Source organism: Pezoporus wallicus, unplaced genomic scaffold (assembly GCF_028554395.1).
Source record: "Pezoporus wallicus isolate ANWC-B61680 ecotype Strahan unplaced genomic scaffold, APGP_CSIRO_Pwel_v1 contig_5696, whole genome shotgun sequence".
Taxonomy (NCBI): domain Eukaryota; kingdom Metazoa; phylum Chordata; class Aves; order Psittaciformes; family Psittacidae; genus Pezoporus; species Pezoporus wallicus.
Genome location: NW_026642402.1, coordinates 805442 through 948066, shown reverse-complemented (window position 1 = coordinate 948066; position 142625 = coordinate 805442). Strand labels below are relative to the sequence as shown.

At 44.4% G+C, this 142625-nt stretch overlaps 4 protein-coding genes across 12 annotated transcripts; all 4 read left to right on the top strand.

Annotated features, from left to right (window-relative positions):
* Nucleotides 1-27257: 27257 nt before the first annotated feature.
* On the top strand, nucleotides 27258-30266 carry LOC130610193 (interleukin-8-like). Its single transcript, XM_057429862.1, has 4 exons — nucleotides 27258-27794; nucleotides 28136-28271; nucleotides 29060-29143; nucleotides 29712-30266. The coding sequence occupies exons 1-4, from the start codon at nucleotides 27731-27733 to the stop codon at nucleotides 29740-29742; spliced, it is 315 nt and encodes a 104-aa protein (XP_057285845.1). The 5' UTR covers nucleotides 27258-27730; the 3' UTR covers nucleotides 29743-30266.
* A 21901-nt stretch (nucleotides 30267-52167) lies between these two features.
* MTHFD2L (methylenetetrahydrofolate dehydrogenase (NADP+ dependent) 2 like) lies at nucleotides 52168-117926 on the top strand. Of its 8 annotated transcripts, none has more exons than XM_057429865.1 (9): nucleotides 52168-52366; nucleotides 60168-60352; nucleotides 61610-61732; nucleotides 66003-66155; nucleotides 67083-67190; nucleotides 70874-70966; nucleotides 76278-76403; nucleotides 116313-116403; nucleotides 117893-117926. In XM_057429865.1, the coding sequence occupies exons 1-9, from the start codon at nucleotides 52227-52229 to the stop codon at nucleotides 117909-117911; spliced, it is 1038 nt and encodes a 345-aa protein (XP_057285848.1). In that variant the 5' UTR covers nucleotides 52168-52226; the 3' UTR covers nucleotides 117912-117926. The 8 variants fall into 8 exon arrangements, 7 of the variants coding, with proteins under 7 accessions (XP_057285848.1, XP_057285846.1, XP_057285850.1 ...); XM_057429863.1 differs by lacking the exon at nucleotides 117893-117926 and adding an exon at nucleotides 117066-117615; XR_008974989.1 differs by lacking the exons at nucleotides 116313-116403; nucleotides 117893-117926 and adding exons at nucleotides 78438-78518; nucleotides 84119-85573 and having other exon boundaries at nucleotides 52170-52366.
* EPGN (epithelial mitogen) lies at nucleotides 87279-96725 on the top strand. Of its 2 annotated transcripts, none has more exons than XM_057429872.1 (5): nucleotides 87279-88045; nucleotides 88508-88621; nucleotides 93777-93897; nucleotides 94639-94791; nucleotides 95091-96725. In XM_057429872.1, the coding sequence occupies exons 1-5, from the start codon at nucleotides 88009-88011 to the stop codon at nucleotides 95143-95145; spliced, it is 480 nt and encodes a 159-aa protein (XP_057285855.1). In that variant the 5' UTR covers nucleotides 87279-88008; the 3' UTR covers nucleotides 95146-96725. The 2 variants fall into 2 exon arrangements, with proteins under 2 accessions (XP_057285855.1, XP_057285856.1); XM_057429873.1 differs by having other exon boundaries at nucleotides 87280-88045; nucleotides 88532-88621.
* Nucleotides 117927-119445: 1519 nt separating the features above from the next.
* On the top strand, nucleotides 119446-128713 carry EREG (epiregulin). Its single transcript, XM_057429874.1, has 5 exons — nucleotides 119446-119713; nucleotides 125966-126049; nucleotides 126487-126610; nucleotides 127193-127339; nucleotides 128304-128713. The coding sequence occupies exons 1-5, from the start codon at nucleotides 119668-119670 to the stop codon at nucleotides 128362-128364; spliced, it is 462 nt and encodes a 153-aa protein (XP_057285857.1). The 5' UTR covers nucleotides 119446-119667; the 3' UTR covers nucleotides 128365-128713.
* The last annotated feature ends 13912 nt before the right edge of the window (nucleotides 128714-142625 follow it).

Here is a 142625-nt window from a genome sequence, read left to right as displayed (position 1 = left end):
CTGCCTTTGTATATTCCTGGGGTTTCCCCGTGGATGTAGTAACTGCATAGGAAATGAAGTCATCTCCAGAAAGGGAAGCAGTATTAGGAAAAAAAACAAAAAGAAGAAAAGAAAGAAAATGGACAGGATGCTGCCTGAAGCATGACCAGATGTTCACACTACCAACAGGCAGCAACTTTTCCAAATAAAAAGTGACCGCTGTGGTTTAATTGCATTAGCTTCATTTTTAAGGCAAAAAGATAATCGCAGCAGTAGGATTAATCAGGGGCTTTCCAGTATTTCAGCTGATATCACCACATGTTGTCTTTCATATCAAACACATACCTTTTTTCATTAACCATCTGAAGAAACTGAAAACCAGTTACAACAGAGGAACCAAATGGCTCTAAAATATTTTCTTTGAAGTATCTAGGCCAGGACTTAAAGGACTGAGCAGAAACAGGAGCTGAAAATGAGGACAGGACTAAAGAAGCTACTCGAGGAGTAGCACTTGCTCACACTCCCTGCCCTCTCTTTTGCGGTTTCTATCCCCTCAGCTGTGCCTGAACTACAAGTCTGTTTGCTAGGCAGCGTTTATCTCCCTGAGGGAGGGGGATAAAATAATGTCCAGTTTTCCAAAGCCGTTGTATTTTGCCAACCAGAATTAACAACCCTGTGGTACATGGACAGTACAAAGAAAATCAGTGGAGTCACACTTTGGCATTGGGTCTACAACTGCAGAGAACAAGGTCCCGAGCTCAGAGGCAGGGAGATGATGTGAAGCTCAACAACTAGTAGGAGACAGAAGAGTTTGCATTGGGCTCAAATGCCCATGTGCAAATCATCAAGACGTTTATTGCTGAAGTTTCAGCTGTATGGAGGGAAAATCAGTCCAGACTCCAGAGAGGCGTCTCCTACGCGGGCATTTATTTCCACTGGTGAAGTATCTGCCCTGCTGAGTAAATGGTATCAATTTTTGCAGTTTAATTGTGTTTGTTCTGCTCTGTGGCATGTCGGGTTTGAGTATTTGCCATGGAAGAGATTGGTTTTTCCCTGCTAATAGGTACAAATGAGGATTTGCATTGCAGCTGCACCCAGGTATTCTGCTTCCTGCTGCTGCTGGTACAGACACTGGACAGATGTTAGGAAGAATGGCTGGGATAGGAGCAGACCCCAGGTCCTGTCTTTTCCCACTCAGTCTTGCTCCTCAAGGAAAAGGAGTAGAAGCAGCACCTTTGGTGAACGCTTCTGTGACTGGTAACACAGCGCTGAAAGGTAATGCTTTTCAGGAGACAGGCTTTCCCTCTTTTTTCCTTCTTTTCATGTATATCAAACTGAAAACCCCAGGGAATACTTTACGCCTGACTTCTTGGCATCTTCTGCTATGGAGAACTTCCTTTAATTCAAAAGATCAGAAGTTACCTGCAGGTCAGACAAAGGCTTTAAGTATGTCCTGTTCTGCCTGCTCACACTCCTCATAGATACGTAGCAGCAAACCAGAACACCTGTGTGGCAGGGAGAGTTTGGGAACTTGGGCTTTTTTTGCTCCAAGCACTCACAGGTAGCTCTGGATTTTTTAAGGCCCAGTAGTACACAGTTCATATTCTTTAAGCCTCCATGGACTGTCTGCAGTATTACAGCACTTTTTGAAAGCAACCTATTTGTGTGCAAAGTTGCCCAGATTTTGTGAAATTGAAACGAACAATACCATTGTTTAGCTGTGTAAATCTGTGTCTGACCATCTTGGTAGTTACACACTGAATCATCTCTCCTCACATGCTGAATTCCTAGGGCATTTGCAGCTCACCCTGGTGCTGTGGGGAAAGCGATGAAGCTAATTCTTTAACTCTCCAAAAGGAAATTACTTGACAGTCAGAGCAGCCATTTCTAATCTGACCTAAACACTTCCTACCCAGAGCCGTCTTCTTAATCTAAGGTACATCCTATCTCGGTAAGACTGAGCTGTGTACACACTGGGACTGTGGGTCTGATGTTTACCAAACCACCATCAACCCAGACTTGAGCTTGCTGGAATTGCCACAGTTAGAACTGCAAGTGGTTTTATACCTTTAGCAGTTCCTAAGGTGTGCCCTGAACTTCTGAGAGCCCTAATCTCCCTCTGTCATGCCCACCCTACCCTCTCTTCAGTATCATGCTTCAGTGCTTGTCCTTTTGGCCTTAGATTCTCCTTGAATAAAAGGCATCTTCTCCTATTTGTTGCAGAAGAAGTATTTGTCATTGGGATTCAAGTAAAGATATTACCCTTAGGTATCACTGTTTCTCTTACTTCCACCCCAGAGCTAATTTGCTCTTATAAAAAGTAACGTAATACAGGAATTTACCAACTTCAAATTTAGCATAAACAGCTGTGTTGAAACACACCGTGAGTAGTCAATGCCCAACCCAAATGTCTGAATCTTTACTGTAGATCAAGGATATAAATCTACAGCAAGGAGCCTGATTTTCCCCAGCCCTTTCTTCCAGAAGGTCTTCTGATACCTATTGATAAATCCAGTTCCAGAAGAGTTAACCAGGAAGCCATTCATTATGAGAGTAAGGAATGCTCTGGGAGTAGTCGCTGAGCCAAACATTCAATCACCCACACAAAACAATATCCCTTCCCCATTCTTCTTCAATGTAATAACCACCAAGGAGCTTGGGAACTGGTAAGAGCCATTCTAAGCTGTCCAGTATATCTGTCATCATTTTTATTTCTGAAGCAGCCTGCATGACTGCACACTGACTGTCTTTCTTATGGTTCATCCTGTCAATCACGCATATTCTTCAGCAAAGATTCATACTGCTTCTGCAAAGTCTCCATGATTTCTGCAGTTTTGGGGGACAAAAACTCCTTGGGTACTAAGATGTCCCCCAGGAATGTTTCTCAAAGACGGTCAGAGAGTAAATGAGACCTAGGACCCTTTCTTCTTGGTTAGACTTTATGTTTGCACCTACTTTTTGGCTTTGATGAGGTATAAAAGGTTCTCTCCTGAAAAGATGGTCATCATTTTCTAGTTTTACTGATCTGCCTGAAGCATTTGTCCAAGTTCTGTTCCACCAAATCCACTGAGGATTTGCCAGTGGAGATACTTAAGATACTATGAGACATATTTTTTCTTCTTCATGCTTACTGCATCCTTCCTAGAAATCTTTGAGATGGTTCAAAAGAAACTCTGCGTTGGAAGTACTGATGTCCAATGGCACCGCAGGTGTCATCTAACCAGACATCATTACCCTTTCCTGAGCCAGACGGAGAATCAGTTTCACAGAAGTCATGAGAGAATAAGGTTGGAAGAGCCCTTTGCAGAACGCCCTGCCCACGCTCATACGAATACATACACACACACGCATCCTGCCTATTTGAAGCAAGGTCAACTACAGCAGGTTGCTCAGGACTGTGTCAATGAGTATCTCTAAGGATGGAGACTTCACAACCTTTCTATGCCTTCTTTTTGTGTTAGAGTTTTGTCAGGAGCTCCGTGTTGGCTGATTGCTGGTGAGCACGGTGAGCTCCAACGGTAATTAGTGGCAATTACTAAGTGCCATATTCAAGGCATTTGACTGTCCAGCCTGAGTATGTACGTACTTAGGTACAATTGTGTTAACTTGGAGCCATCTTTGGAGAAAGCTTTAGGTTACACATGTGAAACTGCAGCGGTCCTGTGACAACGCTGCACCTCTTGGTTGTTTCTGGAATTTTTAGATGCTTTTCTGTGTGAGATGAAAGTCACTCAGGTGCTGGAGAGGCACTCTTCATCAGGGAATATAGTGATGGGTCAAGGGGTGATGGATTTAAACTGAAACAGGGGAGGTTCAGGTTAGATCTAAGGAAGAAGTGTGATGTGGTGAGGCACTAGCACAGGCTGCCCAAAGAACTGATGAATGCTCCATCCCTGGCAGTGTTCAAGGCCAGGTTGGACAGAGCCTTGGGCGACATGGTCTAGCGTAAGGCATCTCTGCCCACGGCAGGGGGTTGGAACTGGATGATCTTAAGGTCCTTTCCAATCCAAACCATTCTGTGATTCTATGATTCTATGACTTTGGAAAGAAGTATGGAGACAATAAAACTGTCTAATTGCGTGTACCGTGAGCAGTGACAGCGACTCAAGTGCTTTGTCTCATTCTGTACAAGCAGTGGTCAGTTGTCAAACACTGGACGATTATTAGTTCCTAAGGATTTGTTTTGTGCTTTAGCACAACAGTGTTTTTGATTAGGAATGATTACTAAACAAAAGTTTGAAAACAATTTCCTCCTAGCAAACATTGCAAAATGAGCAGGATGTGCACTTGTTGATTTGAACGTCACTGTTCACCTTTCACACCAGTTTTTGAAGGATGCCACAGAAGTGTGGGAAATAGCAACAGATTACACCGGACTCATAGCCTTTGTTATTATAATCTTTACGTAATAAAGCTCGAGTTTCAAGGTACATAACTGGACAGATAGGGGAAAAAAGTAAGAGTTCTGGAGTATATTTTGCAGCATCAATAAATTTTTAGTCTTTTATGCCCAGTTTCAAGATAAAACTCAATTTATCATCAACCTTTGAAGCATTGTCTACTGAACAACAGATTCAGAATGAAAAAGATGGCATTTTCTTTGTTGCTCTGCCATAAACCCACCTGCCATTGTAGACGTGAAGTTCCCATCCCAAGCTTTCTATCACAGTAGTACTTTCCTCATGTAGTTTTTCACTGGTGTTTGTGATAATTCTGTATGAAGTTTGTCATGAAAAACTGTGTGTCATGTCTTAAACTCACCGTAGTGCACTCTGAAAGGAATGCTTGTCATTCCATATAAGCCAGTGCACGTCCTACTCTTTTCACAACCCGGTCTGAAAGGAAATGCCAAATCTTATGGTAATCACCCAAAAGAAATTTCAGATGAAAAGCATGTGTCTATAGCAGAAGGCGTAAGAGCATAGAAGTCTGGTTTTCACACACACTGTTTGAGTACTCCTGTGGTTTGCTGACAGTAAGAAGGATAAGCCAGGTGGCACAAGTTCAGCAACGAATGAATCGCAGCCTTCTGAAGATACTAAAAATTACATTTTAATGTTTAGGCAGAACATTAAGGCAAGTCCTGTTGCACCATGGTGAGTTCCTCAGAGTTCTCCTGTATTGGCCTCTCCTTATTTCTTCTCTGAATCAAAGATATTTTCCAATAATCAACAGTTATTGTGCTCTTTTGCCATGTTTGGGGCAGATTAATGCAGAAAAGAATAGTATTTCTCATTAGCATGCTTTCACATCAGAGTTTCAATGGAGGACTTTTGGGACTTACTTTGGGATCTGTGAATAGGGATGGGCTGAGGGTTTGGAGGCTTTTATTTCACTGCAATGGTGGTAATTTCATTTTTAGGCTGACTTTTTCTTAGTTTTTTTTGCAAAGGTCCCATTTTACTCTCTGGTTCTGTGACAGTGGTAGGGAAATAACTAAGGAGATGGAGCAAAAGCTTCACTACAGAGGTGGGAGCAAAAGGCCAGGGTTGAGGAAGACACAAGAACTTCTTTTGCTGGCTTCCCCAAAGCTGTATGTCCCAAACTACATCCTCAGTTGTAACAACAGAGCCTAGACAAGGATTTACTGTAAGCCATTGTATGAAGCATCAGTCACTGCTGTATTGGCTGGCTGATGATGTCTGAAGGATCATCAGTGAGTGATCTGAAGCCTTACAGAGCTAAGGTCCTGTCAAATTAAGATACATGACACAATGGAATTACAAGACCTCATGACATTTTTACCACTGAACAAAAGCTGTCTCTGCTAAGCCTCATTATCCATGGCTCACTTCATCTTATGGCAAGTTCAGTGCTGTTGGCTCTTCCTGCAAGCAGCTATGGGTGTGAATTAACGAAGTGTTGGGTATCTTTAATCATCTGCTGAATCCCTCAACCTCCACAGCAGGCGAGGCTACCAGGTACTCAGTGGTGCCCAGGAGCAGTCAGACTATGCTGTTACCATTTCTAGTTTGTGTCTGCTATCACAACCACAGCATTACAGCTAGATTCTTGTGTTGCACGTGACTGCTATGGTATAAACGGAAGACAAGTGGGCGGGAGGCCAAAGAGCATCTGTTGCCTAAAGTTGTCAATAAGAAAAGGTCCTTTCTTTTAGCTTCCAGATGAGTGAGGTTGTGTTCAAAGGAAAAGGCTTAGTTAGCCAGTTTGCTGTTTCCTGGGTGGCTTTTGCACACCAGCAGGAACTTGTAGCTACAGGTTACTTTCAAAGCAGGATCATAAATGGCTCTGTTTCTCATAAAATAAAATCTGAGTACCTCATTGTCACCATGCTGATACCACTTCTGGTGCTATCCATGCACTCTGCTAGTGTATTATTGTATCTTGTCATAAAGAAATGCCAGACCAAAATGTGGGAGAAAACACTTGATTCATTGTTCAGGATGTTGGGGAGGGGAATACGTCCTCATTCTTATTTCTGCTACAGCAGTAAATCAAGTTTCCCTAGGGAAAACAAAAAGTGCAATGGCTGTTAATGAAAGGGGTAAGTCTCTAAAGCTTAGTTGCCATTTGAAGATGGAAGGCAGAGATTCCCAAAGGGCTTTACTGCTATGCCAGATCTGAAAGGAAAACCTCTGCGTTTTCTGTTTGCTGTTCAGACATTATTTTGATTGAGTTTCAGAGTATCACAGTACCACAGTATGCTAGAGATTGGAAGGGACCTCAAAAGATCATCTAGTCCAATCCCCCTGCCGGATCAGGAACACCTAGATAATGTTACACAGGAATGTGTCCAGGCGGGTTTTGAATGTCTCCAGGGAAGGAGACTCCACAACCTCCCTGGGCAGCCTGTTCCAGTGTTCCGTCACCCTCACTGAGAAGAAGTTTCTTCTCAAGTTTAAGTGGAACCTCTTGTGTTCCAGTTTGTACCCATTACCCCTTGTCCTATCATTGTTTGCCACTGAGTAGAGCCTGGCTCCATCCTCGTGACACTCCCCCTTTATATATTATATACACTAATAAGGTCACCCCTCAGTCTCCTCTTCTCTAAACTATAGAGACCCAGCTCCCTCAGTCTTTCCTCATAAGGGAGATGCTCCACTCCCTTAATCATCTTTGTTGCCCTGTGCTGGACTCTCTCCAGCAGGTCCCTGTCCTTCTTGAACTGAGGGGCCCAGAACTGGACACAATATTCCAGATGGGGTCTCACCAGGGCAGAGTAGAGGGGAAGGAGGACCTCTCTCGACCTACTAACCACCCCCTTCTAATACACCCCAGGATGCCATTGGCCTTCTTGGCCACAAGGGCACCGTGTTGGCTCATGGTCATCCTGTCGTCCACTAGGACCCCCAGGTCCCTCTCCCCTACACTGCTCTCTAACAGATCGTTCCCCAACCTATACTGGAACCTGGGGTTGTTCCAGCCCAGATGCAGGACTCTACACTTTCCCTTGTTATATTTCATCAAGTTATTCCCTGCCCAACTCTCCAGCCTGTCCAGGTCTCGCTGGATGGCAGCACAGCCTTCTGGCGTGTCAGCCACTCCTCCCAGCTTAGTGTCATCAGCAAACTTGCTGATAGCACACTCGATTCCCTCTTCTAAATCATTGATGAATATATTAACTAATACTGGTCCCAGTACTGACCCTTGAGGCACTCCACTAGTTACAGGCCTCCAACTAGACTCCGCCCCATAGACTACAACTGTCTGGCTTCTCTCCTTCAGCCAGTTCACAGTCCACCTCACTACCTGATCATCCAGACCACACTTCCTCAATTTAGCTGTGAGGATGCTGTGGGAGACTGTGTCAATGCTTTGCTGAAGTCAAGGTAGACCACATCCACCACTCTGCCATCATCCATCCACCGTGTTACTTCCTCGTAAAAGGCTAAGAGATTGGTCAAGCAAGATTTCCCCTTGATGAAGCCATGTTGACTGCCCCTCATAACTCTCTTATCCTTGATATGCCTTAAGATAGCACCATTTCTGTTCAGAAGATTTGAGGAAGACTAGGGAAGAAATCAGGCATACAGAAAGGCCATAGAATGTCTCATATGCTAAAAACTGGATTTTTGCTGTCTGTAGCTGAAGGAAGAAAGGCTGCTGAGTCTTACTAAGATCTGTTCCTTCAGTATTCCTAGCTGAATAATGAACTAGTTGAATTCCTTTAGCCTTGACAAGCAGGTGCAAGCAGTATTTCCAGCATTAGGGATCTCACTGCAAAGGAAGTTCACAGGACACTCCTGTAACATCCCCTTCTTACTAGTGTCTACTTGCATAATCCTTCATCTCAGGACCCTTCTATACCATCCCCTTCTTAGTGGTGTCTACTTGCATAACGCTGCACCTCAGGGTTTTTGAAGTAAAATATTCCCATGGACTCTAATGGTCACTAAAATATCAGATGCTTATTACGTTCACTCATTTCACACTTTCTGAAACAGAACCACTAATCCTCTGAAGGCAAAAGCCTGGTGAGCAGTGTGCATGTGAAAAGAATTTGATGTTGTAGAAATGGCAGAGGTGGTGGGACTCGTGTCTTTGAGGCCTCGATGCTCGGAGATTGCGCTGTACTACGTATCAGAAGAAAATCTTGGTACTGTTTTTCACCTGAGCAATTTTGTGAAGGCATGTGAGATGGTGGTGGGGAAAATATCAGCTTACACAAGTGGAAAGCGTGATAGGGAAATCATTTCAGTGACTTCAGTGGGGTGAATAAGACTGGTGCAATCCCCAACAATGAACCGGGTCAAGTGACTCAAAAGAGAAATAAATCATGATGCAAATCCTGCCCGAGAAGTGTGACCTGTGTCAGGTTTTGGCAGGAAGTTCAACTTTCAGGTAGTGTCTGGAACTGGTATTGCTATGAAAACAGAACAGGTTGCACTGAAAAGCAGTGTGTAACCTGCAGAGGAACTTCTTGCTGCTGAGGTGGGGAACAAAACCATAATCCAACTCAAAAGCTTTTTTTCTGTGTTAGTTTATTTGCTCATGAAATGGATGAGGGTGTGCTGCTTGAGTCCTTTCCAAAGGGTTATAAATTGGATTTATTTTAGAAAGGAAGCCGGCAAGCCTCTCTTCCGAATTTTAAATGGTTAAAGTACCTAAAGTGTTAGATAAGCTCGTACACACAGCTTGCACCTTTTCAGGCAAATGCACAAAAGGAAGTTTTCTTTCATAGCTCTTATAGATCCATACTTTAAGAATCCTTGTAACTCACAAATCCTACTTTTGCAAAAAAGGTCCAGTTTCACTTACCGTTTGAGGTCTGTTTTTGTTCTAAGAGCCTCTGCTCCTGTTTTTTTCAAGTTTATGTATTCCTTAATAAAATCAAAATATTACTCAGTTCTCAAGGCATTGAAACTATCTTTCCTCCACGTTACATGCTTCAGAATGTTTCTTTTCTTGAACCTCTAGAAGAGAGTGACAGTAACTCAAGCGTACCTCCTGGGACCCAGGCAGCTTCAATCTATGCAGCTATGGAATTTTATAGGGAAAAGTCACGCACAAATCCCAAGCAGTAATTAATTTGCACTGCAATGACCATTCAGGATGACAACCCCTTTGGTGAGGTCTTTGCAGTTCTTAGCCCAATTGACTATCCCAGAGTCACAAAACTCTGCACCAAAGCCAGGAGCTGGGCTGAGATCTCTTGGGCTCCAGGTCAACATTTTAGGGGTGCGATTGTCTTTTCTCTGAGTTCATTCAGCTTTCCACATCATGTACATCATGTACATGCAGCCATTCTAATCTACTTGCTGATTTTGTCCTGGGTTGTCCTTGTATTTTCCTTCCACGAGGAACTGGCCTCAAACTGAAAATTCCCAATGGGTGCATGCCTTCACTGGTAACTTCCGAAGTAAGATACTGAAATGGTCTCAATTATTGCTCTCACAGACACCCAGCAACTTCAGCAGCTGTTAACTGATGTGAAAATCAGACCACTTATCTAAGTATCCACATGCAGATTCAAGGGTATGACGACTTTAAATGCCAAAGGCCATGTTGTTAACTTGTCTGCAGGATGTTACCATCACAGTCCATACCAGATAAACACTGGATAGAACATACGCACACTTGTTTTCTGCTCTCAGAGGGGTTTAGTATCTTTGCAGTGAGCCTTGGACAACATTTCTGTATTCAAATACCCCATCGGAACAGGAGCTTCAGATCCAGCTTCTGATCCGAGCTGTGTCTCTTCTTCACTGCCTGGGACAAGAGCAAGTAGCTGCTGGCTGTGCAAGAGGGTTGAGTGGTAAGGAAAGGCCCCATCGGATGCTGACTCTACAGAGCTGTGGCCCACCAATGGGCAGTGTGCACAGAGAGCACTATGACCTGAGTCACCCTGAGATTGCTCCTTTTTGCTGAGGCACTCTGCGGAAGCTCCACTTCGGAGAAGCAGCTCATTATTTTAGATACTCTTCACAAAGAGGAAAATGGGATGCTTGTGGACGCTGGACTCGTACAACCCACTGGACGCCCTGCGACGAAGGCTCTAAGATGTCATCTGGTACGAATGCAAGTGCTGCTATAAACCCTGCATATGCACTTTCTGCCATTTCTGCCTCATAAGTGCATGCTGTCTGCTGGGTTTACACTGGGAGAGAGGATCTAATGCATCCACTTACTGGTGCTTTTTCAGAGACGGATGATGTTGGATGCCAGAGAGGGACTCTTCATGATGATTTTACAGCCCTCCTGGTGACTTGATTTAGCTTCAATGTAGCAGGTCCACAGGCAGTTCCACAGTTCTACCTGAAGGCCAGTTCTGGTGGAGCAGCCTCTTGTCACAGCCTCCATCTTGCTCTTGATGATGTCAGAGACAGTTCAGCACTGAACCCAAAATCTGCATGTCTAGCCCTGCACTTCTCATGCCCATCGAGTTCACTCCACCTGACCTTTACTTATGTATAAAAAGGTTTTGCTCCTCCCTGGAAGCTACAGCTGTGTTGTGACTGCAGCTGACCCCAGCAATTATCCCTAGCTATAACCACCTATTTGTGTGATTAGATCTGATGGAAAAGTCACTGATGGGAGAGGTGTTTGATCCATGCTGTGCCATATTTATGTTGCACATGAAGAGTTTTAGAGGATGAGAACTGTTTCCTCCTTGTACATAACTTTTCCAATAGGAAAAGAAACCATCATTTAGTCCTGCCTTCTGCCTTTTATTCTTCTACAGGACTCACTTCTGTTCTTCCTTCATAAGGAGAATGCGGTGCTGGACATAGGTGATTTCCTCCATGGTACTGAGTATCCCTCCCACCTGGAGGCATCCTAGCAGGTCCTGAGCCCAAGGCTTCCACCAACAAAACCTGCCCCAGTATTTCAGGTGCAGTACTGTGTTCACTGACTCTATCCTCTGCTGACTTTTCTACTAATTTGCCTGGTAAAAGCATCAGCTTGCTGGTCTGCACTTTTCTGGGCTTTCAGAAGACTGACCCTTAAAGATAGGCCTTTTCAAGCCTGATACCAAGACAGGGGAAAATGAAAAGTTTGGCATGTGCTATGCTTTACCTTAGCACGTATTTCATGTTTTTCCCATTTGACCTTGGAAGCAACCTTCCATTCTAATAGCCTTCTTAACACTGTTTTAGTCACACAGGCCCTTAAAACATCTTTTCAGCATAAATTTACCTATTATTTTTCCTGCACTCCAGAGTCAATAGGATCATAGGAAACACAGGTTTGTGTTGGAAGGCACTTTAAAGCTCATCCAGTTCCAATCCCCTGCCACAGGCAGGGACATCTTCCACTAGACCAGGTTGCTCCAAGACCTGCCCAACCTGCCCTTGAACACTGCCAGGGATGGGACAGCCACAGCTTCTCTGAGCAACCTGTGCCAGGGCCTCACCATCCTCGCAGGGAAGAGCTCCTTCCTAAGGTTTCATCTCAATCTCCCCTCTGTCAGGTTAAAGCCATTCCCCCTTGTCCTATCCCTACAGGCCCTTGTCCAAAGCCCCTCTCCAGGTTTCTTGTAGCCCCTTTAGGCACTGGAAACTGCTCTAAGGTCTCCACGGAGCCCAGCTCTCTCAGCCTGTCTCCCAAGTTCTCCAGCCCTCGCACCATCTCCGTGGCCTCCTCTGGACTCGCTCCAACAGCTCCCCATCCCCCTTGTGTTAGAGACCCCAGAAGTATTGATCAGGGCTTGTTTCAAATGGTGTGTACCATGAATACAGACCAGAGCTGTCCAAATGGAAAGTGCACTGCTGGAACAGAAGAATGAGGATTCAAGCATATTGACAAACATCACTAGCAAGCAATAGGTTTAGAAAATTAAAGGGTTTATTCAAACACTAATGGCAAACTGTGGATCTAAATTTAAGTACTCTGGTCTCACAGCAGAACAGTATTTGAAAAGAAGTGAAATGATTCTTTTAAGTGTCCTGATCAACTTCATTTTATGGGAATTTTGACTATCTCAAAGAAAACCAAAGGTAAAAAAATGTGGAATTTCAAGCAAATCAGAAACTGCTTTTTTTCAGCAGCCTCTCCTCTGAAGAATCCCTCCAGCTCACTCTCCTGTCCCCCTCTGTGTACTCCTGAGCAATTTTAGGTAAGCAAAATAGATGTGCTTATGTTTTGGGCATCATTTTTAGCATCCTCTCCATGTATATTCCTGCATCCTGTGTGTAGAGGCTTCCCGAATTCAAGCAATCCAAAGGAGTGGAAAAAAGGGAAGTAGAAGCTAATGGGGAAGACAGCCATTGACAGTAGCCACAATGGTGATCACATGTATCCAAAATGTTATTGATGTCTTTTCCCCAAACACCTCTGTCTCTAATCATCTCCTTTTAAGGAGCTGAAATGAACTCTTGTCCTTCTTGCTAGTTTGCATGCTACTTTAGGCAATTCACTGAGAATTAAGCAAACTTATTAATAGTAGTTTTTCCTTCCTTTCAACTCAACAGCAGGTATTTTTTTTTCTGCCAGAACAATGTAGTCAACCCCAACCATTCTATGATTCTACTACAGAGTCCAAATATGCTGAAGAGTGGACCTACACAGAGTGCTTTGAGGGAGTAATCCCTGAGATAGCAGCTTTAGTATCTTCTAGGGTGTAAGCCACATTTGGCTTCATTTTTCCTTAATTGCAACACAAGCAAGGAAAGTAACACAGAAGATTAAAGTGCTTGTGTCCAAAGAGAATACTTCAAAGATTTTGAGCTGATTCCAACGAGTGTTCCCATTTTCATGTGGTCACTAGCCTCATGTCACTACTTTCTCAAGTGATGTCATCAGTTCAATCAAAAGACCACAACTATCTTAAACACACCCTCAAAAATTACTCAGCTGCACTAAACCTGAATCCTTAGTTGGACTGAAATTGGCTTAAACCAGTTTGGGGTGGAGGTGTTGGTTTGGGGGGTTGGAGTTTTTAATTGGAGGAGTAGTTCATTTTGTAATAGACTCATATTTGCTTTATTTCCATCTATTTGAAAATGTAAGATATCTATGTCTTATTTTGAAACAATTCCTACTTGAAGAAAATCTTTTTATTAGGCTTAAAGTCCAGCCAGCTCTAAACAGTGACTATAACGTGCTTGGTTTCAAGTTATTCTAATAATGATTCATGAGCAGATCTCTTCACAGACCAGAAATACTTCACTGAAATCTGTCTGGGTTTTATCTGATTTTGCTTAAAGTTTCAGATGTATAGTCTATAGCAATGAAATACGTAAGTGAATAGGGATTAGAAAGTTGCAGGGAGAGACAGAAGTAGGCACGCACTTGCAAATCTTAAATTCCTGAGTATTTCTAAACATGTCACAAACCAAAGAAATGTGGTACAAATCCTAAAACTTGACCTAGAGGCTTTTAGGGATACAGAAGGCAGTGGAGTTTTGGGGGCAGGACACACGGCAGCAATAGAACTTGATGAACTCTACTCATGTTCACAAATACCTGTGGAAGAGAGAAACAGTACTGGCTGCAAAAAAAAAATGAAGTGCAAAAGGACTTTTCATACCAAAACTCATTACAAATCATAGAATCACAGAATGGTTTGGGTAGGAAAGGACCTTAAGATCATCCAGTTTCAACCCCTGCCATGGGCAGGGACACCTCCCACTAGACCATGCTGCCCAAGGCTCTGTCCAGCCTGGCCTTGAACACTGCCAGGGATCGAGCATTCACCACTTCTTTGGGCAACCTGTGCCAGTGCCTCCCTGCCCTTACAGTAAAGAACTTCTTCCCTGTATCTAGCCTGAACTTCCCCTGTTTCAGTTTAAACCCATCACCCCTTGTCCTATCACTGCAATCCCTAATGAAGAGCCCCTCTCCAGCATCTCAAGAATAGCATTTCAACAATGAAAGTGCGTTGACCATAGTTGAACTAAGTTTAGGTGTAAATCAAGCTCAGAAATATGGCATCTGATTTTCTTTAAGAGTGCCCAGACAATGTCTTTTTTTTTCTGCTTTAGAACGAGAAGTAGCAAAATGCCTCCACAGTCACGATGAGGAAAAGGGTGAGTTGTCTCTGCAGAGGTGTGGAACAGGAGACTGGTGTTATGGGCTTCACCTACGGAAATTTGAGTGTCTCCTTCTTACAGGAAAATCAGGAATGGGGTGCTTGGGGGAGCAACCCCCGGTGGATGAGAACGTGGAGTCCCATGGAGCTAGCTAGTAAAGCAAGCTCCAGGACCCAAACCTCCTGCATGAGAACGGAACGACTGTCCTCGGCGTCCCACGCAGACGCCGAGCGATCCTGGGGACTGTGCAGTGCCATGGTTCTCCCTACCCCGGGCATAAAGGAGCCGCTGCTGTTTAGCAGCCCTCTTCTCTCCCTGCGCCTTCCTTCCGCACCCAGAACCGGCTCTGGAATGGGGCAACGCGTCTCCCGGGATGGTCAGCGCAACCGAGCGCAGCCCCTGCTCCGCTCTGCTCCGATAAATTCCCTGTCAGCCTCCGGTGGGGGGATAAAAGCACGGGCGAGCGATAGGGCAGCACAGCCAGCTCCCATAGCGCCTCCGCCGCCAGCACCGACCACGGACCCGCTACTCCGCCTCCTCCTCCTTCCTTCCCCTTGCCGCCGCTCCCTGCTGGGGTAAGCCGCAGCGGTGAACGGGGGGCTAAGGACAGGCGGGGGCTCGGGCTCGGGGCAGGAGGAGGTTGGTCCTGAGGCAGGGGCTGAGTAGCGCTCTCCCGCCGCCGGAGCGCCGCTGGCAGAAGAGCTGCGCTGCTGCTGTTCTCGTTCCGTGACCCGCGTGATCCCGCCACTGCGCCTGGCCCGCCTGGGGCGCACAGCGGAAGGGCCTCACGGCGCTGTGCCCGAGGTCATGTGAATGCCCGGACCCGGTTCTCCACCCAGTCTCGATGCCGGTCCCGATCCCGGCCGCGGCCTCGTGGCTTCCTCGCCCGACGGAGCCAAGACGAACCGGAGACAGACGGTGCGCCTGAGCCCCGCCGCCGCATGGGTAACGCGCATACTCGCTGGGATCCTCGCCCCGCAGGTATCGGGCAGCGCGGACCCCGCTGGGGAGGTTGGTCCCAGGAAGGAGCCCCCCTTAAAGCGGAGAGAGCGTTTTCCTCCTGCCGAGCCGGGGCCAGGCCCCGCTCACCTACGGCTCCTTGGCTTTTTGCTTTCAGCTCAGCACGGGAATTTTATTTAATGTGATGATGTCTGATTGTATTTACTGAAGTATGTCAAGTACTAGGAAAGATGCATCTTTAATTTGGACCCCGTCTGAAAAGCGCAACTTCTAAGTGATGTTCTAATTCACTGCCTTTAAAATCTTGCTTTTGAGGTGTTCTGCAGGAGAGAAAATACAGGGACTATCCTGAATTCTTTCACAAGAAAAACATCTGCCTGGGCTGCAGCATTAGCAACCCACTGATGAGGCTTTAGTATCAACATGGAGTCCGATTCCGTTCTACACGCCTTTTTAAAGGCTTGAGTAACTCACAAAGAAACATTCTACATAGCAGCTCAGAGCAGAGAAGGGAGCTGGTGCTTCCTAAAACATGTCTTTGCACATGATACAGCTGGGTGCCTGGAGAAGCTTTCCCAGGGGCTCTGCTGAGTCAACACAAGTCGACCCACTGACACCTTCTAGTTGCCCTCTCCAGCCAGAGCATCTGGTACACTACCAGCACCTGCCTTCTAAGGGAGCTGCTGGGTTTGCTCCTTGCAGCATTAGACATGTGGTGTCTCTTCATGTATGGCACAGTGCCGTAACTTATGTAAAATTATATTTGAGTAGACATGCTCTTGTGCAGGTTCACTCACATTATTTATTCATTCCACTCCAAACTTCTTTTGGAATTGTGTACATGCAGTTTCCTCTGCTCTGCATACTTCTGTCCAGGAGAAAATGGAAAGAATAGGGACCTCAAGCACTTTTAAATAACAGAATTGTAGAATCACAGAATCATTTAGGTTGGAAAAGCAACCTTTAAAATCATTGTCTCCAATTGTAAACCTAACACTGCCAAGTTCACCACCAAACCGTGTCTGTAGGTGCCATCTTAATGTACTTCGAATAGGCAAACAGGGTAAGAATTAAATGTAGTGGATGTAAATGTCATTGTGGTGAGATCAGATTATTTCTGTTCATTTTCCAAGCTGCTGAAGAAACCTTCATAGTTACATATTGTGTAGAGGCATCCTGCATCTGGAATAACTGTACTAAGTTCCTGTAAATGAAAGAGAAGACATTTTTTTCGTAATGTTTTTATTGCTACATAAGTTTCCTCATCAAGAAATTTTCCCTTGTTACTTAAAGAGTTTTGCGTTTTAAAGAGTAAAACATTTGGATACACTTGCCTGTTGTCTGCTTCCATGCATTAACATAAAAGTCAGATCCTACACCATCAAACCTTGCCATTCTAGTGAACAGCTTCTATACATCACTACAGTTTCACCGTTCCAAAACCCCAATCATCAGCATTTCTTTGCCTTAATAAGAGTTCTGGACTGAAAGCAGCAGGACTAAGCCTCATTTATTTGGTCCCATTTGCAGAGAAAGGGAATTATTTTGGAAGCTGAATTGATAATTCCACTGCAGTCACCTCGGAGCTGTACTTGAGAGGGTTTGGAGCAATGAAACAACCTTTTCTCGTCAGACATCCCTCTAAATATTTATGCCTGTTTCTGGTTCCTTTTGAAATGAGGAAAAGGAGAGGTTTCATATGGCCAGACATCTTAGGCCTTTTTCTAGCAAGGTTAGGAGAGAACATTTTCCCTTGCAGCATCTTGCTAGGCTTGGAAGGATCTGTGCTGCCACTTGAGAGACTGAGATGAACCCCTGACCTTTTGCAGACCCCTGGGCACACACCTGAGCTGGTTTAGCTTGAATGTGGCCAGCGAAGTGCAGTTTGGGTGGCACGAGGTCAGACAGACTGATATTAGTTGAAAGATGAACCTGTGTGATTGCCTTGGGTCTCTCAAGCCTAAGAGGCTCTTCTTTCTGCCTTGCTGACATGTTTCTCTCATTCCACCTCCTGCAAAGGAGCAACACTACTTTCACAGTGCCTTTTTCTAGCACCTTCTCCATAAAAATGCAGGAGGAGGCTGTGGGTAAAGCAAGGGCAGTTTCAGTCCTGCTGCCAATCTGTGCCTCCAGCAAACCCTCCCCTAAGTAAATACTGGTCATGGCAACATTTGTGATGACTTCTTCAAGTGAGTTCCCAGCCTTTGTGAAAAGCATGACCAGGCTGGATGTTCTCCTCAGTACCAGGGAAATTGTTAGGAAGGTGGCATTCAGAGTGTCTGTAAAACCTGCTTTGCAAACTGCCTGGCTGTTCCAGTAACAAACCCACCCTGTGCATGTGCAAGCAGGGTCATGATGATTCGCTGCAGTATCTGCTGTCTGCAACACCTGACATGACCTTTCCCAGTTCACGTGATGTTTGTGACTCAGCTGTGAAAGCCATATTTGGGGAAGAATGATCCCCTTGGTCCACACTTGCAGCATGCTTAGGACTGAGGCTCCTGGCCTTACTGGGGACACACGTACACTGCCTTAACACAAATGTGGTGGCAAGGCCATTGCTCCAAGCAAATTGTGCTGCCACAACGGGGAAGGAAAGCCCTGTCCTCCCTTCCTCGTACTTATCTTGGTCAAAGAAGGCTGGAGATAAGAAAGTTCACAACACCAAAGCAAAGGGGGGTGATTTGCAAAGCTGTTCAGTGGAGAAAAGAGATGTGGCTGCCTCAGCATCCCCTTTGGAATCCCCTGGTAACTGGGCACCTCTAGGTGGCCAAGGGAGACTGTGAAGGACAAACTGAGGAGAGCACAAGGCTGACAGTCATCCTCAACTCACTTTGAGAGTGGTACCAGGTTAGCAGCACTTTTGTCCTTATCTGTGTATCTTTCCTTCCACATCCATGCCCCTCCACCTCCTCAGTTCATGCATGAATAGGTCTGGAATGGCTGGATGTCCATATCACACTGCTCCTGCTACATGTCTGTAGCTGCTACAGAAAACACAGGGATTTTTTGTCTGTGCAGCTACTTTGCAAGGATGATATCTTTATTTGGATGACCACCTGGGAGTGGAACAGTACTGAAACCCAGTTCCACATCTTTTTGGCAGCATCTAACCCAGTTTCCTTTGCAGATAATATCTATCATGAGGTGAAGCTGCCTTGATTGTTCTGATTCCTCCTTCCCTGGATGATTTTGAATGATGGCTATTTTTTAAAGTATTAGGACCAAAGATACTCGCTTCTAGATGTTTTCTGACAGTCTATAGGTAGCTGTAGAAATTGGCATTGTGCTCACACTGAGGACAAGGCTGCAGCATAAGCACATAACACGCTTTCATAACATATTAGAGAATCCAGAGAAGATGGAGAAAGTGAAGCTAGAAGTGCTTTAATCAGGGGAAGTTCCTTGGTTGAACTGTGCACATAATTAGACATCAGAGAATCCAATTGCAAAACTCAAGTCCATTGAAAATCAGTTTCATCAGTTCGGCTACTTCTTTGCTCATAGCACCTTAATCATCCACTGCACTAATCCTCACCTGGTGTGAGCAAGGTCAGGTCTACCATGTCAGTGTCAAGGAGAGGTTACTGTGACCCACTGTCCCTGCAGAGCAGTGGGATGAGCTGTGAACGTTGCGTATTTTCCTTATGTTACAACACATTCTTGTTCTCCTTGTGTCATCTTCTAGACCTTTTGGCACACTAACCTCGTCACACATAGATGCTTTTAAAGTTACTCTTTCTTCTTGGGATTCCTGATTCATACTCAATGGCATGAGAAGTTTCTCTGATCAGCCTCCCTTTCTTAGCCCAACATCCAGGAGGCACCAATGCAAGAGGAGAGCATACCTAGGGTCTTCTATCACGCTAACTGGCAGTGGATCACTCAGTCTCTCCTACCTCTCACCAGTAACTAATGACCAAGTGTGACCGACTGGCTGTGTCACTTACAAAAGGCATTTCCCCATAACTGGAAAAGTCTCTCCAGGAGGCTGGGGCTCCCTCCATTGGCACAACTCAGCTAATTGCCCCGGGCATAATCCTTGAGGGAGTTCATTCCTTTGGGATGATCCTGAATTATTTGCCTCTCTGTTGAGAGGCAAATATCTATCTAATAGTGACAGTGTGGATCACACACTTCATTTCAGCTGTCTCCAACTCAGCCTTGAGTAAAGATTATCACCCTGGCTCCAGCACAAAGGAATCGTGCTGGAATACTCTGAGCACCAGTGCAAAGAGCACACGTGTTCTTCTTTCACAGGGACAGACAGAACAAATGATGCTTATCTGTCTTTTGCTTGTCTTTTTTGCTGAACCATGGTGCTGGTAATACTGCTGGCGAAACCAGACGTGTAGGTTGGCCAAGCAGAGCTTAAAGGGAAGTGACTGAGCAATGCCTCTGGGCACAGAAGGCATTTTTTGGTGTCTTTGCACATCTTGAGTCTCTTCGTGCCCTGTTGGTCTGGTGGGTGTTTGCACAAGCCTTTACAAAATTCCAGCCCAGGGTAAAGGTCAGGCCAACTCCTGAGGAGTTTTACATGTCAGAGAATGAAGACATTCTAGGCCATCAACAAATGTTCTTGTGAACGTTAAACAAAATGGTTAATTACCTCACAGGGAAATGACTGGGCAAATAAAGCTTCTTCACAAGCACTGCAGATGTTACACAGCTGTCAACAAGCCACATTTGCCGACTGAAGAGCATTTCCTTTTTGGCATGTGAAGCAATCTCAAAGCTTCTTCACCTCTTTCTGCAGTGAGTTTCTGCTTGCCTGACACATCCTTCTTTCATTGTTGTGAGGCACTCTGTGCTCAGATCCCTCTTTAAAAGCAATGTACCTTAGCAGCTTATCATCTGCTGCATTAATGCTGAATCACATTGTACATCACAGCAAGGCCAGTCAGAGGCAAAGGAATGCATGGGGATGAATTTGTCCTAGTTGGAGACGCATGAGAAAGACAGCTTTGAAAAGCTGTATCAGCATGGAAGAACACATGATTTTATGAGCCCTGCACAGAATACTTTCCAAATCCCACACACCCGTCCTTCAGATTTTTGCCGTGCCTGTTCTACCCGAAAGATGGAATTTCCAGTTCACAAGAGGTACAGCTTTACTTGAAGGTAGCTTGTTGGTTTTTTTAAGGCACTCTCAATTATTTGTTGTGAAATCTCCCAGGAAATGTTAGTTTATGCAGGGGCAAGGAAGCGGAGGGAAAATACGGGGAGAAAAAAGTCAGCAAACAGTTCACGGAAACTATTTCCTTACATTTTAAAGCTAGTCTATGTCTTTATAATCCCTTTGCCTCTGGCACACATAGCATATCACTTTAGGTTGTACTTTGAATATTTCTGTGTTGGTGAAACAGGAAATTTAATTTCTCCATGGCACCTTATAAGGAAATTTCACAGTAATAGGCATTTCAGAGTTGTGCAGCAAGTACTAAAAGCTAACTCAGCGATTAATAGCTTGTGTTTACCTATTGAACTAGAGCCTGGAGTTCTTTGAGACAACTCATGAGCAAGGCAGAAAGCATTACAGACAGGTAGGAAATGGGTATTTGATCCCTACTCTTTGACAGACTGAACACGATGAGAGGCGAGCACTTTGGAGAGCAATAAAAGCCTCAGCTGCTTTGAGATCTTCCCCTCCTGGTTACTTTAGAGATTCTGTAACTTCCTGTAGGGTGGCAAAAATGAGCATTACTCAAGTGCCTCAACACATCTGATGGACATAGAGCCACTGGCAATGCAGTGAGTTCACTCCCAGCTATAAGAGGAGAAAAGTCAGCTCCCAACGGGAAGCTTAAGCTCAGGATGGGTGTGCGGAACCCAAGTAAGCCCCCTGCAGTCTACAGGAGCCTGTATTCTGCTTTAACTTCAAGTGGGCTGTGCTTAAAGGGAAACATGTTTGGCTGGGTGGAAAGAAGCACAGCATCTGCTGAAGTACGAAACCAGTACATTTTATAACAACACATTTGTCTCCAGATGAATTTGCCTCATCCTTATAACCTAGCCTTGTTTTCTGTGATAGGAATCGTAGGAAAGCGAATCAATGTGAACAAGGATTGTCCTTGCTCTTTATTGCTTCCTCTTTACCTGTCAAGTAATTGAATGCAACAATATGACAACTAAATATGTATGGATGTACACACACACCTCCTTAGGTCAATGGCATAATATGAAGTCACAGAGTGATGCAAACAACCAATATTCTTTTCCCAACTGGCTATTCCCCCACGTCATCACATGAAGGTATTTAAATGACTGCTGTTACTGGTTCAGGCATAGGGGGAAATCAGGCCATAAGGAAAACCAGCAGCTTCCAAATGACTGTGGTACTGTTTGTCAGACAGAAATATTCAGAGTTCCCTCCCCTCCCCCACCCCGTTGCTAAGTGCGGTCTCCACGGTTTAGCATGACCAGAAGGTCGAAGGAGGTGATCCTGCCCCTCTGCTCTTGTAAGACCCCACTTGGAGCACTGTGTAGAGTTCTGGTGTCAGCATAAGAAGGACTTGGAACTGTTGGAGCAAGTCCAGAGGAGGCCACGAGGACGATCAGGGTCTGGAGCACCTTCTGTTGGAAGACAGGCTGAGAGCACTGGGGCGTTCAGTCTGCATGACTCACAACTTCTGTATATGTAAGTGCTTGCCCCATGGATGAATTCACTGGTATTTACTATGAGCAGCTCACTGGACTATGGAAAATACAGTTCTCTCTACTTCTGTGCCATAGAAATTTTTCATTTCAGGATTTTTCCAAAGACGCATCCTATTGCCTGGTCATTATCTCTTAACTATTAGCAATATTTTCCTATCATAGCACATGAATAACAGTATACAGCAATGGTAGGAAAGGCATCATATACTTTAAACTCACTACTGGGTAGTAACTGTGCAGCATGTTATGACCAAGCTTGACTGTCACCTCTCCTTAGATTCTCCTTTTCTGTGCGAGTGCTCTTAGAGAAATCACTTTTGAGATTAAATTGTCCCCGTGCTTATTCTGGAAGATTTTTGTTTCTGGAAAGTTTTAGTCACCTCTTTTCAAAGAGGGATGAGTTGCTTCAGGCGAGAGAACGAGTACAGTACATATCCCTTGGTAATGCTGTGGTTAGATGAAAAATGAGAAGGATTGAAATGAGCAATATTATTGATGACACATCTTAGAAATGTGTTAAGAAAAAAAACCAACCTAGTGAGGAGCTGGATTCAGGAATGAGGAGGAAAAATAATGGTGATTATTAATGGTGATAAAAGGTTCCAAATATTCTCAGACATTTCCTAGAGTAAAAGTCATGTTCAGAAGCATGTAAATGCATTAGCCGAACTCAAAGCCAGTAGAATGTTCATAAGAGAGTTCATAGGTTATGAATTAAAGATGAATAGTATTTGAAGGTAAAACTTGCTGAGGGCACTTATTCTGAAACATGAATGATCTGTTCCAGTTCATTCCTACCACTTTGCAAGTAAGCAAAGACCAGTGTTCTCATCTAATGTGATACCAATACAAATATTAATCTTACAGATGTACCATTCATGTTTGGCTTCACGTTTCCCCATTCAGACCATTCAGGCAAGCCAAGCATCACTTGAAAAAAGTCATGTTTTTACAACAATATTAGATGCAGACATTAAAGCTTAGCATCTTTTTGGGAACTTAAGGAGATTTACTAACTACACCATGAAAATCCTAGGCTGGCTCAGCATTGGAGAGTGCTGCTGTTAGAAGCTTTAAATGATACTCTTGAAGGGTAACAATTCAAAGAGGACAAGAGTCATTCAAATTCTGCATGACGGCTAACAGGACAGAAGAGGAGTTATCATCTTCTGCCTGACCACCTACAAGAATATTGAAAACCTGTAATTATATTTTTAGAACTCAAGTTTAAACAGTAAATGAAAATAATATTTTTTTTTATTCCCTCCCAGAGGTGACCAGGGCACCACATGCACTAAAGACAGGGCCAGGAACAACACTAGGGAGATGACCCGGTCTAGTGAAACGTGTCCCTGCCCATGGCAGGGGGGTGGAACTGTATCAGCTTAAGGTCCTTTCCAACACAAACCAGTCTGTGATCCTATGATTCTCTGATATATGAGAAGGAGGTGATCCTGCCCCTCCACTCTGCTCTCATGAGACCCAATTTGGAGCACTGTGTGCAATTCTGGTGTCCTCAACAGAAGGACATGGAGTTGTTGGAACAAGTCCAGAGGAGGCCATGAGGATGATCAGGGGCTGGTTCACCTGCCATATGAATACAGGCTGAGAAAACTGGGGCTGTGCAGCTTACAGAAGAGAAGCTGCATGGAGACCTCATAGCAGCCTTCCAGTATCTGAAGGGGGCCTACAAGGATGCTGGAGAGGGACTCTTGACATCAGGGACTGTAGTGATAGGACAAGGGGTGATGGGTTCAAACTGAGACAGAGAAGTTCAGGTTAGGCATAAGGAAGAAGTTCTTTACTGTGAGGGTGGTGAGGCACTGGCACAGGATGCCCAAAGAAGTGGTGAATGCTCCATCCCTGTCATTGTTCATGGCCAGGCAGGACACAGCCTTGGGAAATATGGTCTAGTGTGAGGTGTCCCTGCCCATGGCAGGGGTTGGAACTGGATGATCTTAAGGTCCTTTCCAACCCAAACCATTCTGTGATTCTATGATTCTATGATGCCCAAGCCTGCTGTATAGACACAGCACATATGCTTCAAATTCAGGAAGAAAATACAATGTTGTAAATATCTCATGCTTCAGACACTAAAAGGTATTTCCTTTCTGACAAAGTTCATATAGAGCAGAAGTATTCTTATCTTTACAGCTGCCTAAACCCCTTTGCCTGCCAACTGCAGACATAATAAAGCAGAACAGGTCCCATTACTTTACCTGAACTGAGCCAGCTGCATCGTTACTAAATCCACTGAATCCCGATGTGTTCATGTATGGTGTTATGTGGTTATGACAAATACAGCAATACAAAACCAATTATGACATAAAATATATGCTCCTACTCTCTGTGTATCCTGCTATTCACTTCTCATTTGGTTCGCCTTTGAGCAGTTTTCTTGAAAGTATGTTTGGGGTGTAATACAGCTAGATTTACTGCTGTAGGGACTCCACAGAGCATACCAGAGGGTTGAAAATACTCTTGGTTTATTTTCTAAGGTGCAGAAAGGCCTAAATCCAGCACTTGAGATTAGAGTGACAGGTAAGGCTCTCCTGGAAAAGTATCATGACACTCCTGAGACTGGAAAAGTGCTTCCAACCTATTTAGAGGAATGCTACATGAAGATACTTATACTTGCTTCAGATACAAGTTAATCTACTAAAACCACAATGGAAATACCATCTTGTGCAACTCTGGATTTTTGCCTCCCACCCCATTTTCAGCGTGGAAGTACATTGCCCAACAAGTAATGCTACTAAAACAAAACACATCAAAAGCCTCTTTTTGTTTTAAAGCCCTCATGGGACTAAGGACTTTTTGTCATTAGTCCTTTCAAATTCACAAATCCTAGGCATGAATAATGTTAAACTTGACAGTCCCCTAAGAGCTTCAGATAAATCCCTATAGATAGCCCAATGTACAGAGCCATATTAAGCCTATTGCTGCAACTTAAAACTGGATGTAACCCTTGCAGCTATTTTTCTTGGGGTCAAAAGTGGAACAGAAAAGGTTTCCATGTAAAGTTCCAGCTTTGAATGATAAGCATAATAGCCTTTGTGCTGTATTGTAAATAAACCTGATGAACTGAAAACATACATAAGATACTTAGAGGAATGGCTTAGGAAATTGCTTTGTCTCCCCAGCTGCAGACTGTGGAAGCAGAATGCTTTCATGGAGAGGTTAGAAATTGCTTACTCTGCAAGGGTGCTCAGAGATGATGAGTATCACCATCTGAATAACATGTCAGTTGTTTGCAATAACCTTCGTGGGAAGCCAGGAAAATATCTTGAAAATTATACTTCCTTCAGCATTAAAAAAGAGGAACACTTACTTCAGCAAAGACATAGCCAAGCATCTTTCTTGGCTGGATACAAGTCCACTACCTTTTCCATGCAGAAAGCACACTGAGAAACTCCCTTGCTAAGCTAGCAACAAGCATTATAGGGGTTGGGGCTTTTTTTGCCAGTACTGTTTGCCAGCTACTGAACAAAGCAGCTGAAGACATTGTCAGTGAAGGTACTGTATTTCAAGGTGTTTCCACAGTCAGCCTACATAAAAAGCAGGTTCTTATGCCCTGTGCAGAAATGACTTTGCAAAGGAACAGCATACAGGTTTTTGATATGAAACATCTGGTATCATAAATAAAGCTCACCTACTGACTTAACAGAATTATCCTAAATTTGTCCCTCTCATTAATGACTTGTCAGCACGAATGTGACTTCTCACCTCAGCCAAGAATCTCCTTCCTAATCTTAGCTGCCAGCAGCATAGCTTCACTTCTGATACACACACCAAATACATGATCTCAGTTAAGATGCCATACTTGCTAAACTGATGCTTCTTTTCAGTGGATCCTTGATATTTCCAATACCTATTTTTTTGATGTGTTGCATATATACTTCCTTTATTTTTATGATATTAGTGACCTCTCAATAAAGTGCTGATTTCCTGTCTAAGCCTTCCTATTTCCCAAGTGATTTTTACAAAAAATCTCCTCAGGCATAGCAGTGCATACTTCCCTATTGTCCTTGTTCACAGGCCAGAAGGCATTTCCATTGATAGGCTAGTTTGCATTTCTGTGAACAGTTGGCTGTACATGGAAATAGTGTGCCAAGGGGAAAGAAAAGTCCAGAGACAGGAATGAACAACCTGGCTACGTTCAGGCAACATGACATTCTGTAAAAAGATACCAGCCTGGAGATGCGATGAAGGTCTACAGAATTCTGAAGGAGGTGGAACTCAGCGATAAGGATCGATATCTGCTTCTTGATTACCTGTAAAAGAATCAGGAGGCATCAAATGAAACCAGGCTTGGAGTGGGACACTATGGGTAAGTCTCAAAGACACTTGATCTTTCCCCATACATCTGCTGGTGGTCATGACTGAAGAGAATATACTCAGTGGTCAGACCTCTGCCTTGACACAGGAGGGCTGTAATTAAGGGCTTATCTGCTCACATTTGCTGCTCCAGCTGTGTTTACCGCAAGTCCTCCAAGACTATTTATAAACCTAATTGTGTAAAACTCCAGACACTCATCTGTACGGTAACGTTGTGGGGGATTCAGCCTGGCACACAGAGCCCCCTGTGCCCTTCATGATAAACCTACATTCATTTTTTTTGTTCCTTTGGCTGTCTCCATTACCGGGTGGAATGACAGTAATGGATTGCCTTGTGTTTTAGTTTCATTTTCTGTTGTTAATAAAAATGGCTGTACATCTCTGACTTGATGCGAATAAACCTTCTTCATGATCCCATCTTCACTTTGCCTTTAATTTGATCAAAATCAGAAGAAATCTCTTTAGAGGATCAAATTTCAATTTGCAGACGTGCCCCAATTTATTGCAGAAGCAGAATCCTCCAGCAGCTTTTACAATTTCCCTCTGCCCAAATTGAAAGCAGCAAACAGCCAAGAAGCTTTGGCTTCAGAAGAAGCAGTCATCCTCAAAAAACCTCCATCTGATTAGGCAAAGCAATTTATCATACCATAATAATAGTTCTCAATATGTGTCAGTCTGGATTCTGTGGCTTGTTTCAGTGATGCTAGGTTTAATGTATCCAAAAATACTGTTTCTGCAGAAGTTATCTTAGCATATAAGAAAGGGTTGTGTTTTTTTTTTTTGAATGTAGTTGCATATAAGGACAAGGAGAGGCCATTAAAATCCAGTTCTAGTACCTATCATTTCCACAAAGTGCTAGCTCCTACTTCTGTCGTGTCTTAAAATGAAATCAAAGCCCAAGGACACAGATGGAAAGTCACAGAATGAATGCCTTCTACTAGAAGTGGAAGGTCACAAGGAATAAGGTAATAATAACATCAAAAGGACAAAGATACAGAAGAAAATAATGACAAGAAATAAGGGTATTACAGACCCCCCTATAGATTCCAGAGAGCTAAGTCCAGGGCAACTGTGTACAGAGTCTGTGTTTTTCTATTTATTTCATTGATTAAGGAAGTGTTTTCCGTTAAGGAAAAGCAGTTTCATGGTCATCTGGGGCAAGGGGCTTGCCCACTCACCCGTGACTCATGGCACAGCAGCATGTTACAGGTTTGGAGTTTCCATTGGCACGACCCATGTGTGCCAGGGAGGCCGAGGCAGTATAAAACCCAGCAGGTCCCAAGACACCAGCACTGGCCACCTTTGGGGCTCACCTCATCACAGCACCAGGCCTGTGGAACACGAGGGAGAAACACTCTTGCATCATGACAGGCAAGGCTGTGGCTGTGGTCCTGATCCTTCTCTTCATGTCAGCAGTGGGAACAGAAGGTACAGAAATCCTTTCTAAAGCTCTCCTCATTGCAAGCGCAAATGCTGATGGCAGAGGTACTGTGCTGTGCAGCAAGAAACTCCTCGAATACTGCAAGCAAAAGAACACGCCCTGACAGAGGCTGCCCAAAGAAGTGGTGAACGTTCCCTGGCAGTGTTCAAGGCCAGGTTGGACAGAGCCTTGGGTGACATGGTCTAATGTGAGGCGTCCCTGCCCATGGCGGGGGTTGGAACTGGGTGATCTTAAGGTCCCTTCCAACCCAAACCATTCTGTGATTCCAGGTTTCTCTGCTGTGGAAAGAGGAAAAGAGTGCACCTTATTTTTCCTTCTTGTTTTGCAGGTAAGGCCCTGCCACGCTCAGCAATGGAGCTCCGGTGCCAGTGCATAGGCACTCATTCCAAGTTCATCCATCCCAAGTTCATTCACAACGTGAACCTCATCCCCAGCGGACCTCACTGCAAGAACGTCGAAGTCATGTAAGTGCTTTTGCAATATCCTCCCAGTTACTTAACAAGAAGGAAACCGATTTTGCACTCAGGGTGATGTAAGAGTTCACTGACAGATGGAGTGAGCCTGCGGCAGCTGCTCAGAATGCAGACCAGCAACGCTGTTGCTGTGACAGACAGCACGCTATGTGATAGAAAGCCTGTCTTGTCTTGACTGCTCCACTTTTCAAGCACCCCATGCAAACATTGCAACCCAAGCTCATATCAGACAGCAAAGAACCTTCTAAAACTCTGAATTCCACCAGCAGATGAGAAATTAATTTCATGCATGAGCCGTGCTGACTGATCAAAACATGAATGTGATGGCCAGCTCAAATCAAGTGATCACAGTTCTACTCGTCAGTGAAAAAACTCCCTTAGCACACAGATCATATTATCCAGTCACAATTCCAGAAATTGTGTTGTAGCAAAATTCCTGTGGACTGGGCAGTGCAGTTTGTGAATGAGGATGGAAAGATTTCACCCTTGTAGTTTAGTACCATCACAAGCCGGAGAAAGGGGACAGGGGGAAAGAATCGGTTTTGGAAAGCATGAGAGTCCTGAAATGGTTTAATGCATTCAAAGAGGTACGAGAAGATATGAAACCTTTAAAAAAAAACCCCAAAACCTTTATGTTAGGCTACAGCCTCAGCTGATGCAGCTTGAAGTAAAGAAAATGTCAGTGTACACCTAGAATGATGTCGGGAGGGAAAAGGGAAATTGCCTTGGACTTCCCTAAACAGACCTGACCTTTTCCCTTCCTCCTTTCTCTGTTGCAGAGCTACCCTGACGGATGGCCGGGAAGTCTGCCTGGAGCCCACCGCTCCCTGGGTGAAGCTCATCGTCAAGGCAATCCTAGACAAGTGAGTTGCCTGTTCTCAGTGAGCGTGGCTTATCCAAAAGCTGAGTTTTAGTTGAGCCAGCGAACGTGCAGTGTAAAGTTCTCACAGACTCAGTCTCCTCAGGCAGCTACTGATGTTTCTGTTCGCTAATGGGATAAACTCGGATTGTTTCGCTCTTTAATCATCAGCAGGAGGTTGGATCCCTTATACCACCCCCATGTGAATGGTAGCTACACCTCTTGTAAGGCGCAAGCGCGTTGAAAATCTGCAGCTTGAGTGCTCAGGAAAACCAGGCATTAACTGAGGGGTTTTCTCTTGCTTGCTATGGTAGAAAGCAAGGAACAGTGTTTAGATGAGTGGGGGAAGGTGGGCCCACAAGGTCCCGAGAGAAGCCTTGGAAGCCCCCAGTCACTGAGGACTTGTGGAAAGGTCACAACGTACCAGCAGCCGTTAGGTTCAGTTACAGCTTTTAAGGGGCTTGGACACAGAAGCACAAACCCTTAGTGGTGGATCTCATCTTACTCCAGGGGGTGATACCTGTTCCACAGGCAAGTTCTAATTGTCTCCTTTTCCATTTTCTTTCTTCTAGGGCAAACGCCAAACCTGAGACAGTGTCCTAAGACAAAGAAGACAAAACGTCCTAACTCACTCCTGCAGCAAGGCAAACAAGAGATGGAGATGCCCATCCAGCTTCTGGCAGCTCACCTCCTCCTGCTGCCTGTATTCACACTTCTGACAGCACCAAGAGCGTTTGGATTCCCTGGATTTAGAATCACAAAATCACAGAATGGTTTGGGTTGGAAGGGACCTTCAAAGGTCGTCTAGTTCCAGCCCCTCTGCAATAAGCAGGGACTCTTGAACTAGGCCAGGTTTCGCAGTTAGTTCACAACAGTACTTTAAGTATATTACAGAGGTCACATTATGTAGGAGAGGAATCACTGACACCGGAAAAAGCAGGCAGAAGAAATGGCTTGTGAAAGGATATGGAGAGATCCTGGAATAAGTTTTGGTAAATACAGCTGGATCAGCGCAGAGCTTTCGCTAAATGACACCTTCCCTTTCTGCTGTTTAGGAAAAGAACAGCACCTAACTCCTTCTCTCCAGGAAAGCATCGATAGGGGAGCGTCAAGTTTAGGTCACTGCTACTCAGCCTTTTTGCTCAGAGCAGACTAGTGACCGAAAAGGGGAGCCTGCAGAGTTAGGACATCAAAATTCTGAGACACTGGGGCTTGTGTCACCATAGTCAAGATACTGTTTATTGTGAATTACTGTTGTGAAGGTCTAAAGATACATTTTAATGCCATCTTTTGGTTAGAAGGAGGCACATTATTTATTTATTTATATATTTATTTTTACTTTTGCATAAGGATGTCATTATTTAGTCATGCAGAACATATTTGATATGCGCCCAATAAATGTTTGTGGAGATGTTTTCACTTCAGTATTGTGTGTTACTAGTTTCTGTATTAAAATACAGAACGGAAAAAAAGGATGTATTTTCTTTCATCCACCATGGGATGGGTTCACCAAAGGGCAAGGGGTGGTTTATTGCAACAGTAAATTACGGCCTCTGGTGTATTCAGATGGTTTCCAGTAGGAGGAATTATAAAAATTATCTACTTTCTTCCTCTTTTCTTGTCAGACTTGGTGTTTTCAGGGCTCCGGGTGGTCAAATTCACAGATAGAAAGTAATGAATGACTAATGGTTAGTCACAGAAACTCCAAGGCCATAGAGGTGGAGGTGCTCCGACAGCTCATCAGCTGAGAACCTGGCACTGAACAAGGTTTTTCCTTCACCTGAATAAGCAGGGAAATCTGATAACATGATGGAGGTCACTGAGCATCCTCCTGAATTGCAGTGAGGAGGGAGGACTGCATCAGGAGGAAGCCTGATTGTATGGACACACATTTGCCTGTGACACAGAGACTTCCAAGGGACAGACTGGAGCAGAAGAAGTGAACACTTGAGAAAATGGGAAAGTTGAGCAAATGTTTTGATAGTTGTTTTGCTTCAGCCTTTTCCACTAAGGATCCACTCCATGTTCTGCACAAACAGCTCATGTTTGCTAACAGTGCAAGGTAAAAAGGGAGGCTCTGGTTTTTGTTTGAGCAAGACCTTGTGCAGGATGGTAACTGATAACTCTTCAAACCCCACTTTGACCCCTGTCCCTATCGCTGCCACTGTCCCACAGAACTGCTCTACAGCCTGATAGACCTCATCCTCAGCATGGAAAGGAGAGAAAGGTTCTCAGGGGGAGAGGGTTTGTCCAGACTTGTCTTACCTGTCTAAGCCTTCCTATTTTCCAAGTGATTTTTACAAGCTGGCGTCTTTCAGAAACTTAGTTTGGAGGCAAGCATGTCAGAAATATCAGCCAGGAATGGGGAGAGGTGGGAAGATGTGTGCCAATAAAAGTATATGTGCATCCTAAGGGACTGGCACCTACTTTACTGCTGTACAGGCACGGTAAGCGTATTGCCTTTATCACCAGCAAAATCTCAGTGAAGAGGTGGGAGCTGAATCATGGCTACAGGAGGGCTCTTCTCCCATAGGTGAGACATGATTCAGAGGCTGGCTAGAAATGATGAAGTATCGCGTTTTGGTCCTGTGTGCCCTCACAGCATGCCTTTCTTAGGAACACAAGAACCCTCATGCTCCCAAGCCCTGCTTTGGTGCTCTCAGAGACTGCTGAGAGAAGCACTGCAGCTCTTTGGACGATGACTACCTGATCTTCCATGCTGTTTCTGCTTTGCTGATACTCTCCCTTCGAAGCTGAAGTCAGACTCCATGAAATTCCCAGTTCTTCTGGAAAACTATTTTTACACTGAACAATGAAAGCAGATCTAGTTAATTCTGTGTGCCAACGTACCCAAAACATTGTCCCACTCCCTGCCGAGCAAAAGCCAGACACTGTTTATGGCCACCATCTCCTCTCCATACAATACCAAGGCTCTCCTTTGGCAGGCTCCTTCTTTTCAAAACCCAATTGCTTTCTTAATTTTAGTACTGAAATTCATATGGGCAACATACTTTAGCGGCTCACAATCTGGGCCAGTTTCTTTCCTTGAGATCACCTTTTTCCACCTCACAAAAATCAGACTATCCAGTATCCCAATGAGTGAACAATACAAATGATTTCACTTAGGACATGTGTTTATCTTCTGTCACAAACACCTGTGATTACTCTAAACGCATATGATTAGAAAACAGTAAGTTCCCAAGTGCTTATTTTAACCAGGTGCTATTGCAACTCCTGTTGTCAGACACTTCCCAGATAAAACCTACTGTGAAAGCAAGCAGAGCCGGACGCTGGTCAACCAGACTTCCGTACAGCAACGGATGGCAGATCTGCTGCTGCTGCTTTGGTTCTCTACTTGGTCTTCATGGTGGGGTCAGGGGGTAAGAAAATGATTACTTAGCACTCACATAGCCAACGGATACATATACCCAAGAGGGCTTGTGCTGTGTTAATGGTGACTTTTTGCCAGAGATGGGCATCTTCAATATCCTGTCATTCAGAAGTTACAAGTATCATTCGTATTTGCATCTGTTAGGATGCCGTGGCTGCTTCCAAGGGTAAAATATGTTTCCATCAGAAAATTACTTTAGTCCTATGCCGTAATAGATGTCTCAGCCTAGATTTTAAGGAACGTTTGAATTCAAAGAGGACCTTTTTTCTCAACGTGTTCATACAACTCCTCTTTTCCAAATGACAACTTTCTCCTCATTGTACTTCTACTCCTGGTAAGCCGGTTGATGATAGCACTTCCTCAAAGGAAGGGCCATGGAATTTGCAGAAAAGAATAAAGACTATGAGCAGACGATCATGGCAGAAACTTGTCAACAATACGTGGACATGTGATGTTAGGCTATTTTAGTCAAGGGATGCAGTTTAGGTGTAAAATTTGGCCAGCCACAAATGCACTGTGAAAACATCTGAGTATTCTCACTTAGGAATAAGTTTAATTTCACATGCTTTTGCACGCCAACAGCGAAAATGTAACTTAATTTTATCTCGAAGTTCTCAGCACATCATAGGAGCTGAGTAACAAGAATAACGCTGACAGAAGGGAACAAATACTCTTTACTTCACAGGAGCAAGAGATGATGTTCATTTTCCTCCCATAACTTGCTTTTTTTCTACAGGTAAGGCCCTGGCAATGACAGAGGGGAAAAGCTTCCAGTGCCTGTGTGACAGCACTCATTCCAAGTTCATCCCCCTCAAGGCTATCCGGAATGTGAGATTAAACCAAAGAGGACCTCGCTGCCAAAACGTGGAAATTATGTGAGCACTCTTGCAAAACACAGTCTTGCTCTCAACTGGAGGAAGCCACTTGGTGCTTCCCAACCTGGGTACTTATTTACTTTGGGTGGAATAATAATTCTTTTTAGTGGATCATTGATATCTTCAATACCTAAATTTAGGATGTTTTGCATATATACTTCCTTTATTTTTATGATATTGCTGACCTTCCAATAAAATGCTAATTTCCTGTCAGTTTTCAGAATGACACTGCTTCTGAAATATACAGACAATAAATATAATACACCCCATAGCAATTATTTTTATTTCAACAAGCTTGCTAGCCCTCTCTTTCTCATTCAATATTACTGTTAAATTCCATCTATAGTTAAATCCAAATTAAAGTCTCAAAGCATCCAGTTTGCCCAGCGAAGAAAATAGAATTATGTTAACAAAGTTTTTTAAGACTACAGGGAAAGCATACAAATTCAGATCCAGAGAAATGCATTGAGTATGGGCTTACTTTTAAAAGTCCTATTCTATTCTTTTTCAAACTGTGTTCATGTAACATACCAGATTTTTCCAAATCGTATTTGCACTTTCATTTTGGCCTGCATCTTTTGCTTTCCAGGAATGCTACATTACACATTGTAAGGGTATTAACCTATGTTTTTACCACTACACCAGCATGGAAAATGGACCCTTTTTCTTTCTACACTTGAAACAAACTAGAACATTTTGAGACATTTCTTAAGTTTTCTCCCATGGCCTCCTCTCCAAGAGACAACACCTAAGATCAACTACACATTTTCATAGATTCATTTAAGATTTGACAGATTCAGAGAGCTACCAGTACACAGGCTCTCCAATAGTGCTACACCCAACTCCCTTACACCCTTGATACCCTCATCAGCACCTAAAGATGTCTTCCAAAAAGAAGAGTGCTCAGAGCAACCTAACACAAGCCTGCCTCTGTCCTTCCCCAGTTCCAGACCACCATGGCATTTGTAGCTTTTCCCAGGTAATTTTCAGCCCTTTACAGCCCTGTTCATAATGTTCAACCAGCTGCTCACCTCAGGATGCCAACGTACAATCATTCACTCTGAAGGAAACAGCTCTTCAGTACCCAGCATGAAAACGTGGGTAGGAACCATCCGTCCTTGTGTGAAAGAAAAAACTCAGAACATAAAGTCAGAGGTGGAAAGGTAGAGAATTTCAGCTCCTGATTGGACAGAAACTTTGTGCCATGAAAAAAGGGAAACCAGAAAAGAAGAGATGGGACCTTTGCACCAGTGGCACATTATTGCTGCTATGTCTCTAATTCCTGCAAGGAAGGATGGTGAAATTTTGAAGATACAGAAGGGAATAGGAACTCTAACATGTAGATGACAGCTATTTTGGAGTTTACATAACCTTTGGGAGAATTTGGGACAGTACACATGTTTTCAATAAAGAAAACACCATGAGCTTATAGTCTCATACAGATAACAATAGTAGCACATCTTTTTGAATCTTTAACATGAAGACCGTATTGAAAATTGTGACCTGATTTCATGTAATTTCCAGGTTTTTAGTTAAGTGAATGAACTAGAAAAGTTACATGCTGGGATTGCTTGCAAATGAGTCTGTCACCAACGATTTTAGTGAGCAGATCTTTCAAAAGCAGACACCTGAAGAATGGTTTGGGACGTGACAAGAATCTAAATTACTAGTATGAGTTTGATGGGAACTTCTATGTGGATTTACTTTCACTCAGCCTCATAAAGACTGACATCTGCTTCTGGCTTCAGTAGTACTGCTAAATGTACCTACTTATCAAAGTAACAGCAACATAAAGTGCTGGCCTTATATCTTGCTGATGTATGTTATCAGAAAAATCATTTTCATTTGTGGGGTTTTTTTTTAATAGCGTAAACTTTAGCACAAGATTATCAGACGTGTATTGTGTGATTAAAATACATGTTAGAAGTTTTAGCAATATTTAGAATTATCAATGATTATTTTAAAATAACCTAAGACATAATATAAATGCAGTTAAGATATGTCAAGAAAGCTTAAGAGAAGCTGAAATAAACATGCTTCCTGCCATTTTACTCACAGGGAGGTGCTCAAGCTCCAACTAGGTACATCATTTTCCTCCTGCAGAGTTCTATAACGAGTCACAGTGTTCCAAAAGCATCATAGTAAAGCAAATGTACCTGACTATTACAAATTCAGCTGATTGAAACTCGACTGGGAAGTGATGCTGTTTGAATGGAATCTGTTTTAACTGACAGCATGTTTTACATCCCTTGCAATACCAATAGACTACTTGGTCCGTTTGCCTAATAATGAAAAGCAACAGAAAACTAAAAATACTACATCCTTAGGAAAATATAATACAGAATTTGGCACCTGTTACTATTTAGGAATAGCTGTTACTATTAATAATAGCAATAGTCAGTACTGTCTAACAATGATTTTGTAATAACACATAGTGCTATTTCATTTAAAAACAAATCTAAACAATTTCCTTGTTTCTCCATGAAAACATGCATTTAAATGATCCAATAATACTTGTGAAAGGCTTTATAAATGTTTATCACTGAGGCTAATGATTCCTATTTTATTTATTTTTTAAAAGTAATACCAGAACTTTTGCTCCAAATTCCATCACACACCAAATGCTAGCTTTTCACTTTTCACATGAAAAGGTACTTTCTGTTGTTTCCACTGTAAGGTTCTTTAGAGTTTAACAGTAAGGCAAGGTGCAGAGCAAAAGAAAACCTTGATTTGTTTTAATTGTGGCGGAGAAAGCTGAGGAAAAAACACATTCACTATTTAGGATCTCTGTAGCAATACAGTGTGCTCTCACCTAACCTGCACCAGCACTTCCAGCGCTGCACTCACTTCAGAAGTATTTTCAGAGTCAGACCATGCCAGACAATAAGTGTTAGTGATTAATCCAAAAGGCATCCAAATCCATCTAGCATTCTGAAATAATTTACTGCTTTTACATCTTTAGAAAGGGATGCCAAAATAACTCAGATTAAAAGCTCTTACTAAAACAAGCTTGGCTGGGTATTTATTTCTCCAGCTTGTGCCTTAAAACTGTGTTATTTCTGCCAAGATTTTTCTCAACATACAGCCTGAGGACTCCTAATAGCAGCATGAAAAGCATAGGAATACATTTTTTAAAGGACTGCCTGTGCTTTGATGTTGGTATTTCTCTCCAAGATCCTAAATGTTAATTTGCATCTTGAATCTAGATCTGTTCCATTTCCTACAGAACAACTCCATATGTGTTTTCCATTTCTATTTCAGCTGACAGCTACGTTGAACAGAACTTGTGCTCCTGTTTGTTTCCTTACCACCCCCACCTGGGAGTAGGCCCTAAGGGAAAATAAAAGACAAAAATAAATGAGGTGACAGGAGGCTCTTATTTTACGTTTCAGAATAATGACTACACAGTGATAGGTGTAGTTTTGGCCATCACGATCGCCACGACATCTAAAGCGGCCTCCGCTACCCAAGCTGCGTAGTTCAGTGCGGCAGGAGGAATGGATGAGGGATGAGTGCCTCCCGGTGGCTGGCTTCCCAAAAGGCCCCACAAGCCAGGGAGGTCAAATGCTTCTCTTCCGGATGACTCCAGCAGGGTCACAGACTATAAACATAAGGTAAAAGCATAGTCCGGCTTACTGATGCGCACATTAAGTCAGTATTTTCTTACAGTGCTTCACAAGGGTAACAAGTTTTGGTTTTTTTTTTTAAACTATATTTTTATTAAACTTTTTTTTTTTTTTAATTTCGTAAACTATGATTCATTTTTCCCTTAAACAAAGACTGCATAATACAAGGCAGTCTAGCTCCCTTCTCAGCCTCTTCAATGTACACCTTCCAGCAGCTGTTAAGGCAAAACAGAGCAGAAAAAAAAAGGGAGAAGTGGACAGAAAGGCAGAATATTCTCTCAGGATGTAAAAAAGAAATTACTCACACAATTTTTTGTAAAGCAGCATTTCCTGATAGAGGTTTTCATCTGATGAGAGACTGTTTCTTACCAAACCAGCATGTTTGGCTTCCTTTTCACACACAAATGATTATTAAGTGAGAATTTTAAGATGATGGGATTGGTAATGCCCAAACCAGTATTTTATAACTATAACCCTTTATCACATACACATAAAAATATTCCAAGTATAGGGGACTCTGAAACAACCTTTGAGAACATTCACCTTCTTCACAGCTGTCAGCATCTAACTCTGCTTTAACTGTTGGAAAACAAATTGCCTATTTTCAGCTTTACACCTTGGACCAATTTCATCAGTGTATTTTTGTGCATCATATGCATACTGTTATTTATTTAAGTTCTCTATACATTTTTTTCAGCAGATCTTGAGTAAAAGTAATGTCACTTTTTTTATGCTGTGCTCTGCAAACAATTATAAATATTGTTATTTCAGCAGTGGTGAGCTTCCAGATTATTGTTTTTTTTTTCAGGAATGATCTGAAAAGACATTACTCTGGTGTGACTGACTGCTACCGGTAGCATTTCTTTATACACGCATTACCACATGCTGCTTCAAGGGCAAACCTGAGGTTGCCAGTATGGTGCAACTGGATTGGTGTGCAAGTTAATTTAAAATGTTGTGGTGTTTCACTTTCTTTAAAGTTGTGATATTTAAATTCCAAACTCTAAATGTGATCTAAAACCTAAGCAGTTAACTAAGGTCAAGAACAAAGGCTGCATCCTTGTATCACTGTAACACTTTATTTGTCTGTAAGGGTCAGTATGAACAGCAGGAATCCAACTGGTACAAAAGGTAAGGGGTAACTTTGTTGTGTTCAGCATCACTGTAAGGATATGTCATTTGTCAAACATTTTGTAACTAACCGATGTACTTTGGAAGTAAAGCAATTCTTCAAGTCACAGTTTGCACAGCAAATTTTCTCAAAAGCATTTATACTACAACCGCCTTTTCCTAGAGTGCTAATTTGGTAGAAAAAAAAATCTGTGGTGGATGTTCTGTTTGTGGCAAATTTTAACAGCAGCAAATCCAGGTTCTGTAGCCAAATTATACAAACCTTGCATAAAAGAAATGAAAGGACAACCTTTTTCATCCTACAGAAAAAGAAACTCTTGACAGAATTCTCTTCTCTGTAATACCAATTTTTAGGATTACTGGTATTGCTTTCATTTCCCATCATGTTTTCTGTTATCCTCTTCTACTTTTCTTTAATACCTTGACTGTTCTTTGAGATATATATACACATGCACACACCTCCTTCAAGTAACATTAATACTTTTTTAGGATTACTTGTAATTCCTTTTCCCAGCACTCAGTCTGTCAGTATTTAAACATCTCTTTTTATGGAACCATCCATTTAACAGTCCTAAAAAAAAAAAAAAAAACTAGCCCTCAAAGTGGGGAGATTTTGTGTAAGTACTAAGTATTAAATATTTAAGTATTAAATACTAAGTTCACATTCATAATCTTCAGTACTTTAGAAACTGGATAGGATCAAATAGCATCTGAAGATCTTTATCTATCTCGAACCACTACTGTGTGTGACCATATTTTTTTACAGGGCTTCCCATATCTTCACGTTCATTTTTATCCAAAAAGGATAGTAAAAAGGAATAAATATGGGAGTAAGGGACAATGTCTATAACTGTGTCAATGAATGAATCTCAGGTAAGTGTCCTTTTATAAAACAATCTTTATAATTTATTCCGTACATACAAGTTAGTTGGTGAGCAAAGTCTGGTATTGCTACTATATCAGACAACACTAAGAAGTTATTCCCTGTGCGGCTGGTGAGGCACTGGTTGCCCAGAGAAGCTGTGGCTGCCCCATCCCTGGCAGAGTTCAAGGCCAGGCTGGACAGAGTAAAAAGCATTGAAGTCTTGTTTTTGCAGTCAGCCACAAGATGGCGGCGGAGGCGGGAAAACGGGGGCAGGAGCAGGGTTAGCGGTGACCATGTCCAGAGGCCGCGCCGCCGAAGGAGGTTGGCAGGTGGCGGGAGCGAGCTCTGCAGCGGGGTAACGCGCTCTGTGAGCAGGGCCGGCCTTGGCGCCGAAACTGAGGCGCTTCGGGTAGGCTGCAAACCTGGGAGTTCCGAGCCGACAGGGAAACGAGGGAGCGGCTTTGCCGTCGGAGCTCGGTGGTAACGGGGAGAAGCCTCGTAGCCAGGGCGTGCTGACTTACTAGGGCAGCTGCTGTGGCGAAGGCGTTCCATAAATCACTGCTTCATTGTTTTGTCTAACCTGAGCCCTTACAGGAAAAGCCTTCAAGTTTCTAACATTGTCTCATCAGGAAAGTGTTACTCTTGGCTACAGAAATTCTCATTTTGTTAAGTGTGGACAGTCTTACGACAGGACAGTTAAAAAAAGCTCAGCTCTGTGGTTTAACGCATAGTCAGGATTGCTGCAGAACAAGACATCAGTCTTTTTCTGAGCTGCCCTGCTCTTAGACTTGGGCTGCCCCAAGGATGAGTGCACACCCAAGTAACTCTTAAAAAAGTGCATTTTTGAAAGTTTCTCTTTCCCAGCCTAGGGACACAGCTGTAATACAGCAGGATACAACCCCTGATGCAGAGAAAAAAAGGACAGTGCTGACCCCCAAGGAAAGGCTCAGCATTCCCTAGGATCCTATGGGAGAGCTGTGCCTGTCTGGAGGCAGTGCGCAAGCCCAGCAGGACGGGCAGAGCAGTCAGCCAGGAAACTGAAGAGGAGATGTTCTAGAGACAGCTCCTTGCGCAGCAGAGCACGGCCAGCAGACACCTCCAGTGAGAGGCCACAAGAGAGCTGCCTGAAAGCACCCACCGCTCTGCCTGGTTTGCAGTTTACCCCCACTCACTCCCTGCCCGTGTCTTTGCTGCCTGGAGCTGTCCCTGCCAGGAGCTGTTTCTCCGTGCCCAGGTCTCCTCCCTGTCAGTGCTCCTAGAGCCCATCCCGTGGCCTGTGTGCTCAGCTCTGCCCTGCAGACCCCTGCCAGCAGCCGGGACTGCTCAGGGGCACCTCTGGCTGTGCAGGGACTCAGGAACCCCAAAGGACTCGGGAACCAGTGTTAACGAGCACCAGGCTCTCAGTGCCTTCCCCAAAGCAGAAAAAGAAATTCCCAGCTCTTGCTCTCCACCCAGCCAACCAAAAGTGAAAAAAAAGCAAAGCCCTGAATCCTCCCTTCTGAAGGTGAATACTGCCTCAGTATCTTTCATAAGGACCCTCTGCAAACATTGACAGAATGATGTGGAGCTCTGCACAGCCCTGACACATGCATTACCCTCAGCCCTGTATTTGGCATGAAATAGAAAAATTGCCCTCGTCTTGGTTAGGTAATGGGGGCATGTTCCTGACACCGTTAGAGTCAATGGAGCTCTACTCAACCTAGCCAATAGAAAAGGCAGGAACTTGGTTCTCCCTTTGGTACCTGACTCCATTTAATCAGAGGAATCCACTCATGGGCTGCCCAGAACATAACAGAGACAGGTTCTGTCATCTTCATGAACACTCATCTGATTTCCATTGGCCTGAGAGAGTCTTCACCTGCCCCCAAGAAAATCCCCCAGATGCTGCCATCGCAGAGCTCTCTTCACGCCACTGTGACACCCTCGGGTGTCTCCCTCTTTGTCCCACTACTTCTAGGGACTGTGGTTTCCCTGCCTGGAACATCTCCACTCTTGACACAACTTGTGCTGGGGCTCAGCACTCAGTGGAGTTTCCTTCCCTCTGATGGGGAGGGCGTAGGTGGCAGAAGGGGGGTGGAGAAAAGCAGCCCCCAAGTGTGAGAAAAATACAGGATTTTTGTTACGAGCGAGCTATAGGAGGAGCAGAAAGTCTGTAAGGCATGGGGTTCCAAGGTGTGGGCCCCAGCCAAGGGAGTCTGTGGTCGGTGATAGGAACATCTGTATACAGATAAGGAATTTATGTAACTGCAAGGTGATAGGAACATCTGTATACAGATAAGGAGTTTTATGTAACTGCAAAGCTTGAACGCATGTGCCAGAAGCAAAGTTCAGAAGTTCATTCATGAGGAAGACTCAGAGCCTTCCTCCCCACGACCACCAGAGACCCTCCGAGAGCCGTCAGAGGGGAGTGGTTTGGGTTCACCGAAAATGTTTCTCAGAGGAAGGCTGGCACAGTCAGGAGGCGAAATCTAGAAAGGTATATAAACTGTAAATATCTGCTGAGCAGGGGTGCTCATCTGCCTGTGAATAGTGCAGCCAGCATGCTGCTATTAAAGGGCTCTTTGCTTCACAATTTCCATCTATAAAATTTTGATTGCTGAGCAGGTTTCTCATACAAGCCTCTGAAGTTGGGCAGAGAAGGGCTTCCAGTGCTTTGCCCCATAGGGGAGAAGCAGCAGTCTGTGCCACCATCTTTGCTCAATGGTTGCAGTGCTGGAAGAGGGACAATGGATAATGCTGAACCTGCCTTCTGCATGATGGGCCGTCTGCTCCCTGTAGAATGGGGCAGGGGGATACCACAGCTTCTCCAGCTCAGAGCAGTCCAACTTGGTGGCTTTCAAGTGAGCTGCCTTCTTCTTTAGAACATCAAAGAGGCTGTGAAGAATCTTGGACTCAGCCTCCTGTGAATCCATGGAGGAGCTGGAAGAACTGCTGGAGCTTGAGGATTCCAAGGACCTGTACAGCTCTTGCAGCTGGTTGATAGCCTTGGAATCAATGCTGAAGCTCGGAGCTAGTAGTTGAGTCCCTGCTCTCTGGAAGTCCGCCCAGACAACCTTTTTTCTTGGCTGCATCCCTGGGCTGGTGGTCTGGGTGCCAGCAGCTCTGGGTGACAGACAGACAGACATCTGGGGGTCTGGTGGGAGGTGGGGACACACACATCTGCAGGATGGGGAATGGGGATACTCAGCACCCAGCACTGTGGTATGCCAGGGTGGGGGACAGGGTGTCTGTGAGAGCCACCTAAGCCCACCCACGGAAGAGCTCTCCCGGGCCGGGGCAGGGCCACCCTGCACCCCAGGGATGGAATGGGTCCCACATTCCCTGCCTCTTGCTTTCTCCTATTCTTGAGGACACAATGGGTGTTCTCAGTGTCATGGGGGGTCGGTGGCAGCAGTGGTGGGATGGGCCTGATGACCCTGGGGAGGCCAAGAGCCATTGATGGGATACAGGGGACAAACGATCTGTGAGAAATGGTATCTAGATAAAAACTTATGCTCAGGGTAGACACAGCAGTGAAGCAGCTTTTTAACATCTTTGCAAAAATGGGTGTCCTAGCAAGTAGGCACACGTAGCAAAGGCAGAACTTTGATTTATATTTCCTATTCCATCTGCAAATTCCCTCCCTTGTTTTCCCATTGGTTGGGTACTCCAAGGTTTACAGCCTATCCGATGCGTAAAATCTACATGCTAACTGTCCTGCCTCTGTTTACACCTCCCCTTACTCAATTTCGTACACACACCCCCCTCCCCCCTTAGTTACTTATCTTAGTTACTTAGTAACTTAGTTACTTTCTTTTATGTTTTTATTTCATAACTCTTTGGCCCTGTCTAACTGTCCTGCCTCTGTTTACACCTCCCCTTACTCAATTTCGTACCCCCCCCCCCCCTTATTTACTTATCTTCTTTTATGTTTTGATTTCATAACTCTTTGGCAGACTTGTGGTACCCCAACTTACTTGTTGGGGTAACACAACTAACTTGTGTTACCCCAACTTGTTTAATCAGCCTGCCCCTGCTTAGTTTCATAGCTTGTACAAAGATAGTATTCTTTTTAACTTCAGAGTGTGTCTTTTGTCCAAAACATGATACTGTCTTTAAGCATAGAGTCTTTCTAAGTTATGGTATCTCAAACCCTTTATTTCATTCCCTTAGCAACTTAACCCCAGCCCCAGTATTGCAAAATCTTAATATTGCAAAGACTTGATATTGATCTTAAAACTCTAATATTGTAAAGCCCTAATATTACAAAGCCCCATCCCCAATTATGCAAAAACAACACTGTTTCTCTCACAATTCCATCTTTCTCTTATTTATACTATTGTTGTTTTTCGCACTTATTTAAAGAATTGTCCCATATGTCACTTCTAGTCTGGATAACATAATTTCACATTTTTCTCCTGAAGGTATGTCATCTGAATAATCTTCATCTTTCTTTTCTTTTATCTAAAGCATTTTATCAGAGTAGGGTGGTGGTTCCATGAGCATTTGTTTTGACAAAGTTGTTTCAATAAGACATTGTACAAGCCTTCCTATGCACAGAATTATGCAGCATCCTATAGCTATTAATATTACTGCTACTATAATTAGAGAAGTAAAAATTTATATCACTATTCCTCTCCATTTTCCAAACCAGGATTCTAACCATCCTGTTAATGAACTATCCTCACATTTTCAGCCAATTCTTCTACCAAGATAGTGAGGCCTTGTAAGACTCTGGTTATGGTTCTATTTGGTGTTGTATTATTTGGAATAGATGTGCAACACGTATTCCCTAGCATTATGCATACTCCTCCCTTTTCAGCTAATATATCTAAAACGATTCTATTTTTCCATGCCATCCTGCTGGTAGCATCTAATTGTTTTGCAATTCTTCTTATTGCATCCTTGGCATGGTTTATAAACTTCTGTTTATTATAATAAATATAATTTATCCAATAACACACACAAACAAAAAGATTGAAACCCTGTTGCTACTTGGTTCCTAGCTTTGTGTTCAGTCAGGAATTCCTCAAAGGACTCCAACTGAATCAATATAGATTCTTTCATCAAAGGCTGTTCCTAAAACATTTCTCTTTACTCTATGCCCCGAGGAGTTCGTTTCCCTCTCAAATTCCAGGGTAAATGGAATTGCCAATTGAACAATTGCTCAGGATCCCTTCCAGTTTGGAGGAACTGTAGATCTTAGGATTTTTTTTTCCCACAGTACCACCATAAGTCTGCTCTGGGAATTTTTATAGCTGAGTAGTTTCCTGCATTGTCCTCAGTCACATTTAGTAGATCTGCATGTGTTTTTAATTCTCCTAGATACCTGGTAGCATTCACATCCTGTCGTGAGAGACAAACTGTATTGGTTACCAGATGCTGCAGAGAAAGTAGCAGGCATCCTAATGTCCTTGTCCTGCAGAGCAGGGAATAAGAGTGAGATGGATTTACAAGTTCTGTTTCCCCAGTCAAATTTTACAGTGCAGTTATGCACTATGAGACCCTATCGGTCTAGAGTCCATCCTAATGGAAAAAGGATTACCTGTGCTGTAGGTTGACCTGAAGCACATGCATAAGAATTGCTTCTCTTTAAACTTTTCACTGTATATTTGACTCATTCTACCAAGGCATTTGTATTTCTATATCCTGTTTCTATTTCAAACAGCTACCTCAAATCTTTAATTTCAATTACATTTACTATCTCAGGATTATTTGGTGGAGTCCATGTCCCCACCGATGGAGGAAGAGTAGTGTCCACAGGCTGGCTACATTCATTCTTCTTTGGCTCCCAAACCACCATTCTAAATCTAGCAATTAGATCCCCTCTTGTCACATCTGTCCCCAGGCCATGAACTTGCCTTATTTCCCCACCAGCACTTGCAATAGCAAGTGCTATGGGGCTACTCTCTAAATCTCCACAGACAGGTTCTGCGTGCCCTTTAAACATCATAATTTTACTTTTTAGAGATTTTCTCTAAGCATTGGGTGAGATCCACCCATTAAAGGCAGTTGTAAACCAAACATCACTCCACCCAGGGCAAGGTGATTCCCAGTATGGTTGGAGATAATACTCCAGGCATAAGTATTTATCTTTAACTGCTTAACTTTCTTTGCTCTTTTAACTCTTCACACTCAAGTACTTGACAGGTGTCAAATTGGATAGCTTGTGAATTTTGTTCCTTAGTAATATTTATCCACAATTTAACTGGGTATCCTAGCATTCCTCTCATTTGGTAAAAATGGACTTCCTGTACCAAATTTTTCCCTTGAATTCCTAATAGATAAGAGTGCATTATCACTATTATTTTCCATATTTTCCCCAATACCTATGTTTTCACCACAGTAAATACAACAAATACAAAATAATCTTATAAAGGTTCTCACAAAGTTTCAGAAGTAGGCATGTATGCTTATTGTCTCTTTATTTTAATACATATGGGGTTCTTAGTTGATTGTACATGCCACTGTCTGTCTTCAGATGAGAGTTCCACTGGTCCTTTTATCCTAGTATAGTGTTGTCGTGGTTTAAACAAGTGTGTCCAACCTTTTTCGGCAGTCCTCACAGCAGTTTCAGTGACAGTACTTGAAATGGACCCTCCCAGTCTGGTTGTAATTTTGAGTCCTTCCAGGTCTTGATCAGGACCCACTCTCTGGTTGGATAGTATGAACCGTGAATTCCAGTGGTGGAGCTGGGGCATGCAGTCTTTAGTTTCTGATAAAAGACAAGGAAGATGACAACCCCTGTATACAGTTCTTAAGAAAAACATCCTTGGTTTCAAACTGTGGAACTTCATCAACCTCACCCATGTAAGGTAGTCCAAATGACATTTCATAAGAGGATATCCCTAGGTCTTTTCTAGGAGAGGTTTGAATTCCCTCTTTTATCCAAACAACTGGGTCTCTCTTTTCCTCCTCCTGTCCTGTTAATAGAGCCATTGAAACCAAAATTTGATTCCTGTAAGTTTTCATTTCCAACCCTAGTTGTGTAATTAAATCTCTCCCTAGCAAATTGATTCCTGCTTCAGGATTTGTATTATTGCCCTTGATTTTTTTTTTGCTATTTAATTCAAGGTAGTGTCTTCAAAAATGGGAACTGAAAAATCTCTCTCCTTTTACTCCTGAAATAGTTATCCTTTCCTTTAATAATTTCAGTGTGCCTGATTGGTGAGTACATGTGCACATATGTGTGATTAAGTGTGTGGCTCCATAGACACATGTATGCGTATGATTATGTGTGCAAAGTGTGCTGTGCCTGCACAGAGCTGCTGGTCAGCAGCATTTTTGGAACTGTGGCTGGGGTACAGCCATCTGATCAACTTGACTGCACAAACAGCAAGTTGTGCAGCAGGCTTTTCTACTGCAGGGCCAAACAATTTTCCTGAAATACCAGAAGTCATTGATAGGTTCCCCCCACTCCCCTCTTCTTTTATCATGAGATCAGTGGGAGAATTTACTATTTCTGAAACTGAGGGATCCAGGCTGCTGGTTCGGCCCGGCTGCAGCAGAGGGAGGCACCTTGTGAGCCTCATGCAGTCAGCCCTGCCAAAGCAGCTTGGATCTGACCTGGCATATGCACCCATCCCGTGCCAGCCCTGGACATCTTACCCTGGCACTCCTGTGCCAGTAGGGTGCTGGTAGTGGTACAGAGCTAGCCTCTTTCCAGAGAGTCTGTGTCAACCGCCCTTGTCATCATCTCATGACTGTACGCACACAGCAGTGCTCTGAGCATGGGCAGGCTTCTCTGAGCACAGTGTCACTGCACCCACCACGGCTGCAGATGCTGCGCCTCCTGCTCATCAGGATTTTCAGGGGGGGGGTTATAAACTATTTAGGGGAAATCATATGGAGGGGGTAAACTCTTTCGAGGATCCCATGCCTTAGGTTCCTCAATATTTCCCTCAATTTTCTTGTTTGTTGTTTTTAAGAGGAACAAGTGAACTGCAGGGAGGGATAGAATTTCTCCTTCCTGCTTCACTGTTGATCCCTACCCAAGTCTCCCGGGAGACCTTTTACAATTCTCAAACTCCCAGCATACAGCATAATCAGACTCTTCTTGTGAGAAAGAGTTCCTTAACACAGAATCATAGAATCATAGAATAGTTAGGGTTGGAAAGGACCTTAAGATCATCTAGTTCCAACCCCACTGCCATGGGCAGGAGCACCACACACTAAACTGTGTCACCCAAGACTTCATCCAACCTGGCCTTGAACACTGCCAAGAATGGGTAACCTGTTCCAATGCCTCACCACCCTCACAGTAAAATGCTTCTTTCTTATACCTAACCTAAACTCCCCCTGTTTAACTTTGAATCTGTTACCCCTTGACATTTACTTAAAGATTTAAAACCTGATAAACTTGTATTTCCTCAGCCCCATACTTTGGCCAAAAAGCGGACAGTGGCTGAATACTTTCCTTTCTCCATATAAAACAATAGTACTGTATCATCTTTTTCCTATCTTTTCCCTTTGTATATTTTTCAGCATCATCCCTAAGAGACTTTCTGGAGGAATGTTATTCCCAGGATGATTCCTCTCATCCCTTCTCTTTTCCTTAGGCCTATAGGCTGTACAAAGATAGTATTCTTTTTAACCACAGAGTGTATCTTTCTTCCAGAGATGATACTGTCTTTAACTACAGAATGTGTCTTTCCTCCAAAAGATGATATTGTCTTTAAGCACAGGGTGTGTCTTTCTAAGTTATGGTATCTCAAACCCTTTTTTTCTTTCCCTTAGTAACTTAACCCCAGCCCCAATATTAAAAATCTTAATATTGCAAAGACTTGATATTGATCTTAAAGCTCTAATATTGTAAAGCCCTAATATTACAAAGCCCCATCCCCAATTATGCAAAAACAATACTGTTTCTCTCACATGCTCCACCCCGGCTCAGGGCAGCACCCCAAAATCCATGGGCTTGTACCCCATGGCTTTCCTGAGGGAGCAGAGAAGGGGTTCTGGTGCTTTGCCCCAGAGGGGAGAAGCAGCGGGATCGGTGCTGCCTTCTTTCCAGCAATGGTGGCAGTGCTGGAAGAGGAACAGTGGGGTAATGAAGGGGGTTTTCCCATGAGGAGAGAAGGAAAGCAGCCTTCAGAAGGAAACCCCTCTGCAGAAGTGAGAGCAAAGCAGTGGGCTTGGGCTGGGAATTGCTTCTGGCATGAAGCTGTGTGCTGCTGCTGCCGTTGCCCTCCCCACCCAGATGCCCATTTACCACCATCTTCAGCAGCAACTGAACATCCTCCTGTGGCTGCTGCACTGCCCATCTTCCCCAGCCCCACTTTCGGGCCACAGGCTCTCCCAGACTGGGGCAGAGCAACTCTTCACCCCAGTGATGGGATGGGTCTCATGTCACCTACCTCTTGCTTTGGTCTGGCAGGAGGACACCTGGCCCTGGAAGTCATCCAGCATGGTGGTGATGCTCTCCTGGCCTACAAGAACATGGTCCAAGGGTACACAATGTCAGTGATGGGGTCTTACCCCCAGGGCCAGGCTCTGAGGACGACAAGCCCCTGACCTGGGTGTCAAACTGCCTACCAGCCCCCCAGAGCTCCCACCTCCCTCCTGGAGGAGCAGGCACAGTTTCTCCAGATCAGTATGGTACAATTTCATGGCTTGCAGCTGGACCACCTGCTTCTTCAGGATATCATAGATGTTGTAAAGAAGCTCGATCTTGATCTCCAGCAAATCCATGGAGCAGTTGGAGTTACTGTTGGACGCTGATAATCCTGAGGAGCTGTCCAGCTGTTGTATCTGGCACATAGCTCTGGGATCACTTCAAAGGGCATCTTGAACTCCAGGCCTGTTGGTAGAGTACCTGCTGCCAGGACGCATGCCTGGGCATGGTGTTTTCTGAGCTGCACCTTTGGGGTGGTGGTTCAGGCTCCAGGGAATCCTGGCTGCATGCCTGGGCTGGTGGCCTGGGTGTCAGGGTCTCCAGCCCCTTTCTGTGGGCTGGTGGCCTCGGTGACAGTGGCTTGAGTCATTCTCCATGGGGTCCTGGCCTGGGTGACAGTGGCTCCAGACTTTCTCCATGGGCTGGTGGCCTGAGTGCCAGGGGATCCGTGCTGTGTCTCTCGGTTGGCCATCTGGGTGCCAGGACCACCACACTGTGTCTCTGGTTCCTTGAGCTTCAGCACTGAGCTTACCCCATGCAGGGTGTCCATGTCTGAAGTGGGGGGCTTGGTGGGGGCAGACTGGCCCTTGCTGCCCTCCAGGGAAGAGGAGGCAAAGGGGAGCAGGTTTATGGACAGAATTGCAGCAGCAAGGGCAGAGCCAGGGCTTCCCTCTTTGTCCCCAGCTGCCCTGGGCTGAGGTCCTACACTGTCCTCTTGGGACACCCTTCCCACTCTTTCCTCACTGGGTGACACCTGGGACCACAGGGTTATGCAGGGTGATTCAGGGAGGGGATTGAAGGCCCCAGGGACACTGGCAGCAGCTCACCAAACCAAACACCTAAATCTTCCAGATTTCCTCTTTCATGCTGCTGATCTCCTCGAGCAATGCTGGGAGAGAAAAAGGTGGTGGGGGTTGTTCTGCCCGTAGGGTACACCACAAAGTGACCACACACTAGGTGTATAATATGCAGAATTTATTAAAAAAGCACACTAAAGCAAATAAGCACACTAATGTGAATTAGGTAAATATCTCTCATTCACTTATATAGTGAATAAGTATTCTCTTATTCACTTATATAGTGAATAAGTACAATAAAGCAAATCAGAGATATAGGTATATAAGTAAACTATCGAAGAAAGTTAGCAATGTATTAAATCATTAGTGTATAGAGAGAACAGATATTAAGAAGAAATACATCACTAATTACCACTGAATCATAATCCACTTCCAGCTGGGAAGCTCTGCTGCAGCTGATGTCAGGAGTCTCATGTAATTGGGAAGATTCCTATGCAGTGCATCCATCCATAGGTGAGGTTTCTCTCATGGCCACAAGAGGGTCCTGCTTTTATACCCTTATCAAACAACTGGCTTTATGCCAGATCTCTAATCGGTTACTCATGGGACCATGCAGTTTCTCATGATCTCACTGTTGTCCACTCAGAGAGTGTTGGCCAGTATGAAGTGAGGCCAAGTATGAAGGTCACAGAACAGCTGCAAACGGATGTTTTCCTGTCTCTGACAGTCACAATGAACATAAACATGTATACTCTGCTGGATACACTGTGTCAAACAACATCCTTTGTTACAGTTCTCAGTCATGAGAGGGAATCAACTCCCAGCTAGGTTCCCGCCCATTACAGGAGTGAGCCCCAGGGGAAGGTCCCTGCAGATCAGGACCTTGGTCCCCACCCCTGCCCCAAGGGAGCTGGATCCAGCTGTGCCACTTGGGATACTCAGGAAAAGCACGTGCCTGAGCAGCTCAGTGCTGTGCAGGGTGAGGCCCCTCTCCAGTCCCCATTGCCGGGTTTAGCCGAGGAGCCCCAGCACAGCCTGCAGTAGGCTGTGCAGCAGGCTGTGCAGAGCTCTGAAGTTCACATGTCCAACCTCTGCTGTACTGATGGCAACATCCAGCAGCTGAGACAGGCTGAGTGGTGCCATTGCTGCTGCTATGTCCAACAACAGGAGTCTGACCTGTGGGTAAGAGAGACAGCAGGTAGCCAGCAGCCCGCCTCCCGCTCCACTGGGCATGTGGCGACTCCTTTCCCACTGCCCCTCCTGCCCAGCTGCCGGCCCTTCTGCCCCCCAAAGAAATCTCTCCATGCTGAAGGGTCCCACAGTTTGTTGAGGTGTGCATCAGCAACCCTGGGGACACTGTAAGGAACATATTCTGACCCAATGAAGTGCACAGATCCACTCTGGGGAGCTCCCCTTGAGCGTATTTCCTTTGGGTGAATCCAGAGGAGGCCACCGAGATGCTGTGAGGGCTGGCTGGAGCACTTCTGCTATGGAGACAGGCTGAGAGAGATGAGCTTGTTCAGCCTGGAGAAGAGAAAGTTCCAGGGAGACCTTAGAGCCACCTCCAGTGCCTAAAGGGGCTGCAAGAAACCTGGAGAGGAGCTTCAGAAAAGTGCCTGTAGGGACAGGAGAAGGGGGAATGGTTTTAAACTGACAGAGGGGAGATTGAGATGTTAGAAGGACGTTCTTTACTGTGAGGGTGCTGAGGCACTGGCACAGGTTGCTCAGAGAAGCTGTGGCTGCCCCATCCCTGGCAGTGTTCAAGGCCAGGCTGAACAGGACTTGGAGCAACCTGGACTAGTGAAAAGTGTCCCTGTCCGTGGCAGGGGGTTGGAGCTGGATGAGCTTTAAGGTCCCTTCCAACCCAAACCACTCTGTGGTGATTCTATGTTTCTACTATTTATAAGAGATGACAAACTAAACAGGAAAATTTATGTAAGATATACAATACTGGAGGACAGTAGATTGTAGGAGGAGAAGCCATTATGCACGTTTTCTGTGGAAGCACCTGAGCCACCTACTTTATGCAAACACATAAATGATGAAAAAAGCTAGCCCATACCATATCAGAAACCACAGCCTCGGTCTTCTATTGCATGTTTTCAAAGCTTTTGCAAGCTTCAGAAAGGAAGTTGCCTGCTGTAAGTAGGCTCAGTACTGCAGGTAAGGTTGCCAGTATTATTTTGGTATGTCTTGTATACACTATCTCAGATCTCAATTTGTTCTCTTCTTCTCCTCTGCATAGAGGATTTTTTCCACATTTTTCGTGAAAAAAAAAATAACAGAACACGATGGAAAGCAGCAATATGCAAGTTGCAAGGAAGCCCAAGCAACTTCCCCTGGGACATGAGCGTGCAGCTCAGAATTCTGAAGGACATCGGCTCTTTCCTGTGCTACCGAAAGTCGGCTTCGGCTTTGCCCTCACCAAATTTTGGCTGGAGTTCATATGAATCGAATGAGACAAAGATCGCCTTTTTCATCACCATCTGCAGAAGCTCCTGGCGCAGCCCACCAAGCAGTGCAGGGTGGTGTGGGCTGGGGAGGTGGGTAGGGGCTGTGCCACCCTTCCTCTCAGCACATAAACCCGCGGGTTACCAGTCCCCGTCCACACCACGGGTGACGGCCAGTCCGCAGATGGGGCTCTAACCCTAACCTTCCCCTTCGCCGGGAAAGTTCCCTCGTGTCCCCTTCGGCCCGTGCTTCCCGTCACAGGGACCAGCAGGTCCGCCTTCCGCAACGCCCTCAGTTCTTGCAGTGGCTCCTCCTTTCGTCGCTTGGTTGCGGAGGCGCTCCCGTCCGTCGGGACCGACATGGCGGCGGCGACCGCCTTCACTTCTTCTTCCTCCGCGTTGCGCCCGGGCTTGGCGCCGCTGAGGAGGTGGCGAGCGCTCTCCTGCCCGGCGCCCCTGGCCGCCTACAGCACCAGCAGCTCCCCTCGCCGCGCCGCCAGGTACGCCGCACCGCTCGGGGCATCTTCTTCCTCACGCCTTCCTCTTTTCTTTCTTCCTTCCTTCCTTCTTTCTCCCGGTATGGCGGGGGCGCTCTGGGTAATGGCGGGCTGCACGCGCCGCCGCCGTTTAACGGTCGCGCTGGGAGCTTGCGACGGGTGCCAAGCGCCTGTGGGGAGTTTTGTCTCTTGTGGGCCGCTTCCGGGCCGAGTTGTGTTTTTTCCCGGGAAAACGGGGCTCTGCGGGGTCAGTGCAAGAGGGAAGAGGTAGCTGGAGCGACGGAGGGAAGGAGGAAGGGCTGCGGCACCGGCGTCGTGGTTCCAGCGGCGGGTTAAACGGTGCCCTGTCATGGAGGAGGGCTTGCGGTGTGGTCTCCTGCCTCCTCTTTGATGGGAATCTGGCTGTTAAACGTGTTCGCTCCTGATAGAAAACTGTTTCTGCGCAGTGGGTCTCTACTTCTGTTCTTTGCTGCTTGTAACTGGTTTTTTTGTTTGTTTTTGTTTGTTTGGTTTTTTTTTGTTGTTGTTTGTGTTTTGTTGTGGGTTGTTTTTTTTTCCCAGTTCTGTGAAACGTAGATGTTCCTGTAATGATTTTACAAAGGTTTTCATGTCATACGTACAGTACTGAGAGCATCCCATTGTGATGCCCCCTATGATGTTGGGCTGTTAAGTGTATAAGATGGTCTAAAACAGCAGCTGAGGTCTTTGTTTCTGTAATATCTTGCAAGTTGCTGGATGCACGGATGAAAAAGGTTCAGTACCAAAATTGTTCTGTTATAAACACAGGGTTCAAAATAATATCATCCATATGCAGGAGGTTGCTGGAATTGAAAGGTGAGCTGAATTCAGGCACATTTAGTCTAGCAGGTGTGTAAGCGTATGCTGCCCTGATAAACTCTCAGGATCTTAAGTATTACATAGGGAGAAATGCATAAAGCTTTAATACTTGTTAAGTAAATCCAGAGATTTGAAAAATGTGGTTATGAATAGATTGTGACCTTGTAGCAGACAGTGGGTTCTTGATGACGTTATATAAAAAGTTGAATTAGTGCAACTGTTCTCTTACTTTGGGGAAGTAATTTCTGGAGTCAAGAAGGATAGAGAATAATCTTGAAAGGAGTAAGAGAAACGTTTTGGAATGGTAAATGACAACACATTACCACCTTGTTTGTTTCCTTTTTGGTATTGGTATCTAACCCCAGAATGGTTTCTGCTTTTTAGCCACTGGTATTTAAACAAGTTTCTTTGAGTAGCTTGGTAAGCAGTAGGGGGAAGCCTGTCTCTGGAGTTATTTTTAAGAAATGGATGATGCCCTTGGCAGTTTGTTTGTTCTTCTAGAATTATGTTTTTTTCCCCCATCTTAAATGTTAGCGGAGGAAAGAAGTTGTTTCAGAACAACTTCTTATGCTGTTAGGATAATATTTAAAATCCACAATGTTCTACCATCCATGTGTCTAAAAAGTTTAAACAAGTGTCTGTGACTAAATACGGTATCTACTGGCTGTTATATAATTTCCCCATGTGTTGAATTGTTAAGCATTTCTCATGTTTGAGTGTGCTGATAAACAACAATGCATCATAGTAATATAACAAAACTTTAATCAGATGTTGGTTTACTCTGGTTAAGTACCTTATTCTAGTAGAGACAAAGTGCACATTTTGTTTTAGACTGTCTCAGAAAGCATGGTGGGGGTTTTTTTCCTCAGTTTTGTTCTAGGTATAGACTTGCTTGTCCCCCAAAATATGATATAGAAAAAACACAACTGATCAGACTGACAGGACTGTGAAAACCAATCCAATTTGAACACAAAGCCAGAATGCTTTATTATTGGGTTTACTAATGACTTGGAACTACTTTCATCATGACAAGCTAATTCAACATTTATTAAACATCTGTTTAATCTGTTAAATTTGTTTGTGCACGAATATACATTAAAGTTTCAAGTATATATTTCCAGAGAGTGTTAAAATGTTTTAGTTTTGGGTGTAGTCAGGCAGGTAGTCAGGAGGTAGTCAGGCAAAGAAAAAGATTATTGCTGAAGGATGTCAAGCTGTTATTTTCTAAATACCTAATGAAACATTTTGCTAATAGAATCATAGAATCGTTAGGGTTGGAAAGGACCTTAAGATCATCTAGTTCCAATCCCCCTGCCCTGGGCAGGGACACCTTACACTAAATCATATCACCCAAGGCCTCGTCCAACCTGGTCTTGAGGAGTGCCAGGGATGGAGCATTCACAACCTCCCTGGGCAACCCATTCCAGTGCCTCACCACCCTTACAGGAAAGAATTTCCTCCTTGTATCCAATCTAAACTTCCCTGTTTAAGTTTTAACCCGTTACCCCTTGTTCTGTCACTACAGTCCCTAATGAAGAGTCCCTCCCCAGCATCCCTGTAGACCCCCTTCAGATACTGGAAGGCTGCTATGAAGTCTCCACGCAGCCTTCTCTTCTCCAGGCTGAACAGCCCCAACTTCTTCAGCCTGTCTTCATATGGGAGGTGCTCCAGCCCCTGATCATCCTCATGGCCCTTCTCTGGACTTGTTCCAACAGTTCCATGTCCTTTTTATGTTGAGGACACCAGAATTGCACACAATACTCCAAGTGAGGTCTCACAAGAGCAGAGTAGAGGGGCAGGATCACCTCCTTTGACCTGCTGGTCACGCTCCTTTTGATGCAGCCCAGGATACAGTTGGCTTTCTGGGCTGCAAGTGCACACTGCCGGCCCATGTTCATTTTCTCATCAACCAACACCCCCAAGTCCTTCTCCACAGGGCTGCTGTGAATCTCTTCTCTGCCCAACCTGTAGCTGTGCCTGGGATTGCTCCGACCCAGGTGTAGGACCTTGCACTTGGCATGGTTAAACTTCATGAGGTTGGCATCAGCCCACCTCACAAGTGTGTTAAGGTCTCTCTGGATGCCATTCCTTCCCTCCAGGGTATCAACCGAACCACACAGCTTGGTGTCATCGGCAAACTTGCTGAGAGCACACTCAATCCCACTGTCCATGTCAGCAACAAAGATGTTAAACAAGACCAGTCCCAACACCGATCCCTGAGGGACACCACTCGTTACTGGTCTCCAGGTGGACATTGAGCCATTGACCACAACTCTTTGCGTGCGGCCATCCAGCCAGTTCTTTATCCACCGAGTGGTCCATCCATCAAATTGATGTCACTCCAATTTAGAGACAAGGATCTCGTGTGGGACAGTGTCGAACGCTTTGCACAAGTCCAGGTTGATGACATCAACTGCTCTACTCTTGTCCATCAGTTCCGTAGCCCCATCATAGAAGGCCACCAAATTGGTCAGGCCGGATTTCCCCTTAGTGAAGCCATGCTGGCTGTCACCAAGCACCTTGTTGATTTTCATGTGCCTTAGCATGCCTTCCAGGAGAATCTGCTCCAAGATTTTGCCAGGCACAGAGGTGAGACTGACTGGTCTGTAATTCCCCAGGTCATCCATTTTCCTCTTCTTGAAAATGGGGGTTGTTATTTCCCTTTTTCCAGTTGTCGGGAACTTCACCTGACTGTCATGATTTCTCAAATATGATGGCCAGTGGCTTCGCAACTTCATTTGCCAGCTCCTTCAGGACCCACGGATGGATCTCATCAGGACCCATGGACTTGTGCCCGTTCAGATCTTTAAGATGGTCTCGAACCAGTTCCTCTCCTACAGTGGTCGCAAGGTCTTCGTTGTCACAGTCCCTGCATCTGCCTTCCAAGACTTGGGTGGTGTGGTCAGAGCCTTTGCCAGTGAAGACCGAGGCAAAGAAGTCATTCAGAACCTCAGCCTTCTCCAAATCCTGTGTAGCCAGTTCTCCCGAGAGCTTCCTGAGAGGGCCTACGTTCTCCCTAGTCTGTTTTTTATTTGCTACATACCTGTAGAATCCCTTCCTGTTATCTTTAATACCTCTAGCTAAGTTTAATTCTTAATCTACTAGAGCTTTTCCTTTTTTTTTTTTTATCTTCTTCCCAGGAAGGGTTTTTATTGGAACTAAACCCACACTTCTGTTATACAACAGGCTATGCATGTTTCCATGGTATACTGAGTTTGTACCCTTGTCTTAAAAATCGGGACAAAATTGTGAATCCACTGGAATGATCAAGAGAGGTAATGAATACTGCTGTATTCCTAGGAAATAGTGGTAAAATACCGTCACACATTTTGCTTATTTTATCTGTCAAGGAAAATTCAAGCAGCAAAAGTCAAAATAGTCAAACACTTGGTGTAAGAGTCAAGTAAATAATTATGGTGATTACATTCAATTTATTAAAATCTTTCAGGAAGAACAGTGTGTCTTGCTGTAGTGATGATAATATGAGATAAATTCTCAAGACTGAAATAATTAATGGTAGGAGTATTATTTTTTTCAGAATATCCTTAACTTGAAACATTTCTGATTTTGGGCAAGTTTTTGCCCTGAGGTTTTTGCTAAAGCCTGTAGAACTTGCTGTTGTCTTCAGAAAGATGCAGATGTTGACGATCCCATTGTAGCACTTTCTGGATAGGGTGTAATATGTATGTTCTGTCCAAGCTTAGAATGTGTGTGTGTGGCAGTGTGCTTTTGGCACTGTTTTTTGTTTGTTTGATTTGGTTTTGGTCCTTGGATGACTGAGAGGGTTGAACATGACAGGGTGAGAACAGTCAGTTTTGAGGACAGATCTTGGAAATTTAACAAGTCTGTGTCTAGTTTTCTAAGGAAGAGGCATGCACTTAAAGGTTATTTGCTTAAAGATTAGGAAGACTTCTTCTTTGGCGACACATTTAGAGTAAAAGTAGCATATAAATGCAAAACATGTTCATGTGGATTTAGACTATCTTTTGTAACCCAAATATTGTGAACTCCTTGTATTCTTAAATATGTATGGCATTTCTACATAGGCAAGCATTAGTTATTTATTTGGCATAATGAGTACATGGAAAGAAGTGTCTGATGCCAAAGGCACATATAGGTGAAACGTAAATAATGAAGATGAGAGACATCTATGAAAATGAGTGCATACAGAGCAGGTCATATAGGAAAAGAATAAAACCACATCTGTTGGCTTAATTATTTTATAGATATATATGTACTTAAGTTAAACACTACAGAAACTTGTGTTTGGGAAGTAGCTGTGGATGGTGTAAAATTGAAGGAAGCAAGGTATTCATGGCTTTTGTGTGCTAAGTGTGTTTGCAATACTTCGCTTTCCTCACAGTGGGGGAAATTGTTATCAGCAAATGTGTTAATTTCTATTTCTCTCCTTTTTTTTTTTTTTAACATAAATTCTAGGTACTTTGGGTTGTTTTTTTTTATTTTGGTTTGTTTGGTTTTTTGTTTAAATTATCATGGCACCTTGTTGGTGTCATTATAAAACTCACCTGGAGTCTGTGCCGCACTATGTCAGTTACAAGTGGTAGTCATGTTGAATTAATTTATTCAATTCACAGGGGTTCAACCTGTGAATGTATGCATACATCTAAAGTTCTTCCTCTCAAAGAAGGAAGTGAAGGATGTTTGCGGCAGGGAAACTGTCTCCTGTTCAGGCTTACTTTGTAGTAATGAGTTGATGGTCTCTGATTAGTAGCTGATGAGCCAGGAAGGTATGGTTTTCTTACAGTGCCTCACAGCTCTGCTCAATAGGAGTTAACTTGTCCACTAGTAACTTCAACTTTGCTTCAGTGTGGTAGCTCTGCTTCTGTGGAGTTTGTTATTTTACTGTGTTTTTACAGATAGAATAGTATTTACTTGTTACTCTTATCAGATGATTGTACCAAGAAACATGTATGTATCATGTTTGGATTCTTGATGTTTCTGTGAAGAGAGGTTCAGTTAGTGTAGGTGCAAGCTTGAATTGTTGTGGTATATGTCCTGTAGACATGTACAAGGTGAGGAGTGGCTGTGCTTGCTTACAGTGGGCAGACAGGCAGGAAGGTGGAGAAGACTTTGGCGACCAGGAGAAGAACCAAGGTAAGATAAAGCTGACACTTGGAAGATCTGAACAAAATAATACTTGAGGAAGTCCTGTTCAGTCAAGATGTACTTGATCTTTAAGCAGTTACCTGGTGAGGGCAGCATGGGAAGTTGATAAAAGACATTTAGAGCTTTAATAAAGGGTATCTCTTAATATTATTGTCACCAAAGAGTCATTCAGGGGTGAGGGTGGAGCTTGTAAGATTGAGTAGGGAATTCAACTTCCATTCTGTTCTGGGGTGCCTTTGGAGCACTGTTAAGGTTTACCTCTCTTGTGGTTTAAGCCCAGCCAGCAATTCAGAACCATGCAGCTGCTTGCTTACTCCTTACCTTCTTTCCTGCCCCCACTCCCATAGGGATGTGGAAGCGAATCGAAAGAATGTAACTCCCACGGATTGAGATAAGAACAGTCCAGTAAATAAGGTATAGCACAAAACCACTGCTGCTACTGCCAATAATAATAATGATAAGGGAAATAACAAGAAGAGAGAATACAGTTGCTCACCACCTGCCAACAGATACCCAGCCCGACCCGAGCAGCAATCTGGGCCTTCCAGGTGACTCCCCCCAGTTTATATACTGGGGGCATGGCATGCTGTGGTATGGAATACCCCTTTGGCTAGTTTGGGTCAGGTGTCCTGTCTCTGCTTCCTCCCAGCTTCCCCTTCTCCCTGGCAGAGCTGAGGATGAGAAAGTCCTTGGTCAGAGTAAACATTACTTAGTAAGAACTAAAAACATTGGTGTTATCAGCATTGTTCCCAGGCTGAAAGTCAGAAACACAGCACTGCATCAGCTACTAAAGAGAAAAGTGACTGCTACTGCTGAACCAGGACAACCTCAGATGCCATTGGAAGTAAATTTTATTTTAAAATACATTTTGGGGTTGTCATGTTACTGCTTATAAGTTGTTAATTTATTTAAAGGGATTAAGCAGTAGTGGAAGTTAGCAAGATACTACTTTTTCCAATCCAGAGAAAATTACTTGTGGGTATCTTGCTCTTCCCTATGTAGCAGAGTCCTCCAAGAACCATTCCTAAATAACATAAAATGTAGGCTGGCTTTCTCTGTCTCTCAGTCAGATAGAGGCTGAGTTTGGATGACTTCTTTCTATAAGGCAATAGAAAGTCTGTGATTTTGGGTGGTCTTGTGGTTGCCAGGTCCTGTGTGGGCTCATTGTTGCTGCTGCTGTGCCCTCTCTACCTTTCTCCTTCCACACTTGTGCATTTAGCTTCTTTGATCATGAAAATTTACTAGGGATGATTGAAACAGCAGAAATTTCTGAAAGAAGTTAGCTGCAGCTTACTCCTTTTGGCTACTTGAAGTTGTGGGGTTTGGATCTTGCAGAATGCAACATTTTAAAGCAGATCAGTGGTACAATTTCTTGCTCTTGCCATTTCTTCCTGCTTTCTCCCCTCTAAGCACCACCACCACCAAGCAATAAAGCTAGTTTTTAAAGGCTGCTTATCTGTTACAAAATAAATGAACATTTAGCGTCTGAAAGTTATATATGCTGGAGGTTTCTTGTTTGCTGTGGGTTGGTGAGGTGTGTGAGGGGGTCCACATCCTTGGCTGGGGTGATGATCACGCCATGATAGAGGGAGAGAGGGGGACTAAGTAGTACCAGGCCAGGTTGAAGGCACAATACTTTCATTCTTCCTCTGCTTTTCTGCATGGGTAGGGCAATGGTTGTGGGCCTTTCACCTAAGGACATTTATCTGCTGTAGTGCTGGCTGAGGGGCCAAGAGTGGTTACAGGAATTTAACTGCATATTTGATGGTAGATTGCACACTTAATTGTCTTGTTTATGAAATCTTAGAGCTAAATGTTGTATATGTTTTCATCTTTCTAGTGATGAAGCAACCATTATCTCAGGGACAAGGCTCGCTCAACAAGTCTTGAAAGAAGTTCAAAGGGATGTAGAATTATGGATATCCTTTGGAAACAAGAGACCTCATCTCACTGTCATATTAGTAGGAGACAATCCGGCCAGTCATATCTATGTCAGAAACAAGATAAGAGCAGCTACAGCAGTAGGTATGTGTTATGTGATATAAATGATCCTGGTAAGCATAAGATGCTGTTAGTTAACAGTAAGAGAAAGTGGGGGGAGGAGCACTCTTTGTATCTCAGTTTAATTTTGTGCTGGTTTTCTCCTCTTCTTCCCTGATGAACTTGAAGAAAAAGGAGTTAAAGTAATTTTAATGGCCCATTAATGGTAGCTTAAATTCAATTCTGTATTTAGGAACATTAGGGAGCAGTTTGCACCTTTACTGCTGGAAACTGGAAACTGAAGGAGAACACTAGGGTTGGGTTTTTTTTTTGATAGTTCAGTGTCTTAACTGGGGCTTGGTGAATGAAGATAAATAGAGTGGAATTATGTTAGGTTTTAATTCTTTCTTCATGACAGTTTTTTTGCGTTTTTTTTCTAAATATGAAATACTTGCTTAAGAGCTTGAAGTACCTGTTAGATTCCTTCTTTTTTGTATGTGCATTTTTCAGCCTAACTCCACTGTGGTAGCAGTCCATCCTACCCTAGAATTGTTGGGAACAGTGATTAAATAGATATTGAGAATAGCCTTTTTCTTCTCAATGTCACTAAATTCTTCATAATATCAGTCTTCATGTGCATCTGCTGTATCTCATGGAATTTCTGTCCCTTGGAATGCTCTAAGTTCACAGTCGAGCCAGGCAAGCCAATACAAAAGCAAGGCTGTGCAGCTCTGAATAAGGAGGGCAAAATTTCAGCTATAATGAAAGCAAACAGTGAAGTGACTGATAACACCTCATCTTCAGATGAAAGTGTAATAGCCTAAATGGGAAATATGAGTGTAGTCGCTCTCAGCGAAATGGCAGTCTTTTGAAGTAACTTGAAAAACTTTATTTTCTAATACTGAGTTTTGTGGTAGAAAAGCTGTCAGATAACATGCCAGTAATGCTAGTGGTAGCTTTATCTGTTCAGTTGTAGTTGTAATTGTCAAAAGCATGTTTGTAGAAAAGTTAGATTGTTCATTTTCCAAATACTTTGAAGCTATTGTTTAGTTTTGGAGCTGCTGGGTCCAACTGTAGGGTGTTGGTGGTCATATATTTCTGTATGTTTTGTTGTAAGATGATACTTGACATCCAGAAACACAGCATTAAAGACCAGAAAATGAAAACAGACTTTCTAGTAAGTCATCTGTGTTTATTTAAGACAGTTGTTAAGTATCACACACATTTTCACACAAAATGAGTAAGCTGTTTGTAGATAAATTTCCTGGTACTAACATGTCTTCTGCTTTTGTTTTATATCAGGCATTTCTAGTGAGATCATACTGAGGCCTAAAGACATATCGCAGGAAGAACTCTTAGATATGACTGTAAAACTCAACAAGAATTCAAGAGTTAGTGCTTTGTTAGTTCAGTTACCTCTCCCAGGTAGGTGACATCTTTTGCCCCACTCCTTCTATACAGTCAATGTCAAATGAAAGAGTTTGACAGTTTTGAGTTACAAGACTATCTTGGTGACAGAAAAAACTCTTGAGAAAGGACATGCCTAGTGATTAGTTGAGATGTTTTTGTTGTATACTAGCCTGTACTTAATTTTAAACAGAAAAGCTAATTAATTCATGAGAATCACTTCGTATTTTCAACCTTGCCTTTTTTGTAAGTTCAGTTAAATGCTGTGTCAAGGAATTTCCCTCCACAGACGCACTTTACTCAGTTTAGTTTTATATATATATATATATATGTATTTATATTTTTTGTCATGTTGCACTGTTTAGCCCTGAACTCCAAGACCTTTGCTGTATTTTCCTCCCCTATGTCATGCCAAGTTGTACTGTCTTGCAGTGATTCCAGGTCTTGCCTTAGATATTTGAACATGCTTTCTATGCTATTCCTAATGTTCCTAGTGAGCTTTGTGCTAAGGTCCTAAAAGCTTCTACTGTCCTCTTGGTTTTTATTTCACTTCTCCTAATTTGCAATAAAATCTCTCTAAAATACACTTGCCAGTAGCTGTCAAAATGGGATTTTGGCAGTGATAAAACTTTTCATCTAAATCTACGTAAGTCAAACTGGTAAAACCATCGCATGCTTCCTGATGGAGAGGAACCCAAATTACTGGAGTCATGTTAATAAATAGACTGGCATGTTGGGTTGCCCCATCTCTGTGTTTCTAAGTGTTGTCTTTGATTGTATGTTTATGCCATGTTCTGTGAGAGGCAGGAGCTGCCTTTTTGGCATGATTTCTTGCAGTAGCTGGGGCTCCAGGGGCTGCTGTTTTTACGTATCTCTTATAATAATGAGGCTGAAATGTTGTTTTGAGGTGAGCTTTTCATTTCCACTCTTACTCCTAGTACTGGTCTTCACCTTCAGGGAATTCTCGCTGCCTTTATTTCGTGTAAGCAGAAATGGGGTCAGGTGCTGAGTGTTGAAGAGATGCTTGCTTTGTATTTGTAATAAACACCAGTGTTTGTGGTTAGGAAGTTTGGCGTTTCCTATTACGCTAAAGCGAACTGAAATCGGCCACTTGTTGAAGTAAGTTGACCACAAGGTGGGAGTATAACACAGATAAGGAGACCTTGGAATCTTCCCCACCAAGAGAGGAACTCTGGGAGCCAATGGAATGTGATCGGTTTACTTGGAACAAACGTCTTTCCCACTAAGAACAGATTAGGGGAAATAGGAAATGGAAGAATTTTCATTTCAGTAGTAAGAACTCATGCCAAAGATGGAGCGTTGCCAGCCTGTAGATGGAAATCCTTCTGTCTGAAGGACAGAGAAAGAAATGGGCTCATCCAGTCTTAAGCTGCCTGCCCTTGTTGGTATGTGGTTCAGAAACAGACTTAAGTCTTGAAACTGTGAATTTAAACCTGAATTTTAACACTGAAAAGAAAAAAAAAACCCACACCACAAACCCTGAGGATAATTCTAGTTGTGTAATTCAAATGTCTGATGCTAGTCCATTGTTTAAGCCCTGAAGTAAGTGGTTGAGTATCCCTTGCAAGAACATTATGTCTGTCCTGGTAACTACATAAAGACTAGTTAGCCTTCCTCAAACCTATGAAACTTGCTGGTTTGGGGCTTGGCTGTTACCTGCCTTAATAAAAATCTTAGAGTAATTTAATCAATAGCAGGACTTCTTCAGCATTGTCTTTAGAGGAAACTTAAATATGCAAGTTATCATGAATAGCAAATGTTCAGGAGGGTCTTTCCAGAATAGATGTCAGCTATAGCTCTTATTGTTAGATTTTTTATTAATTTTTTTTTTCACTCCCAAAGGAGCTTCGTAAGCAAAAGGGCAGAAAGCTAACTTAGCTCATTTTCCAAAATTCTTCTTATTTGCCTTGTAATGGAAGGAGACAAAGCCTTCAAGTTGTGATAACTTGATCAGTAGGGGCTGCTTATTCCAGAATTGAGGTGGTTGTGTGGGGTTTGGGGTTTTTGCAGTAAACCACACACAGGTGTGGCTTTCGATCAACATGGGGATAAAAATACAAGCAGAAAAAAGCCTTGTTCTCTTCCACTGTTGTGAGCTGGAGCAACTTAACTTTGAGGATTGTCATCTTTGCCTGAGGAAAACTTCCTTTCTGTGCACCTTCAGAGTGTGTTACTTCTGATGTGGTAATGGTTTTGTGGAGGGTTTCCTGTATCTTTTTTAGCTGCCTGGAAGATGGCTATGGAATGTTAGATATTTATTTGAGATTGAAGATGGAAAACTCAATTTTTTAGTTATAAGCGGCAAGTATGAGGCAGGGGACCGTATGTCCATCTGCTGTGCAGGACTGCCAGCTGAAGCGTGGCTGATTTAGTGGAACTGGCTGCTAAAGTCATAGCAGTGTCACAGTAGAGCTGCTCAAAATTATTTCTAGGGAGCTTGTTGCTCCTGCTGAGCAGCTTTCTCCTTGCTTTGATCCACATGGTAAGTTTTCAGATCCTTTTTGTGCTAGGTTTTTATTTTCATCAGCTTCCCATTCCAGAACTAGTCTTTATTTTTTGAATGTCAACAGTAGAGACACATTTTGTTTGCTGTGTAAGAGTTTCTCTATGTGCATGTCAGAGGATCCGGGCAAGAGATGCTTGGTGTAGTCTTGTAAGTTTGGTTAAAAGGAGAAGGGTGAGTGCAGATAGGAACTTGGCATGCAGAATAGCTCAGAATGACAGTAAAAGAGTTTGACTGTCAGTTGAGAGGAGGCTAAGCATGTTCTGTGAGACTGACAGCAACATCCATCAGAAATAGTCTTGTTCCTCTGGGAATAAATGAGGCTACCTGCAGTCAGGTGGGAACAAATCAGGAAAATAAATTTCTTGAGGCAAATAAAATGTAGTCATTGAATAACATAGTAACTGTCTATACAGTTGGTATTGAATTGGTTTCCTTGTTTATGGATGGCTTGCTCCACATGGTGTTGTAGAAGTGTCTGTGATGAGGAGGGAAAGATGCCCATATCTTCTTTTCTCCCTGTAAAGCATGATTTCTTTCCCTTACACATAAATGTATCTGTGATCTGTCTCTATCTGAGAAGCTGAAGACAGCAGTCAGGAGGTATTTGTAAGAGCAGTGAAGTTTCAGTTTGATGAACAACTGACTTCCCTAAGGTTAACAAATTTTCTGTTGCAAAAGCTGTTTAATAGATTACTCAAAATTTCTTATTTATTTATTTATTTCCCAAGTTGACGTAAAAACAAGACTATGGTTGCCCTCAGTGTGAATGAGGCTAGTCTGACCTGTAGGGCTCTTTCATCCATGTACTTAGCATCTCAATTTCCTCAGATCCTTCTTATTAGGAATCAGAACAAATCTTCCTTAAACTGAAAAATGGCGTGTATCTTAACAGTCTGGTTTAAATCTAGGGTTTGCTTTCTGGGTCATTTATGAGTATGGTTTATAGAGCTGCTCCTCTGGAGTGTCTATGTATGTATGGGGTTTGTAACTTTGCAGAAGTAGGACTTGGTAATGCTTTTTTTTTTTTTTCTTTATCAGTTTGTGTGTTTATGCAGTGTAAACTTTAAGCATCTGCAGACCTATTCCATATCAATAGCACATGATAAATGCACATGAAAAATGTTCATTGCAACTACATGAGTAATAAATTATGTGCAGGTATAGTCATTTAAGCTAAGTGTAGTGTTTTGGACTCATCGGTATCAAACAACTTTGTTTTCTAACAGCTCTCTGGAAAAGTAGAATACATTTTGGTTTTGCTGATTAGAAGATTACTACTTACATTTTTCGAAAAGGGGAAATGAAAGGCAGACCTGCAAAGTTATTTCAGCTTAGGTTATCTTTGGTGATCTTAGAGACGGGTAATAGGCACAGTAACTTTTCTCTTTAGATTATTTCTTTTGAGCCACTTGACAAGTAACACTTTCAGAATGCAGGAGCAACTCTGAAGTGTCTTGCTTGAACGTGTATTTTCATAGTTACAAAGTCATCATTCTCAGTTGAGTATCAGCCTCTCATATTTTGACTGAATCTGTTGTCAAAACAGTGTCAAACTGAAGCATTTCATTTTCAGTAGATGACTTGAAAAGGTGAATTTGTAACTGCTGCCTTTAAGAGGGGGGAGTATAGTGTATTCATAATGAATAGTAATAATAATTACCTAGCTAGAAACAACTTGTGTTTCTCAGTGTAATGATTCAGGTAGTATTGGCATCACCTGACAAGTGAAAGAATTGTAATGTGAAAAATTGTATTTCCTAGATCACATCGAGGAGAGAGCTGTTTGTAATGCTATTGCTCCTGAAAAGGATGTGGATGGATTTCACATTATGAACATTGGACGCCTGTGTCTTGACCAGCCTTCTATAATACCTGCCACTGCTGCTGCCGTTTGGGAGATCATCAAACGGACAGGTAAGGAAATGAACGGTATTGAAACTCTTTTTATCTTGGAAGGATTGAATCAGGTGTGAGTTACAAGGTGCAGTTAGTCTAAAGATACTGGGCCGATGGAAGAACAAAAATTTAGAGCATTAATCTAAATAATGAGGTGCCAAATAGATGAGATTTTTTTTTGTGCCAGTAGCATAACTATTAGTTATGTATAGGCAGTAGTCTGCCTAGAATACTTGGTGAAACACTTCAAATTACTTTCTGTATTCTATAATCATAGAATCAACCAGATTGGAAAAGACCTTTAAGATCATTAAATCCAACCATTGCCCCAGCACTGCCAAGTCTCCCACTAAACCATGTCACTGAGGGCCTCAAACTTTCCATGCTGATCTGATGGACCAACCCTTCCCATCCTCTGTCAGGACCCATGTAACATCCCTTCAGATGCCTTTTTAACCTCACTCAGCATCAAAAGAGCCAGCAGATGTTGTAAGGAACTTTTTGTGCTATTGCTGATGTCCTGATTTGAATGTGTAAGTTCTTCTTAGGGGAAGGACCAACAGCAAAAGTTGGAGCATTTAATTCAGTATTAGAAAGGGAAAAATATGCCTGTGGATTTAATGGTTATCATTTCATAAGTATAATATACATGTTCTTATTGGTGGATGTAAGAGTTTCCATTGCCCTTTGTGGTCAGAGAAGAGAAATGAGGTCACTCCAAAGGGTGATTCAGATAGCTGGCGACTCAATCAGGTTCTGTTTCTCTAAGGTGAAAGTTGAAAGTTGTTTTGCGGATTTCTCCCTCAAATTCAGCCTTGGAGATTTTCAAGTTGTGTAGTTGTCAGCAGTCAACAAGAGCACGTAACGTTATCTTGGTGACTAAGAATGAAGGGTTTAGGTGTATCAAAATAGCAGAATATAATTTTTTTTTTTTTTTCCTATAAGGAATACAGACATTTGGGAAAAATGTTGTAGTAGCGGGAAGATCTAAGAATGTTGGAATGCCTATTTCAATGCTTTTACATACTGATGGAGAGCACGAAAGGCCTGGAGGTAAGTCCGTGAGTGTTGTTTAAAAGCTTCCATTCATGAAATTATGAAAATCAAGCTGACCAGAGGATTTGGACAAAAAGTGGAAGCTTTTGTATCTTGTGCAATATTTACAACTACAGCAAGAAAGCAAATTTGCTAATTTATTATGTATTTCCTGACATCTTCTCAGAAGAGCAGTTTCTGGACTCGACTTTTTCTGGTATTACATCATTGTTTTGTGCTCCATGGGAAACAGCTACTGTTTAAACATGGTTAGTGTTGAACATTGAGGGTAATACCTGGCAGCATGGCCTTATTGAGCTGCAGAGGTTCATGTGATATTTATACACAGTAATACAGCTGCATGCCTTATCCTTGGGTTTAGTAATATTAATTTCAAGGTTTTCATATGCAAGTTGTCACACGCATGTGTATATACACACATACATAGATGAATATGACACAATTCCTGTATTGTGCTATGTTTGTTAGGTGGTGATTATGAAAATACCCAAATGACAAACACTTTTCTGTGTGAGCTCTATGATACTACACATTGACGTGGGGGATTTTTCTGTAGTGCACTATATCCCTCTGGAAATTGGGGTTGTAAGGGAAATATTTTTAAGTAATTCTAATTGGAGAAGCATGCATGTGCCACTATAATTGTGCTGCAGAAAGAAAAACAAATAGAATTTAAATAAAATAGTGTTCTCTTGCAATTTCATTTTGATGTTGGAAACTGCCATGGTGGTGTGCACAAATGAGGTAAAAACGAATGATTAATCCCAGCAATGTTTAATAGGAGTGCAGTGAAATCTGTTATTAATATAATAAAACACAAAAAGCTTCTCACTAATCATAGAGTTGGCTTTTCCATTCAGGCTCTGTGGGAAAGTTGCTGTTTGAAACTTCTCTTAGTGTTTGAATTGTAATTACCGTCAGTGCATACTTCTGGTCTCATCCCCATTCCCATGAAAATGAGTAGCATTTTTGCCATTTGATGCTAATATTGCCTTGTGTATATTACTGGCAGTGTGGGTTGATGTTTGAATGAAGCTTTATACAATATTATGTTATGTTAGTTATGTTGCCAACTACTTGCATGTTTCTCAGCTGGAGATGGGGAGCCCTAGTGACCTGTGATTCCTTAGCAGTTTGTTACAAAATCCATAGTAGTTGCATGGGTGGGTTTTAGCTGTAACTAAATACTGGTTTATAGCTTTCAGCTTTTGAGGTAGTTGGATCTGTGGCTCAGTTTTATTCACTTGTATCCTGGTTTGTAGTTCTTGTTTGACTGCCTACTAGTAGTACAATTTGGTTTGGAGGGCTAGTCCATGAATTAACTTTGTCAAGTATTCTGTGCAGGGACAGGAAAACGTTTGGATATTCCCTTACTGGCACTGGAAGCTAAGTGTACAGTTAACTTACTGAAGTTATCTTTGCTTATTCTGAAGACATGAATTTATTTTTAGGGTGGTTTGTTGGTTTTTTTTCCAGCTTGCCGAGTATTAGTACACAGCATAAATCAGCTGTCATTGAGAAAACAAAGGAATTTTTATTCTTAGTTCCCAGTAAATTAGCATTAAGTATGTATTTGTGGTGATAAACTTTTGTGGTTGGTGTATAGTCTTCACTCCTGATTCACAGATTGGGCTGTCCTTGAAAATCTGGTTAGTGTTCTGCACTTATCTTCTTTGCTATTTTGTTTTATTATTATTTTGTTTATTTTCTTTCTCTTTGTAGGTTTTAGTTGTGGTTATTTTTACAGATTATGAACAAAACTGAGAAGCTGGGGTCTGTCTTCATCAGTGGTTTGTTGTGTGTAGAAACCATCATATCCTGCAGATGGCGATACCTGGTTAGATGAGAAAGCAATCTGAACCTTTACAAAGCAAACGGTGTTTGGTGGGGGCAGGTCGAGGGGCTCTCTCTATTTTATAAGCTGGTGACTTAACTCAGCAGTATCATGCAGAATCTTAATGGCTAAATGTATTTGTCTTCTTACAGTGGAAATAGCTGTATGAAGTAGTTGTTTATTTTCTGTTTTGGCATGAGCACAAGTAAATGGATAACCTACCCTTTCTGAGGTGTCTGTAAGCTTCTGGACTGCTATTCTGAAGGTAGGGGCTTCCCCCCTTGGTTTTTGGATTTGGGGTGGTTTTTTTTGTTGTTTTTTTTTTTTTTTTTAATCTCATTTCCTTTTTGGTAATGAGAGCAGTTACTTGGTTTCAGGAGCTACCTACCTGCACATTCCTCACTAAAATCTTGATGAGGAGAATACCGCTGACTTTCTCAAAGATGTGACTGTTTGTAACTTCGGATTTTATCCATTAGTTTTTCTCAGCCTTTCTGCTGAGTACAGGGTAAGAGGTCAAAAGAATCCCATTATGTGTATATTTTTTAGAAGTAACAATTTGTGATTTTGTGTTCATGCACATCTGTACTTTTTTGTTCTCATGATTTGAAAATGCCTTTATCTGCTTCTCTTCAATGAAAAGGTATACATTACAGAGACTGGAGGAGAAGAGGGATCAAAGATGAGGGGGAAGAGCAGAAAAGTCAGAGTGCAGACAGGTTGAAGATGAGATGCTTGAGGAGAAGAGTTAATGAGATAAGAGGCACAGATTAAAGCAGTCAGACACATTCCAGAGGAAGCAGATCTGGTGGCAACACCTGAGATAGTGAAAACTTTTAGCTTAATGGTTCATCATGTGTCTTAGTAGTCAATGATGAGTGGAAGGTGGAGAAGAGGGGATGTAATACCTGAACACTGAGCAGTACAAATAATTGACAGGGAGAGTGTTGGGAGGAGTCTGATAGCTGTTATCTTTGCTGTTTTCTTGGGCATTCCTGAGGGGATCACGAGTGGTGGCTGTAGGATGCAGTGAGTCTTCAGTCCCTATCCCCATGACAGTCTGTTTTGTGTGTTGTAGTTTCTCCTCAGTATCTTCATCAAACAGCACAAGGTTTTTAATCTCTTACTAAGGAGGGTTTATTTGTAGTTTCTTGCCAAGAAATGTGGATACATGCAGGAGCAGGCCTCAGATCTTTTGAGTCTGACCAAAACGATGCATACTTTTGTATATGATAATGTCAAACACTTCATACTCTGGGATGAAGTAAGGGTTCAACTGGTTGTGTTTTATCAGGGCATGCAAGAGATGGTAGGGTCAAAGACTAAACTCTGACTCCAGGGAAACACTATTATGAAGTTGGGTCACAAGTACAGGGAAGACTGTGATCATCAAGGGAAGTATCTAGGGCTCTTCAGGACAGATGAATGACAAATGTGGTTGAGGACAGAGATTCAAACGTGGTGAGCTTGTGTTTGAAACTTTAGTTGGTGACAAACAACTGAGTCTTATGGCACACAGTACAAATTGTGCCTAGACACTGGATTTCATGTTGGGTTTGCTCTGTGTGATTCCTCTAAATGTAAGGAAGCTGATGAAGGACTGAGTTAGTCCATGATGTATAAATGAATTCATCCTGTGAGAATTATTAAGTTTAAATGTATTTTTCATGTGTGAGCAGCAAGTGTTGTGAGCGTTGTGCCTATGATAATGGCACAACTTGGGGTGCATATATGATGCATCCCAAGACAAAGCTGATGATCATCTGTACTGTTGTTAATGTCCCCAAGTAAATGCTGTACAAGCATTGTATATGTGACAATTAATTGATAATCTGTTACATTTCAGGTGATGCTACAGTGACCATCACTCACAGATACACACCAAAAGAGCAGCTTAAGATCCATACGCAACTTGCTGACATTGTAATTGTAGCTGCAGGTAATACTAGTTATTGTTAATACTCCAATTGCAATGTTCAAAACCTAAAAGGTAGACTTTGGTGTCTGTGTTGGTGGCACTGCTGGCTATTTCATGTTTTACCAAACAGTAGGTGCTCGTGTTTGTTGAGGGTGTGCAGTAAGTAGGATTTCTTGTAAGAAGGGCAAGTGACTTGGCTCTTTATTCTTGCCCTTCACATCTGCAGACTCATAAACTGTTTCTGGTCACATGTGACACCTTTCCCTTAGGGAGACTTTAGAGTGAACTCAAGATTGGGAACCAGTCAGTGCATAGTTTATACAGGTATAATTATGTAAATTAAAACATTCTCTGTGCTGTGCAAAAATCATGAGTCATTGAAATTTTGACAGGAGGGTTTCTTGAAATCAGCTGGAGGCTGTGTTCATAAAACAATGGTAGCATTCCCTCACTGTTAGGATTAAAGGCAACCTTGCCAAATTAACTGATAGTTTTGGTAACCTAACGTATGGCTGAATTTATTTTTTTTCTTTTACAATTATCGTGTGAAGAGAATAGTAATTGCGTGGAGGAAGGGGTGCAAGAGATCAGCGTCTTTATTCTCAAAGCAGTGTAGGATGAAACACTTAGTTTGACTAGTCTGGAATAAAGAAACAAGCAGAACTGTTTCTCAGCAACCTCTGTTTTTTTTTGTTTATGGACATCCTACATAGAAATATAAATTAACTTAAAGAAAACAAACCCGAACAATGCAACTTAATAAAAACTTTGGTAAAATTTCATGTCCTGTCACAGCTCAGGATAGCTTCCTTGACTCATACCAGTTTGAAGGACTACAAGAGGATTGCATCTTTCCTCTTTTCTCCTCCCTTCCTCTTTCTTCATCATCTTCAAGACCAAAGTCTTGCCTACTTAATTTCTAGATGAAGACAGATAGGTACCTGTCTAAAGCTCAGCGCTTCCTGTTGCATTGAGATGGCCTTTGCTTCAGGGCTTAACTGTACTATCTCTTTCTCATGCCAGGTCAGGAACAAGAGATGGCTCAGTTGGTTCCACATAGGATTACCCAACTGTGGGCATGACCAGAATTCATGCGCTGTGAAGGAATGATGATGATAATGTATGTGCTGAGTGGAAGTAAACTAGTGTCCTGGGTTCAGTAGCAGTCATTTTTCTCCTTATTAGTAGCTGATGCAGTGCTGTGTTTTTTGACTTTCAGCCTGAGACCAGCACTGCTAACACCGATGTTTTTAGTTGTTGTTAAATAATGTTTACCATGGCCAGGGACTTTCTGAGTCTCACGTCCTGCCAGGCAGGAGGGGAATCTGGGAGGAAGCAAAGACAGGACACCTGACCCAAACTAGCCAAAGGGGTATTCCATACCACAGCACGTCATGCCCGGTGTAGAAATTGGGGCAGTTACCCAGAAGGGCTAGATCACTGCTTGGGTCGGGCTGGGTTTTGGTCCGTGGGTGGTGAGCAGTTGTATTTTCTTCCCTTGTTATTTCCCTTATCATTGTTATTATTGGTGGCAGCAGTAGTGGTTTGTGTTATACCTTAGTTACTGGGCTGTTTTTATCAAGAGTTACATTCTTTCAATTCTCCTCCCCATCCCTCCGGGAGGGGGGTGAGGGGTGGTGGGGGGATGGGGAGTGAGTGAGCGGCTGCGTGGTTCTGGGTTGCCGACTGGGCTTAAACCACGACAACTAGTAACTGTTCATCCAAAGTCACTGCTTCCAATTTTATCATCACTTCTGATTTTTATGCTGAACAGTTTGCCATCAGTTACGTTTGCAGTTAAAGGGTTCAGTACCGTGTGTGTTTTGTGTTTTCCTTGTGTCACTTGTAACAGGAGCATGATATAACAGTTGTTACACAATCTGAGATACACTTGGAATGATGCAAAAGCATACAGCTGAATTGTGCAAACAGCATGCAGCCCTGTCCAAGTGGCTGTGCTGGGGAAGTTTATGCTTTAGAAAGTTGGAATCCTTCCAGGCTTCCTCTTGTTACTTGAGAATTCTGCACATTATAGCTTCAGGATCACGCATTGCCTGGAAACGTGTGACCTGTTCAGTGAGTGTTGCAAAAAAGCTAGCTTGTACCCTGCCAGATAGGAACAGCTGCTGTCATAGGCCATTGTGCAAGGTGTGCACATGGAAAACAGTCTTTTATGCATGTCTGCATGTAGGCGCAAGATTTGTATTCTTTTTCTCCTCTTCCTACGGAGTAATTTCAGCAGAGTCATCTGCATTCTGGCTCCTGGTTGGTGACTTGTTGCAGGGAGTCTCTTCATTCTGATGTTGTACTCTCTGTGAGGAGTTTTCTGTTCACTTGCATTTCATGGCTTTCCTAACACTTCAAGTCAGGGGCTTCTTTTATTGCCTTGGAGTTTGAGAATATCCATCTTCATGTATTTTCTCCCATATGTCCCTAGGAAAACCGGAACCCCACTTTTCCTGCCTGCTTTGATTGTAACTATCCATGTAGATTATTCCTTCCCAGCTTTGTTTCTCTTCTGTTTAAAATGTGATTGATAATTTTCTACAGAAGGCACCAATGAGAGATTTTCCCACATTCTTCAGTCAGTGCATTTTAGGAATAGCTGCACTAATGCTTATCTCTTCCTACTTGGTATGTAAAGTAGGCTTAAATAAATAGATCTGCTCATTTGGTTTGGAGGTTAGTTCATTTGTTGCTATTAAGTATTTGGCCTATTATCAAACCATTTACAAAGGGTGTAACTGTGCAGCTGTTAATGTGCTTCTATCCCTATCATGCATAGATCATTTACCCCCATAAGGCTGAGGCATTATCCAATTAACAGCCAGCTTGCAATGGATTGCATAAGAGCATGATGAAGTAGACATAGCCAGATGTTATCAGGTGGCATAGGAAAGAATTTGAGGTCTTGGCTTGCCCAACATTAGAAGGAGAGTTTCAAGCTTGTGTCCTATGGGGGAGTGAGAAATCGAGAGCAGAGAAGGTTCTTGTATTGCCTGTATGCCAATGACTAACTGGCTGTCATCCAGCGCTTCAGATGAAGCCAAAGCTCTCGTACACCAGTGCTTGCCTCTGATAAAACTAGTCTCAAACCAGATGGATTTGCTGTTTTCCTTTTATTTCTCTCCGTCTGAGAGAAGGCTGCTTTGGTGGAGAGAGGGGAGCTTAGATTCCCCCTTTGGAGATACCCTATTACTAGGATGAACGTTCCTCACAAAACATAGAACTGATGGAATTGCTCAAGAAGCAAAGTGCTTTGTAATTTCAAAGTTGGAGTTTCCCATCACTTCAAGTTGGAGGTTGCATGGTAGGAAAGAAATTCCAGATTTTATTTAAAGTGAGTACAGAGGAAAGAGTACCACTGATGCAATTAAGGTACATAGGCTAATGCAAATGATGTGTAAGGAGTTGATGTTCTTGGCTCTCTGATAGCATGCAGTGACTTCGGTCTCAGATGCTGCTTTGCCTGAATGTTCCAGAAGAGGCTTCATTTGTTGTGACTGTCCAGGCAGAAACTTTCAGGTGTGTGATCACATGATGCTACTGTTGATAAAGCAGCGCTACTACATTAGTTGCAAGATAGACTTTTTTGTAGTTAAAATGGCTCTGAACTACTTTGAGCCTACTGAACTACTATTTTTGAAAGGGAGGTCTTTTCTGTGCATCAGGAGGAGCTGTTGGCATGCCATGGAAGTTTTGCCTCTAGAAAGCTGGATGAGATTGATCTCCTCAAAGTAAATGTGTGATGCTACCTGCAGTTTTAAATCCAGTACGGCAGTGTTCTTCACAATATGGAAGGCATTTATTTTCCAGGACTTTTGCCACCCTGTTTGGTAAGGAGCTATGTTAGATTTTGTGTGTAATAGATGTCACCTGAGAGGTGAAGAAGGGGTGTAGGGCTGAGGCCAGGCTGTATTTTTCTTTCTAGCTTATGAGAGGATCAGGTGAAGAAAGTGTTGCTTGGAAGGCAGTTGCTTCTCTCCTACAGACTGAGCTGATGCTGTTTATTTTGGGTAAATCTGAAATGGCCATTTTATTTTTTCCTGTTTGCTGTTGTGGTTTAAGCCCAGATGGTAACTCAGAACCATGCAGCCACTTGCTCACTCCCCCCCTGCCTCCTTCCTGCTCCTGGAGGGGTGGGGAAGAAAATGGAAAGAATGTAAATCCCATGGGCTGAGATAAGAACAGTCCAGTAACTAAGGTATAATACAAAACTACAGCTGCTACCACCAATAATAATGATGATAAGGGAAATATCAAGGGGAGAGAATATAAAACTAAAAGGGGAAAAGGAAAACAATAAACAGAAGTGATGCACAATACAGTTGCTCACCACGCACCAACCGATACCTAGCCTGAACCGAGCAGTGACCTGGGCCTTCTGGGTGACTTCCCCCAGTTTCTATACTGGATGTGACTGTGATACAGAATATCCCTTTGGCTAGTTTGGGTCAGGTGTCCTGTCTCTGCTTCCTCCTGACTTCCCGTGTCCTTTGTCACTGGCAGAGCATGAGAGTGAAAAGTCCTTGATCAGAGTAAGCATTACCTAGCAACAACTAAAAACATTGGCATGTTATCAGCCTTGTTCTCAGACTAAAGTAAAAAATGCATCACTGCACCAGCTACTAGGAAACAGAAAAAACAACTGCTACAGCTGAACCCAGGATACCTGTCTATTGTTTCTAGGTGATGGGAGTCAAAAATAAGATGGCAGGGTAGATCAGAGTGTCTTGTCATGCTAGCATTTATTTTGGTTTTTGTAGTAGTGTATTTTCATGTAGTTCATGTTCACTAATTAAGTGAGTGGTTGAAATGTTGTGGAAGTAACAAGTATATGAGAAATTGGAGAAATGTATATCCAATGCAGATAATACAAAAAGCCACGGAAGTAACGTACAGGGCTTGCTTCAGCAGTTGGCAACACTTTGGATCAGCAGGCCTCTGACATTTTTATATTAAAGACTTCTTGTGGCTCACAGAGCATCTTCATGGCCCAGCTTTTCTTTGGAAATGCTATGAAAGGGACTTACTACCACAAACCAGGAATTAACTGCTTCATTGAGATCATGTCGATTATGTTTGTGACTGCAGGCTTAGCTGAAAATGTTTAGTAAAAATGAAGAAATATCGCCTTTCATTCTCATAATTACAAACTGTGTGAAACTGAGGGATTATTGTTTTCTGTGTGTGATGTATCAAGAAACATTCAAGTAAAAAAATAACCTTTTTTGTGCACACATACATAAGCATGCACAGCCCTTGATATAATTTAAACTGATGACCTAAAGCTGCCCAGCCATGTTAATCAAATTCATCTTGATGATTCCAGGTATCCCAAAGTTGATTACAGCTGACATGGTCAAAGAAGGTGCGGCTGTGATTGATGTAGGCATCAACCATATCCATGACCCTCTTACAGGAAAGACCAAGCTAGTTGGGGACGTGGACTTTGAAGGTCAGTGAAACACTCTTTGTAAAAACCAGTTGGATAAATAGATTGAAGTTTGTGAGATTCATTCTCAATAAATACTTGGAATAGCCAGTGTCTCAAATGAGATGACACTTGCAGGAGTTTTTCCAATTTATTTACTTAGATAAGAGAACTAACTGTGTTCATCTGCTCTTAAGAGATGCTATTATTGAACAGAAGAAGTGTTACTTTTAATTACACATACTAGCAACCTTCAAGAGATGCAGATGAGCTCTTACCGTAGTGTGGTGACAGATGCTTATCACCAGGTTTCTTCAATTCTTTGTGAGTCTGAAATGTTTCAAGAGTAAGCAATAAAAACAGTTTCTGCTTTTTCACCAGCAATGGGTCTCCCACTGTTCATAGCAAATATTATTATACTACGGCTTTTCAAGCCTCCTCTTATGCTCTCACTCTACACTTGTTTATGAAAACATTAACTTCTGCTTTAGAAGCGTCCTTTATGCTAAGGTTTAATGTGGGTTCATGTGAAGCTGTTGAAAATATTTGTCCAAGCAAGCCTAACAGATAAAAAATGGTGATGGTGTTACATATTGATCTTTTTGTTTCATGTGTGGCCGAGCAAGTTCACAGTGTAATGCAGTTAAGTATCTCTGCTCTGGAGGAGCTCCAGACTGGAATAGCAGGACTGTTGCAGTTGAAAATTAAAGCTTACTGGCAGAGTTGAGTGTGGGAAGCTTAGACAGCATTTACCCACGTTATTAATGGTTCTCAACAGTTCCTTATTTTGATAAGTATGAAAATCACCCACAGGGTTTTTTTTTTTATGGTTATTAACATCTTGGCTGGCATAATGTCTCAAAGCTTAATTATATTCAAAATGTTTCTAGCCAGCTGTATGTGTTTGTAATTACCTCATTCCCTCGGTTCCTGCTTTTTTTTTTTTACTCATCACACATGATACTTGTCTGTTAAAGTCAGTGGAATTAACTGCACAAGTGTAGCTAAGGGATTGTCTTGGCGTGCATTTGGAAGTGTGCAACTTGTCTCTACAGTAGTTACAGTAGGAAAATACTTTCGCAGTACAATTTGAAATTATTGTTTTGTTTTGTAATCCTGGTTGTACTATCACAAGTAAAAAGCTGTATCTTCTATTTTCAGAACTGAAGTATAGAGAACTTTCAGGATTTTTTTTGTTTGCTTAGTAGGTATGGGAGGAAAAATGCTCTAACCTTTGAGAAACATGTAGTTTTATCCTTTTTGTTTGTCTTTCTTTAATCATGAGACCTTCTCAATGCAATATAGGTGTAGATTCAGTGACAAGGCTGTGATTCAGAGTTTCAGCAATGCACTGTATATGTCTCATCATGTCTGCTGTGGGTTGTTCTCAGGATTTTACTTGGGGGGAGGGAAGATCCAACAAGGAGGGAGGAACTTCAGCTTGGATTATGCCACTACAGTTGCAAGTAGCATTTCACTGTGCATTGCCAAAGGGAAATTGTTGTTGGTTCGTTGGTATCGGTGAAAGTTTCAGTAAATCTCTTAACAACAACAACAACAAAAAAATCACAGTGTATGCAGTTCTACATACTAACAAGTAAATCACCCTCACCAAGCATTTGATTTGGCAATGAGGAAATGGAACAAGCTAATATATTAATGTAGCAAATTGTTTCATCCTTTTCCTTTGTCTTGTCACTTGAGTGAATTTGCATTTAAGCCCCAGTGGAAGTGGTTTTTGCAGGTTAAGGCCAGGTACATAACTGGCTGGCATGCTATGCAGCACCGGATTGTGTAGCCCACCAGTATCTGTTGTCTCATCATCCCCTTCTTTAAGTAGGGAAATGTTATGGGGTGAGCAGAGATTTAACTGGGTACCTCTGTGCTTGTCAGACTTAATGGTGTATGTGAGGCAAAAATGACAGGATGTATTATAGAATATCTTTAAACTGTATCTGTGATTTCCTCCATCCCCATATGTCCTCTTTTTGCTTGGCAGTCCAAACTGTGTCTGCACAAAGAAAGGCTTTTTTTTTTTTTTTTTTTTCTTCACAGTAGTTCACTGAGCAGTTCCCAGGTATCAGAAAGAACAAGGCAGGAAAACGCTGTACATGTGGAGGTCAGCTGCAGAGTGCTGAGGTACCTACCCCAATATTGCTGGCCTTTCTTCACCTGTATGTGCATCTATCTGTATATAACCAGCACAGCACATTGTGTACCCCTCTTTATGTTAAGAATTTGCCAAAATCTGTGCCCAAGGGAGGGGGACTTCTGTAGCTTTTGGGAGCCACGGGAGGGGGGGTGAACTGACAGGGAAGAGAAGAAGCAGTATCATCCTTAGGTGATTGCCAGTACTGTTGTAGTTACTTTGGAACAGCAAGTTTCAGTCTCAGGAAGGGAGACATGTTTCTGGGAACAGGGTAGCATGTGTGTGGGAGTACTTGGCCCTTGTTTATAGGGCCTTTGTTGCCACAGCAGTAATGCTGAGGGGGGAGGGCTGCAAGGACCAGAAACATGAAATAAAGCAACAGCTTACACAGAGCATTTAACTGGAATGGCTTTTTTGGGTGGAGCACCATTTCCAGGAGTAACTGGTAGAGCAGGGTAATAGCATGCCAGCGTAGTAGCTAACCTTTGAGACTGGAACTGGAAATGACCCTGAAACCAAAGTGTCCAGAACTCACGTGGGGTTTGCTTTAAGTGCTTCCTGTATTTCTTTATGATTCCTCCCATATCTATGACAAGCAGTCAGTAATGCTGGGGTTTGAGTCTTTATTGGATGTCTATATGGAAAAGAAATCCTTTATGCAAGACCTTTGAAGGAAATTCTTTCCTGTTAGGGTGGTGAGGCACTGGAATAGGTTGCCCAGGGATGTTGTGAATGCTCCATCCCTGGCAGTGTTCAAGACCAGGTTGGATGAGGCCTTGGGTGATATGGTTTAGCGTAAGGTGTCCCTGCCCACAGCAGGGGGGGTGGAACTAGATGATCTTAAGGTCCTTTCCAACCCTAATTATTCTATGATTCTATGTATCAGTGGAGGGGTGTATAAATGAGGATGGATCTCCTAGCTCGTCTGTTTTGCACAGCCCAGGCCATGTAAAATTGATGCTGGGAAAGGAGTGCCACCAGGAACAGGAGGTACTCAAATACTCACTACTGAATGGCAAAGTGCCTCAATAAATGATTGATATGGTATGGGCTGATGGGTACATGTTAAGAATTTTCTTTCAGTGACTGCAGGGAAACCAGGGAAATGAATACTATGAACGTGGGGAATGGACCACATTAACATATTGCTCCTGGATAGACCAAGTGTACGAGAAAGAAACAGTGGAATGAGAAACAGGGAAATGTATCCTGTCCTCATCAGTAACAGGACTAATGACCACAAAATCATCAGACAAGTTGCTTGCAACTTGTTCATGCAGTTTAAGGGATTGACCATAATTTTGGAGTCCAGTTCCTCCATGGAAGTGGTGGTCCTGTAGTTGGAACTTGGCTACAGTGCGTGGGGAGCTCCAGCTGAGTGACAGGAGTCGCTCCTGACAGTTGTTTGCTGCCGCTTTGCGTTCACTGTGTTACCTTCCAGGCTGTAGGCTTCTGTTAAGATTATTGAATCCTTTCCAGATTCTGTCTCTGTGCAACTTTTCCAAATAGTGGTTTTGAAAGTAAAGCCTGGATGTTCCAGCTGCTTTTGCTGTAGCTTCTGTTAATTTCTCAGTTGATTTTGAAGACCTGTTATTATTCATTTTGTAATTAATAAAAGGCCAGGTTATGTAATCTTGTCACCACATTACTGCTCTGCAAAAATCAGGGTGAGCTTTGCCTTTTGTTTTGCTCCACTAGTGCAATAAATTAATCAGAAAGTTAGCGTAAGGCTGGTACCTCCAGAAGGACAGACTGGGTGGTGCTGGTAAACTGCTGGATGGCCAAGTGTAGATGCTTTTCCACAGAAAGGTACATCATGCAGGGGTTTAAGTAATCAACCTTGGATCTCTTGCATTTCTGCTGCCACTGCTTGTTGTCCCAAGACTTCGGCAATGTTCCATCCACCTGCTAATAACCTGATTGTAAAGAAGCTGTTGTGCATAATTTTGTGCTGGGTTTTGCTGCCGAAGATGCCTCTGCTGCTTGGCTTTTAGAGGTACTGGAGAAGTGAAGGTGTACGTGCTCTTAGAATTACAGTACCGCACCAGGATTTCTTGATTTTCCTTTCTATTGCTGTTAAAATAGCTGCAGTAAGGGGAACAGGGATAACATGAAAAAGAACACACTGATGTGAAGTGTAGATCCAGCCATTTGGCATCCCATGGTGTGCAGTGAGAAGAATCCGAGAATGTGAAGAGCAGAACATGGGGTATCTACTGTGATTGCTGAGCACATGATTTTGCACTTATGCAGGGGTGCAGGGATGCAGCAATCCAGAGTAGCTTTACAGGGGCTAATAAAGCTGTGTGGAAACAGTGCTTAGGCAGGAATTGCTCTGCATCGCTTAATGCAGATGCACAAGACCCAGAACTGCCTTCAGGTTGAGACTTGCCCTTGGTTTGTGTGATTAACCCTGTTAGGTGTCTGATGTCCTTAGCTTTAAAGGAACCTAGGAATGAAGGGCTGTTTCCAAAGCAGTGGATCCTGTTTTTCAAGGAAACAATCTACATTTCATTTCTTGTGAAGAATCAAAGGAAGATTTTAAGGTTCTACAGAAGCTGCAAAACAGCAGCTCCGCCCCCAGAGGCACCAAATTTGCATGCCAACATTTTCCACATGGGCAGAGAAATGCCTGGGACAAGGACAGGCAGCTCCAGAAAGCAGAGTTAAACCTGGGGATAAAGTTCGACCATTGCTGAGAAGCAGGAACATGACCTTCTGAATGAACTGACAGGAGATCTGTCACGCCTGGGAACTGTGCTACGCTTGATGAGGAAAACAAAATCTAGTCACATTTTTGAGGGCCAAGTTATTTTTCCCTCTTGATCGCTGGCATTCAGCTTGGAAAATTGCACTCACCGTATCTATATTTGCTCTTACCAATGGCAGCTTATCAGATGGTAGTTTCCCCAACACAAGACACCTCTTTGTGTATTGAAATACCTGAATCAGCTTTGGGGAATAAGCTGTCCAGGTGGTTTTCTGCTAACTGATACAAAACATGTCTTCTGCCACACTGACCCACAGGGATTTTCATAATGAGAGAGTGTGGGCAGAGAGATTCCCCGGCAACTTGTGACCATAGCACCGTGTGTTTACCACGGAGTACGGTTACTAACACTAGAGGCGATGAATGTTGTACAAGATACTCATTAGAAGGCACCGTCGGGTTGTGGATTGTTCCACTTTGTAAGTCAGATAGGAGTAGTTTGGATAACACCACAAAAAGCAGTATGTAACATTGCCATAGAAACAAACATTTCAATTTGAAATGCCCCAGATTTTTTTTGTTAATTACTGTGTTTACTTCAGATGTGGGTAAATTTCAATAATTAGGACCTGAATCTGGGGATTTGGAGTAACTGTGCTAACCAAAACCAGCAGGCTCATATGGAAGGTAGTACAAAATAATGTAACTATTAAAAAGACAAATTATTGGTTTCAGAGAATAGTAAGGATGACTCATAGGAGAGCTGAATTCATTTGTTACAGTTTACATGTGAAAAGAACCACATAACAACAATTTGTTGACCGAAATTTCCAAGTATTTTCACGCTATATCTGGTGGTATCAGTCAGCTCCATAATTAAAACCCTTCTAGGTGTAATTACCATTTGTCCTCAATGAGGCTTAATCTTTTTGTGCCCAAGTTCAGTGAGATAATCACTGTTAACTTCCCTAAAACTTTTCTGTCCAAAAAAAATTATATCCAGCTTTTCAAATTCTCTTGTAATACTCATTTTTTGAGATGTTGTTATATTATTGACAGGCTGAGAAAATTGAGGCTGTTCAGCCTGGACAAGCATGAGACGTCCCTGTCCATGGCAGGGGGTTGGAACTGAATGATGTTAAGGTCCTTTCCAAACCAAACCATTCTGTGATTCTATGATTCTCTACAGTAAAGTGCCACATACAATTCAGAATGAATGCACTTAAAGCAGGAGCAAATTATTGTCTTAGTTCCAAAACCCAGGTGCCTAGTTTTCCATCCGTGGAGCTCTTCTCATGGCCAGGTGTAGTAGGTTCTGCTTTGTAGTGACTTCAGTGGAAGTGTATGTGCTTGTGTCAGAGTTGTGCTTGCTCAGTGTTCTCATGGGTGGGTGGGTGTGTGCCTTTTCAAATACAGTGTTTTTTAAAAGTGGTTTGTGTGTTGCCATGAAATTATTCATAAGCAAGGGGGGGAAAAAAAAAGCTAACAACCAGAAAAAACCTCTCACAGTGGCACTTGAGAAAAACCCTCTGTAGTAACCAGATTAATAATATTCTATTTGGAGTAACCATTATTAGCAAATAAGTGCTCATTAGTTATGTGCTGAATTCCCAGCCAGTTGCATCTAATTTCTATGCAAGTAACCTGCAATTCCACCTGATTGCGTTTTGTGCAGTAGATAAGAATATCAAGTCAGGATTGTTTGCTGCATTATATTAATTCCTTGTCCAAAGAAGTTAACTTCACAGGTGCTAAGTAAATAATCTGCATGGATTTACCTCTTAACACAAGCATTCAAGGTGTTTACTGACTTTGGATAGTCTGACATAATTGTTATTAGAGCAAATTCAGCTCTTGAGTTTCTTTCTGTTGGAGACTTGGGGGAGATCTGCATTTCTGAATCCCAGTTCAGTATAGGCACCCTAGTAACACTGGTTAAAAACCCCAAGTCTTCTCTGGAGGAGCTGAGCGTTTGTGCCTGAAGTCACAGTGGGAGTTTTGCCATTAGGATCTGTATTTCTCTTGCAGACAACTCTTGATTTTGTTCTCTGTCCATAGTGTGAAACAGACAAGCAAATGAACCAGGAAACTACTTTCTTCCTCTGTGGTTTAAGTTCCCTTTTGTGATCATAGAATGTCTTTGATAGAAGGTGCAAGCAAGAGGAGGCAAAAGGGGCTGTTAGGTGACTTAACTGGTGCTGGTGCTCTGCTGTTGGCTCTGATAGAGCAGACTCCTGCTCTGCATGCTGCTCCTCAGCAGCACACACAGTGTGGGGAGGCACCTCTTTACCTACAGGATCAGGTCCCTACCTTCCATAGCTCTCCTGGATATTGAAGGTGCAGTATCCCAGCTGGCATATGGAGGTTGTACAAGTCCTTGCTGCCCTCCTGGGGTTGTCCTGTCTTGTGTCACCCAGCCTTCTTGGGCCAGCTGGTCAGTCTGGTCAAACAGTAGTCACAAACTGCCCCTTACCAAAAAATTGGGTGGGGTTTATTTTCTATCTGTCTTGGCACAGGCTCTCAGGAGGAAAGGGCAGCCTGCTGCAGATAGATCAGCTCAAATGGGTTGTGAAAGCATTACCCAGAACTAGCCCTGGGTAATAATGTTCAGATGAAGAAGACGACCTTGCAGCCCAGTTCTGATAGTGTCCTGTCACTACCCTGGCTGTAAGAACTCAGTGATTAAAACTTGTCTGTTTTACACTTGTCCCATATTCTTGTACACTTGTCCCATATTCTTGTACACTTGTCCCATATTCTCCAACATTTTCCAAGTCACAGTCCTTGGTGCTTGTTGCCAGTTAAGTGCTTGTGGACAACTGAAGGAACAAAAGAGTTTAGAAACTCTTTTAGTTAATATCTGTTTCTCTTTTCTCTTAGAAGTGAAGAAGAAGGCTGCCTTTATCACTCCAGTGCCGGGAGGGGTAGGACCTATGACTGTTGCAATGCTCCTGAAGAACACACTCATAGTTGCCAAAAAGCTCATTTACTAGAGCAAGTGGGCTCCTTTGGAAGAAGAATCCAAGTTGTTCTATTTATTGATACACAAAATGTTTATTTTTTACTACAAAGATATTTATTTCTACATTGTATTTATTTTTTCATGTAAAGCATGCTAAACCAAATGGTTTACAAGATGTTCAAATACTTTGTGTAACCTCCTACTGACTAAAAGCTAAAAGGGAGAATGCAGCCTATGCAGATCTGGTGGCGGTGGTCTATTACCTGTGTGAAAATAAAGCAGCAGCATGAATTACAAACGTACCTGTGTGTTTGGGGGTGGGGTGCAAGTACCAAAGTCTTGTAAGCACCTGGAACCGCAGTCTTAATCAAACAACATGAAAACTTACTTTCGACATGCTAGATAGGTTTTAAAAATATGATTTGGGTTCTGAGGGCATGACGCATACTGGGTGTAGTTTGTACTCTTAAAATTCTTTTTTTTTTTTAAACACTTAAGAGATAGCAGCAGAAATCTTGAATCTGAAAGGAGTGAAAGGCTGAACTTTTCAGCTGCTTAGCGGTAACATTGACATGACTGCAAAACTTCAATACCTGTTTTAAAACAGTCAGGTGGACCTGAACGCTGGTGAAATTGTGCTCTTGAATGTTTGCATGAGGTATGCATGAATGAGGAGCTAGAATGGAGGCCAGCATTATTTTCTTTCCATATCTGAATTTGTTTAACTAAATGTTTTGGTGCATAACACCCTCACTCTTCACAAGAAACTGAATAGTTGGCTGGGCTGGATCAGACTTCAGTTAGGCAAATCATAGTTTAAACCACCATGTATGTATATTATATATGTAACGGGGTGGGGAAGAAGAAGAAAAAAGCAAGAGTTTATCCCTAATGCAATATTTGTGTTGGAATTTTAAGCCACTTAATTGTTCTCTTGGTTTCTGAAACTGCGTGAAGGGCTGGTTTTAGTCCATGGTATAAGGCTCAGCTCTGTGAATCTTTGACTACAGTGTTTTACTGCTTAGAGAAGGCTAGATGGGATACTAAGATCAGTACTTTTCTGTTGCCAGAAATTTTAGTTCCAAGATGGCTCTAGACTAGTCTCATGCAATGTGGAAGTTGGAATGGAGTGGCTGTGAAGGTGTCGCTTGAACTGTGTGAAGAGCCTACCCCAGTTCTCATTGGAGCCACTTTGGACTTTTATCTTGGTGTTTTTATCTCAGTTGGGATGGCTTTGATTTATTTTTATCAAGAGCTTTAGGTGTTTGCCAGTAGACTCTAGACAACTTGAAAAGGGAGGGTGTGGCAAAATACTCCTGCTTTAAACAAAATACATGCTCTTATTGTAATAAAAGAATGAAGATGGAACATCACTTCTGTGCTGATGATTTTTGTGATGAACTTCCCAAGAGTTCTGTTGCATGCAGCATTTATCAAAGAGGCTGCCAGAATCACTGCTAAAGGTGTAGTGCCAAGAGTGCAGGAACTTGCTTATCCGTTTAAATTTGAGCAGTAGTTACAACTCAGGAGGATCAAGGTGCTTGTGGGGATAAGACTCAGACTGATCAACCCAACGTTGGTTGAGATGGAATAAAATTTGTTTACTCTTACATTAGTCTTGGTGAGAAATTTTGATGTGTTTTTCGGGTTGACTGTGGGTTTTTTTTCCCTTGTATCAGTGAGTTAGGAGTGGAGCTAATGGATGTGTTCTGCATGTTCAGTCATGAGATTTTTCATCTGTTTATCTTGCTGTTCTAGATCAGTGTTTCTTTTCTTGGATTAAACTCTAATCATCTCTGCTTTTTTTTTGGCAGAATAACAATTTATGGCATTTTGTTTATCTCAGTTGGGCAAGTCTGCTTCTTTCATGCTTTGCAAGCAGTTTATTGTGCATCTAAAGCTTTTTATTTTCTCACCTCTGTGGATGGGTTAGCATTACACAAAAGCTAGTGAGACTGAGGTGTTGATCTGCAGCATGCTATGTTCAGAGCAGCCAGAAACATCTGTGAGAGCATTCTCCACTGGGAGAACATCGAGAAGGAGCAACCACCCTGAAAAGCATGCTCATGTGCCAGGCTGGGTCAAGCCTGGTCCAAGCCTGAATGCCCTGTGGTGGACAGAGACCCAGCCTTATCCACTGGAGCCTTCTTATGGGCCTACCGCACCCAGGTCTATTGCCTAATGCCAAAGCCACCTCATGGATTCACATCGGATTAAGCTCCTGTTGTGTAGATGTGTGTTGAAAGCAGGACTTGTGAGCCTTATTCCTGCTTGGGAATGATAGCAGAGGTTATCCAGGTAGGCAGAAACACTCCTGTGTGCAGGCTGTACTCCATCAGTGTGCAGGCATGCAGCAATTCAGGATAGCAAAGGAGGGGAAAAGCCTTGTGGAATGCAGTCCATGAGCAGGAGAAGGTATAATTAAAATGTGCAGAACTGGCTTGTGTTTTTTCCCTTAACATGTAAAGTGGTTAGGTTGAATCCTGCAGATCCCTCGGGAGTGGAGCATAGAGGGAGAATTTGAGCGGGCTAGAGTTACTGGAGTTTGTCAGAAGATTTTTGGCTGTAAAATACAAAAACTATGAAATGGTTTTGTTGTTTGGAGCTCATAGTTGCAGAAGCTGTTGCTGGTGTGAAGTGTGTAGCTCTGCTTCAATCAGAGTCAGGATGTTGCTGTGTCTGTGCCTTATTGAACCAGGCACTGCTTCTGGTTCTAGTATGTTTGGCTCTGCCTCTGGAGATCCAACTAGTCCTACTAGTTCCCAGCTGCCTGTGCCCAAGGAAGCTGAACAGCATTTGGACCTGTGGAGTGACATTTAGTGTGAGAAATGAGTGTGACAGATATGTCTTAGAAACCTGCAAACACTTCATGTAAAAAGTATGATAGTTCCCATTATGCATACCTACTTCTTTGAAAAGATGGAGATGGGCATTTATAGCAGTGTAGTGGCAGGAGTAATGAAGGGTTCTCCTGTTACAGGAGACCACAGCTTACTTGCCCTTTCTGCCTGTCTTCTCTATGCCTGTGCTTCATCAGCTTTGTTTCTGCTCCACGTAACTGCACGGAGCTTCAGCCAGTGTCACATGCCAGGTGCAGGGCTGGTGGCTTTCCCTGCTTCAGAAGGTTGTGTACAGGGAAGGCTGGCTGAGGAGCCGTCAGCATGCCCCATAGACTCCCCAGAGCCTGTCAGCAAAGGCTTCTCGCTGCAGTCACCAGTGGAGAACATCATCCATTATCTCTGTGTCTTATCACTTTATAACATCGGCAGTAGCTGTTCTCATGGTTCCTCTTCTGGATGCAGTGCCCAGAGGACCAACGAAGGAACACAAGCAAAACAGGGGATGGTCCTCAGACCCTGAGCCCTGGAGTAGCATCCTGAATGCTGACTGTCCTCCTGGAAGTAACACAAGATTGCATTTCTATGGGAAAGAAAGATCACGTCTTCCACAATACGTCATTCTTCATTTTACTCACCTGTTTTGCTGTATTTCATTGATCTGCTCTGACAGATACCACATCTGTCTTGAAAACTGTACCTTTGCATGCACAATGATGCCCATGGGTAATAGGAAACCAGGGTTTCAAAAGAAAACCTGATTCCATTGCTAGATAATAGCAGTTTCCTAAATAAATGTGTGGTTGCCCCAGGGGCTGTGGTTGTTGCCAGATGCACTTTTTCTTGATTGGTGAGAGCAGCAGATGACGCTTCGTGGCATATAAGCGTGAGAGAAAACACGGGAGCCCAGATAAGCCGAGTGAGTTGCCTGGACTGAGGAACTGAGAAGGTGCTTCAAGCAGCTGTGTGCCATGGCATTTGGAATGCTCATCTATATTTTGCTGAAAGGTATGTTCTTGTGTGTAATAAAGTGCACAGCTTTGTTGAACAACACTTGGCTCCTTCTGAAATAAGCGGCAGGGGTGGGAAGCATGCTAAGGCATTGCAAAGCAGAATTACTTAAGTGGCTTTAAACTTGAATGAAACTTAAACTCATAGGGTATAATGCAGACCTCATGAAAAGCTCCTGGTAAATAGGTGTAACATTGTAGTATATTGCATTTATCTGTGTTCTAAATTGCATAAGGTAATAGAGTGGAGAACAGAATGGATGTGTGTTTTGGAAATTCACAAACAATAGTTAGTTTCCCCCCAATCATAATTTCTCTGTGGCAAAGGGCAGTTTGAGGCAAGAATGTTTGAAATGAATGGTTGTTGCATCACTGCATGGTATCAGAAGTGTAGTAAGTGGGTACATGTTTTGTGGATAATGTGAGCCTTGAATAAATATACTGAGTTTTTCTGTTACAGTAAGCATCTATTTGCATTACACAGCAATGGGGGCACTGAGTGAAGAGTCAGCTCTTACTGTTTCATCCCTTAGCACGGACTTATGGAATAACTGGACAAAAAACAATGCTGAAGGTACTCCTTTCTTGTTTTGATTGTCTTTATTAACCTGTCATTTTAAAAAACTGTCACTTGGACACTGTTGAAATTTTTGTGTGCTTTATTTGTGAGATGAGCTGCTGTTCGTGGAGCCTTAAAACCGTCTCTCAGGTAAGAGGTGCTCCTCAGCTGGGGTAGGCTTAGCGTTGCCCAGCTGAAGGATTCTTTATCCACAGCCAGTTACAATTTGAAGCAGAAATTTTAAGGCAAATTGGGATAGATGATCTGCATTTCTGATGGCTGTTTCTGTTACTTGTGTAACCAGGGCTTGGTTTCTAGCTGTCTTCAATGTGAACCTTCATACACACAGTGAGAATGCAGCAAGCGTCACTTCCAGTCATGCCTCTCATTACTGTTACTCAGTAGTTTCTTTCTCTGCTGCAGTTTTGCTGCTGGCTGTTGCAGCTTCTCCAGCCCTTTTCAGAGTGTTAGCTCTCTCTTTTTCTTTTCTGACTGAAATGTGAACTCCAGCTGTTTCCTTGCCAGCACCTGAGACCAGAGCACTGTGTTCATCCTGCGAGCTGCTTTCTGAATGTGATTTGAGGTAGTAGGGATGTCATTTCTTTGGGAGAACTGTGCAATCTGGAAGTGAGGTTTTGGCAGGTCAGTAAAGGAGGAAAGGATTTGAACTGTGAGACATAATGTCTTTGTTCTTTAAAAAGAACATAAACTTGCATACAAATCATCATCTGTTAATTGTAAGTCAGCACAGGATGTCTTGCAAGCTTCTTTTAGTAGATCCTTAAGCTGCTTATTTTTCTCATAACAAGTCAAACTGTTGCGGGGGGTTTGTCTAATTAGTTATAGTGCAGCAATATACATTCATACATACACTCTATGTGTGGGTTTCATCTATATGTATGTAAAATGTGTCTAATATATACTCATACATATGTGAAGTAATGTAGATTTTTGACTGCAGTAGTCTCATTTATCAGACCTGTGATCTGCATTTGTCTATGCCATGATAACTTCCAGAGCTGCATACAGCAAACAGGAATTTAATGAAGTAGAAATATGTTGTGACTTGTGCAGTGCAGTACCCTGTTTGTATTATTTCTAGAGAGCAGGAGTCAAGGATCATGTTTTAACAAAGTAAGAGGCTTTTTACTGGTAGACAGCCATGTCTGTAGTAGTCCCATGTACCCTTGGGCTAGTTGTGGCGGTGCAAGTCCACTAGATAACAGGGCTTTTAGCTGAGAGTGTGTTCCCCTCAAAGCAGAACCAAACTCCCAAGCATGCAAATACATGTTTACACAGATAGTTAAAAATATATTTTGGTGGAGGTTGTACGAAGCCACTGAAAAGTTAGAAAATACCATCTCCGAAAAGAAGGTTGAAAAGAAATGCTTCAAGACTCACCAGAGAAACTGGCTGTATCTCTCTGAAGTTTTCTTGTATCTCCTGTGCAAGTTAAGTTTTTAGTAAGGTTTATCTCCAAGGTTCAGTAATACTAGATCCTATGAAAATGAATTCACTGGAGGAACTGGCAGTTTGTTGTGGATTGCAAGTCCTCTGGGGCCTGAGGTGTAGTTTGGGCAAAACCATTAATTTCCGCTCAATCCACTTGCCTCCTACTTACAAGCTCATGTCCTATTTCTTTATTTTATATTACACAGTCTTTAGTTTCACTAGTGCTGGGGCTAGAAAATGTCAGGCTTGGTGATCAGTCAGGGAAGAAAAGGTAGTGGAAAGAATGCCTGGCTGGGAGCTGAGATGGCAGGGATAAAAACTTGGGATGCTGTTTGGGCTGGAGGGGAGCCTTCATAGCAAAATGGGCAACTAGGAGTAGGGAAGGGCTTGCTTTTACTTGGGGAAAAACAAGATTCCTTCATTGCTGTGATCTGGGTCTCCCATACAGGCTGTGAGGGAGGCCCTGCACATGGGACTGACCCTTTCCCTCTCTCCATCTCCATTCTGGTTCTTCCATTACTCCCTGATGCACCATAGTTGAAGGCTGAGCTCTCGTGGTCTTAGTGGCTTGGCTTGTCTTGTTGCAGGTCTGTCAGTTTTGGCATGCCCAGCCTTCCAAGTACCTGTAGTACTGATTTCATGTCACATCTTGCCAAGTGTATCTGTTTGAATGACTCAGTTGTCAAGTGCTTACACAGCATGCTTTACTTTCCTCATGTGACATGAAAGGCCACATGGATGTGTTTATTCAACAGCTTATTCAGTATCCAGGTGGATAACATGATATGAGTTAGCATAATGATCTGGGATGGGTTAGAAAAATTATTCTTTTTCTTCTCAAGACTCATCATTATTTCAGAGGTAATTTGTACTTCTGCAATATCAAAATAATTAGCACTTACAATTTGTGAGTGTGTGCATTTAAGATCTGATTTTGCAGCCCACAAGGGTCAAAGCTCCTGCCTCTCACAACAAGCAACAAGGGAGGAATGTACTGTTTGTTTGTCACCTGCACAGCAAGATGTTTGTCTCCAGCGCTTTCTAGGCAGGATTCTGCTCTAAGCTGACCTTTATTTCAAATGACAGCACAAACTTTAAAGGCACTCAGGAGAGAGGCTTTATGTACCTGTACAGAGCAAGGTTTCTTCCAGGCGTTGGCAGGTTGGAGGCTGCCACCTTTCGGCAGCCATGGGGTAGATGAGGAGTGATGTTCTGGTAGTGTGAATCCAACTGATAGAAGTTAGAGTGGAGGTGGCTGAGGATTTCTTGCCTCTGGCATGTAGGTTGGTACCTTCCTCATTTTGTTTCGGGTTTTTTTTCCCCCATACGGCAGAGGTGCAAGTGAAATACTAAACTTGTACGGAAGACATGTTCTCAGGACTCAGAAGAAGAGTAGTACCTTTGGTGGCAGGAAATATTGAGGGGTCCTGCTGATGAGTGGTCATGGTTACTGGTTTTATAATGCGCTGTTCAGCCCTTTTTGTCCTGAAATGGTGATTCACAGCAGTTCGTACTGAAGCATTTCAGGAGTCGCGGGGGGAGCATGAATGTGCTGTTGCTGTTTTCTGAAGCTCTTCCCTGCAGAGCTTTGGTAGTTTGTCTGCAGGTATATTAGGCCTAAGTGAAAATGGGCTTTTGCAGGTCTCCTGCATCCTAGATCTCCTTGTGGCAGGATGAGCTCTGCAGTTGTGTTAACCATGTGCTTTGTTTTCCATTGTGCTTTCCCTGGCAGTGAGCATCGTACAGTCCTCCTGGGCAGAATCTAGTGTCGTCCATCTCTTGTCACAAAAGCTGTCTTCTCTTGCTGAAATCTGTCCCTCCAAGGCCTAGTCCTGTGCTGACTGTGCTCTGGGCCAACAAGCCCACCCCCAGAGCTTGTCAACAGCATTCCAGAGGCAGCAGAGAAGAGCCAGATCTTGATAGCAGACCTTGTGGGTAGCCAGCGCCAACTTCTTCCCTTGCAGGGTGTGTGGTTCAAGGCTATGGGTGTGCCTGCCCTGCACAGGGCTTTCTGGAGCAGACACGCTATTCTGCTTTCATTAAATGGGGACAGTGTGGCTGTGGTAGCACAGATCTCACTGCTGAATGATAGAGATGGAGCCTCAGGCTCAGCATACCCTTCAGTGCATATGTATTGTCACTTGATTGCTAGAAAAGTGGAGTAAACCAACGTGTCCTTTCTCAAGCAGACTTGAGTTATTGTTCTCTCAGCAGGAAGCGGGATGATTCTGTCAGGTTTCACAGGGCACTATTTTGAAAGTAGAGTTGTTGATTTGAGGAACAGTGATAACATCATGCCCCCTGTGAATCCTGTTTTGGGCACCTGCCTGAAGTTGTGAATCAATCCAACATGCAGGCAAAGAGCTGAGTAGCTCTTTCCTATTGCTTCTCAGCTCTGTGATGAAGCTGCAGAAGGGATGAAGAGACAAATTGCTTAGTTGAGGGCATGGGGGGATTCCTGCCGTTAAGTAATTTAAACTGGAATCCAATGGGGAATTTTGGGGGTTACTCCAAAAAAATGTGTTGCGGGATCTTGAGTTGCCCATAGGATGGCTAGAGGCTTAGATGTATAGAAGTAGTTCCGTCAGTGCACTATCTCCAGACTTTGATTTAGCATTTAGTCAGAAAGGAAGGTTTCTGCTTGATGTAGCATTGCCTAGTCACTTGGAGCAGACCTTGTCAATTTCCTGCATGATGTTATTTTTCTTGTGGTCAGAATGGAAAGCTTGTATTGACATCACTCTGTTAGGAAATCACCTTCAGCCATCACTAAAACAGTCCCCTGAAACAGTAAGACATTGCTTGGACACCCCACCCCACCACGGATTCCAATAACTGGGTGGAGAAACCAGTTCAAACAGCTGCTTGCTTAGATGGTGAAGCTTTAGTGCTTTCTCTTCACGTGCTGCACCCCTGTTACAGCCTCATGCCAAGCCCCTGTGCTCCTGGGCTCAAGTGTTCTTCTCTTGGTATGAAACATGGGCATAAGATGTCCAAGAACAGTTTTGACTTCACCTTTATTCCCATTTGAGCTGCCATCGGTGGGAATAAGGTACTAATTTTTTGTGCTTTCAAAGCAGAAGTGTGCTTACTGACCTGGACACAGATTATTTCTTGTAAATTCAGAACTTAACAGTTGTGGACCATGCTTTTGCATGGGAAGACCATCTGGGCAGTCTTGTGCGCCTGCAGGCATAATGGGTCACTCTAGGAACATCAGAGCATGGAGAATGGAGTGAGGGAGTAATCCCGCCAGTCATCACTTGCTCAGTTGCAGGGTGGGCTGGCAGAAGGGTTAGAAATGCAATAATTTGTCTTACAATGGGGAAAACAGCTAACCATTTGAATTCAGACTGAGAAGTGTACTAATTCCCTACTGTTATTTTGTCCTAATCTCCTGATATTCCTGGGATGGTTTTTCTGATGGATTCCAGGTTGGATAGTGCTGGTGTCACCCTGGAGGAGTTTCCCAGAATCATTTTTATACTTTCTTCTCAAAAGGAAGCAGTTTATGTACAGTTTGCTCTTTCTCTAAAGCTATGCTGTAATGTCTTAGAGGCTTGTTCTGCTTAGCAGTGCTTGAATCTGCCCATGAGACATACCACAGCAAATCTATGCACTGTTTTCTGCAGGCCGTATCTGTTCAATTTGAGTTGTGAAAATGAATTAAAATTATTTTTTTCCTAAGTATAACATGATTTTTTTTTCCCTTTCACAGCAGACTACACTGAGCAACCAAAGCTCATGAAGCTTATGCAGACTTGTCTTGAGGAACACCACAGCTATTGTATAAATGGGCTCTGTGCTTTCCACAGCGAGTTGAGGAAACCCATATGCAAGTAAAGAATAAGTATCTTCTAAGTATCCTTCATAGAAAACGACAACAGTAGCATTGTTTCTTTGTCTGATACATGTTCCTAATGTAAGGTGACTGAATTTCAGCAGTTTCAAGTGCCAGTCAAGTATTTGCAGGCTTAGTTTGGCACATGATTGAGTGCTCTGGTAGCCCAGGACTGTTGACAAGGTAGTAGTGCTGTGCTGGTGTGATACTAAGGAAGGAAGAGGGAAAACTTACAGCTTTGTTGGTCACTGCTGTGATGGCAACTCAAACCACAACTGGTGCTAGAGTAAACAGTAAAGAAATAAGTAGATGTTCACAGTGGGCACAGCGAAGGGGGCAGGATCTTTCAAGATGTCAGCTGCATCTCCCTTTAACTGCTTACACACTGATAAGGATTGTGATGTCCTTAAAAGTTTCTGGGCAGCTTTGGCCTTTGGAGATCTTCTAGTAGCTAAGGATCAGCAGAGCACAGTGCTCTTCATCCACACCCTCTGCGATGAGGGTATGTTTAGACTGTGTTTGCTGCTGTGACTGCAGTCCTTGAGCTTGCTTTAAACTAGACAGACTGGGGCAACTGGTAGTCTTGATGCAATGAAGACGTGACAGAGCACCGGATTCAGCCCATCCTCTTTCAGGCTTGTTCTAAATAGTTTAAGACTGATGAAAACTAACGTGTTTCTGCAATACAAAGCATGAGAAGTCCTGAATAATGTTTGCATGGTGTATATTTATTTTGTAGGTGCCTCGCAGGTTATAATGGTGAGAGGTGCGAACATTTAACACTAAATTCGTATGCACACAATTCTTACGAACGCTATATTGCTGTGGGAATTGGTGTGGGAATACTGACGAGTGGGATACTTGCTATCATCTACTGCTACGTAAGAAAGAGGTATGGGAGATATGCAATCTTCTCATCACATTCATCTGAGTTGTACTGGGCAGGAAGAAATGGCATGTGGAATTTTGAGGGCATGGGTAGTGTGTTCTTGCCTGTTGCTGATCTGTGGTGTGATCTTCAAGGAACTGACAGCCTACCTCTGTTTTCCATCTCCCAGTTGGGTCTAAAGTCATTTTCATTGGGGCTGCCTAAATGAGTTGGGTGACTGTGTCAGACACCTGATTCAGGTTCTCTTCACACTGCTGTGGTTTTAGGTTGGTCTGATTAACATCATGTGATGTTTGTTTTAGATGCAGAAAATTGAAATCCCCTTACAGTGTCTGCATGGGCGAGACAGCATTGTGAAGACATAGCATTGGGACACTTCCCAATTTGCCTGTAAAGGAGAGGAAGTCCTGCTGGGAAGGCCGCCATCTGCCATCTGGCAGATACCACAGCCTTGCTGATGGGAGGGCATGAAGGGAATGACAGGACAAGTACATGAAAGGAACTCCTGCAGGACTGATGGGCGCCATTCACATGTGAAGAAAGACTTCCTCCTTCGTAGAGGTTGCTAGATGACCAGGTCCAAAAAGCTAAGGATACTCGCAGCCCTCAACGATCTCCTGTGGGTGGTATTTACTGAGGCGAGGACTTCCTGGTTTTAGCTGTTTTCAGTCATTTCAAGCTCTGGTACAGTGTTCTGCTCTTGCCTTTTCTGTTTGTTTGGTTTCTTGTTTGTTGGTTTTTTTTTTTTTAGTCCCCTTCTTTTCTCCTCCTGTGGAGGAAAAGCACAATCCTTCTCACAGTGGAGATGGATTCTGAACCTCATATGCTGACAAGACACCGTTTGGGTTCTGATTTCAGTGTCTGCTGCCTATGTGTGTGGATAAACAGGCCCTTTTCCAACACAGCAGATACCTTTAGTGGGCTGAACAAAATTTAGGCTTCTGTTGCCACCAAGGACAGAACCATAAAATGCTTCGGACTGAGCAAAATGGATGGTTCTCAAAAGCTTACTTCAATTTAGGAATAAAGATTAAGCACTTTTGAGAAAATCATGTCATGACACCTCTGGGCATGGCAAGTTCTTACTGTTTTCACAAGCAGAGGATTTGGGCATCCTTGTCAAAACGGATTATTGAGGGTGCTCATAGCAAAGAACTTTACTGTTTCCTAACATCATATAGCAGTTCATCACATCTTCAGGCAGAATATAACTTTGCTGCATGCTGATTTCAGCACAAGACTTCAGCTGGTAGAGAAGCTTTAATTTTGTTGTTTAATTTCAGTATGGCTTTGCCCAGGAAACAGACTCTCTTTCTTCTGTTCTCACACTATGGGCACAATGTGACCACTCAAATAAGAAACAAACGGGGATTTTCTTCAACCCTGGACAAAGATATTACCCATAAGATGCTTAATTTTCTGAGTCTTGTCTACGAAGAATTGCAAAGGTAACGAGATTTTTTTTTTGAGGACAAAGGAAGAAAATTGGTTCTGAGACTGGGACTGTTTGTGTCTTCTCACTGAGAGCTGGAGTTTTTGCCAAGTGCTGATGAAACTGGGAGATGGGTCTAAGAGATGTTCGTTTCAGCTGTTGCATATTGTAGATGCATCTGCTGTGCTTAGTCATCTGTTAGAAAAAGACAGGTACTTTGTGATTGTATGGGATGATACAGGCTCCTAAATTGAGATGCCCTGCTGGAATGCTCAATCTCTTTGTAACGTGAGTTAATTTTCACAACAGGATGCATGTCACGTGTTAAAAAAACCCTGTGTATTTGTGAGACTACAATGATAATGCCGAAATGTGTATGAAAGGCTGGGGTTTGAAAAGCACTTGAGTGGCCTGAAGTTCAGTGGGCTGCTTATGAGGGGGATCTGGTCAGTAGCTGAGTCATCTTGGTTCTCCATTTGATACCAATAAATAAAACAACACATCACATGCTGCTTGATTGGAATCCCCATGCAATGGAGTGGAGCTAGTGCCATGTGCGTACACAAAAAGGATTGGTGAGGAACTGGATGGAGAGAGGCACCAGTCCTTTCCTGTATGCATTGACATGAGCCTTTTATAAGAGGCACTGAGCTGATTTTCCAGCTCTCGGCCTTTGCTTTCTTCATCTCCAGTTAAATCTTCAAATCTCTGTATTGTTTGCTCCTTTCCATTCTTCTGACCTTTTCTTAGTATCCAGTGAGACAACTTCTCTTGATTTGCAAGTCAGCTTTCAGTAGTTGCGCTAATGTTTTCTGTCATGTGTGGAGTGAGAGTGCAATTACAATCTGTGTATTCACACGCAGACATACGAAAAATCTCCTTCACCCCTTGCACACACTGGACAGAAATACCAACTAGACACATGCATGTCATCAGGAAAACACAGGCAATAGATGCTTTCTCATTATTCTTGGAGAAAATTTTAGAGCTAGATAGACCAAAGGATGAAAAGCCTCAAAGCTTTTGTCATGTGAGTGAATCTTTCTCCAGAGTGAGTTGTCTCTTCCTGCATGTTTGCAAGTGTTGCATATCGCTTCTAGAGGACGAACCCTTCTGCAGCACAGAGGCTGTGTCTTGGAGCAGGCACACACAATAACACAGCATGCTCAGGGTGTACATACGGTTGTTAAAGGAGTTTTAAAGGAAGGAGTTTGAGCTACTGGATTTTAATTTGTCCAGAGAAAGCTGCTGGGGAGAAATGGGTCTTAAAATCAGAGAGTAGTTTGGGTTGGAAGGGACCTTCAAAGGTCATCTAGTCCAATCCCCCTGGAAAGAGCAGGGATATCTTTAATTAGGTCAGGTTGCCCAGAACCAACTCCATCCTGGCCTTGAATGTATCCAGGGATTGTGCATCCACCACCTCTCTGGGCAAACTGGGCCAGTGTTTTATCACCCTCATTGTAAAGAAGTCTTGTGTGGTTGTAACCATTTGTGTGTTTTCTGACTGACTTTTTTAACACCTTTTACGTACCAGTGGCCAAGCAGGTGCCCTGTGTAGTATGCAAGTATTTCTTCAGAAGTATTTACCTATTGCAGTAAGACTACCTATAGAAACGCACACTGACTCAGTGGGTTTTAATGCCTGGTTAAATGTAACTGGAAAGGAAGGTGTATGCCAATGCAACAGTTTAGCAGGAGACTAAATAGTGAAATACTGGTTTTCTCTCTAGTTTGCTTTCTGGTCCAAGGCAGCTTTGGAAGGGCAGCCAGGGAAAGATTGCTGAGGTTTTTCTGCTAGTGGAAGCCAGAGAGGGACTTTTCATCAGGAAATATAGCAATAGGACAAGGGGTGATGGGTTTAAACTGAAACAGAGGAAGTGCAAGTTAGATATAAGGAAGAAGTTCTTTACTGTAAGGGTGGTGAGGCACTGGAACCAGATGGCCAAAGAACTGATAAAAGCTCCATCCCTGGCAGTGTTCATGGCCAGGTTGGACAGAGCCTTGGGTGACATGGTCTAGTGTGAGGTGTCCCTGCCCATGGCAGGGGGTTGGAACTTGATGATCTTAAGATAATTTCCAACCCTGACTATTCTGCAATTCCATGAAAAGCTCAGGAATGAAATACCAGATGAGCCTGTGCCATGGAAAATGAGATAAGGGCAGAATGAGAATGCAACAGAATGACAAAGATAGGAAGAAAAAAGGAGGTCTTTGCTTTATTTTAGTTTTCTTTTTCCAAGTGGCATTGAGGCTTCCAGAAAAGGGTTCCTCAGCACCACGGCTTCTTAGACAGCTGAGGCTGATGGCACTGACAGAGACAGCAGCTTTCTCCATCAGTTTGCAGTGTTCACAGGCTGCAGCCCATGTTGAGAAGAGTGTTGTCATTGCAGTTTTAAGGCATTTCTTCAGGCCCAAGCTGTGTTTGAGGCATCACTACAGGAATGAATCACACTGCTGCTAGGGGCAGTGACCTGGCTGAGGAAGTCTGCGTTGCCTCAGATCACTTTGTGGAGTCAGCCACTGCACCCTGCCTTGATAAGTGACAGATGCTACTGGGCTAGGATGGTGTGCTGCTGCTTACAGGGCTGAATTTCCTGCAGAACTGGCCTGTCAGAGGATCAGGATCATCTTTCCTGGCTCATTTATCAGGCTCAGACTCCTTCTGTAATGGCATAATTAACAGAGTCGTAAGCTTCTGCTTCCTGTTAGCTGCATGTGTCAAAAACTTGTCATTTCAAGAGGAGACCCTCTGTGTGACTTTTAGGCATTAGCTTGGTTGGGGCACCAGCTTGGCAGGGTGAAGGGAGAGAGATGTTCAAGACTGGAACCTGCCTTTCTGAAGGACAGAGTGCTTGCCCTGTGTATGATCCTGGCCAGTGGAACCACACTGCAGCTGCAGCCACCATGCAAGTGTACCTGGTTGCTAATGCTTGGCTGGGACTTGAATACCTCCCCTGGATTCAGCGCCCATTTTGGATTGAAGTGTGTGGGTGGCCTGCACTTTACCTGGTATCAGCAAGGTCTGTTTAAAAGGGCGACATGCAAGCCCGTGGAAGAGAATACTGTCCTTCCAAAACACTGCTTTTAATGTTGGAAGGAAGTGCAAGGAAGTGTGTTGATGGCTAATATTTGAATTACATGGTGTCCTTGTCCTGCCTGTCTTGACAGGGTGCACAGTTGGTTAACAGTGCCCATGGTCACAAATGGCTGATTCAGCAACCTGAGTTGCAAGGGCATGGGACCAGCTAGTCTGATAGCCAACCAGCCACTGCAGAAGTGTCAGAGACTCTCGGAGAAGGTCTTAGAGGCCTGGTGGCAGGCAGGTAGGTAGGAGAGGGTTTTCCTTCAGAGCTTTTCTCTTATTCTTTACAACCAAGAGTATGTTTTGCATAAGAATGCAGCAGGGTTTCTGGTCCTTCCCGTGTGCTGTGGCAGCCCACCTTAATTTGGTGCACAGTAAAAAGAAAAGAACTGATTGGTACCTGAGTGCCTTGCATATGGTCTGAGTGGAAGTACTGGGTTGTGTCCAAAGAAACGGTTGTGAAACTGGTTATGTGCAAGTGCGTCTGGGCTTTAAGCAAAAAAACACCAACCAACCCACCAAAACAACAGAAAAAGCAGACACACACACCCCTGCCCAAAACATATGGCCTGCAGCAAAATTGTATGGCTTTGACAGCATTTACACCTATTAAATAAGACAATTTGCTGTTGCAGATAAGTAACTTGAATCATAGAGTCGTAGAATGATTTGGGTTGGAGAGGACCTTAAGATCATCCAGTTCCACCCCCCTGCCATGGCCAGGGACACCTCACACTAGACCATGTCACCCAAGGCTCTGTCCAACCTGGCCTTGAACACTGCCAGGGATGGAGCATGTACTAGTTCTTTGGACAACCTGTTCCAGTGCGTCACCACCCTCACAGTAAGGAACTTCTTCCTTAGATCTAACCTGAAGGCTACATTCAATCCCCTCCAGCCTGTTACAGGTAGGGACTTTGATAGCCCTGCTTGTTTCGGTAGCTCCTGGCATGGAATGAAACAGCTTCATGGCAGTGTAGCAACTGAATCCAGCCTCCAGAAACAGGAGCATAAAAAATGAAAAGGGGAAACGCTCTGGTTATTGCTTGTGTTTCAGGGTGTCACTTTGGTGGCCCAAAGGTAACGGCGAGTAACTTGACCTGCCGACAGCTTGCACAGCTCAGTGCTCTGATGGCATCAGCAGTGATGTGTGGCTGCTCGTACATCTTCTATCATTAGCCTTGCTCCAAAGAGGGAAATGCCTGTAGAGGTCCCTGTTGTTCTATAAATGCAGGAAACCATCTGGGACTCTGTCTTTATGACCCAGTTAACAAACAACCGGAAAAAAAAGTGCAGGTACTCATTAAAAGCTCAGTGTAAGTAGTCGTTAATTATCATGACAGCAATAAAATCTTGTACTATGACTTAACTTTGGGCTGCTCTGACTCTCGCTGAATGGAGCGAGAGCAGGCTGTGTCAGAAGCAGCTCTTGGTGAACTGCAGGAGGTGTCACAGCACAGCTGTCACCAGTGCCTTGTGCAGAAGAGGGAGATGTTTGTTGTGCTGTGGCTGGGAGCCCTGTTAGGGCAGGGCCCTTGCGCTGGTTGCTGGGCAGAGGAAGTTCAGGCTAGATCTAAGGAAGAAGTTCAGTACTGTGAGGGTGGAGAGGCCCTGACACAGGTTGCGCAAAGAAGTGGTGAATGCTTCATCCCTGTCAGTGTTCAGGTTGGACAGAGCCTTGGGTGACATGGTCTAGTGTGAGGCGTCCCTGCCCATGGCAGGGGGTTGGAGCTGGATGATCTTAAGGTCCTTTCCAACCCAAACCATTTGGTGATTCTAAGAGCACGCTCTCATGTGGCTGCTAGGGTTAAAACCTGAGGCTGTTGTCTCAGTTGTGGCTGAGACTCTGTATGTTATCCCACTACCAGGCTGACCCTAAATGGGAGCTTAGGTAACTGCAGGAAACAAGGTGGATGCCTGTCTCCTGAGAGGCCAGTTGAAATGGTACAAGAGGAAATAGAGGCATAGCAAAGGTCAAGTTGCTTTGTCTAAGTTGAGTGAAGCTAAGCATTAGTGGAGCCCCCCCAGCTTTTAGTCTACCCATCTGGGATCTGGGTGAGTGCTTCTGTCCTGTTTGCAGACCAACTTTTGCCTTTAAGGGAAGCAGAAGAGGGCTAAGGCCTGGGAAGAGCCAAGGTGCTGTTTGATGGGTTTAGAGGGCATCTTGTTGTTGAGGATAGAATTGGTAGCACCAAAGTCTAAATCTTTTTATCCACCTTGCTGGGGCTTCAAACTGATAAATGTTTACATGGAAAAGGAAGACAAAATGTAAGCAGTAAATGACACACAAAAATAAGTGCAATGTTCGGAAGACTTCTGTCAGGGAGATTTCCCTGTAACTGATTTTTAAGGATTAGTCATGGTCCATGTCCTGCTGTCAAGTCCACGTGGAAGCAGCAGTTCACGTCACATGGCTGTTGTATTGCTGGTCTGAACCAGTAGTTAGGTTGTTGAGTCCAATTAAAATTCTATTAAAAAAAAAAAAAAGAACAAAAATAAACAGAAAATTTCACAGACAAATTAGGGTAAAAACTAGTTTAAATGCTCATTCTCTGGAGCAATTCAAGATGAACTAAATCTGGGAGTCAAGGCATGTCTTGCATAGCCTTTTCAGGGGAGTTTCCCATATGATAGTTTGGGATTTTTTTGCTTTATTGGGGAATCAAGGCCTCTTGTGAAATTGAGCTGTAGCTCTGGGCTTAGTTTTCCACCTCAGAAAGGTCAGAGGTATTAAAATACAAGGTTTTGATTCCACGTCTGACATTGAGTCACTTAAACACTAATTTTTAATGAAAACTTCATGTTGAATTTCTCTGGTGAATGCTGACAAACAACTTTCCTTGCAAAGATTCCCTAGTGACGTTTCCTTTAGCAGTATTTTGTTCTTTAATAAGCAAAAGTACAGTTGTGATTTGAATGCATGACGCTCAAACATCAAGCTGGTTTTCTGGTCATGACTGACCTCCATGCAGTGTGGTGTCATTGCCGTTGGCTGATCAGAGGGGGGCTGATGGAGAGCCAGCCTGAGGTGCCCAATATGGGCTAGGGAGGACATGTATGTGAGCGCAGACGTGAGTGCCCAGACCTACTGCCTTAGAATTAAACTGCTTCTGGAAGCCCGGGCTTTGGAATAGCTGTTGCTAGTGGCATCACTGATCTGCCATCTCTTTCAGCTTCTCAAGGCAAGGAGCCACTTTGTGACCAGGGGTGGTGTCGTTAGAGCTTTGTCACTGTTACTCTGTTATATGGGTTATGCTCTTTGCTTTTTTTCAGGTGGTTGTTCAGGGGGTTTTGTTTGTTTGAGGGGTTGGGAATGCAAGAATCCTTCCTCTGTCTTCCACGCTCAAGGCAGGTGTGCAAAGATATTTGTCTGACAAAAGCATAACCAGCATTGAGACACAAGAGTACAGGGCCATGCTTTGCAAGAGCGTCTGACTAACTCGGGCAAAGCTAATTTGTTTGACATCATTTCTGTACATAAGCTTGTGTCTGTTTGTATCCCATTGTTATGGCAAATCCCATGATGAACCACGTTTTATTGACTCTGGCTGGCTGTTTGAGAGAGCCCGGCAGCAGATTTGACTCTGAGCAGTGTTCCAGGAAGCTGGCTTAATAGATGCTAACACAGAATTGAAAGGCTGCGGGGCAACATACAGGCTTCAAAGGTCGCTGTGACAGCTTTATGTAACAGGGAGGACATGAGCACCTTGCTGCATCTCTGCTTTGCCAGCCATGGGGGTGTGCAAGGCAGGTCAAGATGCATCACAGCAGGCAGGGACAGTGAGGGGGCACCTGGAGTCATAGGTGATGCCTGTAGCTAGAACATACAGTATTTGGCTAATAGTTTTGTGCCTTTTCCCCTCTTTTCTAGGCTACAGCATCACCTGTTCACATGTGTTTAGTGGAGGCACACTGCTGAGGAAGAGAAACGCAAGGAGGGCCCCCAAGTGGACCTCTCACTACAAGACAGACATTGAGGTGCTGGAGCAAGTCCAGAGAAGGGCAATGGAGCTGGTGAAGTCTGAAGCACAAGTCTGATGAGGAACAGCTGAGCGACCTGGAGGAATTTAGTTTGGAGAAGAGAAGGCTCAGGGAGACCTTATCACTCTCTACAACTACCTGAAAGGAGGTTGTAGTGAGGGGGGGTCAGCCTCTTCTCCCAAGTAACAAGTGATGGAACAAGAGGTAATGGCCTCAAGCTGTGCCAGGGGAGGTTCAGATTGGATATTAGGAACAATTTCTTCACTGAGAGGGTGGTCAGGTGTTGGAACAGGCTGCCCTGGGAATGGTGGAATCACCGTCCCTGGAAGTGTTCACAAACTGTGTAGACAAGGTCTTTAGTGACATGGTTTAGTGGTGGTCTTGGCAGTGCTGGGGGAATGGTTGGACTCAATGATCTTAAAGGTCTTTTCCAACCTGATTAATTCTATGGTACAGTGATTCTAAGTGGCCTCATCTGTGTTTGTGTCTTTTGGAAACTCTTGGCATCTAAAGTGTAAGTATGTTGGTACAAGTCTTTGTAGGTTTGGCACAACGTTTGGTGGATATTGGCAGCTTAATCTAAGTTTGACAAGCTGGGATTTATTGTTGTACATGTGGGAAGGGGAGGGAAAGGAGCTGTTGGTGAGGGTGAGAAGGCAGATGCGCAGCTTCACTTTGGAGTCGGACACTGTGGCTACCCTGGTCAAGTGAAGAGGATTTAGGTATGTGTTACTCCCATCCTTGGCTGCTTTCAATGACTACAGCCTTATTGAGGTTAGTAGCGTTGGTCTGAGTGCTGAGGATTTCCTTAGCAATGGATAGTGCAGGCCTAGAAGAATAGCCACCCTGGTTTTATACTGTTACTTTTGTTATCCAGCAAGGGAAATAACTGAATGCACAATTCCCATGGGATTAGGCTGTTGAGGCCTAATCTTTCTGTTCAACTTGAGATCAGACTTGTAGGAGTCCTTTGCTACCTGATGGCTGTAACAGAGTGTGGCTGTGAAACCTTCAAATAGGAGTTTCTGCTAATTTCTCTTGCTGCCTTATTCTCAGAGGTGCAGAACTGTGAATTTCAGGATGCTTGTGAACAAGAAGGTGGAGACTAGTTGAGTCTGGCAAAGGGCACTGTGCTTAATGAACCTGTAAAATCAGTCACTCAGAACCTGACCCTATAAAACAACTCAAAAGAAAAAAGATTATTTAAAAGCAAAACAAAGTTCAAGACCCTAAACTAGGTTTGGAGACAGTTGACTAGTTCCATAAATGGCACAGTGAGTCCTGTTGAAAGTCACAAAAGATGCGTATCTCCCTGCAGCGGCCTCTTTTTCAGCTGTGAGCTGGTTTCCTGTGTATGCTTTTACAGTGGAACAGCTCGTTGTACCCCCTGTGTGACTATGTGTAGCTTGGTTAATATACCCAAAACAACAGCTCCTAACTTGCCTTGCTGTATTGTGGACCCCCTTCACGTGAACACACGTGCCAGCAGTGGAACTGGCTTTGGTCCTTGTGGTGCAAACTGTTGTTTCAGTAGTTGAAAGTAAGTGGAAGGAGGTGATTCTGCCCCTCTGCTCTGCTCTCGTGAGACCCCATTTGGAGCACTGTATACAGTTCTGGTGTCCTCTACATAAAAAGGACATGGAGCTGTTGGAGCAAGTCCAGAGGAGGCCACAAGGATGATCAGGGCCTGGAGCACCTCCCATACTAAGGCTGAGAAAGCTGGGGCTGTTCAGCCTGGAGAAGGCTGCGTGGAGACCTCATAGCAGCCTTCCAGTATCTGAAGGGGGCCTACAGGGATGCTGGGGAGGGACTCTTCATTAGGGACTGTAGAGATAGGACAAGGGGTAATGGGTTCAAACTGAAACGGGAAGGTCAGGTTACATATAAGGAAGAAGTTCTTTACTGATGGTGAGGCACTGGAATGGGTTGCCCAAAGAAGTGGTGAATGCTCCATCCCTGTCAGTGTTCAAGGCCAGGTTGGATAGAGCCTTGGGTGACATGGTCTTGTGTGACCATGGCAGGGGGCTGGAACTAGATGGTCTCTAGGTCCTTTCCAACCCAAATCATTCTATGATGGGCTGATGCTGTAAAGGATGTGGTTGAACAAGGACACATCTGACTTCACTGTGGTGGCCAAGAAGGCAGATAGTGAGCCCTGTCCCAGCTGTGTGCTCTCCTAATAGGGTATCACTTGCACGAGCACCTGTGTGGGTCCAACAACCGGAGGTTAAAGCATGGGGGTTTTCCTGTTTTCCAGCTAAAAGTAAATTTATAGCTCTCACTGCCCATTGATGACTTCTATAGTGTCTGGGTTCACTGGAGTGAACAGGCTCCATGAAATCCCAGCAGGACTCCCAAGAGGCTGAAAGACAGGATATTCTCTTGCCTTTCCCCTTGCCTTGGTAATACTTCTCTTGACCTTTTTGGTGGCATGTTTACAACTTCTCATGTTCAAATACATCTGCAGATTCTTCCTCGAGCACTTTTCAGCCATGTCCTGAATTCCTTCCTCCATCACTAACTACTTTTTTCATCAAGATTACAGCAGCAAAAAAATGTTCTCTATGGGCTAGGTGCTCCCCTGTGCATGAAAAATGTGTGCATGAGCCAAGAGACACCAGGAGTTTCTTCCTGATTGTTCCCAAGAAGAATGAGGAGTGACACAGGTGAAGAACATGACCTTACTGCAACACACATGCTCTGAGGCCTGCACAGAAATGGCCATGATGTCAAAGCAACAGTAAGGAGTTTTGGGGTAGGTGGGCAGAGTTTTGTGGCCCTTCACATTCCTCTCTGACCCTTTCCTCTGGTCAAGGATGGTTCCTTTCAGGTTCAGCTCTCCTGGCCTACCTAAAGTGGGTGTCCTGTCTTCCCACCAAGAATGAGTAGCTTGATGCAGAAAGAAACCATGTAGGTTTACTCTTGTGTAGAGGCTTTTCCCCTGAACGAGGCATAGGGGAGAGCTGCAGAGTAGCATTTTAACCCCATTTCTGAGTTTTCCCAAAGGCTGAGTTGCACCCTGCTGAGAAAAAAACTGCAAGAGGTCTCACAGAATTGGGAGGAAACATGGAGCCTTCTGTCCTTGTTTTCCTGTCCTGTTAAGGTATGTTTGCACTGGTTTGACCACCTCAGTTCACTTAGGCAGAGGGAAGATGCCCCTGTATGGAGTATCCTATAACCTTGCCCAATGTGTTATTGTAATTCAGGTGCTGCATTAAAACTGCAGCCTGGAAGGACTTTAAAGGGGGGTTGAAAATCGTTCCGAGGAGGGTTCATTTGATTGTGCTTTAAACTATTTAGTATTTGTGAGATGTTGGAATTGAATGCCTCCACTGTAGGCTTTTCAGAATTAATCATAAAACAGGGACTTGGGATTTTCTCAATTAACTCTGGCCTAACTCCAGCCCTGCTGCAGGCTACAGTGAAACATCTGTTGAGTTCAGCAGATGCAGACTTAGGCTTCTTGCACCAGCTGAGTCCTTGGGCATTTAGATGTTTGCCTTGTGAGTGCTGTGGGTTTCTTAAAGGTTCCCATTTGTTTATGGTGTTTTCTTTAGCAAGATGTACCCTGGTATGTAAGAAGAGTAAGGTAAGAGATATAAGCCAATGTGATATTCAGTAACAGACGCTCATAATTATAAGTGTACTTTGTATATCACTAGAAGGGGGGGGGAAAAAACACCCTCGGTGGAGAAGAAAACTTGGTGGCACTTGACTATATATGGGCACAGTTTAGTTAAAGCCTGTTGAAATCCCAGGCGTTTTTTCATCAACTTTGTTAGGCTTTGAAGCAGCCCGAATTAACGTTGTCCACTTTAAGCAGTGACTTCTAAAGTGACACCTGACAGTGGTGAGAATTTGACTTTGTGTGTTTTCACAAGGTTTTGGTATCAGCTATCCATCAGTCCTTCATGTCCACCTCTTGAGGACTGATTTTCCGTAAGTGAAACGAATTAAAGTTAGAGTGCTCCTCTCCTTCAGTACACCTAGTTGTATCTGTTTGGATTGAAAGGAAACATGACACAGATACAAGCCAAATCCCCTTGTCTTCAAAACCTTTGAATACATTTAAGAATGAGCAAATAACAAAGCAATGTTCATACTTCCTTCAGCATTTCAGGTGCACATTCACATGCAGAATTCCTGCTATGCAAAATGTATTTTCTGTGATCAGTGTCTAGTTGACGTAGAAGTAGATAATCAAATGTTGACAGAGGTACCCTGTGTGTATGACAGAACATCACTGACTTTAATGTGCATACCATACCTTGTACTGATGCAGAGCTGAGGCTCTAACTTCGATTTCAGGGTGTTTGAGCAGCAAGTTTCTCACAAAAATAATCTTTGTTATCATAGAATTGGGGTTGATGCAGATCAGGACATGTACAGAAAGCCCTGCAGAAAACATGCCATTTCATAGAATCATAGTATAGTTACAGCTGGAAAGGACCTTAAGATCATCCAGTTCCAACACCCCTGCCATGGGCAGCGACACCTCACACTAGACCATGTCACCCAAGGCTCTGTCCAGCCTGGCCTTGAACACTGCCAGGGATGGAGCATTCACAGCTTCCCTGGGCAACCCATTCCAGTGCCTCACCACCCTCACAGTAAAGAACTTCTTCCTTAGATCTAACCTGAACTTCCCCTTGGATGAACTCAGAGGAAAACTAAAATCAAACGGGCAAACCCCAACTCCAGCTGTGTGGGGAGAGTTGGATCCATGTGCCCATATAGCCCTGTATGAGTGTTTGGAGAGGGACCTCTGCCACGGCACAGTGGCAGGTCTCTGTGCATAAAGATACAGATCGGGGCCTGCACAGTCTTCCGTAGTCTGGTCCTTTCCACAGGTTAAATTGACCCCAGGTATATGGCCCTGTGCAGAATGCAAAAATGATAATAGAAATAATACAAAATTACAGTTCAATATGATATAATGCAAGTCACTGCCAAAGAAATCCCAGCAAAGCTTTCCATACATCATGAGGAATTTGGTGATACAAAATAAACTTGCATTGCTTCAGGAGGGCTGCTAGTTCAGGAGCTTGAGCTCAAATAGGGTCTGAAACTGCAGGCACAAGACATGACTAAAAGTTGATTTGCCCTGTGCCAGTGAAGCAGCAAAGGGAGAAAAGTGTGGGTTGATCTGCCAAGACCCCCATGCACAGGATCTAACATGTCCCAGCTTATAGAGTGGTCCCTTGTTTGAGTCTAATGACCTGACACTTTTGTCACTCTTAAATCTCTTACCTTGCTCAGCTTTAAATTTCCATTCTCCCACAGTGTAGATTGGAGCTAGAGTATCAGGGTAAGGAGTCAGGGAGGCAGCTGGCACTACTCTGACTCACCAGCCACAGAGGAAGCCATGTGTGAAAAGGCTCCATGATCTGGATCATGGGAGATGCTGGTCCAAGCCTTTATGTCTGCTCGCGCATTTGGTGAGTTGCAGACACTGCATGTGCCTTGGTGCTACCACCAGGGAAGTATCGGAATAACCACAGGGATGCCATGGGGATTAAGGTGTTTAGTAGGTGCAGAGGGTGGTAAACCAATACATAGTCCTTAACACTTTGCATCTGTAGATGGAAAACCAGTATCACCCTCAGCATGTGTTGTGGGAGAAGCAGGCAGTTGAAATCATACAGAGACTCCCCTGGCCCAGCACACTGCAGAGAAAGCGAAGGCTTTTCTCTCTGCTTTTGCTTTTACTGCTTGCTTCCTTGCCATCCATAAACAACTTGGGGGAAGGAGGGAGTTTTGGGTGTTACTGATTTTAATAAAGTGGTTTTAGGAATGTTCTGCCTCTCTGGAGCTTTTATAACAGACACTAGTAGAGGCTTTTGGCAAGAGCACTAAAGCAAACTGCTCCCACCCTCCTTTAGCATGCTGTAAGCAGTGTCTATCCCAGCAGCCATGTGACTGAGAGTCTGAATACACTGTGGTGCCTGGTGAGCTGGGAATGCCCTTGTGAAACACCCCAGCCTCTGTGTCCAGCATGAATCTACCAGCCTCTGCCCTCCCATCCTCCTTTTGCCCATGATCTTTGTCAGTTCTCACAGTTCTCCTTAGCTGCTGCTATTTGAGCAGCTGGGGGATGTTCTGTTGCTGGGGTTGCACTTCCTTGCACCATGGTTGCCTCTAAGCTTTCATTTCCTTTGCTTTTGAGGGTTTGCATCAGACTTTCAGGCACTATTGAGCAAAGATATTTGTGTTTATCTGCCTACCTAGTAAGGGAAAGGTAAGCAATTTTTTTTTGCTTTAAATGCCTCTCATATCTCCCCAAGGGCATTTAGTTATCTCATTCCTTAGCTGTAGACACACTAGTAGTGGTGTAAGTTACAGTTTCCTCCTGCGTTATCTGCAGAGCAATCTGAAGCCCAGCTGAGTTCATAGTGCAGTACAGTCATTTACTTTAGAATAAGTAGCGTCAGGACTTCACACCACTGCCTTTTCCTCATGGTTTTGAATTAAAGTTTATGAGGATTTCATTCACAGGGAACACATTTCACAAATACAGTTGTCTGTGTTCAGGTGTGGTAATGATGGGTTTGGGGTGTGAACAACAGGCCCAACATTTTCCACTTGTGGTGGCAGCAGGAATGACACCAGAGCAGTGTGTACCCCAACATGGGTACAGCCAGGGCAGCTCTTGCAGCCAGAGTAAAGGCTGCTCAGAGTGTGTCAGGAGCAGCATTTCCTGCCCCCTCCTTTCCCCCAAGAGACTGGCATAGGAGGAGAGGAAAAGAAAATGGGGTCCTGCCTGTGAAGGTTTTGGTGACACTGGCCCCACTGAGAATATCGTGAGAATGAGGCCGAAATGAGACATGTTCCAGGTTTTTCTTGCTTGTGACACAGCATATGACTCATGTCCTTTCTACCAAAGTCTGGGAGTGTGTGTGCAGGGGGAGGAGATGTGGAATGGGAAGGTCACAAAGCGTAGGAAGGCTTATCTCAGTCTCCCAGGAGTAATTTGGAACTAGATGATCTTTAAGTCCCTTCCAACACAAACTATTCTATGATTCTAAGTCCAGTGCCTTGTTCTGATGTGTCCTGAGGACTCTTGGGAAGAGAAATCATTACAAGGCCACTGCGTACCAGTGTGTGTTTTGTGCCATGTAGTCTTGGCTTTATGCACTGCCATTCTGCCCAGTTGCTGTTCAGGATGGTGATCAGACAAAGCAGCAAATGAGCGTGATGGCTGTAGGGGACTGGATCTAGGAGATGGGAAGAGATGGAAATGTGCTAGTGACAGGAAGGCATTGCTGGGAGATGAGCAGCATCCACCTGGGGGCAAGGGGAAGAGAAAGTTTTAGAGTGGGCCCAAGTGACTAGCCAACAAGGATTGCTACCTGTCACACATGCCACTAGAGGAATGGGCTGGGGAAATACAATACAGCCACAATTCAGGGATGGAGGCATAGCTGTCATGGCCCTTCTAAAGAGGCCAGGATAGTAAGCTGTTCCCTCTTTACTTTCGGAACCATCTTCCGTGAGGACAGTAAGCTGGACTGGCTCAGACAGATAGCTTTTACTGTAGTGCACAGCTTGACTGAGTATCTGTATGGGAGATAGCACCTTAGATAGAAGGCTGTGTATGTTTTCTGGGGGAAAAGAGCTGGACTCAGAGAAGCATTAATGTCCATGGGACAGTGTTACAATCTGTGTAATGTGCAGACCCCAGTTGGTGAGAAACAGCTCTAAACTTCAAAGGGCACCAGGTAGGTGCGACAAGGTGTCTTTTAGTTGTAACGTGTTTGGAGACAGCAACAACATGTGAGGACTCCTTCACCTACCCAAACAGTATTTAAGGTTGGGTTAGCTATTTTTTTCTTGAATGCTTTACTGTCATCTGACCTGATGTTAGTACAGTTGTAGCCTGTAGGAGTTACAGTTCCTTGAGCCACCTGTTTTGAAGCTAAGGATGTACTATCACTCTGCTTTGCACCAGTAGTGGGTTATTCTCATGTGGATTAGGAGTCACACATCTTGGTGCTTCTACTTCTCCTATACCAAGTGTTCTTCCTTTTGGTCTTCTTTTTGCTTCCAGGCTGGAGCTTCCCTCTGTGTGAAGTCCACCCCTCCAGCCCACAGAGCTAGCTCTCTCTAGTCAGCTGAATATGGGCCAGCCAGGGTAGGTGTGCATTGCTTTTAATACAGTGTTTACCTTAGAGGGAAGTATTGGCTTATCTGTAACTCTGCTAAGGTATGTCGTGAGGTGGACTGCTCAAATGTGAGACTTTAGTTTTAAGACTTCTTTTTGAAAGGTATTTTTAGATTTGTAGCAGGAAATTTGCTAATTATTGATTGTCAAAACACCCAATTTCACCACACCAAAGGAATACCCAAGAAAATCTTTTATTTTCCATGTCTGTGTGTACACATGCATGTCACTGCCTTCAGTCAGCTGCAGTGGAAGTTTATATGAAAGGGGAAAAAAACCCAAACCCTACCTCTAGGTGAGATGTAGGAACAAGAATTGAGAGCAGTGTAATTCACTTTCTCTGCCTGAACGAGAATTACACAGCTAAGTTCTTGGCTTACAGAAAGTGCTGACAACAATAATGTTTTATTTCTTTGATTTACAGTTCCCCTACAAACAATCTGTAGAAGCCATGAAGCAGAAGCTTTGGTACGTACAATTAGAGGTAACTGTTGTGATCAGTGACAGTTGTGCAATGTTTCCAGTGAAGTTGGAGTAGAGGGATTTACTGCAGATGGGCATGCATCAAACTGGTTGTGAGCCTGCAAGTACAGCTGAGGAACTTCCAACAGGATATTTGCAAGTTGTTAATATCCTGTTTATGGAAACCCAAGTAAACAATTGAAGGCCATTGCCCAAAGGATGTTACTTGGATCTACGTAAAAGAATTCCAACATTTGCAATGCAGTGGGCCAGCAGCTCTGATGAGATGTGATGTGGTCATCAAAGCTGCCACAAGTTGTCAAATGCACGCAGGACCACGTTGCATAAGAATGCTCTAGGAGAGAGGGGAGAGAAACTTGAATTGAGACCTCTTTTTTAGTTTAGTTAACCCATGTGCCCTATAAAGTAGTTGATTTGGAAAGATGGAAATTTGCTTTATACACAGTTGCCCTTCCTGGAAATTCGACTCTGGTTCACGGAGGGGAATGTTACAATAACAAAATGGGAGGGAAGGATTTGAGGAGCTGGGACGGACAGACAAGAGCAGGGCCATGTTCTGCACAGATTCTGGCATGTTTCACCTCAGACAGGCCATGTCCTGTGTGGACATAATGTTTTTTTGGTTGATGTCAGACTGCCTGTGTGCTTGGTATGGGCAGGGTAGATTAATCTGGGTGTGGAGCTGGAACACCAGTGTGTTAGGTGTGAAGGGGTGACCTCTGCTGTAGGCATGCTGCAGCTCAGTGGCCAAAAGTGTCTCATCCTGAGTATCTAATGGGCAGCCTCTCTTTGGGCTCTCAAAAAAAGGTAGTTTTCAGGGATTCCTATTCTTTTTGAAAGTCCTCTGGAGGGACTGTTGTTACTGAGGAGTTTAGCTAGACTCAGAGACCTAACTTGTGGTTGGCAGCTTTGGCTACCTGACCTTATCCCCAGCTCTTTTTGTCATGTAGGAAGGATAGATTCTGGCTGCAGGAGCATTGATCAAGAACTGCCTGCCCTAGCTTGGTACTGTGTTCTTAATTTAATAGCTGACGCCAATCTAATTAAACCCAGCCCTGGCCTTTGTCCTGTCCCACTTGATTTATACGCATGCGCTCTGAGTGTCATGAAGGAAATCTGCATCTCTTAAATAACATCAAGCTGCAGGAACAGGGATAGGGGGGTGGATGTGGAGATAACATGTGGAGGAGTTATCTGTGGAAGTGTCTCAGCTGCTGGCACCTCTCCCCCAGGACATCCAGATGGTGTCCACCTGTGCTGGAGATATCTCTGCCCTTCTTGGCCCCACAGAGGCCCATGTCTTTCCCTGGGGATCTCTTTTGGTACCTGTTGTGTGGATAAGATGGCTAATCCATTTCTTGAGTCCTTGACCTAGGAACCTAGGTGTCTGGGGAGGCTTGGATACCTGAGGTGATGTTCAGACCATGGCTGGGAGGAGAAGGTGACTAGAAGGTGATTTCACATAGTATTGGTCATTCCCAAATGAAACCCCAGAAGTTTCCGCATACCATGTGATTCATGGTTGGCTCTCGAGATGTGATGGTACTGAATTCACTGGAGATCAAAGAATATAGAGTTTTATAGCAGGATGGGCCTGGACAGGGAAAACACAAAATGGGAACATCATGCTGAGTGTTGCAACCCCAAAACATTCCTGGTCAGCCTCTTTTCTTTCTAGCTGCACCTTGACAGAAAGGGAGCATGGTATGAAGAGCCTGGCTCCGAGCTGATGTGAGCCAAGGGAGTGCCACAGCTTTTCCCTGCTGGAGTTGCAGGGGAGCTTCACTGTGGACCACAGTGTCCTATTTAGAAATACAAGTGTGGTGATGAATTGTCAGCCACGTTTATAGGTCCCCTGGGGCAGGCTGGCTCATCACCTTTGCGTGACAACAGCCAACACAATAAAGGCCTGATCATGACAGCCTTTTTATTTTTTTTTGGTCACTTCAGTAATAGTAATGATTAACAGTAATTATCAGAACAGTAATGGGAGTGTCCCATAATGCTAGTGGATGGGGGAATTCCACTACGCGCATCTGCTCTTGTGCCTAGTGCTAGTTACCAGGCCAAACAAATACACTGTGGACCCATGCCTCTTTCCTAGACTTGGTTTCTGGAACGGGTGCTGGCCAAGCTGGTTTCAGGTGGATTGCTGTTTACTCCATCATCTCTAATGACACACTGCTGGTGTAGAGGGTGCCCCAGCTCCTCATGCAGGTGACAGGCACCGCTGAGTTGCAGCCAAAATGTGGAGTCTAGGGCTGGCTACAACGCCTGGAGCACAGGGTGAGTCACAGCTCTGTGCTGCTTCTCCCTTTCAGCAGGCCAAGCACAGCAATACTGAGACTGGGAAATAGCCTGCAAGTCAGCCTTTCCTCTGCTCCTGCCCTGCACTTATCCCCTCGCCCCCTGCAGCAATGAAAGGGGCAAAATAGCTTGCAAAGGATTGAACCCACCATAGGTGATGCCTGTGTAACCATGCTGCTGATGCCAAAGTTCACAAATGGAGCAGGTAGGAAGGCTCAGCTGATCATGTGCGAGCATACATATTGTCTAGGCTTTAGCGCACACCTTAGTACTGGCCCTGTTCTTGCCCAGGGAAGGTCTTCCCTTACCGCTGACTGTGGCACTCGTATACAGCATCTCTTCTCCTTTTCTTCCCCATCCTAGCACCAACTCTCCAGAGGGAAGATACAGGAGAGGGGTGGAAGGTAGCGGTGGAGAGCCTGTAGCCAGGACTGACCACTGTGGTGAATGCCTAACAGGAGCCGGTGAGTGCCTCCTGAGTCATACCAGTCCTCACAGTGGGGGTTGTGTTTGTCATTTCACTGTCCTGTGATGGATGTTGCTCTCTGGGCAGAGCTGTTGAGTTGATGGGCTACATGGTCAGCCACCCAATCATACTTTCAGTTATACTGGCCACCAGGCAGGGGTCTGAGTGCTGCATCCATGTATACACACGGTGAACCATCAGAGAGGGCACTCTTTACATTTGCACATGTTTGGTCTCTCAGTGGTTAACTCTGGTCTTCCTGGAGAATGCAAACCCTGTTGAAGAGCTGATTTTATGAACTCAAAGGAAGTGCTGATGTACAGAACAGCACACAGGACTGATGGGTAAAGGGATGGTGGTCTCGCAGCTTGCTTGCAGCCTGCTATGTGCTGTGGGGTAAACCACATATCTTCTACCTTGCTCTTTCCCATATTCTTAATAAATTACATGGAGTAAGGAAAAACAATTCCTAGATACATGGGCAGTAATAAGGGAAGGACTTGGTTTGATAACATCCTTTACAAGGGTGCAGTTAAAATGCTTGCACAGGTTTATGTAGCAGCAAGTGAAGGCAGAAGCCATGAAAAGACTCCACAAATGAAAAAAGCTCCAAACCCCTTGGAGGCTAAGAAATCACTTAGCATGGAGCACTGAGCTGTAATTAGGAAAGGGAAAACACTGGTTGAGCATTATGAAGCTCTTCCTGCCAGTGAGATGTGTTGAGCCATTCAGGAGTTGCCCAGGGGAGAGTAGTGGAATTGTTATACCAGGCAGAAGAACGAAGCTTTAAAAACTGCCCTGCAGGTAGCAGTGCAGCGTGAACGGGCAGATCTGTCCACCTTGTCATCTTCATCTTCTGAGACATCCCATCAAAATGGACAGGAATTAGCTGTTTGGGTTTTGGGGTGTTGTTTTTTTTTTCTTTTTTAATTTGCTAGTTAATGCTGACCCAAGAAGTTGGCTAAGAAATGGTTGAATTTGGTGTCATCCAGTAGCTCTGACCTCCCGCTGCGTTTACTGGAAGAGGCATCAGCTGCTTTCAGCCTTGGGGTCAGTGTTCTGACCTCTGATAGTTTACAGGAGAGCCTGGTTGTTTAAGAACATCTGACCTAATTCAGCCCTCACATACATGGCAGATCTGAAACCAAGTTTTGCTCAAGGTGTTTTTTCTTACTCCCTTTCCTCCAGACTACCTTATCTGTGTAGGTCAGTTAAATGTATTCCCTTCTTAGGGCATTTGTGCTACGTGTGAGCCTCATGGGTTTTGCCACATAGGATTTTCGTTTTTCTGTAGCTCAAATGTAAATGCTGTTAAGTGAGCTGTGCTCCAGCTAGCTTTCTGTTCTTTTGAGAGTACTTCTTGAGGATCTGTCATGCTGTGCAATGAAATCTCACTAGATATAAAAATTTCTTACGCACACTGATGTATGCACTTGTGCTGGTCTCAAAAAATGCTGGCAGATTTTCCCAGGGATGCATGAAAATGCAAATGCTGCTTTTTGTTACTTTGAGTATGTATGACAGTGCCAAGTGCCTCAGTCCTAGGCTAAGAATGATTTTCTTCCAGTTTCAAAAATGCTTTCTAACAAAAACATGTTGATTTTGAAAATAGGTCTTATTCTTGACAGACAAAACCAATGCAGATCCATCCCCATGATGATACTGCATGAAACTGGGTGCGAGGCCTACAGAAAGCAGCTAAAGTGAGTAGTATTGTTATGTACACCTTTAGTTATGTACAAACACATACATAAAGTGGCTATGAACCCGTGTATTCTTCTACAGCACATCACCGTGAGGAAAAGCATTTTCAAGCCCAGAAAAATGTACGTTTGAGCTGTATTTTCCCCTCTCAAAGTTGAAAAGGGTATGTTGTTCATAGAAAACCCTCTGTCATGAGTGATAGCTAAACTGATAGGCAAAGCTCAGTCCATACCCTTGAAATAATCACTGCTGCTCTGTCCAAAATGGAGAGATGAATGCTTGTGACAGTGAAAGAGGATTAAAAGCATAACATGGACTTCAGTTGAGCCTGTGTGCTTTGTAAATAAAAGTTTTCCTTCAAGACGGTCATTAAACCATTGCAAGGTAATAAAAGCAAGGAAGTCTTTTGCACAAGACATATTTCCTCATGTTCTTGTTAGGCTTTGTGAAGAGAAAGATTCTGAAATGTCAAAGCATTCTGGGGGCTCCTTGCCTCCACTGGTGTGATGCCAAGTGGCATAAAGCTATCCTTGGCTTGACTTGGGTGTGCCAGTTCACCCCAGCTGCAATTGAGGCCACTAGCTGGAGTGCACCCATCATGCTCTGTTGCCCAACCAGTGCTAACTCTTGGCACTGTACAGACATGTCCCTCCATTCTCAGATCCGTGGGATGCAATAAACATACCTCACAATGAACCCGTTGGGTGCAAGAAGGCACTACTTACTGTGAAGAGTCTCTTGGAAAACTGGCTCTGAAGGTGTGTACCAACCGTGTCCAAAGAGGTGGCCTCCACATGAAGGAGAGGATGGTGAAAGCCGCAAGCAGGGATGCCAAATGCAGAACCACATACCATGAGGTAAAGAACATTGCAGAAAGATAAAGATGTGTCTATGATGCTTGTTTTTCATATATTCAAATCTGAAAGAGGAAATTCCAATGAATTGCTCCAGTTGTGTCAGCATTACTTGGTATCTGGATACCGGTACAAGACTATAATTAAGTGCTGTCTTTCAGAAGATAAATCATGCAGCAATTTAAGGGTGAAATTAATTATAAAGTGGAAGTTCTACAGTGATGCTGCTTTTTAAGACATCTGCATGCCCACACACAGAAATGCTTTACTAATAATTGCAATTCCTTCCTTTACTCATTCTGATCCCTGAAAGGGCAGACAATAAAATCCTTAATGAGGGGGATCAGCACAAATTAAGGAAGCAACAAAACCAGTCATGTGGCATCAGAAAACCTTAAAGCAGTATGCTGATTGTGTGGATAAGCCATGAGCCTAATGTTGGGGGGGGGGGGAAGAGGACTCAGAAAAAGATTCCAACTATGTCATGTCCCACTTTATTGTGGGGGATGAACTTCTGTATCCTGCTTTCACACTGATCTTGATTCTATCTTGCCAACTCTTATACTGTTTAGCTAATGTGTAAGTGGTGCTGACATACAGTTCTCTAGTGACATGTTGCCTTATTTCATTTCAGCATCTCCACACTTATGTAGACCTAAGAAAAGACTCCCAAAGTAAGAAGGAATATGATTTTTAAGTGCCAGATCTATTCCAGCTCCCTGAATTAACCTGTTTATTACTTGTAATTACATTCTGAACATGGAGTTGTAGTATATCATGTTCTGCAGTATTTTCTACAATTAACTTATATCTTGTATGAATAACTACCGATAAAATGGAGAAACTATGGGTGCTTGACTAGCCAGCTATTAAACTGCACCTTGCTATCAATACTCAGATTCCTTGCTGTGAGACAGGCTTATCAATTCTGCAGTAAATTGGGTGTCACCTTGCCTTTTTGACGATGGAAAGTGATAAGGCACAGGAAGGTTTTCCTTAAAAGGAAAAGAAATAACCACCATTGAGCGGGTTGGTTAGACAAAACACACTTGATATTTCAGGCAGATGCATACAGTAGGGATTTGGGGGTAGAGTATCCCTCAGCTATCCAGTGGTGGCACGTAAGTGCTGAACAAGGCCTTGCCTAACATAGTGACAGTGTGTGGGCTTCAACAAGATAACTTAAAAGAAGTTGTTTAAAAAAATAGCCATAATTAGTCAACTGCTGTCAAGGTAACTAAAGATCTGTTGCTACCCGTGCTGTGACAAGGCCAAGGGCTGGAGGGGCAATGCAGCTTAAGCACCCACTGGCCTTAGGACCATCACAGATGGTCCAGGTATTGACATCCCTGTCAACTGCTGCGACCCTGGCAGCAGCTCATATGTGGCGAGGGTCACTTCAGATGTCAGGAGATGCGAGATGGGGAAGGGCAGCAAGTTGCTAGCTGCTCACCCTGAGGTGTTTCCCAGCCTTGGGTTTATGGTGGCCAGTGTGGCAGTGCAGTGGCCCACCCAGGCCGCCGTTGGCTCCAGATACACACTGCACTGGCAAAGTCTCACACCCTTATGCATCGCCCTGATGCCAGAGAGGGACTCTTCATGGGAGACTGTGGTGATACAACGAGGGGTGATGGGTTTAAGCTGAAACAGGGGAAGTTCAGGTTAGATATAAGGAAGAAGTTCTTTACTGTGAGGGTGGTGAGGCACTGGCACAGGTTGCCTAAAAAAGTTGTGAATGCTCCATCCCTAGCAGGGTTCAAAGCCAGTTTGGAGAGAATCTTGGGTGACCTAGTCTAGCGTGAGGCATCCCTGCCCCATGGCAGGGGGGTTGGAACTGGATGATCTTCAGGTCCTTTCCAGTCCAAATCATTCTATGATTCTATGATGAGCTGAAGGCAAGTAGTGCTGAGGCTGTGCATCCAGCCGGGGACATCCGCTGCCCCAGGAGATCCCAGGCATCAGCGCCTTGGCCAGATGGCTCAGAGGGGATGGGTAAATTTACAACCCCATGTATAATTTGCCATAACGCTTGCTAAAATAAGGAAATCAAATGTGCATGGCCAGCAAGCGAGGGCCAGAGGGATCAGGCAGGCGTGCTCCTACCCTACCCTCCCCACTGGGTGCACCTCCTGCCTGCCGGGGGTGGAACGGCCCGGCTTGGTTTGGTTCGGCCCGGCCCGGCCCGGCCCGGCCGGGGGCGGCGGGGCAGGATACGAGGAGGCCGGGGACCTGCCCCCGGCCGAGCCGGGGTTTCATCACCGGAGCCGAGCCCCGCCTCTCCCGCTGGCCCATAAAGGTCCGGCGCGGCGAGGCCCACACCCATACGGCTCCCGCCGGTCCGCTGCGAACGGCTGCCGCCTCTTCCTCTCTTGCTTCCTCCTTCTCTTCTCTCCCCGGGACGAGAGGGCGATGGACGCCAGATGCCTGCGGGTCCGCAGCCTGCTGCTCTTCCTCGGTGAGTGCCGCCCGGCGTTGTGGGACTCTGCTCTGAAGGGCAGGGACTGGGAAGGCATCAGGCGCTGAGTCTAGGGGCCGGGGTGTTCCAGCTGCTGGAAAACGTCTGGCAAAGCATAAAGCCCGGCTTGCCTTCAGGTGAAGGCGATGTGTTTTTTCTTCGAGATGAAATCATGGGCAGGGATGGGTATACCTGTGTGGTTGTGTTCGACGGAGAGCAAAGAACACAGGTACTCCCCGGTGTGCTGTTTATGGGACGTTTCTTTGCTTGCATGATGCCCAAGTGATGGAGTGAAGGTGAACGTTCACTCCCCTTTTCCCCAGCTCTGCTCGCAGTGCAGTGTGCTCAAGGCAGTGCTGTCTGTTCTCCTTCACCTTGTCCTGTCCTGTTCGTAGTCTGGTCCTATTGCCTTTACCCCTGCCACACTCTGGGTGAGCCCAGCCGGTGAATCCCCACAGCAGCAGAGACTTCCTTATGGTAACAAAACAAGTTGCGGCATCCCTCTGCTTGACACTTCTCCACCTCCTCACTGGCAGTGTGTTACTCTGTTGCATGACATAACCTACCTGAAAGTCCAAAATGAACATATGTATCCTCAGAGCATCGAGAATCCTGGAGCCTGGATGTCATGTAAAGCAAGAGCTGATCTTTGCCCCACACTGTGGCTGGGCACTGGCAGGGAGTGCTGAGAGCTTACCCCATGGGGAGACTTGAGCTGCGTGGCAGCAAACGTTTGAGGCGGGACCCAGACCTGGCATACTCATATGCTGCTTTAATGACAAAGCATCTTCTCACACTCATGATGCCGGGCTCAGGGTCGCAGACAGTGGGAATCCTCAGTTCCCAAGACTTCTTTTTGGGGGCAGATGTTCCTTTAGCAGCATGGGTTTGTGTCTTTCATCTTGGCCAAGTACTTCCACTTTTGGATCAGCTGCTGCACAGCATCTCACTTGCCAGGACAGCGGGCTGAACACCTTTTCCTGGTGTCTTGGAAGGAGCTAGTATGTCTTTCATGAGCCTGTATATGGATTTATTAATTTTCGGGGCGGGTGCAAAATCCAGTAGTAAGGGCATAGTCATAGCTGAATGGCATCATAAGGAGTGGTATGAGCTTTTTACTGCCTTCTCCTCCCAGGTCAGTAGTATAAGCAGAACTTGGTGCCACTGTCAGAAGTTGGGAAGACTGTAGCTGGTGTTAGATCAGACTTTAAGATGAAGCTGAATGGCTGAAACCTGACTGAAGTGATGGTCATTGTCAGCTTGGTATCCTGATTGTTGTGGGCTTGGCGTGGTAGAAGAGAGCTGTCATTCACCCTGAGGAGCCACACAGTGATGTGGTGGTGACGGAGCCAAGCCCAGGCCCTGCCTTTTCCGTGAATTACTACAGCAGCCTTGGCACTGGTCTCGTTGCAGTCACTGTAATGCCCGCTCAGTGGCCATCCTCAGATCTCCAGAACCACTGGACAGTTTCAGCAGTTGCTGACCTTCTGTTTTCCCATGTCACATTTGTCTGGTCATCAGCAAGTGGGCTAAACATTAAGGCCGCTGAGTGGATGTGGAAAATGATGTGGAAAATGTCAGTGACTGATGTGTCTGGCTGGAAGCAATAATGGATTACTGCTGCTTCTGTGGCATAGGGACCTCTTTCCACCATGTATGGTGGAAAGCAGAGTGGCACAGGGGTAGCATGTGAGTAAGGTCAGTGATGTGCAAGTCTCCACAAAGGTGGAAGCAGTACTGAGATGACTGGGTGCACATAATATGTAATTATCTGCATTATCTCTGCTTAAGGGTAAGTCCTGACACCGTGTTGAAGATGATCATGTGGGCCTGTAGCAATTTTAGAGCGATAGTCTTCCGATAACGGGCTGGTGTTTCCAGGGCTGATTCAGAGCTGCTGTGGTCTGGCCCTGGGCATCCATGACTTGAGTTGGCACTTCTGAAGGCATGGATACAAAATGTGAAATGGGGAAATCTGGACACGACTGCCAGAAACAAACATGCGTAGCCGTTCCTGTCCGCTTGTCCTAAGGGTAGTTGATTTGAGCCTGTCTCTCTCAGAAACATCACATCTGGCCCTGCATTTAGACAACAGGCAAACCATCCATAGACTGCAGGGGCACGAGGGGTGGAAAGAGCTGACAGCATCTCCTTTCACATGATGAGAAGAGCAACCTGTACATCTTGTACGTCTTGTCTAAGGAAGAGGAGTGTTGGGCATGGTGCCTTGATGGGCATGGTCAGGCAATTAGGCACCACGTACATCATATCCAAACATCAAGCAGCAAACAAACAGCTTGTCCAGAGTGCAAAGATGGGGAAGCGTGCTTTGTCTAAGGTGTTTAGCTTGAATGACCACTTCCCCTTTCCCAGGAAAATAAAATGCTCAGCCTGTGTGGATAACCTCTACTTTAGAGATGCTGTGTTTGATTTGAGCGGTGTGGTTGCACAGCCAAATCTTAAATAAGAACAGACTGTTTGCAAGGCTTTCCTGGCTAAATCTAAGTTTCTATGATCTTCATCTAAACCACAGCCACCCACCTAGCCTTTGTTGCCAGAAGTGCTCGCTTTGTCTGAGGTGGCCTGTGAGCTGCTGTGGCTAGCTAGGGAGGTTACCAGCAGAGAGGGATGGAAGGCAATGCTCTGGAGTTAAACGGTATTAATAGCAGTGCTCAGAAAGCCAATAGGACTGGCTAACTTCCATGATTCCTGCCTAGTCTACACCAAGAAGGCCTTAGACAGATGTGCTCTGGGTGTCCAAAATCAGGTAAGGGGTACTCACCTTGACCTGTCTCCAGAGTTAAAATAGGCTGAGATCCTGTAGGTGTGTGTCACATGGACACCTCTGTGTTTGGCATTGCAACCCATGTGAAAGGTGTAGGTGCTACTGCTGTGGCAGAGAGATCACAGGGATGTCAGATGTGAAGCAGCATTGCAGGGTCTTCTTCAGATTAACTAGTGAGCTCAATGACAATCAAAGCCAACTGAAATGGTGATTGACCTCTCAGAAGCCTGAGACTATTACTGTTCCAGTAACAGCCACTGCTGTTGGTGTCAACCTGACAGGAACACCTCCAGGACCAGATAGTGTTGCATGTGCGTGCTACTGGAGCATCAGCATAGCATTCGCATTCCTGCAAGGCACACATGAATACCCACCATCTCGTTACTGCTATCTTCTATGCTGTGTTTGCTTAGTGATCAGTGAAGGTGTAAGAACATAATGACCTCTCCCAGGTGCTATGCTTGGTATCCATCACCCAGTAATCCTGGGAAAGGCTCTCCTTCGCCATTCCTGTGTGTGGATCCCTTATCCTCCTTCAGGATACCCCTCCCATTGATGTCAGAGGGGAAATATGTGCATGGGGGAAAGGGCAAAATATAACAGTGCAGAGCAGGAGGAACTTTGCCCCGATGTGACAAATACTGCTGGGTGTCAACACATACCCACACCTGCTCCAGCCCTTCCGGCTATGTGGCTGCAGCCAGGCAGAGCAGGCTGTCAGTTGTGGCTGCAATGGGGCAAGCCATGTGTGGTTCAGTGTTGGAGGAGGAGGTTATTTTTAATATGCCTCATAGATGTTGAGTTTTGGCCTTTTTTCTAGCTGGAAAGCGGTGTCTCCTCCTGGAGCCAGGAGAAGAGCTGACCCATCTCTTTCATGTGCCTGGGTTTGAGTTTCTTGAATGCAAAAACTGGGTTCTGGAAACTCTCTAAGAGCTTGAGATTAAAAAGCAATTGCTCAGGTTATGCTCAGATCAAGGAAGTATGTAAACTGGAACAAAAATATGTAGGTTAATAGAGAGTGCCAGATGGCTTAATCCATCTATTTAACCAAGTACAACACAAGTGAGTATCCCAGGTACCTCTAGCATCTTTTTGCCTTGATTTATGCTCATTACTGTCATGTGGCCCCCAGACTAAATCCTGCCATAAAACCTGCCACAGCCCAGGGATGATAGCAGCTGTACATGGGGAGCAGGAGGAAGCCTCAGTCACTAACTCTGGCTACTCTCAGGATTTCAGCATCCCTTTTTGCAACCACATGTTGTAACCTTAGTGGGACAGAGCTGATCTGTGCCACAGCTGCTCCCTGCTGAATGAGCAGCTTAGTCCATGGAGCACTTCTGAAATGTCTCTCTGGTACCTGGGAAGGAGGACTGACTCAGCAGATCTCCTTTGGGAGAGATTTAGCATCATTTGGAACATGGGTCCCTCAAGGAAGCTCAAAGCTGCTGTTCTGGCAGTAACTGAACTTCCCCCATCTATCAGTGGATGGCTTCAGCCTTCAAACACTTCACGTTTCTGTTATAGCCTTGCAGAAGTGTTCAGTTGCTTCTCCTCATGAAGTCTATAGTGAGTACAGTAGTGTTAATAATAAAAAAGTCCCACCGTGAAAGTAAACTTGCTTGTCCTGCCCGTGGAGTGAAAGGCAGGTGCTGCTGACTCATGCTAGCAGGCACAGATGGCTCCAGCTTACTCCTGTACAAGTCAGGGTGCTGGCATCATTGCTGTGTTACTGTGGCTCTCCCTTTGGTGGCCCTAGTCTTTGTTCTTTCTGTTAAAGCTTGGTTTATTAGCTTTGCAAGGAATGCAGTGGAGAGGGAGGTAAAGACATGGAGTGTTTTTTTTAAAGCTACACAAGCATACAACCCTCCTTGTCCCTCCAGGATGGATATTCCTGCTGTTCTTGTATCTAGAATCATAGATCATAGAATGGTTTGGATTAGCAGAGACCTTAAAGATCATTCAGTTCCGCCCACACTGCCTTGGGCAGGGACACCTTCCACTAGACCTGTTTTAACTAGAATAAAGCTTGAAGGAAACCTGCTAATCACTCAGAAACAGAGGAGCTGCAGGAAGTCCATAAATCACTCCTAGATTTAACTCCGAGATGTAATGAAACTTTCTAATAACTGGACTTGAATTAGAGTGATCAAGAAATTATGAAGGCACACTCCCTCCATTAGACATACATGACCTGACAAGTTAATAGAGGCAAACAGCCCAAAGACACAAATTACCAACTGGTGTGGCATGGTGCTGATGACTAAGCAGTTCACCAGCAGGTTAGTTTGTGACCACAATAGCAAGTGTTAGCCAACTGCATTTCATGGCCAGCTGGGACAAACACTGACTGTTCCTCTGGGGCCAGCCGTGAGGCTATGAGCACTTGTGTTGGCCTTCAGATCATATTCAGTAATGTTCATTTAACTAGGAGAATACCTGAAAGCTCTGCCTGTGCAGCACTCTACAGCCTCAAAGATGTCCAGATGCTTTAGAAGCTGAATCTCTGGGAGAAGGGGAGGAAGGTCCTTGCTCCCTGAGGAAATGCAGCCGCAGCTCTAGTAGCGGAACTCCTCAGCCTCTCATTATGTCTGGTAGCCACATCAAACCTACTGAGCTGCAGTTTTCCTCAGTGTGGATGGTGAAGGGAAGACAGAAATGTACCCTTTTTCTCCTGGGGTTCTGCTGAGATGAGGAACACAGGCCCAAGACCCCTGAAGTGGCCAGTAACTGCTGATGAAGAGGGTCTGTGTGGGAGCAGGTGGCAGTGCAGGAACTGTCCAACCTTTCAGGCTGCTACACCACCTCAGCAGCTGAGGAACCTCTTTGCTGCTAAAGAGTAGCTTTGGTGTTAAGCCTTCCTCAAGCCGGATGTGCTCTCTGAAGTCGGGGGTCACTGAGCCTGGCTCAGCACTGACCTGCTGCACTGCATCATCAGCTGCACGGGCTTGCTGAGTCCTAGGAAATGCTCTGCCCCTGCACTGCTGTGACTCAGGGATGTCATGATTTGGATCACCAAAAGAACTCCTCCTGCCATGAATGCTGGATTGTCATGCCTAATTGCAGAAATCTGGCAGGGTCCCTTGTGCAGGTGTCATGCCAGACCAGTCAGAAAGGGAACATAATCAGTGTTGGCCTAATTTCTGCCTCTCCTGTGTAATCTCTCCAAGCCTGTTCCTGCACAGTTTCACTCTGAGTGTGGGTGAGAGGTGGTCACAGGCATTATATTTCTGTTTGATCTCTGATCTACATTAAAGTTTGTATTTCAGAGATGTTTGTTTGGGCTGCCTTATATGATACAGGCAGCAGATCTCTCAGACCTGTGTTTTTTCAGCTTACAACACTCGGGTTTTCCTAACGTAAAAGTTTCTGTTGTTCTTGTATTAACTTGATGAATACACAACCTGAAATACTTAAGTACACTTGAAAAGCAGCTAGTTTTGACTCTTCTTTTTATTCTTTTGTAGGCTACCTATTGCAAGCAGTCCTGGGCACAACAGTGATCCCATTATGTGGGCCTGGTGAAATGGAGAACTGCACGACAGCACTAAGTAAGTGTACTGCTCAGCTCTCTCTGTAGGGAACAAGTCTTGGGTTCCCATCTTCTTTTCCTAGTGGCCTCACCGAGGTGCTCTTGGAATAATTTTTCTGTTGAACAACACGGCCAACATCCTGCAGAGTGTTCAGCGTTGTTGAACAAGGGCTGGGTTTTAGCCTACATTTCCTTTAATATTGCTTCTGTAGCTGAAGAGTTCTTCCTGAAGTGTGAACTCTGCTGTGAAAGCAGAAATAGCTTATGTGGAACTCCCAAAAGTCAATATAACTCTGGCCTGGGAAAATCCTCTCCCTGTTCAGAAGGGTCACCTTCTGCTGCTTTGTAGGTCTCCTGGTAGTGACACTATTAGCTGTACTTGTACAGCTTATACATTGTTTGGGAAATACAAAGCGGAAATAAGGCTGATGAGATGCTAACAAAATCTCTTTGTAGTCCAGACAGAGAACAGTCCACGTGTGGCTCAAGTTGGGATAACTAGATGCAAGCCTGAAATGAAGGACTACTGCTTCCATGGGCAGTGCGTGTACATAGTGGACTTGGATGAACACTACTGCAGGTATGAAGTGGGCATGATGCGTTCTGCAGACCTCCCTGAGGTGGGCTTGGAGGTGAACTGCATGGGGCCTTTCATCTTACTGCTCTTGGCACTTAGCTGGAACACCCATCCAGCAAAGTATTCAAATGATTACAAGACATTAAAGAGGAGCAATATATCTATAAAACACCTCAGCTGCATTTAAGCAAGTGTTAAGCATATGTGCTGGCTCCAGTGAAACCTAGGTGAGAGTTTTAGGCACATGAAATTAATCAGCAGCCAAACTTAAACTTGGGACACTCATTCTGATGCTCTTCCCTGCCATCTATGTTTATAGTAGTGTGAGATCCAGACCTCAGGCAAAGCAACCAGGTTTCTCCTTGGATTCAGCCTGCAAAATAAAGACCCTCTAGGTATTTTAAAGGGTACTCCTCATTTATTTGAAGAGTTTGCAACCATTTCTAGGACCACGTTGGCTTGCAGTACATCGGTTCTAATTGCTTGTCCCTGAGGAAACAGCAGGCTAGCAGTACAGCATGCTTTGTGGACTGCTAAAGCGTAACCCCATGGCTGTGTCTCTAATTGTGCATCTCTGATCCTCAGGTGTGATGTAGGCTTCTCTGGTGTCCGATGTGTGCATTCAGAATTGGTTAGACAGCCCCTCAGTAAGGAGTATGTGGCACTGACAGTTATCGTCGTTCTGCTTTTCCTCATCGCCATCTCCATTGCAAGCTACTACATCTGCAGAAGGTAAGCAAGATATGCTTCGTGGCTCAGGAAGGCTAATCCCCTGTATTTGCAGCAAGATGTCCCCTGAGTACCTCCAGATAGAACAAGGTACCTATGTTCACTTGACTGAATGGAGCTGGTTTGATAGACAGACCTGCTAGCCTGCGCTTAGTAAAGTATGCTGAATGCATAGCATAACCCAAACTGCAGGCTAGGCAGCAGTATCTTCTGATGCCTTCTAACCCTGATAGACAGATAGTTCATGTCTGTCTTGGAAGGTGTGTTGAGCTAAAGGAGAGAGCAGACAGGGAACAGGGAAATTTTAGTTCCTTTCTTTTCGTAATGCTATTTCCCCCATCATCCGGAACTGGAGGACAATTGGATCAGTGATTTTTATCAGTTGTGTTATTGTGGTGACTGTGATATCACAAGCAATGCCTTATCTGCTTTACCAAGGAGGATAGTAGTCTTCCCCATTAACAGACCCACAAGCAGCAGGGGTCATTCTTCAGACTAAAAACTAACAATAAGCAGCTGTCAGAGAGATCTGAGAAGGTGGAACAGCCCTCAGAGAAGAGAGCTCAGCTTCACACATCTGACAGCTAGGTGGTGATCGCTGTAATTCCTCTTCCCTGCATGAAGACTCGATGGCACATCATTTCAAACACAAGGTGGCCAAGTTGGTTAGGATGCTCAGCCCTATTGCAGGCAAGGATCCAGCAGGATTTCTCCAAGACAAAGCTAGTATCAATAGGAAGACTTTAATGCAGATGGGACAACCTTAGTGAAGAGATGAGACATGAGACTGCCTGAAAGTTATCTCAGACATGGAAGTGATCACAGACAGAGCTTAGCTACTAGAGGTTTAAAACAAATGTGAGGAGGTCATGCAGCATTTCCTTTTTCTTCCTTGCAACCCCCTTCACCCCACAAAAAGTCTTTTGGAACAACTGGCTTTCCAGAACTCACACTTCTCTACTTCCAGGTACCAAAACAAGAAGAGACAAATGAATGCCAGTGAATACAAGGAAGTTGGTGCCGTGTAGAAGAAATGGTGGCTTCCTGCAGTGTTCTGTTCATCTGGATGGACTCATTGACTTCTCATCTATTTAAATGTTATTTTTATTAACAATATTTACAATATTTATATCTTTGTAAAAATTTCAGTTGCTTGGTGATCCAATCAGTATAGGTCAAGCATTTTATTTTCAGTGTTTTATTTTTTTACTAAATATTATTTCCTCATGAGAACCCCACCTTGGTGGTTCTGTGGGATAGAGATATATTTTTATAAAAACTCATCTTCTTACTCTGAAGAGTAATTTTATATTTATTCTTGTGAATATGCTCAAAACAATTCTGCTCCTTGAAATAAAAGTTGTAGACCAAGTCAAAGTGTCTGCTGAGTCCAAAGACTGGTGGTGGATGGAGTTCAGCCCATGTGGCAGATGGTCACAACTGGTGTTCCCCAGGGCTCACTCCTAGGCCCAGTTCTGTTTAATGTCTCTATCAATGATATGGGTGAGGGGATTGAGGGCACCCTCAGTCACTTTGCAGAGGACACCAAGCTGGGTGGGAGCGTTGATCTGCTGGACAGCAGGAGGTTCTGCAGGGGGATCTGGACAGGCTGTGAAGGGTCTGGAGCACAAGTGTGATGGGGAACAGCTGAGGGACCTGGGGGGGGTTAGTCTGGAGAAGAGAAGGCTTAGGGGGGGACCTTATCACTCTCTACACCTACCTGAAAGAAATCTGCCTCTAAACTAGTGCTTGAGTCTTCCTCATAGTGTTTTTGCCTTAGTGTCTATCACACAGCTGGGAGCCGGGGAAAGGCAAGATTTGAGTTTGGGGTTAATGTAGATACCTTCTTGTCCTAAAATAATAACCGAGTAGCCCACTGGTTTAGCTACACCCCAAGTGTGGTTCCCTATGAACAGGAATGATTCTTGCAGCACCTCAGTCACCCCTTTTAACCCATCACTTGTTGCATTTTTCAGAAAGCACAATCTTTAGGTCATTCCTGGTCTTTGCTGGTGGTCCATGCGAGCTGTGTCAGCCTGTGTTGCTTGACTTTTATATGTTGAAACCTGTGCTTTCTTGATGTGTGCCACAGGGTCTTTCATAGGAAGAGCCCTGCCCATGGCAGGGGGTTGGAACTGGACGATCTTAAAGTCCTTTCCAACGCAAACCATTTTATGATTCTAATCATGGTGGGACCTGAGACACCACAGGTTGAGAATGCTAGTTTGGAAGCTCTCAGTCAGACAGAGGCCCTTAGGGAGAAACAAACTGGCTTTTTCCCTCTCTACTTAAACTGCTCTCCTGTACTAGATACTCTTGAGATCAAGCAAATGAAAGGGGGCATCTTATTCCCAAAAGCATCTTTCCCTGCTTTTCTGTTCTGCGTTGTCCAGTAATGATACTCAGCTGTGCTTGTGAGTAGCAGGGCTTAAATCTGCCTTGTAACATGCTGTAGAGTAAAAGCCTGTCTGTGACATGCCATGGAAGGGAACCATCCATGTAAGCTTGTCCATGCACAGCAATTGGGCAGAAGGAGACCAGCTGGGCCAGCAGTGGTCTTTGAGAACATAGTAGTTGGTCTCCTGTCTGGAGAACAGAGGGGTTGTGATGGGAACTGAAGAGGATCCCTGTAATTGGAGCTGCGGAGCAAGGGGGGAAACGCTTTCCCTGACTGTGTGGCCCATACCCCTGTCTTTGAAAAGATACAACTATCATAGAATCAGCCAGGTTGGAAAAGACCTTTAAGATCATAAAGTTCAAACCATTACCGCAGCACTGCCTAGGCCACCACTAAGGGCCTTGTCTACACAGTTTGTCAATACTTCCAGGGACGGTGATTCCACCATTCCCGGGGCAGCCTGTTCCAATGCCTTATCACCCTCTCTGTGAAGAAATTGTTCCTAATATCCAATCTGAACCTCCCCTGGCACAGCCTGAGGCTGTTTCTTCTTGTCCTATCGCTTGTTCCTTGGGAAAAGAGACCGACCCTCACCTCACTGCAACCCCCTTTCAGGTAGTTGCAACCGAATTTGCATGCCTCACCTCGCTGCAACCCTAACCCTAATCCTAAGCCTTCTCTTCTCCAGACTAACCCCCCCCCAGGTCCCTCAGCTGTTCCCCATCACACTTGCGCTCCAGACCCTTCAACAGCAACCTTGGCCCTTCTCTGGACCTGCTCCAGCACCTCAGTGTCTCTCTCGTAGTGCGGGGCCCAGAACTGAACACAGGATTAGAGGTGCAGCCTCACCACTGCCCAGTACCAGGGGACAATCACTGCCCTGGCCCTGCTGGCCACACTACTGCTGATACAGGCCAGGATGCTGTTGGCCTTCTTGGCTGCCTGGGCACAAGCTGCTCACATTCAGCACCATCAGTCAGCACCCCCAGGTCCTTTCCCATGAGCAGCTTTCCAGCTGCTCTTCCCCAAGCCTGGAGCATCGCATGGGGTTGTGGTGACCAAAGTGCAGGACCTGACACTTTGCCTGGTTGAACCTCATACAGTTGGCCACAGCCCATGGATCCAGCCTGTCCAGATCCCCCTGCAGAACCTCCTGCTGTCCAGCAGATCAACGCTCCCACCCAGCTTGGTGTCCTCTGCAAAGTGACTGAGGGTGCATTTGATCCCCTCATCCTGATCATAGTAAAGATATTAAAGTAGATGTCAGGTGGAATGATAGCTCTGCCTCTGGGCCAGCTTGGTACTCCCTGGCTTGGGCTTACTCTCCCTGCTCTCTTTCCTGTGATGAGCACCAACCACAGCCAAGGTGTGGTGAGGCAGAGCTGTGGCGTGATGGCACAGCTCTGCCCAGAATCTGCCAGTAATCATTGTACTTCTCTCCCCAGCGGGGAGTGGATGAGGTGAGGAGGAGGAGGAGGAACATCTACTTAAGCAAAACAAAGGTGTGATCTGAGCTGACCGACATCACACATGACAGATTGCTCTGGGAGAGCCCAGATGCTCCAGGCTGCTGCACATGAGTTCTGGCAAGGCTCTGGTCTGGGATCACTCAGTGTTTAACATGCATCTGGGCAGTACAGATTTTTCCCTGATCTGCTGGTCCTTTGTGTCTCCTGCCTTCAGCATCGAGTTAGAAGGGGATCATTGGTCATTCCCAGTTAACTAGGTTAACCCTGTTAAAGGGCCCTTATTGGCTGCTCCTCAGCTTTTCATTTCCTCTCTCCTTTTCCTGTAATGCAGTTGTCACACAGGAACCTGTTCTGCCAGGTAACTGGTGCCAGCTAATGGCAACCCCAGCCATGGCCTCATGGCTAGCACAGCCTTTCCTAGTTGGAAGTTGGGGCAAAAGTCAATTCTTGGAGTCTCCTTCCATTCTTGCTGTGACCCAGTTAAAATACCTGCTGACACATCCTCGTTTCACCCTCAGGCTGTCCATGAACTGCTCTGGCTCATCCCTGTTCATTCTCCAGAACTTGGACTCCCTGGAAGGCTCAGGCCAGAGGCTCGCATTGATTTCTTATTACTGGAGTGCCAGTGGCCGAAAGGCTTCAGACCCTCTACCTCTGCTCCTCTACCTGAGCATCCACACGAGCTTAGGACGCATCTTTCAGGTCCACAGGCCTGTTGCTGGACTTGCAGAAGTTTTAAATTGCAACAACTTGGCATTTATCATGCCTTTAGCTATTTGGCTCAGGCAAATCTAAGAGTAATAGTCCACTTTCCAGCCTGCGCAGGATTTGTTTGGTTTTTCTTTCTGTCTTACCTTTTAGCTGACTGTCTTTATTTGGCTTGGGCTTTCTTCACCTAACTTATTGCTCATCTTACTCCCAGCCCATAGCAGCCCTTCCAGACCCGGTGTTTTCCTCCCTGCTGCACATGATTGAGCAACTGAAAAGCCTGGGGCCACATACCAGCCTGCCACCTCAACAGCTTGTGCTGGTTGTATGTAGATTGCCAGTCCAGCAACCATACAGCCAGGTCCCGATGACACACCCCAAAGAACTTGTCTCAAAGAGTGAACCTCCCTCATTCTTTCCATGGTTTCTGCTGCACCATGGTGCAGCCCTTCCTCCCCTGCACCACAGTCACCTTGGGGAGACCCATTTGATACCAGAGCCATGTACATGTCCTCGGGGCCACCAGCCCACTGGGGCCACCAACTGTGCAGGTTTTCTGCCTGGATTGTTTTGCTGGCAGCTGTTTGGAGGACTGAGCAACCATAGCTCCCATAAGCTGTAGTGATAGGATCACAGGCTGGTTTGGGTTGGAAAGGACCTTAAGATCATCCAGTTCCAACCCCCCTGCCATGAGCAGGGACACCTCACACTAAACCATGTTGCCCAAGGCTCTGTCCAACCTGGCCCTGAACACTGACAGGGATGGAGCATTCACCACTTCTTTGGGCAACCTGTGCCAGTGCCTCACCACCCTCACAGTAAAGAACTTCTTCGTTATATCTAACCTGAACTTCCCCTGTTTAAGTTTTAACCCGTTACCCCTTGTCCTGTCACTACATTCCCTAATGAAGAGTCCCTCCCCAGCATCCGTATAGGCCCCCTTCAGATACTGTAAGGCTGCTATGAGGTCTCCATGCAGCCTTCTCTTCTCCAGGCTGAACAGCCCCAACCTTCTCAGCCTGTCTTCATATGGGAGGTGCTCCAGCCCCTGATCATCCTCGTGGACTCCTCTGGACTTGTTCCAACAGCTCCATGTCCTTCTCTGTTGAGGACACCCAAATCTTAACCCTTTGTGAGTCATATGTCCCCCCAGTAGGTTTCCTCAGGGTGCCTGAACCTGTTCACCCACAGCTGGAGGAAGCTTCCGTGATGGTCTTTGGTTACATCATGGAGGCGGAGGATGTTTGGACAACTGGTCCAAGCCTGGGATTGCATGCTACATCTGGCACCTCATCTTGGGGCTGCTCGTGAGAAGGGCAGGTATGGAGCACAGGGAGGAGAGAGGCAGAGGAGTCTCCATGGGCTGGAAAGACTTAGAAACCACACATTGCTTGTGAATCTGGGCTGGACCCGCAGCAGTCATCCTTTGTGTTTATGGTGAAGAAAGGATACATGGACAGATGTCTAGATGGATGCTTGAACGGAATGATGAGCACATGTAAGGAGGGAAGAAAATGATGGATGGAAGGAAGGACGGATGGAAGGTGCTTCATCAGTGAATGTGGAAGTTTGGTCTTGCACAAATAGTCGTCATTATTTTAATAAAGCTGATGCCAAACCTAAGTGACTCCAACGCTCCCATTATAGAATTCCATCCTGTATGATTAAAAGCTTTCCCAGCAAACTGGGAGATTAAAACAGCTGGTCAAACAATATTGAGACATCTCCCTGGCCTACTCTGGTAGATGCCGGTGTGATCCTTCTGAGCCAGGCACCAGCGGGCATCAGCCTTTGGATAGGAAAGCCCAGGAGGAATTTAGAAGACTGTCCTGGGTTCAGCAGTAGCAGTCATGTTTTTTCCTTTGTGTTAGCTGGTGCAGTGCTGTGTTTTGACTTCTAGTTTTGAGAACAGCGTTGGTGAAGCCGATGTTGTCGGTTGTTGCTAAGTGATGTTTACCCTGACCAAGGACTCTGTGAGGCTCATGCTCTGCCAGGGAGGAGGGGAAGCTGTGAGGAAGCAGAGACGGGGCGCCTGACCCGGGCTAGCCGGGGAGGTATTCCATACCACAGCACGTCATGCCCGGGGTGGGGGGTAACTGGGAGTTACCCGGAAGGACAGGAGCTTCCGGGTGGAACTCGTTTTCTTGGCCGGTGGTATCGTATTCTCTTCCCTTGTTATTTTCCCTTATTATTGTTTTAGCTGATAGTAGCGGTGGTGATTTGTTGCTGGACTGTTCTTGTCTCAACCCGTAGGAGTTGCACTCTCTCGATCCTCCTCCCCGTTCCTCCGGGAGCGGGGAAGGGGAGAGCCCCGGTGCAGGGAGGGGGGGGAGACGAACACGGACCTTGATTGTTGTCAGCTTGGCACCACTCACTGGGAGTGAGTGAACAAGTTACCTGACTGGGTTTAAACCACGACAAAGACACAATGCAGTAGTGAACAGGCACCAGCCTCAGCTAGGAAGCACCATTTGTGGAGGCTTGTCAGCAGTCCCCAGTGGCCCGATGATAATGGGTCACTCTGTTGGGGTTTCTTGGGGTGGCTGGTGATGCCCTTCAATATAACGGGGAGCTGAGGCAGTTGTACAGGCCCCACAAAGAGGAAGAGAAGCCAGTATATCTGCCTCTCCCAGAACTGTTGTCACTTAGACAGTAGAGGTGAGAAAATAATCGCTCATTTTAGGATAGGAGACTACCTGGTAGGAGGTAGACATACATCTTATAACAGTCTTCCAGTACAGGAAGGGGGCCTGCAAGAAAGCTGGACAGGGGCTTTTTACAAGGGCATATAGTGACAGGATGAGGGGAAATGGCTTTAAACTGACAGAGGGGAGACTGAGATGAGATCTTGGGTTGTTCTTCCCTGTGAGGGTGGTGAGGCCCTGGCACAGGTTGCCCAGAGAAGCTGTGGTTGCCCCATCCCTGGCGGTGTTCAAGTCCAGGTTGGACAGAGCCTTGGGTGACATGGTCTAGTGTGAGGTGTCCCTGCCCATGGCAAGGGTTGGAACTGGATGATTTTAAAGTCCTTTTCAATCAAAACTAGGCTGTGATTCTATGAATCTATGATCCTATGACCTGGATTCACACAACAGCAAGGAATAAGCCTTCAGGTCACTGCTGAAAGTGGGGTGCTGAAAATCGAAAGGATTTTTCCTGGTGGAAAACACAGGTTCTGAAACAAACAAGTAATGTATTTGGGATTGTTTCTTCTCCTAATGTATCCACCTATTTATTTAGTTAGTTTTCCTTTCCACTGGGATAATTGAACTGGGATATTGCATTTTAGTCAGTTCATCAGTAGTCAAAAGTGGGTTCTTTGTTACAATTCACCAAGTTGTTTAGCTCTGATGAGCTCAAGTCAAGCAGAAAGCAAACTGTTCACCCGCCTCGTCAGTGTCCCCATGCCAGTTCTAGCACTGGCTTCATTCCCACCTAGTGGCCACCTCGGAGACTGCATCCTCACTTCCAGGGACCCATTTCTTTGTGTGGGGCATCACCAGTGTCTCCTTGCCGTGCCCTGCCATAGGGAGTTACCTGTGAAATCTCCCCTAGAAAAGTAGCATTTTGTTCTCGTCCTCAAATGCTAAGCTTATAAAAATGGATATTTTTGAATACATCAAAGATGAAGTGGAAATTAAGGCTTTCAACATTTCCTGAATGTAAAATTTGGAGCATTGCCAACCCCAATGTGATAAAAATAATGATGACATTCCAGATGTCCCTGGTTTTGAAGAGAACGGGAAGCTGCAAAGCCAGACTTCCCAAAGGGGCAGTCACATGTCTCTGGTCAGTTCTGAGCTGAAGTGCACAGCATCTCTAGAAGGTTCTCACCGTTCCTTGAGCTGTCCTCACGGGGATTAATCATTCCTGCAGGGCTCAGTTTCCTGGTATTTACCAGCAAAATCCTCTTTTCTTTTCAAACCAAAGACCAGCATCAGCTGTCCAAGAGCAGTGTGGCCACACACAGTGTTTTGTGCACCTTGTCCCCTCGCAGCTGCAGTTACCCTGAGCCTCGGTGGGGGCTGGAAGTGATGCCAAATGATACGCTGCATTTTCTTCACCCCACTGTCATCCTTTCTGCAAATTCATCAACTTCAGAACAAGCTGCTCAAGCTCATGGTCTGAGAATGCAAGAGTCACCATGTCCTCACAGGCATTTGGCAGTGACCTTAGCCCTAATGCATTTAGCTCACCAGTGGACACCCATGATGGTGAGATGCCGGGACTTTTCACAGGGGCTTGTAGGGACAGGATAAGGGGGAATGGCTTTAAAGTCACAGAGGGGAAGTTGAGATTAGGCATTAGGAAGGAGTTCTTCCCTGTGAGGGTGGTGAGGCCCCGGCACAGGTTGCCCAGAAAAGCTGTGGCTGCCCCATCCCTGACAGTGTTCAAGGCCAGGTTGGACAGGGCTTGGAGCAACCTGCTCTAGTGGAAGGTGTCCCTGCCTGTGGCAGGGGGTTGGAACTGGATGAGCTTTAAGGTGCCTTCAAACCCAAACGGCTCTGTGATTCTATGCAGCTCTCTGCCACAGCGATGATTTGGCTGTTACGGGTGGCAAGGAAATGGCACATGTGCAGTTTGTGGCTCTTCCAGCATGGGGTGTGAGCCTGTATCAGAGAAAGCTGTCCCTCAGACTCCATCTCCTGACCAGTGAAATGATGCTCTACCTGTCTCATGGTGATGCTTCAGGCAGGGGGCTGCCTTTCCCTCCCATGAAGGTCTGACTCCTGGGATCACCAGGAAGGGGCAGCCAGTTAGGCAGTGCCACGGAGCACAGGGGTGGCAAGATGGGTATGTGGTGCCTGGTGACTTGGTGACAGTCATAGTGTAGTAGTTGTGGTAGTTCAAGAGGGCCCTAAGTAGCCTTGTCTCCCCCCATTTCAGTTGTTTTTTGCTTACCGTCTTGCCAATGTGTGCTAACACCTACAAAGTGAATAATCTGGCATATGTAGGGGTGAAAAGAATTGAAATGTGCCTTTAAATGTTCTTTATTTGCCACCACTCTGCTAATGTGGAGTGAAAATGGCTTTCTGGCTGCAATGCTTATGACCTACATCATTCATGTTAAGACGATATGTCTTTAAATCCTAAAATAAGTGTAATCAAATGTCATTGAATTTTCTCTTTTTAATTTTTACATTGAAACACTTTAGTTCCAGCCAACTTGAGCAAGTTGGGAATAACTTTCTAGAATGAAGAATGAATGAGAGATTGTTTCTTATCAGCGAACCTGGTAAACCTTGATTAGAGGTTTCAGAAGCCATTGGGCAGTGGCAGAGGGGCGCAGAACCTTTTACCAAAAGTTTGTATGTTAAAGGATCCTTGTACTACAAGGATGCCAGAGAGGAACTTTCATCAGGGACTGCAGTGATAGGACAAGGGTGATGGGTTTAAACTGGAAGAGGGAAAGCTCAGGTTAGACCTAAGGAAGAAGTTCTTTACTGTGAGGGTGGTGAGGCATTGGCACAGGTTGCCCAAAGAAGTGGTGAAAGCTTCATCCCTGGCAGTGTTCAAGGACAGGTTGGACAGAGCCTTGGGCAACATGGTCTAGTGTGAGGCATCCCTGTCTTTGACAGGAGGTGGAACTGGGTGATCTTAAGGTCCTTTCCAATTCAAAGCATTCTATGGTTCTATGTGAGCAGGACACCTGAATGCAGCTTAAAGCAGAGGCTGAGTTTTGCTTCAGAAGGGCAGAGTGTGCCTCCATGCAGTCAGACCTGGGCGGACCCAAACACGCCAGGACGGTGTTGCAGCCTGCCAATGTAAACTGGTTGCTGTCCAAGGACTTCAAGAATAGGGGTTTTCCTGCATGAGAGCAAACCTCCCTGCAGAATGAAATGAGACTGTGCCTAGGAAACCTCCTTTAGTGCAATCTTTATACAAACAAAACCTTACTCGTGCAGTGTGTCCCCTGGGAAAGCACTGGCCTCATGCTCCAGGACCCACATGAGGGCAAGGGGCACGACGTGCGTTGCCTGCACACTAACCAACGGACATGTGTGACACGCAAAGCTCAGTGACCTTACTTCAGCACACACGAAGGAATTCCTTAACTTCCAGGACTGACTTATCACAGTAGCACCTTTTTATTTTGCCAAATATCCTGCTTATTTGTTTGCAGCCTGGCACAATTAAAGGCAGCTGACGTCAGGAGGGCATAGCACTTGTAGCTAAAAGCAGGCACTACCAGCAAACAATGGGATTTCCAAGGAAGCATAACAAACATGCCTGTGAAATAGTGTGTTCTGATGAACTTCTCTGCTTGCTCATGGCCTATGAAAAAAATTCAAATCCAGAGTGCTCTACGTAATCATTGGTGTGCGTAGAAAGGCTTGCCTGGGCTTTGTCTTAAGGAAACAATCTCATTCTGGCAAAGGTGAGAGGAAAGGAGTTTCTAATTGCTAGAGGCTTCTCTTTGTGATTCATGGTTTCTTCACACACAAAATGATTTCAAATAGGTGAGGAAAATGCACCATCTGATGCACCACTGATGGGAAGGCACTAGGCAAGAACTCAGCTGTGGTAAGGCGGTACCAGATGCCTCTTCCTCATCCTGATGGAAGGGTGAATCAGAAGGAAAACCATTTGCATCAGGGGAAGTTCTCATGTCAGATGATGGGGCTTGAGCACCAGCAAGAGGAGAAATGGGCACGCAGTGACAAAGCAGCAGCCCCTCTCCCACACCATGAGCTGTATGTGTCTTTGTAAAGATGCTGAGACAAAAAGTGTTCAGTTTGAATGGGAGATGACTCTTCTTGGTCATGGGGATCTCTGTGCATTCCTAGAGGGGGTGGATCCAGGCAGCTCACAGCATTTTCCTGCTGAGATGAAATCCTTTCACACAGGAGAACATCCGCACTCTGTTCATCTGTATTTACCTGCTGAACTTGGGAACAGGGTTGAAAAAAAATATTGTGCAAGGAAGGTTTTAAAGTTAAAGGGCAAGAACTTTAGCTGCTCTTCCAGGAGAAAATTCCTAAACAACCCTAAAATGTTCTTTATTACTCTGCTATTCTTGACACTGTTGGAAATAACACACGATCCAGAAGGAAAACATCAAGATATTTCTGTCACATTCCCTGTGCTCATGTAAGGCTGCAATCTCTCCCAGTGTGCAGCACTATATAATTTCCTTACATGCTCTGTGCTTTCCAGTGAGCTGTGGTGCACATCTCTAAGGTGACTTCATACCCAAACCACTAAGGTGAGGAAAGGGATACGGAACAAACTCAGTCAAACTACCCAATGTTGGCAGCTTCTGTTGTGCCAATGTGCTTCAGGTCAGTCAATGTGCTTCATGGCTGAGATCCTCTTAGGAGATCCTTAAAGGCAACCCACATTGTTCCTGCTCCGTCTGTACAAGACCCACTCAAGGATGTTTGTCTTGCCTTGTGACTGTAAAAGATTGTTCCTCCACTGTTAAAACTAGTTGTTGTATTTGCCCTGACCGCAGTACACAGTGCTCCTTAAAAAAGAAGTCAGAATGTGATAATGTGCCTACAGAAGGGCACTTACATGCAGCAAGCAAAAAGTGATTGTCCAGAAGTTGCATGGATTGAAGAAAGCAGAAGATTGACTTTGGCTTCTTCAGGAACCTGCTTAGTAAGGTTCCGTGGGATATAGCCCTAGAGGGCAGGAGGGCCCAAGACTGTTGGTTGATAGTCAAGTATCACCTGCTACAAGCTCAGGAGTGTTGCATCCCAACCAGAAGGAAGTGCAGCAAGAGGGCCAGGAGACCTCCTTGGATGGATAAGGAGCTGCTGAGGAAAATTAGAAGGAAAAAAGAGGCTTATAAAAGGTGGAAGCAAAGACAGGCGGGCTAGGAAGAATACAGGGATGTTGTCCGGGAAGCTAGGGACCAGGTTAGGAAAGCTAAGGCCCAGTTAGAATTAAGCTTGGCTAGGGATGTTAAGGATAAAAGGAAGGGATTCTACAGGTACGTAGCAAATAAAAGACAGACAAGGGACAACATAGGCCCCCTACGGAAGCTATCAGGAGAACTGGCGACACAGGATTTGGGGAAGGCTGAAGTTCTTAATGACTTCTTTGCCTTGGTCTTCACTGGCAAAGGCTCTGACCAAACCACCCAAGTCTTGGAAGGCAGGCGCAGGGACTGTGAGAATGAAGACCTCGGGCCCACTGTAGGAGAGGATCTGGTTCGAGACCATCTTAAGAACCTGAACACGCACAAGTCCATGGGACCTGATGAGATCCATCTGCGGGTCCTGAAGGAGCTGGCAAATGAAGTTGCTAAGCCACTGTCCTTCATACTTGAAAAATCATGGCAGTCATCTGACTGGAAAAAGGGAAATATAACCCCCATTTTCAGGAAGGGGAAAATGGATGACCCAGGGAATTACAGACCAGTCAGTCTCACCTCTGTGCCTGGCAAAATCTTGGAGCAGATTCTCCTGGAAGGCATGCTAAGGCACATGAAAATCAACAAGGTGCTTGGTGACAGCCAGCATGGCTTCACTAAGGGGAAATCCTGCCTGACCAATTAGGTGGCCTTCTATGATTGGGCTACAGAACTGATGGACAGGGGTAGAGCAGTTGATGCCATCTACCTGGACTTGTGTAAAGCGTTCGACACTGTCCCACATGACATCCTTGTCTCTAAATTGGAGAGACATCAATTTGATGGGTGGACCACTCAGTGGATAAAGAACTGGCTGGATGGCCACATGCAAAGAGTTGTGGTCAATGGCTCAATGTCCGGCTGGAGACCAGTAACGAGTGGTGTCCCTCAGGGATCGGTGTTGGGACCGGTCTTGTTCAACATCTTTGTCGGTGACATGGACAGTGGGATTGAGTGTGCCCTCAGCAAGTTTGCCGATGACACCAAGCTATGTGGTTCGGTTGATACGCTGGAGGGAAGGAATGCCATCCAGAGGGACTTGGACACACTTGTGAGGTGGGCTGATGCCAACCTTATGAAGTTCAACCAAGCCAAGTGCAAGGTCCTACACCTGGGTCGGAGCAATCCCAGGCACAGCTACAGGTTGGGCAAAGAAGAGATTCAGAGCAGACCTGCGGAGAAGGACTTGGGGGTGTTGGTTGATGAGAAAATGAAGATGAGCCAGCTTCAGTGTGCGCTCACAGCCCAGAAAGCCAACCGTATCCTGGGCTGCATCAAAAGGAGTGTGACCAGCAGGTGGAAGGAGGTGATCCTGCCCCTCTACTCCGCTCTTGTGAGACCTCACTTGGAGTATTGTGTGCAGTTCTGGTGTCCTCAGCATAAAAAGGACATGGAACTGTTGGAACAAGTCCAGAGGAGGGCCATGAGGATGATCAGGGGACTGGAGCACCTCCCGTCTGAAGACAGGCTGAGGAAGTTGGGGCTGTTAAGCCTGGAGAAGAGAAGGCTGCATGGAGACCTCATAGCAGCCTTCCAGTATCTGAAGGGGGCCTATAGGGATGCTGGGGAGGGACTCTTCACTAGGGACTGTAGTGATAGGACAAGGGGTAACAGGTTAAAACTTAAACAGGGGAAGTTCAGATTGGATCTAAGGAAGAAGTTCTTTACTGTAAGGGTGGTGAGGCACTGGAATGGGCTGCCCAGGGAAGTTGTGAATGCTCCATCCCTGTCAGTGTTCAGGGCCAGGTTGGACAGAGCCTTGGGTGACACGGTTTAGCGTGAGGTGTCCCTGCCCATGGCAGGGGGGTTGGAACTGGATGATCTTAAGGTCCTTTCCAACCCTAACTATTCTATGATTCTGTGATTCCTAGATAACGTTCCAGGAGTTAGAGGTAACCATGCTTTAGCTTTTAAAACCACCATGCAGTAGCATTTTGGTTTGTGGAGGATTTTTCAGTATGAAGAGTTCTGCTCTGGCTCTTTTCCAGCTCAATTTCTAAGACAATAGAGGGGTAAAAGCCTATGTTTTCCCAAGTATAGGCATCATTTTTCTAACAGCCACACTGTGCACATAAATGACATTCACAAAGTTGAGTGTGTTCTGTGATTGAGCTCGGGAGCACCAAAACTTAACAGCAGTCATGCAGCTTTTGCTACCTTGGACACAGCTCCACATTTAAACAGTTTCTTCTCTTTTCAGAATGAGTATTTCTGGAGCACTTGGAGGATGATCGAGTAGCTGCACACACCTTTGGGAAGTAATGAGTTACTGTTCTCCTCTGCGCTGCAATCCTGGAAATGTGATAAAGGAACTGTTCTGATGATTTTGCCTATCTACCAATGATGTGGTACACTGAATAGATAAAATAATGTGCAGTGCAGGTGGAACACTATCATATTGTCTAGTGGAAAGTGTTCCTGCTCATGGCAGGGAGCTGGAACTGGGTGAGCTTTAATGTCCCTTCCAACCCAAAACATTCTGTGATTCTATATTGGTAAAGAAGGTAAAGGGCCCAGAGAAGCTGTGGCTGCCACATCCCTGTCAGTGTTCAAGGCCAGTCTGGATGAGGCTTGGAGCAACATTGTCTAATGGAAGGTGTCCCTGCTTGTGGCAGCGGGCTGGAACTGGGTGAGCTGTAAGGTCCCTTCCAACCCAAACCATCCTGTGATTCTACATTGAAGGTAGAGGGCCACAGTACTGTTGCTGGATGTATCAGTGGCACTGACTACAACAGCTGAGCTTTGGCCTCAGTTTCTTTAGGGATTCCTAAGGCACTTACCCCTTCCTGCCTCATGGGACCAGGCAAGCATTGTCTGAAGAAACAGAAACAAGGGCAGGAATTCCCACTGCTCTCC

Bases quoted from the DNA above. Each gene is read 5' to 3' on its own strand.
- LOC130610193 (XM_057429862.1), top strand. From the start codon at position 27,731: ATGACAGGCAAGGCTGTGGCTGTGGTCCTGATCCTTCTCTTCATGTCA. The intron at 28,272-29,059 runs GTAAGTGCTTTT...TCTCTGTTGCAG, and splicing joins TGCAAGAACGTCGAAGTCAT to AGCTACCCTGACGGATGGCC. The intron at 29,144-29,711 runs GTGAGTTGCCTG...TCTTTCTTCTAG, and splicing joins GTCAAGGCAATCCTAGACAA to GGCAAACGCCAAACCTGAGA.
- MTHFD2L (XM_057429863.1), top strand. From the start codon at position 52,227: ATGGCGGCGGCGACCGCCTTCACTTCTTCTTCCTCCGCGTTGCGCCCG. The intron at 67,191-70,873 runs GTAAGTCCGTGA...GTTACATTTCAG, and splicing joins AGAGCACGAAAGGCCTGGAG to GTGATGCTACAGTGACCATC. The intron at 76,404-116,312 runs GTCAGTGAAACA...TTTTGAAAATAG, and splicing joins TGGGGACGTGGACTTTGAAG to GTCTTATTCTTGACAGACAA.
- EPGN (XM_057429872.1), top strand. From the start codon at position 88,009: ATGGCATTTGGAATGCTCATCTATATTTTGCTGAAAG. The intron at 93,898-94,638 runs GTAAAGAATAAG...TTTATTTTGTAG, and splicing joins TTGAGGAAACCCATATGCAA to GTGCCTCGCAGGTTATAATG. The intron at 94,792-95,090 runs GTATGGGAGATA...TGTTTGTTTTAG, and splicing joins TACTGCTACGTAAGAAAGAG to ATGCAGAAAATTGAAATCCC.
- EREG (XM_057429874.1), top strand. From the start codon at position 119,668: ATGGACGCCAGATGCCTGCGGGTCCGCAGCCTGCTGCTCTTCCTCG. The intron at 126,050-126,486 runs GTAAGTGTACTG...ATCTCTTTGTAG, and splicing joins GAACTGCACGACAGCACTAA to TCCAGACAGAGAACAGTCCA. The intron at 127,340-128,303 runs GTAAGCAAGATA...CTCTACTTCCAG, and splicing joins AGCTACTACATCTGCAGAAG to GTACCAAAACAAGAAGAGAC.